Raw genomic sequence first — 144,179 nt, forward strand, 5'->3', positions numbered from 1 at the left:
GGGTGGGGTGGGTCGTGACCCTCTCATCCCTCACAGATTGATGCTCATACATCCTGTGTGTGTGGTTCAGTCTATTTTCCAAAGGTGATTGTGAAGCAAAGACACCCTAACAACTGACCACAACTGGAATGAAGTCCCATACGGTGAATTCAAAGTTTTTTTTTTTTAAATTACGTTAACATTGTCTGCAGGAGAAGGGAGATGGTCGTTCAAAGAAGCAGGTTATTTTACTTACGTTAACATTGTCTGCAGGAGAAGGGAGATGGTCGTTCAATGAAGCAGGTTATTTTACTTACGTTAACATTGTCTGCAGGAGAAGGGAGATGGTCGTTCAAAGAAGCAGGTTATTTTACTTACGTTAACATTGTCTGCAGGAGAAGGGAGATGGTCGTTCAAAGAAGCAGGTTATTTTACTTACGTTAACATTGTCTGCTGGAGAAGGGAGATGGTCGTTCAAAGAAGCAGGTTATTTTACTTACGTTAACATTGTCTGCTGAAGGGAGATGGTCGTTCAATGAAGCAGGTTATTTTACTTACGTTAACATTGTCTGCAGGAGAAGGGAGATGGTCGTTCAAAGAAGCAGGTTATTTTACTTACGTTAACATTGTCTGCTGGAGAAGGGAGATGGTCGTTCAAAGAAGCAGGTTATTTTACTTACGTTAACATTGTCTGCTGAAGGGAGATGGTCGTTCAATGAAGCAGGTTATTTTACTTACGTTAACATTGTCTGCAGGAGAAGGGAGATGGTCGTTCAAAGAAGCAGGTTATTTTACTTACGTTAACATTGTCTGCAGGAGAAGGGAGATGGTCGTTCAAAGAAGCAGGTTATTTTACTTACGTTAACATTGTCTGCAGAAGGGAGATGGTCGTTCAAAGAAGCAGGTTATTTTACTTACGTTAACATTGTCTGCAGGAGAAGGGAGATGGTCGTTCAATGAAGCAGGTTATTTTACTTACGTTAACATTGTCTGCAGGAGAAGGGAGATGGTCGTTCAAAGAAGCAGGTTATTTTACTTACGTTAACATTGTCTGCAGGAGAAGGGAGATGGTCGTTCAATGAAGCAGGTTATTTTACTTACGTTAACATTGTCTGCAGGAGAAGGGAGATGGTCGTTCAAAGAAGCAGGTTATTTTACTTACGTTAACATTGTCTGCAGGAGAAGGGAGATGGTCGTTCAAAGAAGCAGGTTATTTTACTTACGTTAACATTGTCTGCTGGAGAAGGGAGATGGTCGTTCAAAGAAGCAGGTTATTTTACTTACGTTAACATTGTCTGCTGAAGGGAGATGGTCGTTCAATGAAGCAGGTTATTTTACTTACGTTAACATTGTCTGCAGGAGAAGGGAGATGGTCGTTCAAAGAAGCAGGTTATTTTACTTACGTTAACATTGTCTGCAGGAGAAGGGAGATGGTCGTTCAAAGAAGCAGGTTATTTTACTTACGTTAAGATTGTCTGCAGAAGGGAGATGGTCGTTCAAAGAAGCAGGTTATTTTACTTACGTTAACATTGTCTGCAGGAGAAGGGAGATGGTCGTTCAATGAAGCAGGTCATTTTACTTACGTTAACATTGTCTGCAGGAGAAGGGAGATGGTCGTTCAAAGAAGCAGGTCATTTTACTTACGTTAACATTGTCTGCAGGAGAAGGGAGATGGTCGTTCAAAGAAGCAGGTTATTTTACTTACGTTAACATTGTCTGCAGGAGAAGGGAGATGGTCGTTCAAAGAAGCAGGTTATTTTACTTACGTTAACATGGTCTGCAGGAGAAGGGAGATGGTCGTTCAAAGAAGCAGGTTATTTTACTTACGTTAACATTGTCTGCTGGAGAAGGGAGATGGTCGTTCAAAGAAGCAGGTTATTTTACTTACGTTAACATTGTCTGCTGGAGAAGGGAGATGGTCGTTCAATGAAGCAGGTTATTTTACTTACGTTAACATTGTCTGCAGGAGAAGGGAGATGGTCGTTCAATGAAGCAGGTCATTTTACTTACGTTAACATTGTCTGCAGGAGAAGGGAGATGGTCGTTCAAAGAAGCAGGTCATTTTACTTACGTTAACATTGTCTGCAGGAGAAGGGAGATGGTCGTTCAAAGAAGCAGGTTATTTTACTTACGTTAACATTGTCTGCAGGAGAAGGGAGATGGTCGTTCAAAGAAGCAGGTTATTTTACTTACGTTAACATTGTCTGCAGGAGAAGGGAGATGGTCGTTCAATGAAGCAGGTTATTTTACTTCAACAAACACGATTGGAAATAAAACAACAACAACAAATATGTAATGCAATTTTACTAACAAAACTTTTCAACAACTTAAATTGGCAATATAATTATATTAATAAGATTAATAAAACTTGATACAACAGAAATCATTTAAACAGAAGACTAGAAAACATGAACACACAAACAGATTTCTAAAAGTACATCATCAAAAATTATTTATTCTCAAGAATATGACATTCTTAATCTCTTCTGCCCCCACGTTACCCCCCCCCCCCCCCCCCCAAATGCTCTCTCTCTCTCTCTCTCTCTCTCTCTCTCTCTCTCTCTCTCTCTCTCTCTCTCTCTCTCTCTGTGTGTGTGTGTGTGTGGAACTATGGAAAAACCAAGAGTGGTTAATGAAACACTAAAATAATAATAGACATGATGACTAAAGGAAATAAAGGCTATAAGAGAAATGGTCACAGCTGTCGTGGATTGGAATGTGGGGTTGTTAACCCTAATATCTGGCTTAACAGTTCCCCTAAAAGTCCACTTGCTCATATCAATTTTTCTTTCTGAAAACTATTTTCCTGGGGAGCATATCTCGATCTCCCACCCCATGAAAACTTTGCTAACACCAGCCTAGACCTCCCCTGCATGTGTGCACGCATGCGCGCACGCACACACACACACACACACACACACACACACACACACACATACATTATTGCTAGACCATCACCCCATTTCTCAAAGTGATAATTTCTGCCCTTATACAAATAACCTATATTGCACAACACATAAATTAAAGGTACATGGTCTTCAACAACATAAATATGTAGTATTTCTGGTTAAAACTAAAGTTTCTTGGAGGGTCTTATCAATTATGTTGCAATTGATGATTGTGTAGTTGGCACCATTCCCAAATTTAACACAAAATTCCTAATCTGAATCTATAAGCTCCCATATCTTTTTATCTTTTATTACATATTTAAATAAATGCATTTTTATACACCTCACTTTGATAGATCATATTATGGTATGGCACTCACCATCCACAAACGTTTTTGTTTCTGGAGCATATCTTTCTTATCAATTCATATAAGATCTTCATCAGACTTTGCATGCAAATACAACTTGCAATGGTGGTGTGTCACATACAATAACTAGGTCACCATGACCTACTTTTAATGGGAGTATCATGTACCTCACTGGTACTCTTGTTCAACTTTACTTTAGTAAAATATTTAATATATCTGCTAAATTGAATCAAATATACATGTATGTACTGCTAATGAAGTTGAACTAAAATGTCTAAATTTTATTATGTTCTGGAAGGGGAAAATAACACAATGGATACTTTCTTACAGAAATGTCATCACATACATGTATATGTTAACCATGTGGACAAACAAAATATTATTAACAACTAAGTTTTTACATAACAGATGTATAACTGGGACAAATTGCACTAAAACCAAACGATATAAAACATTTGGAATTGCTAATAATACATATAAAACATGTAGTTGGTGTGATAACATTGCAAAATAAACAAGAAATCACAAAAACTGAATATCAGTCACAAGAAGTATATTAATTATGAGATGTCAGGCAGGCACTCGGCAGTTTGCCGTCAGGTGTCGGTTTAAAAAAATGTGGACCTTCGAACGTTGTGTCGGGAATCAATTGCAATTTCATTACTCATCATCGGTTTGAACTAACTGACCAACTATCAGTTTGAACGCATGAAATACAAACTTAGGAAGGATTTGAACGATCAGAACTGTGCCCTTACTGTCATGTTCACCTACTAGCTGTCCTGTTCACCTACTAGCTGTCCTGTTCACCTACTAGCTGTCCTGTTCACCTACTAGCTGTCGTGTTCACCTACTAGCTGTCCTGTTCACCTACTAGCTGTCCTGATCACCTACTGTTGTGTTCACCTACTAGCTGTCGTGTTCACCTACTAGCTGTCGTGTTCACCTACTAGCTGTCCTGTTCACCTACTGTTGTGTTCACCTACTAGCTGTCCTGTTCACCTACTAGCTGTCGTGTTCACCTACTAGCTGTCGTGTTCACCTACTAGCTGTCCTGTTCACCTACTAGCTGTCGTGTTCACCTACTAGCTGTCGTGTTCACCTACTGTCATGTTCACCTACTAGCTGTCCTGTTCACCTACTGTCCTGTTCACCTACTAGCTGTCGTGTTCACCTACTAGCTGTCATGTTCACCTACTGTCCTGTTCACCTACTAGCTGTCCTGTTCACCTACTAGCTGTCGTGTTCACCTACTAGCTGTCGTGTTCACCTACTAGCTGTCATGTTCACCTACTAGCTGTCCTGTTCACCTACTGTCCTGTTCACCTACTAGCTGTCCTGTTCACCTACTAGCTGTCGTGTTCACCTACTAGCTGTCATGTTCACCTACTAGCTGTCATGTTCACTGCACATCTAGCGTATAGGAATAATTACAGCTAACGTCATTCCTGATTGTTATGGATCTCATAATCAACAATTTTATGTTACTGGTATAATCAATAATGAGAACAGGACTATTTAAAAGATTACATAATACCAAGGTTTGTGTTCTCATATTCATATCTATATATACCGGTATAGTCAATAATGAGACTAACACTATTTAAAAGATTACATAATACCAAGGTTTGTGTTCTCATATTCATATCTATATATACTGGTATAGTCAATAATGAGACTAACACTATTTAAAAGATTACAGGATACATGTTCTCATATTTATATACTGTATATAGTCAATAATGAGAATAGGAGTCCGACTATTTAAAAGATTACAGGATACATGTTCTCATATTTATGTACTGGTATATAGTCAATAATGAGAATAAGGGTCTGGACTATTTAAAAGATTACAAGGTTTGTGTTCTCATATTCATGTTCACCTACTAGCTGTCCTGTTCACCTACTAGCTGTCGTGTTCACCTACTAGCTGTCGTGTTCACCTACTAGCTGTCCTGTTCACCTACTGTCCTGTTCACCTACTAGCTGTCGTGTTCACCTACTAGCTGTCATGTTCACCTACTAGCTGTCGTGTTCACCTACTAGCTGTCGTGTTCACCTACTAGCTGTCCTGTTCACCTACTAGCTGTCGTGTTCACCTACTATCCTGTTCACCTACTAGCTGTCCTGTTCACCTACTAGCTGTCGTGTTCACCTACTAGCTGTCGTGTTCACCTACTAGCTGTCCTGTTCACCTACTAGCTGTCGTGTTCACCTACTAGCTGTCCTGTTCACCTACTAGCTGTCGTGTTCACCTACTAGCTGTCGTGTTCACCTACTAGCTGTCCTGTTCACCTACTATCCTGTTCACCTACTAGCTGTCCTGTTCACCTACTAGCTGTCCTGTTCACCTACTAGCTGTCGTGTTCACCTACTAGCTGTCGTGTTCACCTACTAGCTGTCCTGTTCACCTACTAGCTGTCGTGTTCACCTACTATCCTGTTCACCTACTAGCTGTCCTGTTCACCTACTAGCTGTCGTGTTCACCTACTAGCTGTCGTGTTCACCTACTAGCTGTCATGTTCACCTACTAGCTGTCCTGTTCACCTACTAGCTGTCCTGTTCACCTACTAGCTGTCGTGTTCACCTACTAGCTGTCGTGTTCACCTACTAGCTGTCGTGTTCACCTACTAGCTGTCCTGTTCACCTACTAGCTCCTACTAGCTGTCCTGTTCACCTACTAGCTGTCGTGTTCACCTACTAGCTGTCGTGTTCACCTACTAGCTGTCCTGTTCACCTACTAGCTGTCCTGTTCACCTACTAGCTGTCCTGTTCACCTACTGTTGTGTTCACCTACTAGCTGTCGTGTCCACCTACTGCTGTGTTCACCTACTAGCTGTCGTGTTCACCTACTATCTGTCATGTTCACCTACTATCTGTCATGTTCACTGCACATCTTGAGTATAGGAATAATTACAGCTAACGTCATTCCTGATTGTTATGGATCTCATAATCAACAATTTTATGTTACTGGTATAATCAATAATGAGAACAGGACTATTTAAAAGATTACATAATACCAAGGTTTGTGTTCTCATATTCATATCTATATATACCGGTATAGTCAATAATGAGACTAACACTATTTAAAAGATTACAGGATACATGTTCTCATATTTATATACTGTATATAGTCAATAATGAGAATAGGAGTCTGGACTACTTAAAAGATTACAGGATACATGTTCTCATATTTATATACTGGTATATAGTCAATAATGAGAATAGGAGTCTGGACTATTTAAAAGATTACAAGGTTTGTGTTCTCATATTCATATTTATATATACCGGTGTATAGTCAATAATGAGAATAGGAGTCTGCACTATTTAAAAGATTACATGGTTTGTGTTCTCATATTCATATTTATATATACCGGTGTATAGTCAATAATGAGAATAGGAGTCTGCACTATTTAAAAGATTACATGGTTTGTGTTCTCATATTCATATTTATATATACCGGTGTATAGTCAATAATGAGAATAGGAGTCTGCACTATTTAAAAGATTACATGGTTTGTGTTCTCATATTCATATTTATATATACCGGTGTATAGTCAATAATGAGAATAGGAGTCTGCACTATTTAAAAGATTACATGGTTTGTGTTCTCATATTCATATTTATATATATAATAATCAATAATGAGAATGAGAAAATAACACTATTTTAAAGATTACAGGACACATTAGATCACATTCATATTTATTACCCATATGGGCAGTGAGATGCAGGTGAATATATTTTCTATCTCCCCTAGGGAAAGATAGAAGCTATGTTTCCCCACTGACGTCATGACGCTAGTTTGGTGACGCCATGACGCTAGTTTTGTGACGCCATGACGCTAGTTTGGTGACGTCATGACGCTAGTTTTGTGACATCATCGTTTCCTCGACTGTCGTCTCGTTGAGATTTTACAAAACATTTAGCTCCACCAGTGTTTAGTTTTGTTGAAATCGTTTAAGCAATTTGTTCTTGTTAACAATTAAACATGCTCTAAACTCATTTCTTTGTAGTTCATTCACTTCCCACTAGAAACATCGGTTCATTACGAATGTGACCTCTCTTGCTTACATTTGATTTGTGTACCTAAAGCTTTTGACGTCATTTTCATTTGTGATGTCATCAGTTTCCTCAGACTTTCTCGTCTTATATATTATACAGTTTGTGTCAAGTAAGAAGTTTAAAGTTTAAATTTCTAAACTATTTACACTATGGGTAATAAATACAATAACCCACTTGATACTCGGAATTACGGATTATCTGTCCCTTGTGGACTTAATGTTGTCAGTCACGGGCCAGATAATCCGTAATTCCTCGTAACTCATAAGTTATTGTCTATTTATTACCCCAGCGGTCACTCATAACAGGGAAAATATTTTCCATATTTTCTCAGTGAGAAATATTCTGCATTGGTTTAACGAACAATACTATTGGACAATTTGACGCTTACAAACCAATGACTTTGTCGGTACTAAAGATGACGTCATCATGATTTGGCAAACACACAAAATGACGTCATGTAGTTTAAAGCGTTTACGGCTGTCTATTTTTGGTGTTAAATTTATAACAAAATGTCATTTTAATACAATTCCTTATAGATTTTGTAGCAGAATAAAGAACACTTTTGGTTTTTTAGAATTATTTATGAACGTGATTAAATTACAAAGTTATAGCAATTCTCAGAAAAGTGCGCAAAGTGGTTTACATCGTTTCTATACAGGTTGGCCTTTCGTGCATGTGCGTCGAAAATAAAGGATTCTAGAGAAAAAGTAGCTGACTTAATAAATAGAATAACAAACTCGGTACCAGTTATTATCAAATTTATGTCCCGAGTGAAATAATTTTCATTTGTCACTCGCTAAAGCTCGTGACAACTGAAAATTATTTCACTCGGGACATAAATTTGATAATAACTGATAACTCGTTTATTATCCTCTATTTATATACACTGGTACTGAACAGCAAATCAATTACAAATATCAGTATCAGATATTAGGAATGAAAAATTGCAATATGTGAGCCTCTGGTGAACATAATACCTAATTTGTATTTCTAATATATAATACTGATGACATGGGAACACATGTGGGTATCAATATACAGGTATGACGTTATGTTGTTTTCAATGGGAATGACGTCAAATTAGCACGATGTGCATGACATTTTTTTGTTTTCATAACGCTGGACAACGTTCAATGTAAAGTTGCTATCGATTGTTTTTTGTTTTGGAACCATGAATGCATACGTCAATTCTGGTGTGTCTGGAGTATCGCCATGGTACATGTACATTTGCTTACACATCAATAAAAACAGGGTCATGACCTGATTTGTAAACTTAAGTATCAAATTCTGATATATGTCATCTGAAAAGTATCACATACTTTTATTACATTGGATACACTACCTATTATATGATAAATCATTAAATATACATAATATACATATACACAGACACACATACATGTATACGTATACACACATATACATACACACGTATACATATACACATATACGTTTACATATACCTATATGTACACGTATACATGGTGATATGCAGTGCGTATAAACATTTAAAAAAAAAAAAAAATGGATCAAATAAAGTGCTTTTCAAGTATTTTTGCCTATGAGGAGAACTGGTATGCATATTATACACTCAAATGAGCATGTGCCTTACTAAAACAAATCTACATCTGTGACTACATGTACATTGCAAACTGTGTACAAATTCTGTTTGTTGTTGCATAGTCTTTATAAGATCTAAATGTGATCACAAAGATTAAAAGCAGTCAACTAAGTTAGTATTTCACTAACCTGTGTACCCTATACCTGGTTTTGACATAGAAATATGTGCGTTGTACTAATTTATGCATACAAAAATGTCACACAATAAAAGTTTTCATACATCTGGTCTTTCTAAAATTTACGGTTAAGCTTACATGTAGGCCTACATATCCACCAATCTAATTAAAATTAGCTCCACTATTACATGTGGATCTAAAGACAGCCAGTTGGAGCTCATGTCCACCAATCAAAACCTTACTTACAGAATCCTGCCAGTGATTTAAAAATAATTTGAAAACATTCCGAATTATCCTGAGGGTATACGACATGTTTCGTGTGAATTACGAATGCCTTAAAACATGTTTTATTTTATAAAATAAATAATTTGTAATGTAAAACTGAAGACTGATTTAGTTTTTTTTTAATTTTATAAATAAATAAATAATTTTTAATGTAAAATTGAAGACTGATAACCCACCCCGTACGTATTGGTATGGTTCGCTGTACTGCGGCCACTAAAATAGACTCGCCCGATATTTTTAGAATTTGTATGCTCCCAAATAACGTTATAAAAGGCGAAGTGTGATTGGTCAATATTTAAATTATTATTTACAGACGAAATGTTACCTGGACATTGGGGACTACGCAGTGTTGTTAGTTTTAAATCACTGGCAGGATTCTGCAAGTAAGGTTTTGATTGGTGGACATGAGCTCCAACTGGCTGTCTTTAGATCCACATGTAATAGTGGAGCTAATTTTAATTAGATTGACATATCCACTTACAAAGTTTGTTAACAAATTGACATCAAAGTCCATATATAGGTCAAAGCTTCCTTTTTAATACAGGGAACTGTTGGTACATCCTGATAATTAAATACACAATTTGACTTTCAGTCTCGGTCTACTAGGAACTATTCTGCCTACTGTGGCTGTTCGAACGTTTTGTCTTCCCCATATACTAAAAATGAGATTTAATCTGTACAATTTGCTAAGAAACGTTTACTGACATAGACATTTATGTATATATATGTGTATATATATGTATATCTGTGTGTGTGTGTGTGTGTGTCTGTGTGTGTGTGTCTGTGACAGTTACTATATACTATCTATAAAGACTGCATCATATGTAGTCAAGTGTGATAGAAAAAGAACACCCAAGATGGTGGTAATTTTGACACGGGACAACACAAGTTTGTTCATTACTTAATGATAAACATAAAACTATTGCTGGCGGGGAACATCACATTTAATGAGCGTTATTGTTTATGAACCCCAAAAATTATTCAAAATAAAATATGTTTGAAATTTAATTATAAGGATTGTCTGTTATTTATTTTATGTTTGTTGTGGTATGAACAAAAAAATCATCTAGAAACTGTTGATTCACACAGTTTATGAATGATTTTTTTTGGTTCATACCCCAATGAACATAAAAGAAATAACAAGACAATCCTTAATGACATCTCTGTATCTCTAAAGGTAATATCAATCAATTCAGGAATGTAGCGAAATAAGAAACATATTTCTTATTGCATCTGAAATAATACATGAAAAAAAATCTGTGGTAAAAAAATGCTCTGGTCCCATACTTGTTAAAAATTGCAGACATCTGCCGATGATGAAACATGGTCACAGTTTGCTCCTTGAAAATGTTGATTAATTGTTTGAAATGCTAGTTTAAAAATTGACAATTGTTACCGCCCAACTGAGAAATGTTGAAAACACTTTGCAAAATTGAATAAGAATAATAGCACCTGTTAACCTGGCGGGTGTCGCCAGATATAGCTAGTTTTAAGTTGAATATGAATAATGGCACCTATAAACACACCCACTGGAACCTGGCCGATTCGCCAGATATAGCTAGTTTTAAGTTGAATATGAATAATGGCACCTATAAACACACCCACTGGAACCTGGCCGGTGTCGCCAGATATAGCTAGTTTTAAGTTGAATATGAATAATGGCACCTATAAACACACCCACTGGAACCTGGCCGATTTGCCAGATATAGCTAGTTTTAAGTTGAATATGAATAATGGCACCTATAAACACACCCACCGGAACCTGGCCGGTGTCGCCAGATATAGCTAGTTTTAAGTTGAATATGAATAATGGCACCTATAAACACACCCACTGGAACCTGGCCGATTCGCCAGATATAGCTAGTTTTAAGTTGAATATGAATAATGGCACCTATAAACACACCCACTGGAACCTGGCCGATTTGCCAGATATAGCTAGTTTTAAGTTGAATATGAATAATGGCACCTATAAACACACCCACTGGAACCTGGCCGGTGTCGCCAGATATAGCCAGTTTTAAGTTGAATATGAATAATGGCACCTATAAACACACCCACTGGAACCTGGCCGGTGTCGCCAGATATAGCTAGTTTTAAGTTGAATATGAATAATGGCACCTATAAACACACCCACTGGAACCTGGCCGATTCGCCAGATATAGCTAGTTTTAAGTTGAATATGAATAATGGCACCTATAAACACACCCACTGGAACCTGGCCGGTGTCGCCAGCTAAAACTAGTCTCAAGTAAATGTTTATTATTTAATAATTTACTGGAGAATATACCACAGACGCTCATTTTCCTGCCACTGCCTACCATTCTTCCTGTCAGGATTATTATATTATCCGAGCGAGAATGAGGGTAATACATGAATCCTGACACGAGTTTCGAAAAAGTCTGTACAATTCACATGTGAGTGTAATCATTTCTTTATTATCCAAAATATTATTTTTATGAATAACAAGCTAGGACCATGTCAAAACGTTTGAAAGGTAACTAAAAAGAGATGACGAAACAGCATCATTTTTGACAAGCATTTACACTGGTGAAGCCACATTGAGTTATGACGTCGTTTCACAAAATTACGTCATTCGCTGTGCACGTGATATCATTATGACACACGTGGGTCATACTGGTTATATTTCCCTGAATATCTGGAACTATGTGGATAATAAAAAGTATTATTCTGAATTTTAGCACTCAGGAACAGGAAGGTTTTCTGTTAAGTTTTGTCCTACAAAAAGTAGGTCTATTAAAAGGTAGTGGTGATAGATTTGTATGTTAAATGAAAGCAGATGATGATAATTACTAATGGTGCTAACACAGAAGCTGTTTAAAACTGTACTTAGTCTTATGTTTGTTGTATTAATATTTACATTAGTAATAATTATAGTTTTTGGAAAAAATCCTTTTGTAAACCCCCCCCCCCCCCACCCCCCCAACCCATCTAGAAATGAAAGAGTCACTGTACAATGATGTTCCTTATTTCCTCTCTCAAATAATATACATGTACATGTATGTTATGTGACTAGTATTGTGTGATGGTATATATATATATATATATATTATGTGACAAATGTGTGATGTAAGCAACAGCCATCTATTCTGTAAATGACATGGTGCCTTATTCACTAAACTCTCGCAACTTTGCAATCCCGCAGTGCAATGTTAAAAGACTTGCAAAGAGGATGCTTTGTTGTCTAGCAGAGCCTAAGAGAACTTTGTGAATTAGGCCCATGGTCAATTAACCAATGAAAAGGGAGCTTTACCATCTAGGTATAGTGTGACTAGACATTTTTTATATAAGTTGATTGTAGTTACTTTAGAAATAATGATATAATGTGGTGAGGTGAGACTGCAACTTAATGTCTGTACACAGTGTGCTGTGTGTGAACTGTGTACACAGTGTGCTGTGCACACAGAACCCGGTATGTGAACTGTGCACACAGAACCCTGTATGTGAACTGTGTACACAGAACCCTGTATGTGAACTGTGTACACAGTGGCCTGTATGTGAACTATGTACACAGAACCCGGTATGTGAACTGTGTACACAGAACTCTGTATGTGAACTGTGTACACAGAACTCTGTATGTGAACTGTGTACACAGAACCCGGTATGTGAACTGTATGTGAACTGCATGTGTACATCGTGCCTTCTATGTGAACTGTGTACACAGTAACTGCTGCTTCAAGAGGCGTCTATTCCATCATCGTAATGGCATCAGCAAACTGAAGGACTGCTCGGTCAAGCCACGTGATTGGTGCAGGAGTCATGATCCCGCCTTCAAAGTGACCAAGATGGCCGCCATGCTTTGTAACAGCAAATATACACTTGTCATGAGTAGCTGGAAAGAGAATAAACAGAAACACCTTTATGATTGTGTCCATTTTTATCTTCATGATAAATCATCCCCTCTATGACTGATGACTGATGATTTATGAATGAAAACTGTTTCATGGAAGCAGGTCATGGACGTCAAAACTATTCCCATATCAAATGTCAGACAGAGTCGAGAGGGTGTTAGAGAGGGTGTTAGAGAGGGTGTTTAATTAGGCAGTCGTGATTGCTTTCATGATCCACTAGGATCATAACTATGTTTTAACTTTTCTAAAAACAATGTATACTCATCAATTTTTGACCCTGGCATTGAAAAAAGAAGAAGTTTGTTTTGTTTAACGATACCACTAGAACACATTGATTTATTAATTATCGGCTACTGGATGTCAAACATGTGGTAATTGTAACATATACATGTAGTCATTAATAGCAAGGGATCTTTTATATGGACCACCCCATAGACAGGATAGCACATACCACAGCTTATATATACATGTATGTACAGTTGTGGTGCACTGGCTGGAACGAGAAATAGTCAATGAGTCCACCAACAGAGATCAATCGCAAACCAACTGTGCATCAAGTGAGCGCTTTACCACTGAACTATGTCCCACCCCTCCATGGCATAGAAGTGTGTGTGTGTGTATTTGTGTGTGTGTGTGTGTGTGTATTTGTGTGTGTGTGTATGTATGTGTGTGTGTGCGTGTATGTATTTGTGTGTGTGTGTGTGTATGTATTTGTGTGTGTGTGTGTGTGTATTTGTGTGTGTGTGTATGTATTTGTGTGTGTTTGTGTGCGCGCGCGTGCCTGTGTGTGTTTGTATTTGTGTGTGTGTGTGTATTTGTGTGTGTGTGTGTGTGTATGTATGTGTGTGTATGTATGTGTGTGTATGTATTTGTGTGTGTGTGTGTATGTATTTGTGTGTGTGTGTGTATATGTATTTGTGTGTGTGTGTGTATTTGTGTGTGTGTGTGTGTGTGTGTGTGTTTGTGTGTGTTTGTATTTGTGTGTGTGTATTTGTGTGTATGTGTGTATTTGTGTGTGTATGTATTTGTGTGTGTGTGTATTTGTGTGTGTGTGTGTATGTATGTATTTGTGTGTGTATGTATTTGTGTGTGTGTGTATTTGTGTATGTATTTGTGTGTGTGTTTGTGTGTGTGTGTGTGTGTGTTTGTATTTGTGTGTATTTGTGTGTGTGTTTGTGTGTGTATGTGTCTGTGTGTATGTGTCTGTGTGTGTGTGTGTGTGTCTGTGTGTGTGTGTCTGTGTGAGTGTGTATAAGTGTGAGTGTGTGTGTTGACACTGAACCCAACTCTGAAAATATCCATTGCCTCCACACCCATCCCCCACATCCCCCAGGTGAAAGGCTAATAATGTATAACTGGCTCCTTCAATTGCTGGCATAATCCTACATGTACATCTACAACACAATGAGAGTTTCAAAAAACATATTTTCATTTTTGAGGGAGGTACATGTATGTAAGCAACTTGTTGATTTAAGCGCTTTGGATACAGATGATATTAAATCTATAAATATCCATTTTTAGGTTAAAAATGGATCATGACACAATTCTTCTCCAGTTAGTTTCAATGAATGAATAAATGAATGAATGTTTAATGACATCCCAGCACAAAAAATACATCTGCCATTGGGTATCAAACCCAGTTACATGTAGTTTGAATGCAATTTGTATATTTAGTTTATACAATTGTTATATTTAATTTAATAAGACAAGTTAGCCTTATGCATGATTGGAATTGATTTAATCTAATGCAGTCAGAAACCTATTTGCATCACATGTACAATGTATTACAATGTATTCTTAACAATCTTTGAGTGCCATACACAATACTCATACATGTATACATACACAATACTCATACATGTATACATGTATATTGTTGGATACCAGTACTTTGATAAATCACAGGAAGATTAATTTTTAAGATGTAGCAGCTACTGAATTAAGGTATTTAGAACTTAGAGGTGTCGGTGAGCCTTATGTCTTATGCTTAAGAATATGTCTGTGGAATCATGGACTGGACAACCCTCATGTTGGCTTTGCTGTTATTACCTGCATAACGTTTGGCAGTTTCTTGTAGGACTGATGGCACAAGAGGATCATCCTCCGCATTCAGCACGAACATCGGGATATCTATCTGAAATATAATTAACATATTGATGACTATGCTGTATTTGATGATTATACTGTACTGGATAACTATGTTGTGTTTGATGATTATACTGACCTGGATAACTATGTTGTATTTGAGAATTATACTGTACTGGATACCTATGTTGTATTTGAGAATTATACTGTACTGGATAACTATGCTGTATTTGAGAATTATACTGTACTGGATAACTATGCTGTATTTGAGAATTATACTGTACTGGATAACTATGCTGTATTTGAGAATTATACTGTACTGGATAACTATGCTGTATTTGAGAATTATACTGTACTGGATAACTATGTTGTATTTGAGAATTATACTGTACTGGATAACTATGTTGTATTTGAGAATTATACTGTACTAGATAACTAGAGCACACCGACTTATTAATCATTGACTATTGGGTGTCAAACATTTAGAAATTTAAACATATAGTCAGGGATGGAACCCACTACATTTTTCCATTAGTAGCAAGGGATCTTTCATGGTGCATCATCCCACAACAGGATAGCACATACCACAGCCTTTGATAAATGGGGATCAATCCCAAACTGACCATACATTATGCTAATGCTTTACTGATGGGGTACGTCCTGCCCCTCACTATACAGTTTGGGTGTTGGTGTAGGTAATAATGGCATGCTTCCATCAGAGAACTGTTCAAGCACGCCTGTCTGGGGTACAACCTTTGAGTTTGTCTGAGAGTTCTGTCCATGACAGTGAGTACACTTTGGTCTATGTCATGATCCTCACTATACAGTTAATGCCAATTCATTCGTTTGTCTGTGATGCAAATGAAGCACGAAGCTGACCGATAATCACCAACTGATAATCACTAATGGCCCTGTCACACTGTTGCGTATCGTACTAGCGTATGTCAGCGTATGAAAAATATCACTCATACGCTGGTATACGCTGACATATGCTAGGGGTAAGTGAGGCATAGGTTGTATACATTTGAAGCACGGTGGCATACGCTGGCATATGGTGAGGTAGAACATTATTTTTAAACATGTTTAAAAATGTTGTGTGTACTCCGACGTATGTTTATACGCTAAGCATACGTTAGGCAGACGCTGAAAATGCTAGAGGTAAGCTAGAGGTACGTGACTCCTAGGTCGAGTACGCTGGTCGTACGCTGACATGAAGGTGTACCGTATAGCTAGCGTATTGATAGCGCATGAGTAACGTACTTCTAACGTATGTCTGACATATCTGCAACGTATATAGACATCTTGGCGTATGCCTGACAATTGAATAACATTATTAACGTACAACTAGCGTATGATTGGCGTCAGGCCAGCTTATACCCAGTGTATTGCCAGCGTTTTGAGAAAGTGTACATATAGGTTCCCATTTCTAGCTCTTCTTCACTTCTTCGTGGACCTCGACGAGAGACGATGGAGGTAGCTCTTCTCCAAAACCAGCATGATCTGATGAATTTGGCAGTTCACCACATCCAAGACTGCCCTTGATATAGGCACTTTGTCATGTGATCGAGATATGCTGGACATACGCAGTTCATACGCTACTCATACGCTAGCCATACGCAGAGTAACGCTGGCCATAGGTTAACATTTCCTGACATTTGCTGGTCATACGCTACTCATAGGTTAAATACAGTAAGTATACGCACAATTCTGCATTTTCAAGGGCTTCTTGTGCGTATGAAAATTATTTTATGAATTTTCATACGCAACTCATATGTTTCTCTCATACGCTATAGTGTGACAGGGCCATAACTGATGATCACTAACTGATAATAACTGATGATCACTAACTGATGATCACTAACTGATAATAACTGATGATCACTAACTGATGATCTCTGATGATCACTAACTTACTGATAATCACTAACTGATGATCACCAACTGATGATATCTAACTGATGATCGCTGATGATTACTGATGATAACTTAACTGATGATCACTAACTGATGATCACTAAATGATCACTAACTGATAATCACTAACAGATGATCACTAACAGATGACCACTAACTGCTCACATTGTTCATGACGTGGCGACAGCTGGCCCAGGTGTAGTAGTCAACATGATTGGAGAAACCCGCCCGCTGGCTGAAACAAACACAAGTTAGTTACAATCAAACAACCATCTCTTACACAATACACAACTCACACATTCATAGTAACAAGCACTTTACTTACCTCAAACAATTAAAAACACATTCATAGTAACAAGCACTGAATTTACCTCCAACAATTAAAAAAACATTCATAGTAACAAGCACTTAACTTACCTAAACAATTACACACCCTAAAAGAACACAGTGGGTTCCACGAACCTACATGGATTACTCAAACAAGGCAATTTATTTAGTTTGGACTAACATCAAGATCATCACAGTATTACAGCTGTCATATTAATATTCTCGTCCAGACCCAGGGCCCTTATTTTCGAACCTATCTTAACAATACGAGATTGTAAAACCATTATAAACTATGACATCACTATGGCGTGTGCTGAAGTAATATCATAGCCTACAATGATTTTCACGATTCATAGTGCTTAGATAGCTTCAAAAATATAGGCCTGCTGCTATAGTTAATGTTTAATGGCGATGAGCACCACAATATTACAGCTGCTATAGTTAATGTTTAATGGCGATGAGCACCACACTATTACAGCTGCTATAGTTAATGTTTAATGGTGATGAGCACAATATTACAGCTGCTATAGTTAATGTTTAATGGTGATCAACACCACAATATTACAGCTGCTATAGTTAATGACCGGCCTCGGTGGTGTCGTGGTCAGCCATTGGCTACAGGCTGGTAGGTACTGGGTTCGAATCCCAGTCGAGGCATGGGATTTTTAATCCAGATACCGACTCCAAACCCTGAGTGAGTGCTCCGCAAGGCTCAGTGGTTAGGTGTAAACCACTTACACTCACCAGTGATCCATAACTGGTTCAACAAAGGCCATGGTTTGTGCTATCCTGCCTGTGGGAAGCGCAAATAAAAGATCCCTTGCTGCTAATCGGAAGAGTAGCTCATATAGTGGTAACAGCGGGTTTCCTCTCAAAATCTGTGTGGTCCTTAACCATATGTCCGACGCCATATAACCGTAAATAAAATGTGTTGAGTGCGTCGTTAAATAAAACATTTCTTTCTTTCTATAGTTAATGTTAAATGATGATGATCACAAGATTACAGCTGCTATAGTTAATGTTAAATGATGATGATCACAATATTACAGCTGCTATAGTTAATGTTAAATGATGATGATCACAATATTATAGCTGCTATAGTTAATGTTTATTGGTGATGATCACCATAATACTACAGCTGCTATAGTTAATGTTAAATGATGATGATCACAATATTACAGCTGCTATAGTTAATGTTAAATGATGATGATCACAATATTACAGCTGCTATAGTTAATGTTAAATGATGATGATCACAATATTACAGCTGCTATAGTTAATGTTTAATGGCGATGAACACCACAATACTACAGCTGTTATAGTTAATGTTTAATGGCGATGATCACAATACTACAGCTGCTATAGTTAATGTTAAATGATGATGATCACAATATTACAGCTGCTATAGTTAATGTTTAATGGCGATGAACACCACAATACTACAGCTGCTATAGTTAATGTTTAATGGTGATGATCACCATAATACTACAGCTGCTAGTTAATGTTAAATGATGATGATCACAATATTACAGCTGCTATAGTTAATGTTTAATGGCGATGATCACCACAATACTACAGCTGCTATAGTTAATGTTAAATGATGATGATCACAATACTACAGCTGCTATAGTTAATGTTTAATGGCGATGATCACAATATTACAGCAAGTACACAATATTACAGCTGCTATAGTTAATGTTAAATGATGATGATCACAATATTACAGCTGCTATAGTTAATGTTAAATGATGATGATGATGATCACACCACAATATTACAGCTGCTATAGTTAATGTTTAATGGCGATGAACCACAATACTACAGCTGTTATAGTTAATGTTTAATGGCGATGAGCACCACAATATACAACTGCTATAGTTAATGTTTAATGGCGATGAGCACCACACTATTACAGCTGCTATAGTTAATGTTTAATAGCGATAATCACCACAATATTACAGCTGCTATAGTTAATGTTTAATGGTGATGAGCACCACAATATTACAGCTGCTATAGTTAATGTTTAATGGTGATGAGCACCACAATATTACAGCTGCTATAGTTAAAGGGACACACCCTAGTTACGTTTATTTGTTAACCATTACGGCGTTGTTTTTCGCTATTAAGCCCCATTTTTCACAAATAAAATTGCACTTTACTTACATTTTATTATTTAGAATACACATTTCCATTCACCTGAAGTGCTTTTTGGTAATCCTGATGTTTGTAAAACCACAAAATGCATTTTTTGCATTTTTTCACAAAACGTGTTGTCCGAGAAAAAACCGTTAAGCAAGCGAGGTCCAATCTATCTTTAATGTCACAGACGTTTGTATATCACGTGACCATTATCATTTTGGTTCGGTTTATTTTCTCGTGCACGGTTCGCGCAATAAACATCCGATTTGTTGTTGTTCATTTGTGAGATTTTTCTTCACAGTTCGTGAACATTTTCAGTAACAATAAAGTTCAGACAAGTAAGTGTCTCAATACAAAACGTTACAAACCTTTAAAACCAATAATTTTGCTAAGTCTTACGATATCTGGAGAGGGGATACAACCAGGACAGAACAGTTGGAACATGTCCAGGAGAGGTGAAACGAACGCACCCCAAGTCTGTGAAATTTGTCATGACGTAGGTAGGCATTGTTGTGCTTCTACCGGTGACATCAGAATACTAACTTTCAAAATTATTTCAAGCAATTGGGACATGGGGATTTCCATGGTATTTATCGATATAAAACCTGCTTTTTCACTCCATTTGATAAAAACGTGATCTAAGTGTGTTACAGGTTTGTAGATTAACTAAATTATAATTTATTTTCGCTGGATGGAACTAGGGTGTGCGGCTTTAATGTTTAATGGTGATGAGCACCACAATATTACAGCTGCTATAGTTAATGTTTAATGGTGATGAACACCACAATATTACAGCTGCTATAGTTAATGTTTAATGGTGATAATCACCACAATATTACAGCTGCTATAGTTAATGTTTAATGGTGATGAGCACCACAATATTACAGCTGCTATAGTTAATGTTTAATGGTGATGAGCACCACAATATTACAGCTGCTATAGTTAATGTTTAGTGGTAATGAGCACCACAATATTACAGCTGCTATAGTTAATGTTTAATGGCGATAATCACCACAATATTACAGCTGCTATAGTTAATGTTTAATGGTGATGAGCACCACACTATTACAGCTGCTATAGTTAATGTTTAATGGTGATGAGCACCACAATATTACAGCTGCTATATGTTTAATGGTGATGAACACCACAATATTACAGCTGCTATAGTTAATGTTTAATGGCGATGAGCACCACAATACTACAGCTGCTATAGTTAATGTTTAATGGCGATGAGCACCACAATATTACAGCTGCTATATGTTTAATGGTGATGAACACCACAATATTACAGCTGCTATAGTTAATGTTTAATGGCGATGAGCACCACAATACTACAGCTGCTATAGTTAATGTTTAATGGCGATGAGCACCACAATATTACAGCTGCTATATGTTTAATGGTGATGAGCACCACAATATTACAGCTGCTATAGTTAATGTTTAATGGTGATGAGCACCACAATATTGCAGCTGCTATATGTTTAATGGTGATGAGCACCACAATATTACAGCTGCTATAGTTAATGTTTAATGGCGATAATCACCACACAATACTACAGCTGCTATAGTTAATGTTTAATGGCGATGAGCACCACAATATTACAGCTGCTATATGTTTAATGGTGATGAACACCACAATATTACAGCTGCTATAGTTAATGTTTAATGGCGATGAGCACCACAATATTACAGCTGCTATAGTTAATGTTTAATGGCGATGAGCACCACAATATTACAGCTGCTATATGTTTAATGGTGATGAACACCACAATATTACAGCTGCTATAGTTAATGTTTAATGGCGATGAGCACCACAATATTACAGCTGCTATAGTTAATGTTTAGTGGCGATGAGCACCACAACATTACAGCTGCTATAGTTAATGTTTAATGGCGATGAGCACCACACTATTACAGCTGCTATAGTTAATGTTTAATGGCGATGAGCACCACAACATTACAGCTGCTATAGTTAATGTTTAACGGCGATGAGCACCACAATATTACAGCTGCTATATGTTTAACGGCGATGAGCACCACAACATTACAGCTGCTATAGTTAATGTTTAATGGCGAAAATCACCACAATATTACAGCTGCTATATGTTTAATGGCGATGAGCACCACAATATTACAGCTGCTATAGTTAATGTTTAATGGCGATGAGCACCACAATATTAGAGCTGCTATAGTTAATGTTTAATGGCGATGAGCACCACAATATTACAGCTGCTATAGTTAATGTTTAATGGCGATGAGCACCACAATATTACAGCTGCTATAGTTAATGTTTAATGGTGATGAGCACCACAATATTACAGCTGCTGTATGTTTAATGGCGATGAGCACCACAATATTACAGCTGCTATAGTTAATGTTTAATGGTGATTACAGATAGAATGTTTACGATGAACACCATAATATTACAGCTGCTATAGTTAATGTTTAACGGTGATGAGCACCACAATATTACAGATGTTAATGTTTACGGTGATGAGCACCACAATATTACAGCTGCTATAGTTAATGTTTATTGGTGATTACAGCTGCTATAGTTAATGTTTAACGGTGATGAGCACCACAATATTACAGCTGCTATAGTTAATGTTTAACGGTGATGAGCACCACAATATTACAGCTGCTATAGTTAATGTTTAACGGTGATGAGCACCACAATATTACAGCTGCTATAGTTAATGTTTAACGGTGATGAGCACCACAATATTACAGCTGCTATAGTTAATGTTTAATGGCGATAATCACCACAATATTACAGCTGCTATAGTTAATGTTTAATGGTGATGAGCACCACACTATTACAGCTGCTATAGTTAATGTTTAATGGTGATGAGCACCACACTATTACAGCTGCTATAGTTAATGTTTAATGGCGATGATCACCACAATACTACAGCTGCTATAGTTAATGTTAAATGATGATGATCACAATACTACAGCTGCTATAGTTAATGTTTAATGGCGATGATCACCACAATACTACAGCTGCTATAGTTAATGTTAAATGATGATGATCACAATATTACAGCTGCTATAGTTAATGTTAAATGATGATGATCACAATATTACAGCTGCTATAGTTAATGTTAAATGATGATGATCACAATATTACAGCTGCTATAGTTAATGTTTAATGGCGATGAGCACCACAATATTACAGCTGCTATAGTTAATGTTTAATGGCGATGAACACCACAATACTACAGCTGTTATAGTTAATGTTTAATGGCGATGAGCACCACAATATTACAACTGCTATAGTTAATGTTTAATGGCGATGAGCACCACACTATTACAGCTGCTATAGTTAATGTTTAATAGCGATAATCACCACAATATTACAGCTGCTATAGTTAATGTTTAATGGTGATGAGCACCACAATATTACAGCTGCTATAGTTAATGTTTAATGGTGATGAGCACCACAATATTACAGCTGCTATAGTTAAAGGGACACACCCTAGTTACGTTTATTTGTTAACCATTACGGCGTTGTTTTTCGCTATTAAGCCCCATTTTTCACAAATAAAATTGCACTTTACTTACATTTTATTATTTAGAATACACATTTCCATTCACCTGAAGTGCTTTTTGGTAATCCTGATGTTTGTAAAACCACAAAATGCATTTTTTGCATTTTTTCACAAAACGTGTTGTCCGAGAAAAAACCGTTAAGCAAGCGAGGTCCAATCTATCTTTAATGTCACAGACGTTTGTATATCACGTGACCATTATCATTTTGGTTCGGTTTATTTTCTCGTGCACGGTTCGCGCAATAAACATCCGATTTGTTGTTGTTCATTTGTGAGATTTTTCTTCACAGTTCGTGAACATTTTCAGTAACAATAAAGTTCAGACAAGTAAGTGTCTCAATACAAAACGTTACAAACCTTTAAAACCAATAATTTTGCTAAGTCTTACGATATCTGGAGAGGGGATACAACCAGGACAGAACAGTTGGAACATGTCCAGGAGAGGTGAAACGAACGCACCCCAAGTCTGTGAAATTTGTCATGACGTAGGTAGGCATTGTTGTGCTTCTACCGGTGACATCAGAATACTAACTTTCAAAATTATTTCAAGCAATTGGGACATGGGGATTTCCATGGTATTTATCGATATAAAACCTGCTTTTTCACTCCATTTGATAAAAACGTGATCTAAGTGTGTTACAGGTTTGTAGATTAACTAAATTATAATTTATTTTCGCTGGATGGAACTAGGGTGTGCGGCTTTAATGTTTAATGGTGATGAGCACCACAATATTACAGCTGCTATAGTTAATGTTTAATGGTGATGAACACCACAATATTACAGCTGCTATAGTTAATGTTTAATGGTGATAATCACCACAATATTACAGCTGCTATAGTTAATGTTTAATGGTGATGAGCACCACAATATTACAGCTGCTATAGTTAATGTTTAATGGTGATGAGCACCACAATATTACAGCTGCTATAGTTAATGTTTAGTGGTAATGAGCACCACAATATTACAGCTGCTATAGTTAATGTTTAATGGCGATAATCACCACAATATTACAGCTGCTATAGTTAATGTTTAATGGTGATGAGCACCACACTATTACAGCTGCTATAGTTAATGTTTAATGGTGATGAGCACCACAATATTACAGCTGCTATATGTTTAATGGTGATGAACACCACAATATTACAGCTGCTATAGTTAATGTTTAATGGCGATGAGCACCACAATACTACAGCTGCTATAGTTAATGTTTAATGGCGATGAGCACCACAATATTACAGCTGCTATATGTTTAATGGTGATGAACACCACAATATTACAGCTGCTATAGTTAATGTTTAATGGCGATGAGCACCACAATACTACAGCTGCTATAGTTAATGTTTAATGGCGATGAGCACCACAATATTACAGCTGCTATATGTTTAATGGTGATGAGCACCACAATATTACAGCTGCTATAGTTAATGTTTAATGGTGATGAGCACCACAATATTGCAGCTGCTATATGTTTAATGGTGATGAGCACCACAATATTACAGCTGCTATAGTTAATGTTTAATGGTGATAATCTTCACAATACTACAGCTGCTATAGTTAATGTTTAATGGCGATGAGCACCACAATATTACAGCTGCTATATGTTTAATGGTGATGAACACCACAATATTACAGCTGCTATAGTTAATGTTTAATGGCGATGAGCACCACAATATTACAGCTGCTATAGTTAATGTTTAATGGCGATGAGCACCACAATATTACAGCTGCTATATGTTTAATGGTGATGAACACCACAATATTACAGCTGCTATAGTTAATGTTTAATGGCGATGAGCACCACAATATTACAGCTGCTATAGTTAATGTTTAGTGGCGATGAGCACCACAACATTACAGCTGCTATAGTTAATGTTTAATGGCGATGAGCACCACACTATTACAGCTGCTATAGTTAATGTTTAATGGCGATGAGCACCACAACATTACAGCTGCTATAGTTAATGTTTAACGGCGATGAGCACCACAATATTACAGCTGCTATATGTTTAACGGCGATGAGCACCACAACATTACAGCTGCTATAGTTAATGTTTAATGGCGAAAATCACCACAATATTACAGCTGCTATATGTTTAATGGCGATGAGCACCACAATATTACAGCTGCTATAGTTAATGTTTAATGGCGATGAGCACCACAATATTAGAGCTGCTATAGTTAATGTTTAATGGCGATGAGCACCACAATATTACAGCTGCTATAGTTAATGTTTAATGGCGATGAGCACCACAATATTACAGCTGCTATAGTTAATGTTTAATGGTGATGAGCACCACAATATTACAGCTGCTGTATGTTTAATGGCGATGAGCACCACAATATTACAGCTGCTATAGTTAATGTTTAATGGTGATTACAGCTGCTATAGTTAATGTTTAATGGCGATGAACACCATAATATTACAGCTGCTATAGTTAATGTTTAACGGTGATGAGCACCACAATATTACAGCTGCTATAGTTAATGTTTAACGGTGATGAGCACCACAATATTACAGCTGCTATAGTTAATGTTTATTGGTGATTACAGCTGCTATAGTTAATGTTTAACGGTGATGAGCACCACAATATTACAGCTGCTATAGTTAATGTTTAACGGTGATGAGCACCACAATATTGCAGCTGCTATAGTTAATGTTTAACGGTGATGAGCACCACAATATTACAGCTGCTATAGTTAATGTTTAACGGTGATGAGCACCACAATATTACAGCTGCTATAGTTAATGTTAAATGATGATGATCACAATATTACAGCTGCTATAGTTAATGTTTAATGGCGATGAGCACCACAATATTACAGCTGCTATAGTTAATGTTTAATGGCGATGAACACCACAATACTACAGCTGTTATAGTTAATGTTTAATGGCGATGAGCACCACAATATTACAACTGCTATAGTTAATGTTTAATGGCGATGAGCACCACACTATTACAGCTGCTATAGTTAATGTTTAATAGCGATAATCACCACAATATTACAGCTGCTATAGTTAATGTTTAATGGTGATGAGCACCACAATATTACAGCTGCTATAGTTAATGTTTAATGGTGATGAGCACCACAATATTACAGCTGCTATAGTTAAAGGGACACACCCTAGTTACGTTTATTTGTTAACCATTACGGCGTTGTTTTTCGCTATTAAGCCCCATTTTTCACAAATAAAATTGCACTTTACTTACATTTTATTATTTAGAATACACATTTCCATTCACCTGAAGTGCTTTTTGGTAATCCTGATGTTTGTAAAACCACAAAATGCATTTTTTGCATTTTTTCACAAAACGTGTTGTCCGAGAAAAAACCGTTAAGCAAGCGAGGTCCAATCTATCTTTAATGTCACAGACGTTTGTATATCACGTGACCATTATCATTTTGGTTCGGTTTATTTTCTCGTGCACGGTTCGCGCAATAAACATCCGATTTGTTGTTGTTCATTTGTGAGATTTTTCTTCACAGTTCGTGAACATTTTCAGTAACAATAAAGTTCAGACAAGTAAGTGTCTCAATACAAAACGTTACAAACCTTTAAAACCAATAATTTTGCTAAGTCTTACGATATCTGGAGAGGGGATACAACCAGGACAGAACAGTTGGAACATGTCCAGGAGAGGTGAAACGAACGCACCCCAAGTCTGTGAAATTTGTCATGACGTAGGTAGGCATTGTTGTGCTTCTACCGGTGACATCAGAATACTAACTTTCAAAATTATTTCAAGCAATTGGGACATGGGGATTTCCATGGTATTTATCGATATAAAACCTGCTTTTTCACTCCATTTGATAAAAACGTGATCTAAGTGTGTTACAGGTTTGTAGATTAACTAAATTATAATTTATTTTCGCTGGATGGAACTAGGGTGTGCGGCTTTAATGTTTAATGGTGATGAGCACCACAATATTACAGCTGCTATAGTTAATGTTTAATGGTGATGAACACCACAATATTACAGCTGCTATAGTTAATGTTTAATGGTGATAATCACCACAATATTACAGCTGCTATAGTTAATGTTTAATGGTGATGAGCACCACAATATTACAGCTGCTATAGTTAATGTTTAATGGTGATGAGCACCACAATATTACAGCTGCTATAGTTAATGTTTAGTGGTAATGAGCACCACAATATTACAGCTGCTATAGTTAATGTTTAATGGCGATAATCACCACAATATTACAGCTGCTATAGTTAATGTTTAATGGTGATGAGCACCACACTATTACAGCTGCTATAGTTAATGTTTAATGGTGATGAGCACCACAATATTACAGCTGCTATATGTTTAATGGTGATGAACACCACAATATTACAGCTGCTATAGTTAATGTTTAATGGCGATGAGCACCACAATACTACAGCTGCTATAGTTAATGTTTAATGGCGATGAGCACCACAATATTACAGCTGCTATATGTTTAATGGTGATGAACACCACAATATTACAGCTGCTATAGTTAATGTTTAATGGCGATGAGCACCACAATACTACAGCTGCTATAGTTAATGTTTAATGGCGATGAGCACCACAATATTACAGCTGCTATATGTTTAATGGTGATGAGCACCACAATATTACAGCTGCTATAGTTAATGTTTAATGGTGATGAGCACCACAATATTGCAGCTGCTATATGTTTAATGGTGATGAGCACCACAATATTACAGCTGCTATAGTTAATGTTTAATGGTGATAATCTTCACAATACTACAGCTGCTATAGTTAATGTTTAATGGCGATGAGCACCACAATATTACAGCTGCTATATGTTTAATGGTGATGAACACCACAATATTACAGCTGCTATAGTTAATGTTTAATGGCGATGAGCACCACAATATTACAGCTGCTATAGTTAATGTTTAATGGCGATGAGCACCACAATATTACAGCTGCTATATGTTTAATGGTGATGAACACCACAATATTACAGCTGCTATAGTTAATGTTTAATGGCGATGAGCACCACAATATTACAGCTGCTATAGTTAATGTTTAGTGGCGATGAGCACCACAACATTACAGCTGCTATAGTTAATGTTTAATGGCGATGAGCACCACACTATTACAGCTGCTATAGTTAATGTTTAATGGCGATGAGCACCACAACATTACAGCTGCTATAGTTAATGTTTAACGGCGATGAGCACCACAATATTACAGCTGCTATATGTTTAACGGCGATGAGCACCACAACATTACAGCTGCTATAGTTAATGTTTAATGGCGAAAATCACCACAATATTACAGCTGCTATATGTTTAATGGCGATGAGCACCACAATATTACAGCTGCTATAGTTAATGTTTAATGGCGATGAGCACCACAATATTAGAGCTGCTATAGTTAATGTTTAATGGCGATGAGCACCACAATATTACAGCTGCTATAGTTAATGTTTAATGGCGATGAGCACCACAATATTACAGCTGCTATAGTTAATGTTTAATGGTGATGAGCACCACAATATTACAGCTGCTGTATGTTTAATGGCGATGAGCACCACAATATTACAGCTGCTATAGTTAATGTTTAATGGTGATTACAGCTGCTATAGTTAATGTTTAATGGCGATGAACACCATAATATTACAGCTGCTATAGTTAATGTTTAACGGTGATGAGCACCACAATATTACAGCTGCTATAGTTAATGTTTAACGGTGATGAGCACCACAATATTACAGCTGCTATAGTTAATGTTTATTGGTGATTACAGCTGCTATAGTTAATGTTTAACGGTGATGAGCACCACAATATTACAGCTGCTATAGTTAATGTTTAACGGTGATGAGCACCACAATATTGCAGCTGCTATAGTTAATGTTTAACGGTGATGAGCACCACAATATTACAGCTGCTATAGTTAATGTTTAACGGTGATGAGCACCACAATATTACAGCTGCTATAGTTAATGTTTAATGGCGATAATCACCACAATATTACAGCTGCTATAGTTAATGTTTAATGGTGATGAGCACCACACTATTACAGCTGCTATAGTTAATGTTTAATGGTGATGAGCACCACAATATTACAGCTGCTATAGTTAATGTTTAATGGTGATGATCCATTAAACAGGTATTCTTCAACACCGATTCTCACCTGCTAAAGTTCTCATCCAGCTCAACCAAAGATGTTGAAGAAAATATTTTATCCACGTCCACTGGGCCGTAAAGTTTCTTCGCATCTTCTCCAAACAGAATGGAGTAGTTTTTGCGAAGGAGTAGTTTCATGTTTTCTGTCATAAAGAACACGTAGGCGCGTCTGAGATTCTCCCATTCCATCAGTAATGGCTTAGCTCTGAAACAAACACAAGTCAAACTTTGATAACTTGGTCTGAGGTTCTCCGTAATGGCTTAACTCTGAAACAAATGTAAGTCAAACTTTGTAACTCAGTCTTAGGTTCTCTGTAATGGCTTAGCTCTGAAACAAATGCAAGTCAAACTAGTAGAAACAAAATAAAATCATAATTATAACAATAACAACAACGTAGGTATAACCATAAATGTTTTTAAATTGAAAATCACATAAAAGATATACATATGGACATGATGCCTAGTATATATTTGTAAGGTTGATGTCATAACCCTGACAGATGGACATGATGCATATATATCTATACTCACTGGTTGACGTCATAACCCTGACAGATGGACATGATGCATATATACTCACTGGTTGACGTCGTAGCCCTGACAGATGGACATGATGCATATATATATATACTCACTGGTTGACGTCGTAGCCCTGACAGATGGACATGATGCATATATATCTATACTCACTGGTTGACGTCGTAGCCCTGACAGATGGACATGATGCCTATATATCTATACTCACTGGTTGACGTCGTAGCCCTGACAGATGGACATGATGCCTATATATCTATACTCACTGGTTGACGTCGTAGCCCTGACAGATGGACATGATGCATATATACTCACTGGTTGATGTCATAGCCCTGACAGATGGACATGATGCTTATATATCTATACTCACTGGTTGACGTCATAGCCCTGACAGATGGAGATGATGCATATATATCTATACTCACTGGTTGACGTCATAGCCCTGACAGATGGAGATGATGCATATATATCTATACTCACTGGTTGACGTCGTAGCCCTGACAGATGGAGATGATGCATATATATCTATACTCACTGGTTGACGTCGTAGCCCTGACAGATGGAGATGATGCCTATATATCTATACTCACTGGTTGACGTCGTAGCCCTGACAGATGGAGATGATGCCTATATATCTATACTCACTGGTTGACGTCGTAGCCCTGACAGATGGACATGATGCATATATATCTATACTCACTGGTTGACGTCATAGCCCTGACAGATGGAGATGATGCCTATATACTCATACTCACTGGTTGACGTCATAGCCCTGACAGATGGACATGATGCATATATATCTATACTCACTGGTTGACGTCGTAGCCCTGACAGATGGACATGATGCATATATATCTATACTCACTGGTTGACGTCGTAGCCCTGACAGATGGACATGATGCATATATATCTATACTCACTGGTTGACGTCATAGCCCTGACAGATGGACATGATGCATATATACTCACTGGTTGACGTCGTAGCCCTGACAGATGGACATGATGCATATATACTCACTGGTTGACGTCGTAGCCCTGACAGATGGACATGATGCATATATATCTATACTCACTGGTTGACGTCATAGCCCTGACAGATGGAGATGATGCCTATATACTCACTGGTTGATGTCGTAGCCCTGACAGATGGACATGATGCATATATACTCACTGGTTGACATCATAGCCCTGACAGATGGACATGATGCATATATATCTATACTCACTGGTTGACGTCGTAGCCCTGACAGATGGACATGATGCTTATATATCTGTACTCACTGGTTGACGTCGTAGCCCTGACAGATGGACATGATGCATATATATCTATACTCACTGGTTGATGTCATAGCCCTGACAGATGGACATGATGCATATATATCTGTACTCACTGGTTGATGTCATAGCCCTGACAGATGGACATGATGCATATATATCTATACTCACTGGTTGATGTCATAGCCCTGACAGATGGACATGATGCCTATATATCTATACTCACTGGTTGACATCGTAGCCCTGACAGATGGATATGATGCATATATACTCACTGGTTGATGTCGTAGCCCTGACAGATGGACATGATGCCTATATATCTATACTCACTGGTTGACATCATAACCCTGACAGATGGACATGATGCATATATACTCACTGGTTGACGTCATAGCCCTGACAGATGGACATGATGCATATATACTCACTGGTTGACGTCATAGCCCTGACAGATGGACATGATGCATATATACTCACTGGTTGATGTCGTAGCCCTGACAGATGGACATGATGCATATATACTCACTGGTTGACGTCGTAGCCCTGACAGATGGACATGATGCTTATATATCTGTACTCACTGGTTGATGTCATAGCCCTGACAGATGGACATGATGCATATATATCTGTACTCACTGGTTGACGTCATAGCCCTGACAGATGGACATGATGCATATATACTCACTGGTTGATGTCGTAGCCCTGACAGATGGACATGATGCATATATACTCACTGGTTGACGTCGTAGCCCTGACAGATGGACATGATGCATATATACTCACTGGTTGACGTCGTAGCCCTGACAGATGGAGATGATGCCTATATACTCACTGGTTGATGTCGTAGCCCTGACAGATGGACATGATGCATATATACTCACTGGTTGACGTCGTAGCCCTGACAGATGGACATGATGCTTATATATCTGTACTCACTGGTTGATGTCATAGCCCTGACAGATGGACATGATGCATATATATCTGTACTCACTGGTTGACATCATAGCCCTGACAGATGGACATGATGCCTATATATCTATACTCACTGGTTGACATCGTAGCCCTGACAGATGGACATGATGCATATATATTTGTACTCACTGGTTGATGTCATAGCCCTGACAGATGGACATGATGCCTATATATCTATACTCACTGGTTGACATCGTAGCCCTGACAGATGGACATGATGCATATATATCTGTACTCACTGGTTGACATCGTAGCCCTGACAGATGGACATGATGCCTATATATCTATACTCACTGGTTGACATCGTAGCCCTGACAGATGGACATGATGCATATATATTTGTACTCACTGGTTGATGTCATAGCCCTGACAGATGGACATGATGCCTATATATCTATACTCACTGGTTGACATCGTAGCCCTGACAGATGGACATGATGCATATATATCTGTACTCACTGGTTGATGTCATAGCCCTGACAGATGGAGATGATGCATATATATCTATACTCACTGGATGATGTCATAGCCCTGACAGATGGACATGATGCCTATATATCTATACTCACTGGTTGACATCGTAGCCCTGACAGATGGACATGATGCATATATACTCACTGGTTGACGTCGTAGCCCTGACAGATGGACATGATGCCTATATATCTATACTCACTGGTTGACGTCATAGCCCTGACAGATGGACATGATGCATATATACTCACTGGTTGACGTCGTAGCCCTGACAGATGGACATGATGCATATATACTCACTGGTTGACGTCGTAGCCCTGACAGATGGACATGATGCATATATACTCACTGGTTGACGTCGTAGCCCTGACAGATGGACATGATGCATATATACTCACTGGTTGACGTCATAGCCCTGACAGATGGACATGATGCATATATATCTATACTCACTGGTTGATGTCGTAGCCCTGACAGATGGACATGATGCATATATATCTATACTCACTGGTTGACGTCATAGCCCTGACAGATGGACATGATGCCTATATATCTATACTCACTGGTTGACGTCATAGCCCTGACAGATGGACATGATGCATATATACTCACTGGTTGACGTCGTAGCCCTGACAGATGGATATGATGCATATATACTCACTGGTTGACATCATAGCCCTGACAGATGGACATGCCGCAGATGAACTTGGTCTGGTTCAGTTTCGACTCCCCTAGGTACTTCACCACAATGTTGGCTCCCATGCTGAAGCCCATGGCTAGCAGTTTGGTTTGAGGATAAAGTCGCAGGATCTCTTCCACCATCATGCCAAACTCATCCGTGCATCCTGAACGAGCAAACAGAAGGAATATTTGTTTAATGAACCCCGTCTACCGATGATACGGTATCATATAGTATGTGGAAATCTCCTCAACACTGCATTATCATGTATTGACTGAAACCCTAGTTCATAACACAAACAACAAAAGGAAAAAGTAAGACACTTTTTATTTAACGATGCACTCAACACATTTTATTTACGGTTACATGGCATCAGACATATGGTTAAGGACCACACAGATATTGAGAGGAAAACTGCTGTCACAACTTCATGGGCTACTCTTTCCAATTAGCAGCATGGGATCTTGTATATACACCATCCCACAGACAGGTTAGTATGTACCACGGCCTTTGATATCCAGTCGTTGTGCACTGGCTGGAACGAGAAATAGCCCAATGGGTCCACCGACGGGGATCGATCCCACATCGAGCGAACGCTGTACCACTGGGCTACATCCCACCCCTAACAACAAAAGGATGAAGACCAAGTTTACTAACTTACAAGGCCCTTAATGTCATGAATTAAATACATTATGGGTCTCTTTCCTGTTACGTGTATATGTTATAAGGCAATGAATATGGATCCCCAACCTACAATGTATTCACTGCCTATGGTCTGGGGACAATAAATCTTTAAAAAACCAAAACAAACAGCCGTATATGGCCTCATTCCAGCCAGTGCACCACGACTGGTATATCAAAGACTGTAGTATGTGCTGTCCTGTCTATGGGATGGTGCATATAAAAGATTCCTTGCTACTAATGGAACAATGTAGCTGGTTTTCTCTTTAAGACTATACATCAAAATAACTAAATGTTTGACATCCAATAGCCAATGAGTAATATATCAATGTGCTCTAGTGGTGTCATTAAACAAAACAAACAAACTAACTGTACAAGGCCCTCTTCAATCCCATATTAATTTATATTTATTATATTTTTTTTTTAGTAATAGTCACCTTGACCAGCATGTATGTCAAGTTTGATTAAAATCAGATGAGAAATGAAGTCAGTTGTACAGTTAAGCAAAGAGGTAAAATGTGAACTAATTCATGATGCCAGGATCCATACTTTTGAAGCAATCTTAGTGCCAAAAAATTGCAAAACCATCGCAGGCTATGACGTCACTACAGCATACGCCATAGTGACGTCATAGCTTACGATGATTTTACAACTGCATCGAAAATATGGGCCCAGGATCCTATTCCTATATATGATGTTTCATGAAAATAGGATGAAAATAAAATTGCTTGAGCAGTGATGTTGTATTTCTATTTTTAGCAAGCAGTCTTTGCCAGAAAACTTTTAAAAGAGCTGATAATTGATCGCCTTGTAATAAAATGTTTAATGAATTTCATTTGAAACTTCATGTGACTGCTCGGCTGGCATCATTTAAAGAAAGTGATCTTCACCTCACCTTGGTTTTGGTCATAGTGATGACTGATAACTAACCTTGACCTTCAACGTGGTGAGGAGACACGTGAACTAATTTAAGATATCATAATCCTATATATGAACTTCCATGAAAATTGGATGAGAAATGAAGTCGCTAGAGCAATGACGTTGTATTTTTATTTTTACTAACAGTGATCTTCATCTCTGACACAGACACTGACTCCATTCATCATCATCATCCACTGAATTCATTAATCTGACTGATCCATCCATTCATCATCCGACTGACCCATCCATTCATCATCTGACTGATCCATCCATTCATCATCTGACTGATCCATCCATTCATCATCTAATTGATCCATCCATTCATCATCTGACTGATCCATCCCATCCATTTATCATCTGACTGATCCATCCATTTATCATCTGACTGATCCATTCATTCATCATCTGACTGATCCATCCATTCATTATATGACTGACTGATCCATTCACCATCTGACTAATCCAACTACTCATCCAATGATCCACTAATCAATCCCTCCACCCACCCACCCAGCCCTGTTATATGCCATACCGTAGTTGAATATCCTGGGTGATGTGAGTTTGACGTCTGCAAGGGCACCGAGGTGGTTGAGGACGGCTAGTCGGTATCCCTTCTGCTGGAAGTAGTCCACCAGCGTGCGGATGTACGGACTCTCACTGCTGTTACCGAAGCCCGGACACACCAACGCAGTGAAGTCACCTACTTGACACAACAACCATTACATGTAAACAGAAGGAAATGTCTCACCCACAACTTAACGATTTGCTGTCACTCAGTTGTAGCCATAGATGTTAATCTTAATGTAAAAAAAAAAAAAAAAAAAAAAAAAAATATTAATGCAAAACAGTAAATAAAAAAAATAAAAAGAGAAACAAGAATGGAGATGAAACCTATAGTCCCCTCTGGTTGGATGGGTAGGGGACTAAAGAAATGGTTTATTTAACGACGCACTCAACACATTTTATTTACGGTTATATGGCGTCAGACCACACATATATTGAGAGAGGAAACCCGCTGTCGCCACTTCATGGCCTTCTCTTTTCGAGTAGTAGCAAGGGTTCTTTTATATGCACCATCCCACAGACAGGGTAGTACATACCACAGCCTTTGATATACCAGTCATGGTGCACTGGCTGGAACGAGAAATAGCCTAATGGACCCACCGACAGGGATCGATCCCAGACCGACCGCGCATCGAACAAGCGCTTTACACTGGGCTACGTCCCGCCCCGGGTATGGAACTAATAATATGTGAAATGTAAAATTCATTATTAATCTAATTAATTCTTTAAAAAAAAAATTACTTAACACAATTAGACGAAAAGAGATTGCAGTAAGTCACATGACCTAAAACGTGAAACAGAGCTCTTTGATAAATGAGTACAACCTAGATATTCTTATATACTCAAAGGCAAAAGTTATTGTGACATGGATTGTTTTGAGTAATCCATTCACAAGCGATTGTATGGTTACCTCTGGACCCCCTCTAGTGATGTGGCTCATTTGCATATGGCAGGTGTCCCCTTTTCATGGACTTATTGCTCATTTCCATACCTTTGGACATTTCTCTTTCCATATTATAACGTTTCATACACGGCAGTAAAAACTTATCATCAATTATCTTTGTCTTTTGTGTGTCACAATAAATTTTGTCTTTTAGTATGTAAAAAAACCAGCACTAACAAAAACCCACTAAAGACACTGTAATTCTGCCAGTGTTTACCCAATGGCAGCACTGCATAATTGTGGAATGAATGATCGGCATCACTGGCAGTAGTGCTTGGTGTTGGGTGATATTGAATTTCCAACAGTGCTTTATTTCCCGGTGTAGCATTAGTCTAACGTTAGACAACTAACCCTGCAGCACTCTACTTGATTGGAGCAGGATTTAGCTCAATCGCTTGAGTGCTTACCTGAGGTGTTTGGGTAGCAGAATCAAACCAACTCAGTCGATCCATAGAACTGATTTGGGTTTTTATCGTTCCAACCAGTGCACATAAATCAATGTGCTCTAGTGGTGTCATTAAAAAAACCAGACTTTAACTGTACTCGATTGTAAATGAAAAATGTACATGATTAACTGGTCAAACAAGCAATGTTTGTCGAAATGGAATAGCACTAATCGACAAACATTCATGTTTGTTTTCGGTTCTTAGTGAAATGATAATACACTGATTACAGAGAACTATTAATGCTTACCCTTTTTATGATCTCTTTTAGGTTCATAGATGTCAAATGTCATAGTGGCGCCATCTGGCATGACTTTGTGATGACGCTGACCTTCTGTGACAGGCAGCATGACTCGGCCCATCTTGACATAGACCAAAGTCTGTAGGTGGCCACACTTACCCCAGATTAAAGGGGGAACATAGCTGCACAAATATAAATGAAACAAATGTATGCTTAATGACATACCAACAAATGGATTAACGGACAACTAACAAAATTTTCAGGTCAGGTCAGGTCATAGGGCTTAATGTGCACATTCAGAGCAAGCTGTTCTAGCGCACGCCTGTCATGGGCACAGGTACCAGCCTCGGCCGACTCCTCCGTCCAGGACAGAAAAGGTTGGGGTGGGTGGAGAAGTTATGGAATTTGGAATGTCCCATAGGATTAATGCCAAAGGGAGAAAAGTGTGCAATTTGAATGAAGGAAATTTGGCACATTTTGACTGGTCTGCCAAATTGGAAAGGGGAGTTATATGTGTTTTGGAACTTAGTATGCCAAGAGCAGCTCATTACTGGCACATTTTGACTGGTCTGCCAAATTGGAAAGGGGAGTTATATGTGTTTTGGAACTTAGTATGCCAAGAGCAGCTCATTACTGGCACATTTTGACTGGTCTGCCAAATTGGAAAGGGGAGTTATATGTGTTTTGGAACTTAGTATGCCAAGAGCAGCTCATTACTGGCACATTTTCAAAGTATGATGTGCACCATATGTTAATTCTGAAAGTTAATCAGGAGTGAGAGTCTATCGAAGGCGAGCACGCCTGTGACCCATTGTAGCCGAGGCAGGCACTCCCAGCTGATGATTAAACCCGCAGTTATTTCATGTCCAGCACATTTCATTTCAACTTTATTTTTGTGCTTATATCCAATTAAGGTTCAAGCAAATTGTCCTGGGCACACATACCTCAGCTATCTGGGTTGTCTGTCCAGGACAGTGGTTAGTTGTTAGTGAGAGAAACGAGGGTGTACTGGTCTTACCATGACCCATGGAGTCATTAAAATCTGCTCTGGGTGGGAGCCGGTACCGAGCTGCGAACCCAGTACCTACCAGCCTTGTCCAGCACAGTGACTGTGACAAGTCTTTGTTGAGAGAATGAAAGAAGAAAAATGCCTCTTCAATAACTGGATGGTTGGTTGCAGAAATAGATCATTAGATGGATTACTGGTTGGGTTTAGAGATTGGATGGGTGGATGGATGGATGGATGGGTGGATGGATGGATGGATGGATGGGTGGGCATGTGACTTTTGGATAAACCAATTGATTGATGGATGAGTGGAGGGATGGATTAATCAATAAATGGATAGTTGGATGGATTTGGGTGGGTAAATGCATGGTTGGATGAATTTACGCATTTAAGTGAGTGTGTAGATGGTTAGATGGATTGGGGGGGGGGGGGGGGGGGGGATGGTTGGATGGATTTGGGTAGGTGAGTAAGTGGATGGTAGGATGGGTTTGGGTGACTGGATGGATTTTGGTGGTGAGTGGATGGTTGGATGGATTTTGGTGGTGAGTGGATGGTTGGATGGATTTGGGTGGTGAGTGGATGGTTGGATGGATTTGGGTTGTAAATGGTTGGATGGATTTGTTTGGTGAGTGGATGATTGGATGGATTTGGGTGGGTGGATGAGTGAGTGGATGGATTTGGGTAGTGAATAGATGATGAGATGGATCTGGGTGGGTGATTTGATGGTTGAATTGATTTGGGTGGGTGGGTGAGAGTGGATGGATTTGGGTAGTGAATAGATGATGAGATGGATCTGGGTAGTGATTTGATGGTTGAATTGATTTGGGTGGGTGATTGGATGGATTTGGGTGGGTGGGTGAGAGTGGATGGATTCTTTGACAACAGAGACCGATTATAACCGTCGAAATGTCCATATAGCTCTCGAACGGCAGATTACTCGGGTTATTTGAGTGTGAAAATATAGTACACGTTCTATGTCATCTGTTGCCAGATCTGAGTTTGCGCCAGCACAGACGTGGTGTGCTTTGTCACATTCAATTATGTGTGTATCTTTTTTGACTGGTACCATACTCACCAAACCCAGACCCAGCTTGGGCCTAAGGTGAGAGGGGTCAACCAGATATGATCTCAAGCAGACTTAGTCTTAGGTGCTACTTACGCTTCCAGGAAGATGGGACATGCTGCTAGGATGTTTTGTACAAATGCCGACGACCGGTCCTTCAAATAAAGGTTAGGTGGCAGAGAAGGGCTCGTGATGTTGAGAATCTTCACCAGACCACACAGAAGAATGAAGGCGAGAAATGCTAGTATTTCTGTCATGATGACAGGTAGACTTCAAACTGAAAATATAATATAAAATACACTGTTATTTCTGTCATATTGGCAGTTAGACTTCAAACTGAAAATATCATATAAAATACATTGTTATTTCTGTCATGATGGCAGTTAGACTTCAAACTGAAAATATAATATAAAATACATTGTTATTTCTGTCATGATGGCAGTTAGACTTCAAACTGAAAATATAATATAAAATACATTGTTATTTCTGTCATGATGGCAGTTAGACTTCAAACTGAAAATATAATATAAAATACATTGTTATTTCTGTCATGTTGGCAGCTAGACTTCAAACTGAAAATATCATATAAAAATACATTGTTATTTCTGTCATGTTGGCAGCTGGACTTCAAACTGAAAATATCATATAAAATTACATTGTTATTTCTGTCATGTTGGCAGCTGGACTTCAAACTGAAAATATCATATAAAAATACATTGTTATTTCTGTCATGTTGGCAGCTAGACTTCAAACTGAAAATATCATATAAAATACATTGTTATTTCTGTCATGTTGGCAGCTAGACTTCAAACTGAAAATATCATATAAAAATACATTGTTATTTCTGTCATGTTGGCAGCTGGACTTCAAACTGAAAATATCATATAAAATACATTGTTATTTGTTTTATTTCTTTTCCTGAAGACATTTTTTCACTGACGAAATGTCGATTATTGTTTCAGTGGAAACAATAGTTTTAAACTGATGTACCACCACAAACAGACACTCTACCACTGAGCTACATCACACCCCATCCTGAAACTCAACACACCTTAAATAAAATATGAAATTATAGCGTTATTATAAGTATATTTCAAATTTAATTATAATGATTAAATTGTCTGTTATTTCTTTTATGTTCATCGGGGTATGAACAAAACAAATCATCTGCAAACTTACAGATCTTCTCTTTTTTTTGGTTCCTACTCCAATGAATGTAAAAGAAATAACCAATAATAGTTAATTTTCAGAAGACTGGTTGGAAAGTAGTATAGTGCTGATGATGGGTCACAAGATCAATAAAACTGGTTGGAAAGTAGTATAGTGCTGATGATGGGTCACAAGATCAATAAAACTGGTTGGAAAGTGGTATAGTGCTGATGATGGGTCGCAAGATCTATAAAACTGGTTGGAAAGTGGTATAGTGCTGATGATGGGTCGCAAGATCTATAAAACTGGTTGGAAAGTAGTATAGTGCTGATGATGGGTCGCAAGATCAATAAAACTGGTTGGAAAGTGGTATAGTGCTGATGATGGGTCACAAGATCAATAAAACTGGTTGGAAAGTGGTATAGTGCTGATGATGGGTCGCAAGATCAATAAAACTGGTTGGAAAGTGGTATAGTGCTGATGATGGGTCGCAAGATCAATAAAACTGGTTGGAAAGTGGTATAGTGCTGATGATGGGTCACAAGATCAATAAAACTTGACAGACTCACGATTTGCCTACATCAACCAGTGTCCCATGACTGGAAAGTGGATGTAAATGTTTTTTAAAAGGTTATCCATGACACACACACCAATATTTCTGCTTTATGGAGTTACTGAATTCTGAACAATTTGTATATATTCCTCGACAAACTCCCAAAAACAATACAAATTCCTATTACTCGGTACTACAATTCACTGGAATCAGATTGGATGACGTAGCCAAAAACAGACTAATAGACTCCATCATAATATTTATGTGGTCATGTAACATAGAAAAAGTACACCCGAGCTGATGGACATTTTGACCCGTGATGAAGGTTTTAATAACAAAATATCAATCTAAAACAAACCAACTCATATTAATATGATGTCATATATTACCATTTATAAACAACCAACACAGATACTTTTTGTAAATAATGTATTACTAACAAACAATACATTTATATACTCAATGAATAAACAAATTTTATAAACTAGACACTATATATACATCTACTAATATTTAAACATGACCTCATTCTTCAAAACTATATATGGCCTTGGGAACTGATGAAAGTCTACACATACCTATGGAAGATCCCATTGACAATGTCTCCGGGAGTGTGTAGTGTAGTGTAGGTTACACTTCCCTAGACGCTGTCTGAGGGAGAATGCACCTGTAAGCTTAGATCCCTTCGACGCTGTCTTAGGGAGTGTGTAAGATAAAGCAAGGATCCCTTCGACGCTGTCTTAGGAAGTGTGTAAGATAAAGCAAGGATCCCTTCGACGCTGTCTTAGGGAGTGTGTAAGTTACGCTTCCCTCAACGCTGTCTGTGGGAGAACGTACCTGTAAGATAAAGATCCCCTCGACGCTGTCTGAGGGTGTGTCTAAAGTAAGATCCCATCAGCGCTGCCTCCGGGAGTAGGGCCCTGTCCGTGCAGAGCTAGTATACTGATTAAATGCAATCTATAAGTGTGTACCGTATAATCTCTACTTGATGTCATTTAATTGTGAATTGCACTTTAAGTATTCAAGTGAATAATAAAATTTTGAAAATGCCATATGAATGCTCTTTATGTATCAATCAATACTAATTTAAAAATGTTTTTGTTGTTTTCATTATTATTATTACTTTTGTTTGTTTAAATGCAAATATATGTAGCCATTCATCAGCCCAGTAAGAGGTTGGTGGTAAATATCTACATTAAAACACTTGATTTCCAAGTTGAAACACTGCTGGTAATATTGAAACACTGCTGGTAGTTGCCTGTGACCTGTTGGCCAGTGTCTTGCAAGTGAACAAAGAGAAAGGTGCTTGGTACACATGCATGTTACAGACCTATTAACCAATCAGATTGCAGCTTTGTTGTGGGTCAGTTAATAATAGCCCCATCTCCCTCTATCTCTAGGGGCCTAAGCAAGATGCCCTACAGCTACATGCATGCAGTAAACTGTCCTATGTGGGTCAACGTACATATGTATAGCCTAATTACCCAAGTGGAGATACAGCCACTGCATGTGTGAAAATATATGTAATATTTACATTGGTTGTTAATGGGCCAATAAGTAATCAAGTGATTAGTGTATTATTGGTTCTTTATAAACAAAGTTTATTATTAGTAATAAAGTACTAACGACGACGTACTACTCCCTATGTTAAACGCAGTGACGTCATAGCCCATACAAGACCGATTTATTTCGCATGGGCTGACGTCATGGAATGGGTCTGTCTTGCATAGCTAGGGATGGGAGAAAATGACGTTATTAATGATTACGAAAAATGGTTCACAACTCCATGCACATGTATTAGGATAAAACAAAGTTTAAGTTATGTTTATTTTATACTATTTATATTGCTGGTAATTATAACAATAATGTTTTATTTTGAGCGAATTTACAACTTGTGTAAAAGTCACAGAAAACATGATTAAACAATTTCTCAGTTACAAATTTAGCATAAAAAATACTTTTATACAAATTGTGACCGACAAACTTGAAGGAAATGTTTTATTTAATGACGCACTCAACACATTTTATTTACAGTTACAGTATATGGTGTCAGACATATGGTTAAGGACTACACAGATATTGAGAGAGGAAACCCACTGTCGCCACTTCATGGGCTACTCTTTTCGATTAGCAGCAAGGGAACTTTTATATGCACCATCCCAAAGACAGGATAGTACATACCATGGCCTTTGATACACCAGTTGTGGAGCACTGGCTGGAACGAGAAATAGCCCAATGGGTCAACCGATTGGGATTGATCCTACCGACACTTGAATAAATTCACAAATAAATAATAAACTACTACTGTATAATAATTTGTATGTACTTACCCACTGACTTACAAACCATAAATGATGGTGAACTACTGAACTGCTCTATACATACAGAAAGCCTGGTCTCTTTCTTAGATGACCAAGGATCTTTTACTGACATCTGCAACTATCCAATTCCACAAATTAATAATTCATATTAAACTCTTAATCACACATGGGATGTAGAAACTTAATTATCTCTGCTGCCATTCAATGAGCATGCAACAGTTGAGACCATGCAAGACTTCACTAATATATAATTGATATGGCAGAACTCCCTGTGCATCGTTACCAGGAACATATGAGTAGTTGTACATACGTGTAGCACCAGCTGGCGCTGAAAAAAAGTGTGTTTGTTTTGTTTAAGAACACCACTAGAGCACATTCATTTATTAATCATCGGCTACTCGATGTCAAACATTTGTTAATTTTGACATATATTCTTAGAGAGGAAACCTGCCACATTTTTCCTTTAGTAGCAAAGGATCTCTTACATGCACCATCCCACAGACAGGATAGCACATACCACAACCTTTGATATACCAGTCGTGGTGCACTAGCTGGAATGAGAAATAGCCCAATGTGTCCACTGACGAAGATCGATCCGAGACTGACTGTGTATCAAGCAGGTGCTCTACCACTGGGCTGTGTCCGTCCCCTGCTGGCACTGAGGACAGGATACAGCTCGGTGGTAGAACACTACCTGAGGCATGATGAGGACAGGATACAGCTCGGTGGTAGAACACTACCTGAGGCATGATGAGGACAGGATACAGCTCGGTGGTAGAACACTACCTGAGGCATGATGAGGACAGGATACCGCTCGGAGTAAGAACACCTGAGGCATGATGAGGACAGGATACAGCTCGGTGGTAGAACACCTGAGGCATGATGAGGACAAGATACAGCTCGGTGGTAAACACCTGAGGCATGATGAGGACTGGATACAGCTCAGTGGTAGAACACCTGAGGCAAGATGAGGACAGGATACAGCTCGGTGGTAGAAAACTACCTGAGGCATGATGAGGACTGGATACAGCTCGGTGGTAGAACACCTGAGGCATGATGACAGGATACAACTCGGAGGTAGAACACCTGAGGCATGATGAGGACAGGATACGGCTCGGTGGTAGAACACCTGAGGCATGATGAGGACAGGAAACAGCTCGGTGGTAGAACACCTGAGGTATGATGAGGACAGGATACAGCTTGGAGGTAGAACACCTGAGGCATGATGAGGACAGGATACACTTCGGAGGTAGAACACCTGAGGCATGAGGACAGGATACAGCTCAGTGGTAGAAAACTACCTGAGGCATGATGAGGACAGGATACAGCTCGGTGGTAGAACACTACCTGAGGCATGATGAGGACAGGATACAGCTCGGTGGTAGAACACTACCTGAGGCATGATGAGGACAGGATACAGCTCGGTGGTAGAACACTACCTGAGGCATGATGAGGACAGGATACAGCTCGGTGGTAGAACACCTGAGGCATGATGAGGACAGGATACAGCTCGGTGGTAGAAAACTACCTGAGGCATGATGAGGACAGGATACAGCTCGGTGGTAGAACACCTGAGGCATGATGACAGGATACAACTCGGAGGTAGAACACCTGAGGCATGATGAGGACAGGATACGGCTCGGTGGTAGAACACCTGAGGCATGATGAGGACAGGAAACAGCTCGGTGGTAGAACACCTGAGGTATGATGAGGACAGGATACAGCTCGGAGGTAGAACACCTGAGGCATGATGAGGACAGGATATGGCTCGGTGGTAGAACACCTGAGGCATGAGGACAGGATACAGCTCGGTGGTAGAAAACTACCTGAGGCATGATGAGGACAGGATACAGCTCGGTGGTAGAACACTACCTGAGGCATGATGAGGACAGGATACAGCTCGGTGGTAGAACACCTGAGGCATGATGAGGACAGGATACAGCTCGGTGGTAGAAAACTACCTGAGGCATGATGAGGACAGGATACAGCTCGGTGGTAGAACACCTGAGGCATGATGACAGGATACAACTCGGAGGTAGAACACCTGAGGCATGATGAGGACAGGATACGGCTCGGTGGTAGAACACCTGAGGTATGATGAGGACAGGAAACAGCTCGGTGGTAGAACACCTGAGGTATGATGAGGACAGGATACAGCTTGGAGGTAGAACACCTGAGGCATGATGAGGACAGGATACACTTCGGAGGTAGAACACCTGAGGCATGAGGACAGGATACAGCTCGGTGGTAGAAAACTACCTGAGGCATGATGAGGACAGGATACAGCTCGGTGGTAGAACACTACCTGAGGCATGATGAGGACAGGATACAGCTCGGTGGTAGAACACCTGAGGCATGATGAGGACAGGATACAGCTCGGTGGTAGAAAACTACCTGAGGCATGATGAGGACAGGATACAGCTCGGTGGTAGAACACCTGAGGCATGATGACAGGATACAACTCGGAGGTAGAACACCTGAGGCATGATGAGGACAGGATACGGCTCGGTGGTAGAACACCTGAGGCATGATGAGGACAGGAAACAGCTCGGTGGTAGAACACCTGAGGTATGATGAGGACAGGATACAGCTCGGAGGTAGAACACCTGAGGCATGATGAGGACAGGATACACTTCGGAGGTAGAACACCTGAGGCATGAGGACAGGATACAGCTCGGTGGTAGAAAACTACCTGAGGCATGATGAGGACAGGATACAGCTCGTGGTAGAACACCTGAGGCATGATGAGGACTGGATACAGCTCGGTGGTAGAACACCTGAGGCATGATGAGGACTGGATACAGCTCGGTGGTAGAACACCTGAGGCATGATGAGGACAGGATACAGCTTAGTGGTAGAACACTACCTGAAGTGTGATGAGGACAGGATACAGGTCGGTGGTAGAACACTACCTGGGGTGTGATGAGGACAGGATACAGGTCGGTGGTAGAACACTACCTGGGGTGTGATGAGGACAGGATACAGGTCGGTGGTAGAACACTACCTGGGGTGTGATAGGACAGGATACAGCTCTGTGGTAGAACACTACCTGGGGTGTGATGAGGACAGGATACAGCTCGGTGGTAGAACACTACCTGGGGTGTGATGAGGACAGGATACAGCTCGATTGTAGAACACTACCTGGGGTGTGATGAGGACAGGATACAGCTAGAGTAGAACACTACCTGAGGTGTGATGAGGACAGGATACAGGTCGGTGGTAGAACACTACCTACGGTGTGACGAGGACAGGATACAGCTCGGTGGTAGAACACCTGAGGCATGACGAGGACAGGATACAGCTCGGTGGTAGAACACTACCTGAGGTGTGATGAGGACAGGATACAGCTCAGTGGTAAAACACTACCTGAGGTGTGATTAGGACAGGATACAGCTCAGTGGTAGCACACTACCTGAGGTGTGATGAGGATAGGATACAGGTCAATGGTAGAACACTACCTGAGGTGTGATGAGGACAGGATACAGCTCAGTGGTAGAACACTACCTGAGGTGTGATGAGGACAGGATACAGCTCAGTGGTAGAACACTACCTGGGGTGTGATGAGGACAGCATACAGCTCGGTGGTAGAACACTACCTGGGGTGTGATGAGGACAGGATACAGCTCGGTGGTAGAACACTACCTGAGGTGTGATGAGGACAGGATACAGCTCGGTGGTAGAACACTACCTGAGGTGTGATGAGGACTGCATACAGCTCAGTGGTAGAACACTACCTGGGGTGTGATGAGGACAGGATACAGCTCAGTGGTAGAACACTACCTGAGGTGTGATGAGGACAGGATACAGGTCAGTGGTAGAACACTACATGGGGTGTGATGAGGACAGGATACAGCTAGAGTAGAACACCTACATGTACCGGAGGTGTGATGGATTGTGGGATCAACTGCCCTCAGTTGACTTGTATTTCCCCATCCCAAACCAGTGCTCCATGGCTTGTACATCAAAGGTTGTATGTACTGTCTTGGCTAAGGGAAAAATGCACATAAAAGATACCTTTCCATGTTTTATTATGAGCAGTGAAATTGTCACAGTGGTCAACAGTTCACTTATGCTAAAATTTAAAGGAATATCAGGTCAAATATGAGAATTATGTGTTGAAAATATTCATACCAGGACCACCAACATAAACGAAAAGTTTAAATAACAAACGAAAAACGCATACTTATAATACCCATGATTATTCCTGTTAACTGGGGGAAGCCATTTTGTTTGTTGTTTGTCACCTCCAGTACTCTGACTAGCAAGGGAAGTGACATCAGCTCCTGTCAACTACTGCTGTATGCACAGAGCAAACAAACACAGTGGTTTATGGCTAGGCACTTCGTTTTTATCAGCCTGACTTGTAAAACAACATAAATGCTAAAGTAATATAATATTAAATAAAATATTTTATCAAACATATTTCCATGTGCATTAATATAGAACTAAAATGGGGTTTTAATATTTTTCCCTCTGTAAAATTCCAAACAAAAAATGCATACTAGCAATAATATGTTCAAGCTAAAGTGATAACCATGTGATAACCAAGTGATATCCAACAAGTGATAACCAAGCAATATCCAAGCGATAACCAAGTGATAACACGTGAACAACAATTATGTAGCCCAGTTGGTTGTACATTATGTTTTTGTATTACACGTTAGCTATACCCCTGGAAGATGAGTCACACTATGCAATATATTTTGCGTTGATGATGTAAACAATAAAAATATTAAGCTCAGACATTTTGTAAAATTATACAAAATAAGTAAATAATTTGCTCAAATCAGTGTTGTCTTTTAATTTTTCATTTCAATATGTATGTTGGCATCTTTGCTATCTATAGTAATGTTTCTTCAAATCAAAATTATTTTAATGAAGCACATTTCATATGCTTACTTAAATATTTCGCTTAAAACATTAAACATGAATATTTCATGTTTGTGCTACCTAAACAGTGATAGAAATAAGCAGAATGTTTTACTAGTCCAACAGACAATCTAGAAATCTACTTGTCCACCATCATTTTCACTTGTCCAAATAAATTATTTGTTTTATTCAAGTACAAGGAATGAAGGATGATGTTTTTGATTGCTTAAAATGAAACTGCATTGAACATTTTCACTTGTCCACAGGACAAGTACCAAGGTGCATTATCTTTGTCCGAATAGATTTTGACTTGTCAGGACAAACGGACAAGTGCTTATTTCGACTGCTGCTAAAGCAAGTTTGGGCCACTGAAAATGAAATTTTAGTGGCCCAGATATTTGTTTTTGGGCCACCATAATTTTTGGCAAATTTTTAGCCCTACATACCTGTTTCATCATTCCACAAAAATCACAGACCGGTACATTCGTTTCCTCAGCTCCAAGTTTAAGACCTGATGTGACGCGTTAAGTATTGGTAAACTACCTACTCCCCACAGTGTGAATTAAGTGAGATGGTGCCAACTGGCTGTGCCCGTTATATGTATATTTTCTGTTTTATTAATTAAATATACTAATATACTTGTTGATATTATGCACTAATGTGCATTAAATATCATTGAATATGCATACCAGTCGAAAAGCCTAGCCCGATTCCTCCTTTAAATGCACCACAATGACTAATTGCAAAATATATGAACAATGCCAACCATTTACACAATATATAGGCATGTCCATGATCAACTTGATAAATATTATTATATTAATCAGCTTGTCCTGAACTAATTTAGACCGGTCTCTAATGGGGTAGCCAAATAGATTCAGATTTGGCATAAATACCAATTTAATTTCCACAAGGGACTTGGAGCACAATTATAACAAAACCATTGTTTTGGACAGGGGTGGGGGGTGGGGTGGAGGTGCAAGTGCAAGTGCGTATGCAGGGGAGGGTTTTGGGGGTTAACAACCATATCTGCTGGAGCAAATTTTCTTTAATTTTCAATATATTTTTTGGAGAATCACGATTCTACCCCCCCACCCCACCCCCCCACCACCACCCCCCACACACACAATAAACGTCATTCGCCAGTTTAGATCCTCCCCTGCATAAAATACTGCACACGCGCCTGGGGGTGCATAATCTTTGCGACATAGGTAGTTCATCAAGATTAACCTCGACTTGCACATGCATTCGAGATTAATCTTGAAGAATTACGACATAGGATGATAGGATAGGCGCGACTGCCCTACGGCCCCTAGCCAGGTAGATTTTAACGAACTACCTTCACTTCAGACCATAGTCCCCTTTTGAAATCACAATATTCATACCACATTCACATTTAATTGGAAAGAGTTTACCTGCCTGTCTCCTATATCGGCATCAGCATAAAACACTTCGATTCGTCACTTTCGGCAATTTTATTCCAATTATCATAATATCTGAAAAATATCACCTGGTTTCTGAGTTTCAAGTGTTACAATAGAGTGGTGTCCCCTTGGATTCATGCACTACACTAGAAATGTTACGATTTGTGTCATTTTGTACTTTGTCAAACAAACCCACTCAAATTAAAACATTTCTAAATTGTAGTATCTCTAAAAACAACTATTTTACAAAGTTTAGAAGAGAAAAAATTGTCATTAATTCCCAGCGAAACAGTCATAATTTTTCAAGTAACACTGTAAACTGGACAACAAAAGTTAAGCAAAATATTTACACTAAAAGCAAAATTGTGTGTTTCGTGTTGGCAGGTGTTCTTGGAGTTAAATATTTTGTGACATCATCATCATGCGAAGAGGTGAAACGTAACAGCAAAGTGATTGGACAGAAAATCACTCTACAGGAAGCGATCGAGAAAGGAAGAGATCTAGCTTTAAGAATCAAGGCAAAATGCAAAAAACAACATTTAATTTACCATAATAGCGCTTTCAGTTACAACATAAATTGTAGTACAGGCCAATTTGAACTAGAGTAGGGAATGGGGGGGGGGGGGGCGCATAGATGTACAGGCTCCCATTTTTGCAAGATGGGGGAGGGCCAGACTAAGGAAAAATATCTGCCAATGGGGGGGGGGGGGGGGGGGGGGACGACGACCGGGCGGATATTATACCACATGGTACATTTTCCATTAGTAGCAAGGGATATTTTATATGCACCATCCCACAGACAGGATAGCACATACCACAGCCGTAAGGCTTTGATATACCAGTCGTGGTGCACTGGCTTTTTTTTTTTTTAGATCATTGCAGACTGGTTCCAGAAACTATTATACAGTACTTACACCAATAAAGTCAGCATCACCTTGGGTTGATTTATAATTAACATTTGTGATTAACCCGAATAATATAGACCGACATTTTGGTCTACATGTATGTAATATTTTGTTCTACATGTAGATTGAGGTGGTTTGTTCTACATGAAAAATAGATTGTGTTGTTTTGTTTAACATGTAGAAAGAAAGATATGTTTTATTTAACGACGCACTCAGCACATTTTATTTATGGTTATATGGTGTCAGACATATGGTTACGGACCAGACAGATATTGAGAGAGGAAACCTGCTGTCGCCACTTTATGGGCTACTCTTTCCGATTAGCAGCAAGGGATCTTTTATATGAGTAACCATCCCACAGACAGGGTAGTACATACCACGGCCTTTGATATACCAGTTGTGGTGCACTGGCAGTAACGAGAACTAGCCCAATGGGCCCACCGACGGGGATCGATCCCAGACCGACTGCGCATCAAGTGAGCGCTTTACCACTGGGCTATGTCCTGCCCGTTGTTGAACATGTGGATTGTGTTACTCGGGGCTCACCCTGTATATTGTCAAATTAGCCAGTTCCTAATTTTTATACAAAATGGCTACAAACTTTAGACTTTGGCTAATAAAATATTCCTCAAATTAACCACATTTTAATGATTTTAATTTCAAGGAACTACATGTACTCTACATTTCCGAAAATTGGCGAATCCAAAAATAATTCCAGTGTCAGCCGTGGATACTAGTATTCTTGTATGATTAACAAGACCGGGATTTATCCAGGATTTTTCACCAGGGTCCCATATGTCCGATGAGATTAGGAAATTTAGCGCAATTTAATCATAATTAGGATTTTTTCAGGCCAATGAATAATGCAGTACAGAACAGACATAATAAATAGATTATACAAATATTGGGAATTTTTAGTATAGACATTTGAAATGTTCACTATCACTTTCTTTTGGGAAGGGGCCTATAATGTTAGGACCCACAGAATGCCTGGATAAATCCTAGTAATGTTTGTTCTTTATTCTTTTCACACTCAGGATGAGACAGGAAGTCCGGGACTCATTGTGGCTGTCAGCTGTGATGGAAAACAAGTCTGGGCAGAAGGTAGATACCGGGCTCCATGCTAATACAAGGCTTATGGTAGCCCCACTCTCATGGCTAGTCATAGTCAGTGTTGAGCTAGTAAATAACTACTATCGTCATGCCCGATGGCTAGTGAAATGAAAACGAAGGTTGTCACATGCTGCACCCCCAATCCTAAGAGTTGTTAATCTCTATCTCCCTCTTTAGGTGACATATCTGATTATTACTATTAGTAAAATTGAATTTACTTAACAGTAGGGCTATAGTGAATGTTTAATCATGGCTAGTAATATTTTTAAAATTGCTGATCCCATGGCTATAGTGGATTTTTATTAAAATTGTAGAAGCCCTGTAATATTTCACTGGACAAATGGCTTCCAGTGCAGATTAGTCATTTTTGTAATAACCTGTCTCACTAAACAAATGGTTTCCAGTGCGGATTAGTCATTTTGATAATAACCTGTCTCACTAAACAAACCAGCTATAATAACTAATAATTAAATTTCTGTTATAATCATTACAATTTAATGCCATCCTATTGATCCAGCTGTAGAAACGTGATTTTGTTAATTTCTCGATGAACTTAAAAATGACATTGTTAGGAAATGTCATATCTGATGAAGTCACTGTATATTGTTACTTTGTATTACTGAGCATTACTTTTCAAAAACCGAACCAAATAATCAAAATAAAATGGTATCTTGTCTGTGTTTTTATGAATTTATTAGACCAATTAGAGAGCACTTAATGCAAATTTGACTTGGTGTCTTGCCTATAGTTTGGTATGCACTGTGATGTCTACAGGAAGACCATTTTTAGTGGGAATATCCATTTTCCATTTCTCCCCTCTTCTGTCTGTCTGTCTGTGTGTGTGTGTCTCTCTCTCTCTGTCTGTCTATCTCTCCCTCTCTCTCTCTCTCTCTCTCTCTCTCTCTCTCTCTCTCTCTCTCTCTCTCTCTCACCAAGTGTAAATAACTGTTCGACACCTAATAGTATTACTTTAAAATGTATTACGGTATTGATAAATAAACGTTCCTTTTCTTTCGCATACTAAATTATGCACCCTTCTTTGATGGATCATATTATGGATATGGCATAATTATCTGTGTGTTCATCTGTACATTTGTCCTTTAACTTTTCTTGTCTTGGGCATATCTTCCTTATCAATTGATACAGGATCATCAAACGTTGCATATAAATAGAACTTGAGCTGATGGTTTGTTACATACTATAACTAGGTCACTGCGACCTACTTATCATGAATTAGTGCACATTAAAGGAACTCCTTAACTGGACCATATCTTCCTTATCAGTTAATATAAGCTCATCAACCTTGTCATGTGCATCACCAGTACTCTTGTTTTTGTTTGTTTTAGTTTACAGTTTATTTATGACTTTCTGTCTATTTTTCTTTAGGAATGGGTTTCGCAGATGTTGAAAACAGAGTTCCTTGTACACCAGAATCTGTGATGCGAATTGCCAGCATCAGCAAATCCATTACCATGACAGCTGTTGCTAGGCTATGGGAAAGTGGCAAGTTAGATTTGGATGCACCAATACAGCAGTATGTCCCAGACTTTCCAGAGAAGACAGTTAACGGAGAAAAGGTTTATTATAATTAATGATTATTAACGTAGATAGTATTAATTTAGTAACTGAGTTTGTAAGGCTTGCACTGCTGAAGGTGGTTCATTTTCTTCAGAGCTCTACGTACACATTTCCTAACAGGGTTCGAAACTTGCCAAAACATATGGTAGCCCACAAAATAATAATGGATGTTGGCAAATTATGGTACACGAACCACAAGCAAAATTTTAATGTGGAATAAATATATGCAATACAAATATTAATAGTGGCTCATATGTTATAGCTCTAAAGAAAATCGTCCAAATATATTATTTTTTAATATTCAAGTCACCCAAACAGGACTTTGGTTGCATTTTCGTGACCTGGCCACAGGCAGTTTTGAGCCCTGCTTCCTATGGACAAGTGGCTTTAGAGTAGGACAAAGTTTGTTTTGTTTAATAACACCACTAGAGCACATTGATTAATTACTCATCAGCTACTGGATGTCAAATATTTGGTAATTCTGACACAGTCATCAGAGGAAACCCATTACAATTTCTCCTAATGCAACAAGGGATCTTTTATATGCACTTTCTCGCAGACAGGATAGCACATACCACAGCCTTTAACCAGTTGTGGTGCACTGGTTGGAATGAGAAAGAAACAAATCGGTTGAATGGATCCACAAATATATATGCATTTACATGCAAGTACAAGTATGTGTATTGTGTCGTTTCATAGCGACACAAGCACCTCAAGCTTGCCCCTTAGTGTAGGACAAGTACCGTATTTGACCGGAAATAAGCCCAGGGGCCCAAGACAACTCATTGTAAGCTTAGCATGGGGTGGGTTATTCCCAGACAAGGGGCCAGTTTTGTTGAAAAAAACAACAAAAAACCCCAAATAATTAAAATAAATAATAATTAAATGAACTAGGAAGAAAACAAAAAACGTCCAGTAGCACATCTATTAATTAGTGTTCCATTTGTTATTAATAAATAATAATTGTTTATTAATTAAATTGTTTTTTTTACTAGTATCTAATTATCAGAAACACACCTTCTATGTTACAATTACTTACCAGTGCTGTTTATTTACATCCAAAATTTAATGCTGAGAAGACTTAAAACAATAAACTCAATAGCGTATACACACGTTTCTGACAGGCAGCCAGCTTACACTACAAAGAATTGTCAAGCTAGGCCATTGTTCTTAGCCAATCAGAATAAGGTATTTGCCTAATTAGCATTAACTGCGGACCCAGTGTGGTGGTAAAAATAGACATTGGTTTTTAGTTCAGACTTGGGTTTGGGTACTTCAAAGAAATGCTGCAGGCATGAAATTGAAAACAATGTTACACACTGTTACTGTTAGACTACTAAATCTCACTGGTGGTAAAATATTGTTACATTTGTGTTTAATTATCTGCAGGAGGTATGACCTTTTAAATGAACTTTGAGCAAACTTGCAGTTTTGTGTTATTTATAAGGTGACGAAGTTGTGGGGTGGGCTTATTTACGAATGAGGGCCTAATTTCTTAAATGCTATCAAAACGGAGGGGGGCTTATTCAAAGACATGGGCTAATTTCCGGTCAAATACGGGGTAAATGGTTGTAACAACTTGTCTGACTGGACAAGTCCGCTGTTAATGACAATATATAGTTTTGTTTTAATCAAGTGGGGGCGAGACGTAGCCCAGTCGTAAAAATGCTCGCTTGATGCGTGGTAGTTTTGGGATTGATCCCTGTCAGTGGGCCCATTGGGCTATTTCTCGCTCCAGCCAGTGCACCACGACTGGTACAACAAAGGCCTTGGTATGTGCTATCCTTTCTATGGGATGGTGCATATAAAAGATTCCTTGCTGCTAATCAAAAGAGTAGCCTATGAAGTGGCGACAGCGGGTTTCCTCCCTCAATATCTGTGTGGTCCATAATCATATGTCCGACGCCATATAACTGTAAATAAAATGTGTTGAATGCATCATTAAATAAACCATTTCTTTCCTTTAATCAGGTTTTGGTTTGCTACCACCCAGAGTCCACTTGCATGTTGCTCTATCAACATAAGCCTTTGAATGGACAACATATTTCAGGCTGGTCAACTACATGTATTTCACCTGCACAATGTGGGTGTTCACTGTTAAATATAGATTGCTGACCCTTACTTTAAATAATCCCACCTCCAATACCTGTACTACTGGTGTGTGAGTCAGTTATTAATGACATCCAATATATATATCACATTTATTAGCTTGTTAGTCAGACCTGTGTTGAGTTCTAGTTTTAATTTCAGGTTGCCATAACAACGAGACATCTGGTTTCTCATCTAGCGGGTATTCGAAATTATGACAAGACATATATGGATAAGAAATCTAAAGCTGTGAGTATTTAAAAATTATTTAAATGATGGTAAATTATTTGATTATGTGATTTTTATAAAATTATTACAGCTATAAACAGTTGTTATTTTCCCTATTCTAATACTACACCTATTTGGAACATCTGTAAGACATTTTATTATATTTTGTTGAAGAAATCCACAGAATCTGAAAAACATATAATTATCTATAGAAATGTAGTAATTATCTCATCCCTTTACAAGAGATTTGTCTAGTTAGACAACAGTTATCGCAGCCATTAAGTGATGGTGTAATGAAGGGCAGGGCGTAGCCCAGTGGTAAAGTGCTCGCTTGATGGGTGGTCGATCTGGGCCTATTGGGCTATTTCTCGTCCTGCCAGTGCACCACATTTGGTATATCAAAGGCCGTGGTATGTGCCATCCTGTCTGTGGGATGGTGTATATAAAAGATCTAAGACTTAATGTTAAAATTACCAAATGTTTGACATCCAATAGCCAATGATTACTAAATCAATGTGCTCTAGTGGTGTCATTAAACAAAACAAACATTAATGAGTGAGGGTATATCAATAACCTTTGTCTAACTAGATGAATCTCGAGTGATACACAAGGTAGCTCTCTTTTACCATGTCCCCAGTATCAGGCCTCGAGTGATACAGAAGGTAGCTCTCTTTTACCATGCCCCCAGTATCAGGCCTCGAGTGATACAGAAGGTAGCTCTCTTTTACCATGCCCCCAGTATCAGGCCTGCAGCACTTCACCAGGGTCACAATCAAGTTTTGTTTAGGGTTTTGTCACTACCTGCCCTAAGTTATCTAAAGGTACACTTGGGTTTATTTTTGGTTTTGTTTTTGATTTCTTTTTTAAAACCCTGCACAGCCCTGTAATGCCTAATTGTGAGAACCACCATGCATGTTACAGGAGAAAACTTCCAAGAAAGAAAATGAAAAGAAAGCTGTCGGTGGAGAAAATGAGGAGAAAAGTCCAGTGGATTTCAGCGAATTTTACATCAAAGATTACTACCAGACAGTGAAAGATGGGCTGAAGCTGTTCAAGGATGATTCTCTTGTGCATAAACCAGGTGTGAAATCGAAGGCTTATACATCATGTCATGTATTATACATGTACATGGCTATTATATCACTAGGGGTGTGCTTGTAACAAGACATGTCTTGTCTTATATATGATCATTGTAACACTAGGGGTGTGTTTGTAACAAGACATGTCTTGTCTTATACATGATCATTGTAACAGTAGGGGTGTGCTTGTAACAAGGCATGTGTGTCTTATATATGATCATTGTAACACTAGGGGTGAGCTTGTAACAAGACATGTTTGTCTGATACATGATCATTGTAACACTAGGGGTGAGCTTGTAACAAGACATGTTTGTCTGATACATGATCATTGTAACACTAAGGGGGGGGGGGGTGAGCTTGTAACAAGACGTGTCTGTCTGATACATGATCATTATAACACTAGTGGTGTGCTTGTAACAAGACTTGTGTCTGATACATGATCATTGTAACACTAGGGGTGTGCTTCTAACAAGACATGTCTGTCTGATACATGATCATTGTAACACTAGGGGTGTGCTTGTAACAAGGCATGTGTGTCTTATACATGATCATTGTAACACTAGGGGTGTGCTTGTAACAAGGCATGTCTGTCTGATACATGATCATTGTAAAATTAGGGGTGAGCTTGTAACAAGACGTGTGTGTCTTATACATGATCATTGTAACACTAGGGGTGTGCTTGTAACAAGACATGTCTTGTCTTATACATGATCATTGTAACACTAGGGGTGTGCTTGTAACAAGACATATCTGTCTTATACATGATCATTGTAACACTAGGGGTGAGCTTGTAACAAGACGTGTGTCTTATACATGATCATTGTAACACTAGGGGTGAGCTTGTAACAAGGCGTGTGTGTCTTATACATGATCATTGTAACACTAGGAGTGTGCTTGTAACAAGACGTGTGTGTCTGATACATGATCATTGTAACACTAGGGGTGAGCTTGTAACAAGACATGTCTGTCTGATACATGATCATTGTAACACTAGGGGTGAGCTTGTAACAAGACATGTCTGTCTTATACATGATCATTGTAACACTAGGGGGGGGGGGTGAGCTTATAACAAGACATGTCTGTCTTATACATGATCATTGTAACACTAGGGGTGAGCTTGTAACAAGACATGTTTGTCTGATACATGATCATTGTAACACTAGGGGTGAGCTTGTAACAAGACATGTTTGTCTCATACATGATCATTGTAACACTAGGGGGGGGGGGTGATCTTGTTACAAGACATGTCTGTCTTATACATGATCATTGTAACACTAGGGGTGAGCTTGTAACAAGACATGTTTGTCTGATACATGATCATTGTAACACTAGGGGTGAGCTTGTAACAAGACATGTTTGTCTGATACATGATCATTGTAACACTAGGGGGGGGGGGTGAGCTTGTAACAAGACATGTGTGTCTTATACATGATCATTGTAACACTAGGAGTGTGCTTGTAACAAGGCATGTGTGTCTTATACATGATCATTGTAACACTAGGAGTGTGCTTGTAACAAGACGTGTCTGTCTGATACATGATCATTATAACACTAGTGGTGTGCTTGTAACAAGACTTGTGTCTGATACATGATCATTGTAACACTAGGGGTGTGCTTCTAACAAGACATGTCTGTCTGATACATGATCATTGTAACACTAGGGGTGTGCTTGTAACAAGGCATGTGTGTCTTATACATGATCATTGTAACACTAGGGGTGTGCTTGTAACAAGGCATGTCTGTCTGATACATGATCATTGTAAAATTAGGGGTGAGCTTGTAACAAGACGTGTGTCTTATACATGATCATTGTAACACTAGGGGTGTGCTTGTAACAAGACATGTCTTGTCTTATACATGATCATTGTAACACTAGGGGTGTGCTTGTAACAAGACATATCTGTCTTATACATGATCATTGTAACACTAGGGGTGAGCTTGTAACAAGACATGTGTGTCTTATACATGATCATTGTAACACTAGTGGTGAGCTTGTAACAAGGCGTGTGTGTCTTATACATGATCATTGTAACACTAGGAGTGTGCTTGTAACAAGACGTGTGTGTCTGATACATGATCATTGTAACACTAGGGGTGAGCTTGTAACAAGACATGTCTGTCTGATACATGATCATTGTAACACTAGGGGTGAGCTTGTAACAAGACATGTCTGTCTTATACATGATCATTGTAACACTAGGGGGGGGGGGGTGAGCTTGTAACAAGACATGTCTGTCTTATACATGATCATTGTAACACTAGGGGTGAGCTTGTAACAAGACATGTTTGTCTGATACATGATCATTGTAACACTAGGGGTGAGCTTGTAACAAGACATGTTTGTCTCATACATGATCATTGTAACACTAGGGGGGGTGATCTTGTTACAAGACATGTCTGTCTTATACATGATCATTGTAACACTAGGGGTGAGCTTGTAACAAGACATGTTTGTCTGATACATGATCATTGTAACACTAGGGGTGAGCTTGTAACAAGACATGTTTGTCTGATACATGATCATTGTAACACTAGGGGGGGGGGGGGGTGAGCTTGTAACAAGACATGTCTGTCTTATACATGATCATTGTAACACTAGGGGTGAGCTTGTAACAAGACATGTTTGTCTCATACATGATCATTGTAACACTAGGGGGGGTGATCTTGTTACAAGACATGTCTGTCTTATACATGATCATTGTAACACTAGGGGTGAGCTTGTAACAAGACATGTTTGTCTGATACATGATCATTGTAACACTAGGGGTGAGCTTGTAACAAGACATGTTTGTCTGATACATGATCATTGTAACACTAGGGGGGGGGGGGGTGAGCTTGTAACAAGACATGTCTGTCTTATACATGATCATTGTAACACTAGGGGTGAGATTGTAACAAGACATGTTTGTCTTATACATGATCATTGTAACACTAGGGGTGAGCTTGTAACAAGACATGTCTGTCTTATACATGATCATTGTAACACTAGGGGAGTGAGCTTGTAACAAGACATGTCTGTCTGATACATGATCATTGTAACACTAGGGGTGTGCTTGTAACAAGACATGTCTGTCTGATACATGGTATGCAGACTCATCACTGTAGAGCTAAAAAATTTAACTCTACAATTGTACCAGTCAAACTCCGCCATTACCTGGAATAACTCTAACTACTTTTACGTTCCCACTTAGACCGATAACATGAGTTAAATTGTAGTATCTTGACTGCTGTAGAGGTCATAGCAGTTGTTTTCTTTTGCGGCTAATAGCACATTAAAACCTCGTAAAAATGTAAAATCTAAAGAACTAAAGAAAACCTATAGAGATGATAACGGAGGTGAATTGCTGTCATTAAGCAGTTTGTAATGCTGTGATATCATAGGCTAGAGACTTTTTTTTGTTATTGTCCCAGAAGAATACGTAGTGTTAGGGTTGGGGCCCTAAATCACTACTACAATACATAGCATATATATATTAGTAGTAAGATATACAGGTAATTACATAGACATATCTAGTATGAAGAAATATTCTTTAAACTCCTCTAGGGCACTGACCTAAATTGAAAAGAAAGATAGAGAAAAAAGAACAGAGTTACTTCGTGCATAATTGCACATATATGACAGTATATTCACAGAGATACCCACATACATAAATGCATACACATATATATTATACATGTACATATATTCACAGATGTACCCACATCTACCAGAAAATATATATGGAAGAAATGAAATTAAAAGTATTATATTTGTTCTAAAATGTAGTCTGAATTTTGTTTTCAAACAAGCTGTTTCCATGTCGAGATTATCATTAAGTCTCAATAAAATAGTGTTTGCCACGTTGCCCATTCATTATTAAATACATCGTATTTACAAGTTTTTAAAAGAATATATCTTTCAATTTCAAATTTATGTTGCATTATGCCATGCACAGCGTTAATACTTAAACATTTCTTTTGTATTTTCATACTGTATATATAATATTTTATATTAATTATTAACCAGTTTATAAAATCGCTTTTATTATTATTTATCAAACCAAACATTATAATAATTTTATTAAAATGAATTATAGTTCCTGTTCGAGTAAATATCCAATCTGTTACTGCTTCCCATAAAGTGTGTACCTTATCGCAATCAAAAAATAAATGTATTGTTTCAGGAAAATGATTACAGAAGTTACATATATCAGAATCAGTGTAGTTAATCTTGTATAGAAAAGTTTTAGTAGCTAATATGTTTTGCAGTAATCTATACTGAAACCATCGAAGGCTAGAATCTTTCACACATCGAAATGGTAAAGTATAATATTTTTCCCAGTCAGTTTGTTCAAATAAAAAGCCTTCATTACTATATTTTATGTGTCCTTTTGGCTTTACATACTGAAAGTTTAAAATGTCATACATATCTCTGCACCCTTTTTTTTACTTTTTAATAATAGTTGCAGTTTTAAAGGGTATATAGGATTTTTCACTGTGTTAAAATTATCGTCTTTTAACTGATCTAATTTATATATAAATGATTTGACAGCATTTATTAATGATGCATAGTTGATAAAATTTGTAGTTATATGGTATTTTTCAACAAACTGGTCATATATTAAAAACATTCCATTTTCGTCTAATAAATCGTTTATAAAAATAATGCTTTTACCAATATAGGTTTTATACAAAAATGGTTTATGATCTATTAATATTTTACTGTTAAGCCATATGGCCTCAGATTACAGTTATCTTCCCATTTGGTTGTCCAAAATCCGGAAGTTTCACCGCGCAAGTAGTCTGCTGTTTGACTGTGATTATTTCATGGCAGACAGCTATGAAGTGGCAACTGTTTGACTGAAGTGACAGGGGATAGCATGTAGTTTGTAAACATGTGTAACTTGTTGACATTGAAGACTTGTTTGTGGTAATTCCGGCCCATGCAAAAGTAGTGCTTTTTGTGTAAAATGGGTGTACTCCGGCCTGGTTTAGAGGGTGTGTCTGTTTAAACCAATATGCTGGGAGAAAGAGCTGGACAACAGGGGTTGTCCTTTTCAGGGTATGTGTCCCCCATGCAGGCAAAGGTACATACAAAACTTCACGGGCCTGCTGATATTAATAAAAATGTTATAGCCACTAAGGCTATATAGAAACATATAGCGAAATTAATTGTGGTCTGAGGCCTGATATATTTGTTCCAAGTATGTCTTCTACATTATTCGATTTTTGTTTTTGTTGTATTTCTGCCCAATTTTCCAGAGTATCTTTCCAAAACATATTTTTCATGTGCAATGTTTTACGAACAATAAAATTATCCCCATATAAGATTAGATCCTTTGTGGATATACCTGTAACTGATTTAAATAGGCTTATCCATTTTGAGTTTTCTTGAAACAATCTTCGAACCCATACACACTTTATAGCTATAAGAAAGTTATCTATATTTATCATTCTTGTGTTATTAATGTTCATTTTATCTTTTCTGGTTTATCCTCCCAAATAAATTTAAAAAATAATGTATTCAGATGTTTTATTACTTTTTCGTTTGGGTTTGGTAATACCATTAAAAGGTGTGTTAACTTCGGTATTACTAAGGCTTTTAGAACCGTGACTCGCCCTAAAACAGTTAATTTTCTCACTGACCATATTTTTATTAACTTTTGCATTTCCAATATTTTAGGGTCATAGTTAAGTTCACTGATATGTTCTAACATGACTGGGAATTTAATTCCAAGGAGTTTAAATTCAGTTGCCCCCCAGTCTAGTTTCCATCTAGTATGGTGAAAAACATCTTTAGAAAACTTTTTACTGCCTATCCAGACAGTGCTTGATTTTGAATAATTTATTTTTAAGCCTGAAGTATGAGCATAGTTATCTAGAACTCTTAGCGTACTATGAAGGGACTCTGGTGATCCATCAAGAATGAAACTGGTATCATCCGCATATTGGGATATTAAATATTCTTCTCCATCTATAGTTATACCTTTAATTGATGTACAATTTCTAACAAGAATTGCTAGAATTTCAGCGCATATAATAAACACATATGGCGACAATGGGTCCCCTTGTCTGCATCCCCTTTCTAAATGAAATGGTTCAGACAAAAACCCATTTTGCATTACCTGAGATAAAGAATTGTTATATAAAGTTTTGATCCAATCTTTAATAGAAGTTTTAAAGTTAAATATATCTAGTGCTTTATTTATAAAAGACCATGATACTGAGTCGAATGCTTTTTCAAAGTCTACTAGTAACAGCAACCCAGGTATGTTATGTGTTTCAGTGTAATACATAATGTCGTATATTAGTCTTATATTTTCCCCAATATCTCTTCCTTTAATGAAGCCAGTTTGGACTTTGTTTATAATTTTATCTAGTACTTGCTTTATTCTGTTAGCTATACACCCAGATGCCATTTTATAAGTACAGTTTAACAAAGTTAAAGGTCTCCAGTTTTTAAGAAATTCCTTAGGTTTATTTTCTTTAGGGATACATGTAATTATGCCTAATTTTTGGACATGAGACATTTCTTTGATAGAATAGCTATAATTAATGGATCTAACTATAAAATATCCAATGTCAATCCAAACATTTTTGAAGAACTCTGCAGAAAAACCATCAGACCCAGGACTTTTGTCATTTTTCATTCCCTTTAAAAAAGTTAATACTTCAGAATATTTTATATCTCCTTCCAATTCTTCTGCTTCTTTATCACTTAATTTGTTAAATTTATAATTACCAATTTTTTTCATTAGATTGTCATTATTTTGCCCAACAGGTGCAGAATAAAGCTTTTGGTAAAATGATTTGGTTTCTTTTAATATGTTTTGTTGGTCATCGATTACCTCTCCATTATCTAATATTATAGTTGATATTAATTTACTAAAGTAATTTCTAGATTCTAAGTTACAAAAGAACTTTGATGGTTTTTCCCCTTCTTCTATCCATTTTGCCCTTGATCTGATATAGCTACCCTTCAATTTTTCTTTTCTTAGTTCTGTTAGTTCATATTTCTTTTTTTCAATTGCTTCTACGTCAATATTTTCACTTTCTTATAATGTTTTAATTTCAGCACAAAGTAGTTTTTCTAATTCATTATTTTTTTTCTTTTTAAATGAGGAAAAAGCTATTGTCTTGCCTCTTATTTCCATCAGTAATGTTTCCAAAAACAGCTGGTCATTTATTATAAATTGTATTTCTTCTAGTGGAATCAATTTTAAATTTAAATTATTATATACAGGTACAGCATATTGATGTTTGATATGTTCTATTCATTCTTTTATTGTTTTAACATACTCTTTATCTGTTAGAAGTGAATTGTTAATCTTCCATAGTCCAGTACCCTTTTTCATTTGATTAAATTTTTAAATTAAAACTACTCCGGCGTGATCTGAACGATAACTATTCTCGATTATTACTTTCTTTACAGCAGGCATTAAATTATTTGCTATAAGAAAAAAATCTAGTCTAGCTTGTTTGAGCGGTGTTTTTTTTCGCCATGTATATCTTCGAAGATTTGGATATAATTCTCTAAATGGGTCTTTTAAATCAAACAGTTCCATATTTTCGATGATGTTTTGTTGAGCTTTTTGGTGATTAGCATGTAAATAATATTTTATATCTAAATGTTGATTTAGTACTAAATTAAAATCTCCACATATAATATATTTATCATTGTCAAAATCTACAATGCATTCCAATATAAACTGAAAGAAATCGGGATTGTCTGAATTCGGACCATATAAATTAATTAATGTTATTCTTTCTCCATCTATTGTAATATCTAAAATAAAGAAATTTCCGGATCCATCTGATTTAGTTTTATGTATGCTATATTCAAAGTTATTATTAAACAAAATAGCTATTCCTCTAGCATTTGTGGAATACGAGTTGAAAAGGCATTTGTACCCCCACTGGGTTTGGATATATGGCTCTAATTCCATCGAAAAATGTGTATCTTGCAAACAATAAATATTAAAGTTCTTGCATTTTATATATTTTAATACGTCTTTTCTTTTTTCCGGATCTCCTAGTCCCTGGCAGTTAAGTGTCATTATTTGAAAAAGGGCCATGGCGGATTTATGGCGGGGATATTATATTTTCCATGCTTGCAGGCTGTGTAGATAGTGTATAACAGACTATCCAGACTTCAGTGACATACTAGGTGTATGGGCTTTATTAAAGTAATCACTCTTATTATTACTGTATGATTTTCTTAACCCTAACCATCAGCCTAACTCATTTTCTTTCTAGACGAGACCCCCCCCCCCATCAACATTGTAAATATTCAATTTCATAGCGCCATACCCAAAAATGTCTTTCTGGCAGAAACCCTGGCTACATATGCCAGTAATTGTTGAATGATTAGAAATGTGTTTGTGTTGTAGGAAGTAATTTCCTCTACACGACTCATGGCTGGACACTGGTCAGTGCGGTCGTGGAAGGGGCAGCCAAGAAGTCCTTCACCGTTGTCATGGAAATGCTCTTTAAAGACCTAGGAATGGAAAACACCTATCTAGATCTCAACGACATTCTGATTTACCACAGGTCGAGGTAAGGCGGAACAGTTTGCTTTGTTTTACGACACCACTCAAACACTTTGATTAAAAAAGAAAGAAAGAAATGTTTTATTTAATGACACACTCAGCACATTTTATTTACGGTTATATGGAGTCAGACATATGGTTATGGACCACACAGATATTGAGGGAGGAAACCTGCTGTCGTCACTTCTTGGGCTACCCTTTTCGATTAGCAGCAAGGGATCTTTTATATGCACTATCCCACAGACAGGATAACACATACCACAGCCTTTAATATACCAGTCTTGGTGCACTGGCTGGATCGATTCCAAACTGATTGCACATCAAGTGAGCACTTTACCACTGGGTTACATCTCGCCCCCCCCCCCCCCCCCCCCCCCAGAGGTGTGATGCCAATGACTAACTGTGTGTATGTTGTTAAAAATTTCTTTAATGTCACTTCTATTTTCAGAAATTACATAAAAGATAAAAATGGACGTCTTCGGAATGCACCATACGTTGACAACTCATACAAGTGGGCAGGAGGTGGATTTCTGTCCACTGTGGAAGACCTCGTCAAGTTTGGCAATGCTATGCTCTACAGTTTCCAGCAGACACCAAAGACCTCTGGTCAGTCGAAATCCAGATCTGGCAACTTGGGAAGAAAATCAGCTACCGATGTAAAGTCACAGATGAAAACTAATGCACCTGATAATAAAGGACAAGATCCTGTCCAGTCAGGATTCAGTTCTGGTCATTTGACTGGAACACCGACTGCGACTGTAAAGCCTAAAGAAAGAACCTCTGTTGATAAGGTGAGGAATAACCGTGACACCCGTGATGACAATCTGCCTGGTTATTTAAAGGCAGAGACTATGCGAGCCTTGTGGAGCCCTGTCAACAAGACAGTGTGTTCGTGGGACAAGTCCGGAAAGTATGGCATGGGCTGGGCTGTCATTCCAGAGAAACACGAACAAGGAGAATGCCTCCATCAGCGGTACTACGTCTCACACACAGGGGGCGCTGTTGGAGCAAGCAGCGTGTTACTAGTGTTGCCAGACAAGGCTTGGCAGGAGAGAGAGGACAGCCGTGCTCCAAAGGGAGTAGTGGTTGCAGTTGTTGTCAACATGATTTCCATTGGACTAAATACAACAGCTTTGAAAATAGCGAAAATATTTGAAGAGGTTAATTTGGAGCAGGCTGAGAGTGAGACTCAATGAATTGAGTTTGTCAAGTATTCTCACTTGACACTTTGACCTGAATTGAGTTTGTCAAGTATTCTCACTTGACACTTTGACCTGAATTCAGTTTGTCAGGTATTCTCACTTGACACTTTGACCTGAATTCAGTTTGTCAGGTATTCTCACTTGACACTTTGACCTGAATTGAGTTTGTCAAGTACTGGTATTCTCACTTGACACTTTGACCTGAATTGAGTTTGTCAAGTACTGGTATTCTCACTTGACACTTTGACCTGAATTGAGTTTGTCAAGTACTGGTATTCTCACTTGACACTTTGACCTGAATTGAGTTTGTCAAGTACTGGTATTCTCACTTGACACTTTGACCTGAATTGAGTTTGTCAAGTACTGGTATTCTCACTTGACACTTTGACCAAAACGAGTGATGTGTAAAAACCATATGGTTTTCATACATCACAAGTTGACAAAAAAATTGTATTTGAAAAAAACACCATAAAATGGTCTATTTATTATATACATCTTTCCTAATTTTTTATTCGCTTTTTGTTAATATCTTTCGTTTATTCTGTCGAAAACACGTAATGCCATGATATATTTCTTCGGATGGAACTATTCCAGATAATTTACTTGACCATGGACTTTTTAAAAGAAATTTGAATAAAAATTATCTTTATTTAATTATTAAATTAATATTTATTTAATAATACTTCTGTGCAAACATACCTGACAAAGCGATCCTCCAAAACCCACAAAAACAAAAATCAAACGCCATTAAATTTTAACTTACACTCAATGAAAGGACATTGTGTGATCATTATTTAGCTTCATATTCAATATTTTATCGTAATTGAACTTCATATCCCTTTTTTTATAGGTACAATTATTTAAATTACATTTTTTTTATTTTTCAAATACGATCAGATGCATTGATAATCATCAAACTTAAATATGAAGAAACAACACAAAGGGAGATAATTTAATCATGCACTTTTACAAAAAAGTAAATACAATAAATTATTTCTATACACTGTAGCTAAAATACAGTGAAAATATGAGTTTTCACTGGATATAATTTTTATGGTTTTTGTAGATCTATGTATTTCATTGCTAGGTATATAATAAAGTACAATTAATACAGTTAAATTCCTTCTAGCTCCATATTCCTTAATGTGCTGATACACAAGGAAATTATATATTATTATAAATATAGATATATATATATATATATATATATATATATAAAACAGATTTTACTTTTTTGATTAACCTATTACTCGCATTGCTAAATAATGCATTTTGCCGAGGAATCATTCTGGCAAAAACTGATATCAAACACAGTTAACAAATAATGGGTACTGAAGAATGATCAATCGTGAAAAGAAAACAAAATTGGATAATATCAATTTTTAGTTTTCTTTCCGAGATTCATCATAAATACTTAAATGTAAAACATACAGCCAAGACTGGCTGGTAAACTATTTATGTACCTGGCTACATATTTTCAAAGCTATCTTAGCGTTATGATATCGTAAAACCTAAAACTGCTGTAAGCTATGATGTCACTACATCTATTGCCATATCCTATGATAGATCCCATATCGTAGAACTATAATAGCTTTGAAAATACAGGCCCTATACATTTATTTTTGTTAAATTTATTTTTAAAATTAATAAATATCATAATTGTAATCCTCTATATTGTGTTTGCATGTGTTTTGTTGCTTTGTAAGGCGCTTTATTGTTTTTCTTTATATTCATCATGTTTTTATGTTTTTCTCGCATGTACATGTACCGTATATCTTCTCCTGTAAGTCGATCTCGGCTATAAGTAGAGTCCCTAATTTCAAGCCCTGAAAACGTATTTTTTTATTGACCCGTTTATAAGTCGACCCATGAAAAACTACTTATAAATATTGAAATATTTCTTATTTTCAGCACATGAGAACAATAATATTTGAACAAAAGAAAATTATTTTACAAACTTCGGTTTTCACGTTTTGTACATCGCAATATAATCAGACTATTCCAATCAAACTATCATTATTACATAGCATCAAAACGAAATATTCCCTTAGTAGAGAGTGAAAGCTGTTTGACTGTTACTGTATAGTATTGTACAGATGGTTTTGTGCACAGACAACAACTTTATTTATAAACACTGACAACAGATCACTACGATAAAACTGAAAGTATCACGTTTTGCCGCCATATTAATACATGTAAGGAGGATAACTCTGGAAAGTACACTGGTTTTTGTATCAAATGATTGTGTGTCCCTATTGCTCTAGATAGTGAACTGCAGAGATCAGTCTATTTTAAGAGAAAGCTCAGTAATATTCATGAAGTTAATCACCGCCAAAACATTGTTTGAACAACCATTAATGCCAGTGACCAGATTTCAAAATAAACTCAGGCAACAGGTAGTTAGTATTGTTTACATTTTTACTATTAGTGATGACTGTTAATTTAACTAAGTGGACTGTTGTCTTGGCATGTGAGTGAGATCGTACGCCTTTTCGCATAACCAAAACCGTTATAATGCCAAAAAAAATAGGTTATAAAAAATAAATGTGTCAAATTAACATATTTGAGTATAAATACATGGCATACTTCAACAATAAAATTTGTAAAATAATCCCCAAAACAGTAATATTTTTTGGTGAATTTTTTTTACCCTCTTATAAGTCGACCCCCCAAGTTATAAAATAATTTTTGGGTGAAAAAAATTCGACTTATAGGCGAAGATATACGGTATGTATAACTGGATGTATTAATTCAGTCAGGGTATCGGATCACACGGATTTGGGTGCAGCTGGGTTTTTTGTATGTTCTGAACACAGAAAGGTCTTTTTAGTGCAGTAATGTTATCAACAGTTGCTGAAGAATTGTGAATATTTCAAAATGCATTTCAAGTTATTTTTATCTAATAAAAGCTTAATATTTCAGTGGTTTTGATGTAAAATGTTTTCAGATCAGCGTGTACTTTATTTGGGAGCGATTATTTTTTTTTGGGGTGGAATGTGGCCGAGTGGTAAAGCGCTCGCTTTGATGTACATGTAGTTTGTCTGGGATCGATACTAATCGGTGGGCCCATTGGGCTATTTCTGGCTCCATCCAGTGCACCACAACTGATACATCAAAGCCTGTGGTATGTGCTATCCTGTCTGGGATGGTGCATATAAAAGATCCCTTTCTACTAATGGAAAAATGTAGTGGGTTTCCTCTCTAAGACTACATGTATATGTCAAAATTACTAAATGTTTGACATCCAATAGCCGATGATTAATAAATCGGTGTTCAAGTGGTGGTGTTAAACAAAACATTAACTTTATTTAGGGCATACATATTTTAGACATGTTTATCGCCTTAACTTTGGTGCAAGTTAAAGCTCTGGCAGTGGTTTGTAAACGTGAAGTAGCCGAGTTGTGGTTTGTAAACGTGAAGTAGCCGAGTTGTGGTGGGGTGGGGTGTCAAGAATGGGGGAGAAATACAATAAGTCGTTGGAAAATTATCATTCATTGAGGACATGTAAAACTAAAGAGATAAGGGGAAAAAAAGCATATTGTTTTGAATCCTTGGCAAATGGAAGCAACAAGAAAACCATGCTAACATTGATACACTACATTATCCAGTCAGCAGAAAGGGCTCTCTTATTAACTTAAACTGTTCAAAATAAGGTGGGGATATTACATTGCAAATATTTATCAATTACTGACCTTCATTAAGGGCAATATCATGATTTATGGACCAAAGAAACTGTTACTGACCTAGGCCATTAAACAATTTGTTCGGTCCATAAAACATGTTGTTGCCTGAAATGTGGTCAATAATTGTTTTATTACATGTCATCCATAAGACTCGTACATTTCTGCTTTGTTTATCAGAATTGAAATACGCCAACGCTTATAATGTCCTGCAATGTGTTAAAACTGATGGGATTTAGTGACATTGTATGACACGCAGAGGAATGCAGAAATATATAGTTGAAACATTACCAAGACAAAAAACAAATTTAAGACAGAACGGTGTACAAATGTGTACGTCAAATCTGTATGTGTAAATCGCTGGCACAAGCTACTGCACATTATATAATCAGTTTTGTATGTGGTGTTTAAATATGTTCTATGGATCTCTGATCTGAAATAAAAATCTATTATTATTATAACCATGCCTTTTTTAGTTGTAACATAAACGCCTGATAGTGCCGATTCCAACTGCATTTTGATGTATCATGTACGTTTTTAAATATGCCAGATATTCCTTACACAATTTGATGATTACTGACCTTGTCTTTGTCGAATTTGCAGAACTGAACTCCGTATAAGTAAATATGTTATCTTTTTGTTGAAGGACAGCAAAGCGTTTTGTCACAAGTTTGTGGTTGTTTACATTTATAGAATTAGCCGTTGACCTTGCTTACGTTACCTACTCATTAATTGGATAGAAATTTGTCTCTTTATTTTCATTGGTTAAATCTCACTTTTGATCGGACCAGTGAGACCATCTCAGGGCAATATCACTATTTACGGAAGGTCATGCGACTTGTTTTTGACCAATAAAAATACAGATATATTTTCATTATGTAATAAGAATAATTACTGAATAAAACGACGTAAAACCCAAAGCCCTTAAAGGTCACAGACCGTAACCTGTGAAAGTAGACACCAAGTTTAGCTAATCTACAAACCTGTACAGATCTTAAGTTGCAAAAAGAGTAAAATGTAGGTCAGTGTTGTTGAAACGGTGCAATACCCTTTAAAAATAAACAAAGTTAGTCTCCATTACCGTTACTTCTCGGAGATATGTGCAGTTGTTTTTTAAATATGAAAAAAAACCGTGTCGTGCTATTAAAGGGACGTTCCAGAGTTTTCTGCATTGTAAGATATTTCAGCAATCTAATTAAAATTAGCTCCACTATTACATGTTGATCTAACAGCAGCCAGTTGGAGCTCATGTCCACCAATCAAAACCTTACTTGCAGAATCATGCCAGTGATTTGAAAATAATTTGAAAACATTCCGAATTATCCTGAGGGTATATGACATGTTTCATGTGAATTACGAATGCCTTGTTTAGAACAGAAGAACTAATTTTTTATCAGATTGCTAACAACACTGCATAGTCTCCAATGTCCAAGTAACATTTCGTCTGTAAATAATAATTTAAATATTGACCAATAACACTTCGCCTTTTACGTTATTTGGAAGCATACAAATTCTAAAAATATCGGGAGTCTATTTTAGTGGCCGCAGTACAGTGAACCATACCAATACGTACGGGATGGGTTATCAGTCTTCAGTTTTACATTACAAATTATTTATTTTATAAAATAAAACATGTTTTACGGCATTTGTAATTCACACGAAACATGTCGTATACCCTCAGGATAATTCGGAATGTTTTTCAAATTATTTTTAAATCACTGGCAGGATTCTGCAAGTATGGTTTTGATTGGTGGACATGAGCTCCAACTGGCTGTCTTTAGATCCACATATAATAGTGGAGCTAATTTTAATTAGATTGGATATTTCAGACTAATAAAATAGTTCTAGGATTAAACTTACATATTAAATATATTTTCTTGTTTAGAATATTAGTGTCTGTATATTCAATGTGTTTCTGGTCATCTTAATATTTGTAAGAAGCCCAAACTGGATTTTGTCTTCAAATAATTTTGTACATTGTACGTATGAAAAAAATCATTTTTAGAAAATAAAATAAAATTTAACCTACCGTAGTACAAATATTAGAACCAGAAAGATGTTTAATATACAGCCACTAATATTTTATGCAGAAAAATATATTTGATATGTAGTCATTAAAAAGTCTGTTAGTTGATATTTTAAAAATTGCTGCAAACTCAGGAATGTCCCTTTAAATGTACGGATATGGATAATCATAGTTACTGTAATGAAATCCGAGTAACGTCCAATTTCAGTTATCAAAAATGGCTTCGATAGTGAAAAATATGCCACAGTGTTGCAAAAGGATGTCCATTGTATTTCCAACAATTCCGTCAATGTTTAATATTTAATGTCACTGTCGGTCATTAGGATTGCGGTATAAGGATATACACTTTGAGGAATCAATGAAAAAATTAACCACCTTCACCTGTATAGTGGGAGGGGGGTGACGTAGCCCAGTGGTAAAGTGTTCGGTCTAGGATTGATCCCTGTTGGTGGACCCATTGGGCTATTTCTCGTTCCAGCCTGTGCTTCACAATTGGTGTAACAAAGGCCGTGGTATGTACTATCCTGTCTGTGGGATGGTGCATATAAAAGTTCCCTTGCTGCTAATCGAAAAAGAGTAGCCCATGAAGTGGCGACAGCGGGTTCCCTCTCTCAATATCTGTGTGGTCCTTAACCATATGTCTGATGCCATATAACTGTAAATAAAATGTATTGAGTGCGTCGTTAAATAAAACATTTCCTCCTCCTTCTGTATAGTGGGTTACCTCCACCAGGCCTAGATTGATCTCTAGCTATTAAAGACAACAAAGGGCTATATACAAAATGTTTATTATCATTCAACAGGTCCGACTGATACACATCCATACATGTTAACAGAACACATGAGGGATGAGAAATACATTGTGGGACAATGCAACTGGAAATCACATGAAGTCATTAAAACATATATGAATATAGTATTATTGTCAAAGTATACTGAAATTATAATTCTGATTACCACATCTTAGAAATAAAACTTATAATTATAGAAGAGTGATAAATACACAAATTATAATATACTGAGAAATTAGTATAATTGTAGCATATCGGTAATGAAAAATAAAAATTGTAAGATACTGAGAAATAAGTATAATTGTAGCATAATGAAAAATAATAATGGTAAGATACTAAGAAATAAGTATAATTGTAGCATAATGAAAAATAAAAATGGTAAGATACTAAGAAATAAGTATTAATGTAATTGTTATTGACAGAAATAGATGAGATCAACAATGGAATTCACAATGTTATTAAAATATTACGACTTGACTTGATTCTTTTTATTAATATCTTACTCATTTGACTCCCCATCCACCCCAAATAAATACATAAATCCAAATAAATAGTAATAAAAGGGTCATAACTCTTGTGAAAACCAACATTGTCTAAACTGATGATTAATCTAGCAACACAAGGGTTTTGTACAAAAGCAGTCTGCTAAATCATGTTTCTACTATCCGAGTACCAAACCATTAACATGATCAGATTCTAAGAATTACAATTGTGACACTAGACATATAACACAAAATTTGTGACACTAAAACCAGCATCTACTTGCGCATACTTGTTTTTAAACTATCGCCTTGGCTTCAGGAGTCGAAACCCCTCCATGCTCAAACAAAGTTTCTTTTTTCTCAATATATTTTCTGGGAGGGCATGACTAGACCACTATATAAATTTCTCTTACTATAGGACTAGAACTGCCAACCCCACTAAAATTCCTTCACATGCACCTGGACCTCTGAAACTCTTCTAATTGTAATTACTATAATTGTAAATGTTGTTTATAAATGTTTGTTTAAAGTCACATGTGATGCTGACAGGAATGCCAAAGTAATTAATGGCAACTATACCAAATGAAGAATCTTCATAATGAACATATTATATTTACATGTATATCAAGTGTCAGTTGTCGCGATGAATATTTGCAATAAGTGAAATCGGTAATAATAGTTAGGTTTGTCGTTATGAAACCAATAGAAAAGAAAAGAAATTAGGAACAATAGTTGTATTAAACATAAAGTGTATACTTTAATTTACCCGGGCCCCGTTACACGAAGCAATTTTAGTGTTAAGGTCACCTTAAGTGCATAATTACTGTATGCACTTAAGGTGATTATAGGGCTAAGATTGCTCCGTGGAACGAGCCCCTGCCCTATATTAAGTTTATACGGTGGATGACTTGAAACATGATCATAGTAGTGAGTTCTTTCAACAAAATTTATTATTTACATGGACAATTTTTCTAAAAATGTTTTTAATGAATTAGAATGGTGAGAACTACAAGTATGTTGTATATAACCATGTGCAGATTTTAAAGCTGGTAAAGCTCAATTTGCGACAGTAAACCCAGCATTGGCATCCAATCACTGTGCATATACATATAGAGAATAACTAGTTAACGACGTCGGATATAGATCGGCTTTATCCTGTGACGGTAAGAATGGGAAATTCTGTGAGGCTCTGCTGAGCAGAATTTCTCATTTGGCCTGAACAGGATAAAGCAGATATCCAACATCATTAACTAGTTGTTATCTTTATCCTGCAGACCATAAAAAATAAGGGAAAAAACTATTATTTCTGTTATTTCTGCCACATTTTACGATGACCTAGAGATCAAATGGACAATTTTGTAATGTAGCTATGCATGTGACGTCATATGAGTGACATCAAAAGTGATAATCTGCTAGTATACTTTATGACTGCTTTAATCGGTCATCAAAATCTGTCAATAGAAACAGGATAAATAAGCACAAACTGTTAGCATCTTTAAAGACAGTGCATGCTCATGGAAAACTAATAGCGAATAGCTTGGTGGTTGGTGCAAACCCAACTGGAATGTGTTATCAGTGATGACATTGCAAATGATGTCAAATATCATAATCAGGTATAGCCAAATTCATTTTGTTTTCAATTTCCATTCACCAGATTCAACTCAATTGCCAGATGTAAAACTTAAAAGTTACCCTCTCAAAGTTGATTCAATTAATCATCACACACACATAGGCTCCCATTTTTGTAGGGGGGTGGGGAATTAAACGAAAATGCCCCAATCTGGATAACAACATTTATTCATATTAGCATTACTACCAAACATCTATATAGGGTTGCAAATAAATTACTACACATTTTTACACTGATTACAACTAATTTTGAGGGTAGACTGATGGAACTACATGGTAAAAATGTCTCAGGTTAGCATATTTTGCCTGAATATCATCATTTTTGCCCGAATTTGAGGTTTTGTCTCCAGCACTAGGGGGGCAGTTGCCATACCCCCCCCCCCCCCCAATCTCATACACTTACATGTATGCCCACACATATTTACATACTGGCCCTATGAGACAAACGGGTTGAACAGCAACTGGGCCCCGTTCCACAAAGCGATCTTAATGCTACGATTACCTTAAGTGCATAACTACCGTATGTGCTTAAGATGATCTTACTGCTAAGATCGCTTTGTGGAATGGGGCCCAGGTAACTAGTTGGTGACATGCAGGACCATCACAAGCCCAGGTAACTAGTTGGTGACATGCAGGACCATCACAAGCCCAGGTAACTAGTTGGTGACATGCAGGACCATCACAAGCCCAGGTAACTAGTTGGTGACATGCAGGACCATCACAAGCCCAGGTAACTAGTTGGTGACATGCAGGACCATCACAAGCCGAGGTAACTAGCTGGTGACATGCAGGACCATCACAAGCCCAGGTAACTAGTTGGTGACATGCAGGACCATCACAAGCCCCCGTAAGATTCTCCAAACAAAACAACATTACTGCTAATAAATGAAATTATTTCACTTATTCTTTCTGGGGTTGTAGTTAAAGGTGTCATTTTGGTATTTTTAAACAGTAACTAATGAATTTATTGGGAAGCCACCATTATGCAACTTTGACAGGGCAACCTTTAGGATTTGTGACTTATTTCGAGTTGTAAAATAATTTAATAATAATAATAATAATAGTAATAATAATCCTGATTTGTATTAAAAAGAAACATCTGATGACATAGTATGTACACACAACTATAAATGAAACTCTGACCATAATACAATATCCAAAGACATCCGATTAACAATACAAATTGATGTGTAACAAAACTGCCAAACAACCACTTTAAAAGTACATAATTATTAATATTTGAACCAAATTGCTTACAACAGACTAAAAATATATGTAAATACTAATTTTAAATAAACACTTTAAATTATTTACAAACGTGATGAATAATATGTACAGCACACCTGTAAAAGGTAACAATCTGTCAATTACTATCAATGATTGAGCATGCATTGTAAGGTACACAATCCTCATGCCTGGACAATACCAACTTTTAATTACCTTCAATTAATTACAATACTCTGAAATCAATTTCTGCATACATATATATGGGCTCTTCTTGAAGCTCAGACTCGAGGCTTTAATAGAAGTAGAATTTAAAGTCTTGATTCTGTGCTCTAAAGGCTTTCTTCGTATCATTAAAAAGGATATGTGGATACTGCTCTGTTTAACACATTTAAATGTTACATTTGGAGACAATTTACGTAAATATGCATTCAATATAAGGGATGAATTAAGATGTTATATACAGAAATATTTAATAATCTATTAAAAGGATACTTGGGTCAAATATGACCCTTCAGTGTTTCTGTCACAAAGACATTGTTTGGGTATGGCACTATGAAATTAAATATTTACAATGTGTGTGCTGAATGCAACCATAGTCCATAGTGGGTATGGGGGACCTCCCCCAGAAAAAAAATGGGTTAGGTTTAGGGTTAGGGTTAAGGAAATCATAGAGTGATTCACAATAAGAGTCATTCATTTTGTCAAAAGGTCAACTGAAAACAAAATTAAAATCTGGAAAAACATTTGGGTATGTCACCATACCCATTTTACCCTCTGGCGGAAACCCTGACATGGCACCATACCCATTTTACCCTCTGGCAGAAACCCTGGCCTTTTATATTACGTGTTGGAAAGATGTGTATCTGGACCATCTACAAATAAATTTTTTTAACAAATTAAAGCACCCACATAATTTTATAATTAATAAACAACCACGATTATTTCTGTTAACTGTGGGTAGACATCTTGTGTCTTAATTTCTGTCTTCCTGCATCATCCCCTGCTTGGCCAGGAAACATGACCTCATGTCAACTACCCTTGCATGTGGAGTACAAAAACATAGTAATTGAAGACAAGGTGCTTCATTTTGATCAGTTTGACTTCAAATTTAAGAGAGTATTTTAATTTTATCCAAATATCCTTTCAGCCCTCTATGTTAACTTTCCATCTAGGAGCCAGATGGCACCTACTTGTATTTTAATATAGGTAGTATGAAATGTTTTAGTTGCCAAATGAAAAAAAATGGTCACATATGTAGAGGGCTGCCTTTTCTTTGGAGTTACATGACTGTGATTTTAGATGGGACCGTCTACTTAACGGACTGTATTATAGAAGTACATGATTCGTAGGTTCTGTGATTTTAGATGGGACCGTCTACTTAACGGACTGTATTACAGAAGTAGTTATTGTGATAAAGCCTGTTGGCTGTGTATTACAGGTGTGTTGGGTTGAACATGAATGTTATTAATTTATTTCATCACATTCATGTAAATAAACAGTTTGCAATGTTCAGTAAAACAGTAATTTAATGTACTATTGTGAAATTACAGAAATGAAGTAACTTCAGGCATCAAGTAACACGATCTATAGTCCGTCCCATTATTCTATAAAAAAGAATTTTGTACATAATTTCAGTTTGGTTTAACGTAAGAAGAAATAAATTACTTGTAGTAAATTTCATAGTAAGAAAAAAGGCGTTTCCTGTGCAACGGACTATAGTTCCAATAGCTAAAGTCATAATTATTTCATGCAATTATTTCGCCAAATTAAAATAAAATTCGCCAATTGATTTCGAAATTCGCACTTGGTGAATTTGGCGAGTGCCAGAGCTAGCTCTGCTACTGCTTTGAGGATATATCAGATACATGTAGTCAGACCTCGTTACCACGACAACATTTACACCATCCCACCACAAATGTTATGACATCAATGTTATTCTGTTCATTTCACCGGAATTCACACCTTTTCACACAGACAGAGCAAATTAGGAACAAATGTGCATCGGATGTTTGAAAAAACATCTTTACAACGACTTTACATAATCAAGAGATGGTGTAGCACATTGACAGTACACATACACACAGCCACGTGGCATCCTTGATCTCCTTGCGAGCCGACAATGTCACATGATGTCTGAGTTACTGATGGCGACTAAATCTGTAGATTTCAATTAAACTATTAACTTGAAAAAGTAAATCAAGTCTTCTATTTTTAAGATATTTCGTAAATGATGTCGGTACCAATTGCAGATATCTTTATCAGGAAGTGATTAGACTGACAGTGAATGTGCCTTGATTGATATATTTAATAATGTTTTTCAAAAACATATTTATATGTTCGTGTATTTGTTGTTTTTAATAATAACTGCAATGCATTAATTACTAAAAAAATTATTTAGTCTTCAGTTACTATTAATAGTATGTTTTCTTAAGCCATTTTGGCAAAAAGAGATAACTCATGACAAATTCATTCGCTATAACGGCAAAGTAACCCAGGGATGAACGTGGTCATTGTAACGAGGTCTGACTGTACATTACTGGAGTTATTTTCTATTGTTTTGTAGTCAGTTTGATATTGGTTTTTTTATTTTGTAAAATCAGCAAACCGGAATATTCATATTTCAATTGTCAGACTATTAAGACCTGAAAGTGACCACGTAAATATTACATAACGATCTGCTCACAAGAAGAGATTCACTGGAAGAAAACAAAATGGCTTCACCCATTTAAGATAACAGCCTTCATAATTTTAACCATTTTATTAAATTAAAATACCAATACACTAGCATTACTGTGTATTAAATATATACAATATATATGCAAAGCAGCCCAAAAGCCTTGCCTGATTTTCCCTTTAAGAGTTTTACTGATAGCAATTACGTATTTTCCAATTATACAAGTACCTGACATCTCCATACTAAACACACACTGCAGTACTTACTTCATCTCTTTAACTTAATTTGCAATATATTTTCCAATTGTATGAAAAGAAAAGAAAAGAACATTTCTTTTTTTTTACAAAAATTAAAGAAAACTCCACGTATTCCAGTTATGAATGTTCAATATGAACCACAAAAATAATAATAATAAAAAATATATATATATATAAATTAATTAACTAAAATAAAAACAATTAATGTTATTAAATCAAAATAGAAAATATTTAATTTTCAGATTTGTTAAAGAATCAATGAAGATGATGGTAAAGATGTTGTTTCTGAATACACATGATTGTATGAAATGATAAACAGGAATCACACATTTAAACGGGAAGAGAACCGATTCATGAACACACTCGTGTAATGAGTTATCTTTTAAATCAAGGCAGGTAACTCGAGACAACATATATTTGACACTCATTTTCATATAAAATATCTCAAATAATAATTATTAGAAAATGTTTTAATATCCCCCTGCTACTCCTATTAATTTACAATTGTAATGTAAAAACAGTTTCAGAATAAAATTATATAATTTTTATTATAGATATATATATTTCTTTTCTAAAAAAAACCTAACTTTAAAAATGTAAACAATTTAAAAACCCCAAACCAGTTTTAATTTGCAGCTTAAAACTTCAATAAAAACATATTGTTTTTCTTTTACTTGAATGATCTTGAAAACCTAAAAACAGTTTAAATTTGCAGTACAAAAACATAAAAAACCCCAACAGATTGGGCTGAATACCTGAAGCCTGTTTTTCTTAAAACCCCGTTCTCACTTGAACGATTTTCTACGCGAATTCCGTGCGACCACCAAATCGTACAGGGTGTGCGGGAGTCGCACGGCAGTATGTTGATGATTCGCACACGTTGTAGGGGTGTCATGTGTATTTCGGACATGTCGCATCCCGGTGCGACATTTTTCAAATGTTTAAAATTATCATACGGCTGTCTCTAGGTTCGCACAGTTCGCATTGGTCGCATAGAGGTTGTAGAGAAATCGTACGGCAGTCCGATACGTCGCATAGGAGTCTGAAGGGACTCCCAGCGGACCCCTTGCGACTCCTGTGTGACATCCATCAGACTGCCATGCAACCTGTGCCAATCTCATGCGAGCCCGGTACAGAAAGGCAGTTGCACGGCAGTTTTACAAGTGAGACTGCGCGGGGGAAAAAACTAGGTAATTCGTACGGGAATTGCATGGCTGTATGATGTTTTAGTCGCACTGCACTTGTACAAAAAATCATTCAAGTGAGAACTGGGCTTAAAGGGACAGACCCTTAATTAATCTATCCAAATGTCTTACAGGTTTGTAAAGATACAATTGAGTGAAACATGAATCTGTGACTTTGAAATGGTGTAATACCCTCTCAAAATAGACTAAAACTAGACTCCATAACTCTTACTTCTCAGACGCATGTGCGTTTTTAAAAATATGAGAAAGGCATTTTGTGATATTAAAAACACCAGGATGACCAAAAAACACTTCGAATATACGGAAATTGATAATCTAAACCATAAAATCTAAGTAAAGTATGATTTTAGTTATCAAAAACGGCTGTAATAGTAAAAAATATGCCATAGCGTTTAAAAACTAGGGTATGTCCCTTTAAAAAGAGTGTTTGGGCATACAAATATACACAGTTCGGCATTGTAAATTTAGCCCCATTTTATCTTTTACTTGAATGGTCTTCAAAATAAACCCACTGGGCAAAGTTGCCTGCTAGGTTTCCATCCAGTTTCATAGACTGACTTTTTAAATAGTGTGACCAGAGTAGCTAGTGTACATCAGGAACAAAACTGGACTTTTGGTGGGTTCCACATATTTTCATAGCATCCTTGTTGCTTTAACAATGAAATACACAAATTATTCCACTAAATATTTATCTGTACGCTCGACTAACATACAGATATGCAACACTTTTTAAAATATTGTTCTTGAACTACAAACATTATTAGCCTAAAAAGTGAGTTCAATAAAATATATAGCTGCTATGACTTTGATAGAATGGCTAAACACCGATGACACACCGACATTCAAAGCAGATCAATGCGCAGTGATCTGGACTGAATGTAGGTCACAACACACCTAATACGTATGAAAGCACTTTGGGTCTCAATTCACATACTTATTATAGATCGGTTCGCTTCCAGATTCTGGTGAAAAACAGGCTTCAGTTTGGATCAGTTTAGGGCACATGGTTCAAGTCATGTGACATTCCATTTGCAAAATGGCGGCGTTGAAGACTAAGTTTGAAGAAATCGAAAATCTCTGGTCTTTATTTACACACACGTGCATGCATGTATGCATGCATGCACACACACACAAGGCAAATGAATTGGAACATTTTGTAACCATTTGCTTTCCATGTTAAGAATAATTTAAATCTTCATAGACATATATATATATATATATATATATATACATATATATACATATATATATATATATATACATATATATTTTAATGCTGTAAGGAAATAACACATCGTGAGCACCTTGGCTGAGGAGCATGGGTCACACACTTCCATTTTGTTTTTGGCATGAGATGGAACTTCTCAATGTCCCAGAATCTGGAAGAATGTATATTGTTGTAATTCTCTACACATGCGTCCTCTCATGAACGTATTTGGTGTGTCTCAACCGAAACCGGATTGATCAGCGAAGAGTGGCGGTATGTCAACGGCAGAATACAATGCGGATCCATATGCATCATTCTGCATTGCACAGTGTCACAGAACCTTAATTACTGTGTTGAGGCTAACAATGATCAATGTGTAACAATCTATAGACGTGTACAGTTATTTGACTCCAGACTCCTAGCTGATCCACAGAAGTGTTTTACTTCATGTAACCACAGTGATTTTTAACCTGTGAGTCACTGCAACGTACGCTACATGAACAGTTTTACTATACTGAAGAAAAGTTTAAAATTAAACCTACAGTAAAGAAATCAGTCTTACAGAGAAATGTTTTCCTTTGAAGATTATCGCGATCTATTTAATGAACACAAGATTTGTCTGTTTTCTATCTAGAGGATACAGGAAACAATAAAAACAATATGTCTGCTGTAGATCAAACCGAAGCATCTTGGATTAGCCAATCGTCTCATGGCTCTAAACCTTTACATCCACGCTTATAAAATTTGAGAGTCAATCAACTGAAGTGAATTTGTGCTCACCAGTATGCACAAAGATTACACATACAGTGATGTATTCATGAAACAAATCTCGTATTAAGTACTTACAAGCTGGTTACAAGATAAACATTATTGCAATTGGGATGTAAAGATGATGTAAACAATTTAAATTCTCTGCTGCAGTTCCATTTGATTTCTCCGGTCTTTGTTATATCTTGGTCCTTTTCCATGTGCCGGGCCACCAGCCGAGCTTCTCGTGTAAGGCGGGGGTGGCTCCTGAATAATGACAAATAAAATAAATCAATAAATAAATATAACTGCAAGCAGTGATGACGGATTCCCAAGCTCTGTATATTACTCGGAAATATTTATATGTTATTTAATTATAGCAATAATTTCATACACGTCACAAAATACACTGTGCCACTTATCACTCAGACATATTTATATGTTATTTAATTATAGCAATAATTACACACACACACACTGTGCCACAAAACACTGTGCCACTTATTACTCAGACATATATATGTTATTGAATTATAGCAATAATTACTCCCAACCACACAGACTATCTCAGCTATTACTCAAACATATTTATATGTTATTTAATTATAGCAATAATTACTCCCAGCTCACATACACTATCTCAACTATTACTCAAACATATTTATATGTTATTTAATTACAGCAATAATTAGCCCCACTGCCACCTGTTTGAAGAATCTATCTAAAAAAATAAAAAAATGTAAATTGACAGTTTATTGCACTCTAATTAGGAGATAACCATAATGGAGTTTTTAGATTTGCGGGTGTTATTGTCTATTTGATCCCGCAAATGTAATTTTTGACCGAACGTGTTAGCCTGAGGTAAAAAATGAAACATTTGCGGGCATATGTTCATTGTAAACTGAATCCTTTGTCAACGGAACTACATGTAACTGTATATTTGGTATTTCTTGAACAAAATACCTGGCTACAATCTAACTGTAGACCCTTGAATCGTCAAGTTCGCCTGTTCCAATTGCTAATGACATCATTAGCTTTCTGGGTGTTATTGTCTATTTGATCCCGGAAAAAGAATGTAATTAACCAATCACAATACAGAACACACTCGCAGTCAGTTTACAATGAGTAGATTATAACATGGGAAAAATATTGGTGTAACTTAAAACTTCTCAAGTTACATTGATTTTCAGGTTTCAGAAATGAAAAACAATTTGCCTGAAAGAGGCTAGGGTTAACATTAGAAATCCGATTACTCCAAAAGTAGGCATTGGATTTATTCAATATTTTGATACTTTTACGTAGATACATGTAGGCAGTAGAAATTAAATCTAGACTTTCAAGAGTTTTATGTACAAGTTTCACAAAAACTGCCATACAAACAGAAGTTATACATAATTCATGATAGAAGCCAATAGACATAATCAATACACACATTTAAAAATAAAATCAATCCCCCAAAATAACTAAATACCCACCAAATTTCAGCTAAATTGACCCAGAACTTTTGTTAGAAGATAACAAAACTAATGGAACAAAATCAACAATGATAATCCTAGCAAAAACAATACAAATGTAGGTTCCCACCTGCAAAGGCTTGGGGACCTAATAATAATGCAGGGTTTCTTCCAGAGGGTAAAACGGGTATGGCGCCATACCCAAATTTGTTTGCTGATATTTTTTTAAGTTAACCTTTTGACAAAATTAATTACTCTTATCATTACTGTATGATTTTCTTAACCCTAACCCTAAACGTAACCCAGTTTCTTTCTGGGAGAGGCCCCCCCCCCAATATTGACTGTGGTTGCATTCAATTCCATACCCAAAAATGTCTTTCTGGCAGAAACACTGTAATAATAAGAAATAATAATAACAAGCACTCTGAGAATACGGCAAAACCAATACATGTCCACTACCGAGTCCTGCAAATGTTCATATCTCCTAATTATATTCCTTGAATAAATTCCCATGAAAGTCAAACAGGATCCGGCAATAACTGTGCCAGAAATGGGTAAATCTCCATGAATGTCAAACTTGATCTGTAACTGTACATGATAAAACTATGTATAAAATTTCAGCTCAATATCCTGAGGCATTGTGAAAACTGCGAAGTCTGGAAAACTATATGTGGGACAGACGGACAAAACGTAGGAGATAGCCATACATGTATGGACCAGTAGGGGACTACTACTACTACTACTACTAGTAATAGTAGTAATACTACTACTACTACTAATAATAATAATAATAATAATAATAATAATGATAATAATAATGTAGTAACAATAACAGTAAAAATAACAATAACAGTAATACTGATAAAAATATTAGTAATATCATAACATAGTAACTGTAACAACATTCAGTTAAAGTTAATTCTCGGTGTTGAAGAGATTAAATCAAACAGCTCCAGATAATGGAGTGTCAAGACAAACAGGATAGTAGTTTTTGTCACAATGTATCCTATCGGACAATTATTTTCACATGAAAATATTGTGAACAAACATTTGAGTGGATCAGTGGCTACTGTTTGAAAACTAGGGTCTGTCACATGAAGCTCCTATTCATCAAACCACTAACACAAATTGTAGTTGAAGTCGATGAATATAATACATGTATATATATAATATAAGGTTAAAACTACAGGTATACATCAGGGGCCTAATTCACTAAACTCTCGCAACTTTGCGATCTCACAGTGCAATGGTAAAAGACTTGCAAAGAGGATGCTTTGTTGTCTAGCAGAGCCTAAGAGAGTTTTGTCAATTAGGCCCCAGGGCCCCGTTCCACGAAGCGATCTTAGCCCTAAGATCATCTAAAGTACCTAACTACCGTATGCACTTTAGGTGATCTTACGGCTAAGATTGCTTCATGGAACGGGGCCCAGGCCTCTTAGAATTGAAAATCTGCGTAAACCATTTAAGGGTTACGCTAGAACAAATTCAAGTAACCCATTTTGTTTTTTTCGTAACCCATCATGACCATGTAAGTGATATCATAAATTCGATGTGTGAATGAAAAATGGGTTATGCAAAACTATACTTATATTATGCGAGCGACCGGCGAATGAAACTATCACTCTCGCAATTTTCAGAGGCCTGTACATGATATTATGTAGTATTTGTATATCTTAAATTAATCATTGTTAAAACTTGCTATTTTGTCTTAAACGTGTGGACATAAAAAAATCTTCTTTTTTTTTTTTTTTTTTTTTTTTTTTAATATACAAAATCTGCTGCTTTTTGAAAACACATCTTCTGCTTTCTCCTGATTAAAGGTTGGCAAGTCTGACTTTTCTACTAAAGACAGACTAACATCCATTGAAAGGAATATTTGTAGAACTATAAAGCAAGTTATATTGATGCAGGACATATAGTTTGTGAAAAATGGAGCTTAACACGAAACTAAAAGTTGAGTTAAATGATCAACACTGCAGTGCTGTTGAAAAAGTAATACCTAAAGTTCATAAAAACGAGACAAACAAAACTGCTCTTTTTAAGTACATGTATTTCCAAAGCTTAAATTCAAGTAAGTTCATGTTTTTCGAGAACCCATGTAAACCTTGCAGTCAAACCACCTCGGAGGATTTCATACCTGGCATCACTTTTGACATTCATATCACAGAACTCGTGTTTTGTCATTGGTTACATTTTTATTTTTATTTTTTGAAAAGTTAATTGAACTAGCATTTGGCTGAAGGTTTTCTGACCAAATTCGCCAAACTGCTAAATACATTTTGTTTTCCAACTAAACACCTGATATGGTGGGTGTTAGTTTTACAATTACAAGGTTACTGACCAAGTGTTATGGTACAGCAAAGCTTTATTAAATAATTCATTTTTGTGGAATAAATTTGGAGTGTTTAGAACAGTTCAGATTCAGTGCATGTGCTATCACATCAAGACAAAGCTAAGTTTAATGAGAACATAGCAGAATATTTCATAGATACATGAACACGCATGAAAATGTTGATAATTATGAACTGCCTCAAACAACTGTAAAACAAACTTGAAACCTAATTTCCATCCAAATGAATGATTAATGAATGAAACTTGTTTGCAACCGCACCGTTCCAATCATCTTGCCATGTCAAAAAGATAAATTGGTTAATACTATATTTAAAATCAGTATACATCACACAAACCCTGGCATGAGGCAAATCCAAAGCAGACTTGGCAGCTGAATCTGCCTTTTCATTACCCCTGATGCCAACATGGCTGGGCACCCAACAGAAAACAATATCTTTATTGGCAATTAAGGGATGGTCCAGATTCATATTTTGTAAAGCTTGGGAGACATGAAAGTGAATCTGTAAAAATAATAAATTTGGATGCAATAGAATCCTTTATTTCTTCCAAGGCATCTAACAACTGCCCAAACTTCAGCACTAAATATTGATGCCGAATCAGGCAGACTCATAGAAGTATTGTGTCTGGTGAAAAAACTGTAGCAAAAGTTACAGAATTCCCATCCCGTGATCCATCTGTACAAACAGGAGTGTAATCACGGTATCTGTTTTGGATTTCCATGAAAAATAGTTTATATACAACAGCATCTGTACAATCTTTCTTCAGATACACAAGATCAAACATAATTTTAGGTGGTTTGATACACCGTGGTGGTAAAACAAAATATGAATGAGTTTCCAAAGTGTCTGTTAGATCAATATTGGAAATTGACACAAAGAAACACTTTCTGCTGAGACCAAATGTAAGGATAGCATTTGGCCTTGCACCAAACTACTTTATATATTTGTTATCAAACAACGCATTATGTGTAGGATATTTCAGTAATGATTTAATCTTGGTGGCATACTGCAAAGAAAGCTTTGCATGTCTAGCACCCAAACAAGGTTTTTGTGTGCATCAACATACAAGCTCTCTACAGGAGATGTTCTAAAAGCACCAAGGCAAAGCATAAGTCCTGGTTGTGTATAGGATCTAGCATCTGCAAGTACGACATGCATGCCGACACAAAAACAACTGTGGATCTAAGTGGTGACCTCTTTTCTGGCAGATATGCATACAAAAATCTTTGACTTTGAGAACCTAAAGCCATTGTCAGTTGCTTATTGATGAAGTTTACTCAAACAAACCTGCAACTGACGTTCAATGATACTCGTATTGGACGATCTATAGCAATTCTGATAATCATCGACATACATTTATAACAAGCAATCAGCACCAGGTTTTAAACACTGGGTGATGCTGTTAATTTTTACAGAAAATAAAGTTACAGACAGGATACTACCTTGTGGTACACCCATCTCTTGTAGGTGAATGTCAGATAAAATCTCAACCTCAACCTCTTTTTAAAAAATTGAGAAATAAAAACAGAAGTCGACCTTTAAGGCCCATGCCATGGAGGTAATTTAAAATCCCATACTTCCATGTGCTATCATAAGCTTTCTCCAAAAAAACCCCCACTGATACTAAGTGCTGATTATGGATGAAAGCTTCCCTGCAAAATGTTTCAAATCTAACAAGACGATCAACCGTGCTACCTCTAGATCTGAACTACATTGCAATTTCCAACCAAGTCACAGACTCAAACAAACCAAAAACAACAACAACAACAACAATCCCTAACAACAACAACAATCCCTACCACACCCACCCTCCAAAAGACCCAACACCCCCTACAAAAAAACAAAGAAAAAAACACAAGAAACAAAACAACAACAACAACTGAAATCTGAAGAAGACATCCCAAAAATATTTTCCTCCATGATGTTAAACGCAATGGAACCAATGTGGTTACAAAACGAATGTTAGTAAAGAAAGAACAGCTAATAAAGGTGTGATTTACAGCAGCTGTTGTAGGTTAAACAGGCAAGTTGTTCCTAGTAGGCTCTGAAGCAGAAGCAGGTGCAGGTGAAGTTGCAGGAACATGTGCAGGAGTACTTGTAGGAGCTTGTGCAGGAGTACTTGTAGGAGCTTGTGCAGGATTAGTTACAGGAACATGTGCAGGAGTACTTGTAAGAGCTTGTGCAGGATTAGTTGCAGGAACATGTGCAGGAGTACTTGCAGGAGATTGTGCAGGTGCTTGTGCAGGAACATGTGCAGGAGTACTTGTAGGAGCTTGTGCAGGAGTACTTGTAGGAGCTTGTGCAGGATTAGTTGCAGGAACATGTGTAGGAGTACTTGTAGGAGCTTGTGCAGGATTAGTTGCAGGAACATGTGCAGGATTAGTTGCAGGAGTACTTGTAGGAGCTTGTGCAGGAGTACTTGTAGGAGCTTGTGCAGGATTAGTTGCAGGAACATGTGCAGGAGTACTTGTAGGAGCTTGTGCAGGATTAGTTGCAGGAACATGTGCAGGATTAGTTGCAGGAACATGTGCAGGAGTACTTGTAGGAGCTTGTGCAGGATTAGTTGCAGGAACGTGTGCAGGTGTACTTGTAGGAGCTTGTGCAGGATTAGTTGCACGAACATGTGCAGGAGTACTTGTAGGAGCTTGTGCAGGATTAGTTGCAGGAACGTGTGCAGGTGTAGTTGCAGGAGCATGTGTAGGTACAGTTACAGAAACATGTGCAAGAGTAGTTGCAGGAACACGTGCTGCAGTAGTTGCAGGAGCTTGTGCATGAGTAGGTGCCAACTTTTGGAAAAATAAACAATATAGCTTTTTGTTTCATTGTTTATGTATTTTTTTCAGGAAGGATGTAGCTCAGTGATAGGGTATCCATCTAAAGACTGATCAGGTGTAGAAACTAAGAAATATATTCAATGGCCCGAAGGACTAGTCATCTGGTACTAATCCTGAGGAAAAATCAACATCCCCCCGCCCTCCCTTTATTTGTCAGAACCATGTGACTAACATTCTGATTGTTTTGTTGTTTTCTTCCATCCCAATGAGTGCCTCATGATTGGTATATCAAAGATCATGGTATGTGCCGTCCTGTCTGTGGAAAATTGCATATAAAAGATCTTTCACTGATAATGAAAAAATGTAGCAGGTTTGCTCTGACTATGTCAAAATTACCAAATGTTTTGACATCCAAATAGCCAATGATTAATAAATCAATTTGCTCTAGTGATGTCATTAAACAAATTTTTATTTTCAATCTCTAAATGGTATACAATATTTCTGGCTTATTCTGAGAAAACAAACAGTAGGTCTTTTCCATTATGTGTATTACATAACACTTTTTAGTGTGGTCGACTATGTCATCCCGTAGGAATTTGCTGCCCAAATTGAGTTATGGGTGGTTATTGCATCATTTGGGTACAATGATTACAAAAATGGAAGGTAAAATGTTTTTTTGACGACCTTAAAGTTGTCATATGAACTCTTAATTACTTTGACCTTTATATAGCTATATTGTGTATAGTGACATAAATTGATATATATTGGCAATGCATGTGCTGACGGAGACGAGGCAAATTTGTAAACTAATAGGTTTTTTTCAAGGTCATTAAGGATCAAGGTCACACCTAAGTTCAAGGTCAAAGGCTTTAGACATACCTTAGCAATGGGTGCTCTGACAGAGATTAAATAAACATGCAAATTGATAGTTTTTTTATAATTCTGATTAAGTTCAGATATGTTCTGACGACATCAGCCGATAAAGTCATAGTTTTAAGGTCAAGGATAAAGAGTGCAAATAATTATATTTTTCATGTCAAGACAGTATTTTTTGTTTAGAAATCATTGTCAACGTTATCTTTATCAAGGTTCAGCTTGTCCACATTTGAGCAGTCCACACAACCAGGATTTCTGCCAGAGGGTAAAATTACATACCCTAAAATCTGGGATATTAATGGATACATTTTTATAATTCTTAGATAGATGTAGTAAGAGAACAAGTTTAAATTTGTCCAAATGCAGAACATTTCAAACCCATAACCACCTAGTAGGAGCACTTTTGGTCTGTACATTTTTTTATTGTATACCCTCAAATTATCTTGTGGCAGAAAACCTGACAATGCAGTACAAGTGAGACCATATCTAAGGCAAGAGCAGTTAGCCGACTGGAACTGACCATGACATCTATATTTTACGGGCTCCAGGACTACTTGGGTTTGTTAAGGTACTTGACTGGCAAACATCCCTCATCCGGGTTGACTATTCTGTTCAACTGAAGGTAGTTTTGGTATCGCGGAAATGTAGGACTCGTTTCTCATTGATACACATGTATAGAGTTAGCTTGATCAATGTGTGGTTGTAGTGTTCTAGATGGAGGCAACATCTCACTCAAGATTTTTCTTTCTTAATAACTCCCATTGAAAAGCAGGTAGAGTATCCAAGCGACTTCACTGTGTGTGTACCTTACAGACAAATCACTCGAATGACCGATATTTCACGGGAATAATGCATGCATACATGTATTTCCATGGATTGTCATGAGCCTCAATAAAGTGAGAGTTACCGTCCATGTTTGCACAATTTAATGATTGGCAGGTAGCAAAAGGCAGGCAGAAATCCATTTCTGTTTTGACACTTCAACAAATTTTCTTCCACAGTCTGCATCTGTGAAGTAGTGAAGACCAATTAAACTCAATCCTTTTTCAAAGAGGCCAGATACTGAAAGCATTGTGTCAGCTTTTTCGTGGCAGTGAGTCATCATGTATTTTGGCATTATATCTGGAATGGTGGACCTGACTTTATCGTGATATGACCCTACCAGATCTAGCTTCGATTCTGTGAATGTCTCGGCAAGTAACACTCAACATGTCTCAAGCAGTGATTAGTCATTTGTGGACCCAACATCGAGTAACTCAAAACATGGATGATCAGTCTCATTCAGGCCACAATTCCAGTTCAAGATCACCTCAGTGGAACCTACACTGAGAAATCAAGGCCAATCTGTGTCCCAGACAGCCCAACACCTCCGTGTTACAGCTGGAGTGAGAGTCTCGGGTCAGACGATTCCAAACAGACTGCATGCACATTAACTCCACACGTGACGGCATTATGTCACGCTCCCTTTGACGGCGAGACATATTGCTGCCAGACGCCAATGGTGTGAAGAGGTAGACAATGGAGGGCATATCAATGGGGCTGAGTTTTGTGACATGCTGAGTTTTGTGACATGCTGAGTTTTGTGACACGCTTAGAGTAACACTGAAGCTCATGACCGTTTTTAGAGGGGTCAGTTCTGAAAGGAGTCAAATCACCATCATTGCCAGTACCCAACTTCAGATTGTCCAAGGGAAGAACACAGGCCAGTACTATCGGTGCAATATCAATGTGGCTGAGTTTTGTGACATGCCAATGAGCGTTACGTCTAGGGTAACACTGAAGCTCATGACCGTTTTGGAGAGGGGTCAGTTCTGAAAGGAGTCAAATCACCATCACTACCAGTACCCAACTTCAGATTGTCCAAGGGAAGAACACAGGCCAGTACTATCGTTGCAATATCAATGTGGCTGAGTTTTGTGACATGCCAATGAGCGTTATGTCTAGGGTAACATTGAAGATCGTGACCCTTTTGGAGGGGATTCAGTTCTGAAAAGAGTCAATTCACCATGACTGCCAGTACCCAACTTCAGGCCAGTACTATCGGTGCAATATCAATAGATGTGCCCTTCATGCGTGTCGCTAGCCGATATTTCAATTATCAAGATGACAACGTCCATGTTCATTGTAGTAGAGTAGCGACAGCATTTAGGCAACAGGAAAATATCCTCACATATCTTTAGCCAGCTCGAGTTTGACCTTTCACCCATCGAACAAGTCTGGGACATGATGGGGTGACGCCTTATACAACGTGAACGTCAGCCCACCTCTTTGGTTGGGATATGTCCAGGATCCCCCAAAATCAGATTGGATGCATGATAAGGAGCATGCCTCACAGAATCCATGGATGTTTAACAAATTGTGGAGGCTTCACCCGTTACTAATTTAACCCCTGAAGCAAAAACATTAAATTCACTCTCTCTACCCTTCAGGGATGAAAGTGACTTTTCCCAAAAAGGGCTGAAATAATTTTATCAAATTATGGATATGTCTTTGGCCGAGGACGCGCTGGCGTAGACATGCTGGTTTTTACTCGCATGCTTTTTCAAGTGTGATTTGCCTTTTCCGCCGTATTTCACCCTGTCATTGTACCAAGCACAAACGGCAACACCAGGTTGACCGATTTTGCGAACCTACTCGCATTCGCAAACAATACCACCATTTTGTCCAACATGACGCGACCAATGTATACGATCTGCGCATTGGTCTCGCGCAGATGATACTTCGCGAGACAAATCTGGCCAATGGCGAATAAACAAATATGGCGGCCACAATGGGAGCAGCCATGTTAGATCTAAAGTTGGATCTAAACTCCGGAAATTTTAGGCGGAACGAATGAAAGTTGAAAAGGGGCGGATTTAAAAAAAACACATTTGGCGCAACAAAAAGGCGGAATTCCGCCGAAAGGCGGCGAACTTTCATCCCTGACCCTTGGCATCAATATGTGTTTCATCTGGCCATGTCAAACTACCCAGACATGAACATTTCACACTAATGTATTGTCTAATAACCCCTTGTGTTTTGCAGTAATTCCTATTAAAATATATAATAAATAAACCTCTATTATTTAATGTTATATTTCTGAATGTCCCTACTTATGTTTTTGCCAAAATCCATGTTCTCTAGTGGTGTTGTTAAATAAAACAAACTTTATATTTTGCCATAGCATGCAGAGCAACCATACATACATGTATATGTAATTCACCACCGCAAAACACCCATTAGTATTGCCCATTGATTGTTATATCTTAAGAAAATGTTCGTACAGGTCAAGGTCCAGATTGATTACAGGGATATAACCTTGACCCAAGGGTGTGATTTGAAACCCCTGATTAGCTCAAATGGCTTGACATATTGGATATCCTGAAAACAATCAATTCACAAACTTAATCATTCTCAGTTAGTCTATATCGTTGACATGACGGCACTCTGAAAAAAAAGAAGATATAACATTCTGAGGATACGACCTTGACCTTAGTATGTGACATTGATCCTAGATCACATTGAAATATATTTTAATCTATCTGGCATATGTAAAACTATCAGTTGTCATACTTAGATTATTTTGATTTGGAGCAGCCATTGCCGACATGTCACTATAAAATGGTCACGGTCATTAAAGGGTCACTTGATCCCCTTAAATAGGTCAGAAAATATGTAACTGTTACCTTCCATTTTTATAATCCCGACATCCTAATGGTGCGATATATACACCTAACTCAATTTGGGCATCAAAATCCTAAGGGACCCTAAATTGCGACACGGTCAACCACACTAAGTATGAAATGGAGCAAAAATAAAATTAACATTGGAACATATTTACTCGCCTGAAGTCCATTGTCTGTCATACCACTTGTTCCTAGCAGTTCTATGGGGGCCGGTTGTAGCCCAGTGGTAAAGCACATGCTTATTGTGCAGTCAGTCTGGGATCGATCCCCACTAATGGGCATATTGGGTTATTTCTTGTTCCAGCCAGTGCAAAACGACTAGTATATCAAAGGCCGTGGTATGTGCTATCATGTCTGTTGGATGGTGTATATAAAAGATCCCTCACCACTAATGGAAAAATGTAGTGGGTTTCCTCTGCAAGACTTAATGTCGAAATTACCAAATGTTTGACATCCAATAGCTGATGATTAATAAATCAATGTGCTCCAGTGGTGTTGTTAAACACAAGACAAACGTTTTACAAGCCTGGGGTGAACATTAAACATTTCTACCTTGCTGATGGGTCTTTCCCCCTCCCAACAGTCCTATAGGTTTCTCCCTGGCCATCTGGTGCCACATAACTGGTATATAAAATCTATGGTAGTGCTGTTAAGACTATGATAAAGTGCAAGTAAAAGCTTGCTTGCTTATCTGGAGGTACTGAGTTTTGACCATAGGTCACTGGCTTTTCTGTGCTGAGAATGGCATATAAAATAGTGATGTAATAAAAAAAAGACATAACAACTGGAAAGTGCCAGAAAGCAACCGTTGTGTAAATCAATATTAAAATCAAATTCATCTCCAATGTGTTTATTTGAAAATAAATTATTTCCTTATTATGTTTGTAGTAGTGTTGGTATAAAGTGCTCCTATTGGCAGTAGCTAGTGGGAATTTCCCTATTCACTCAGTTGGTAGAGTGCTGGATTCTCGTACTGAGAGTCCATGGTTCGAATCTCCTCAATGGAGGTTGATTTTTTCTGTTACATTTGGAGCTGATGTAGGGACTAGGTGTGGTCTTAAATCAAGAATACAATAATTATAACCCAGTCAGGACCCGTAACAGTCCAAATACAATAATTACAACCCAGTCAGGACCCGTAACAGTCCAAATACAATAATTACAACCCAGTCAGGACCCGTAACAGTCCAAATACAATAATTACAACCCAGTCAGGACCCGTAACAGTCCAAATACAATAATTACAACCCAGTCAGGACCCATAACAGTCCAAATACAATAATTACAACCCAGTCAGGACCCGTAACAGTCCAAATGCCTATGGCCCACAGCTCCGGGACGTAGCTTCACTTGAGGAGGGAGTGTGTTGTAGTATTGGTATAAAGTGCTCCTACTGGCCATTTGTGGGAATTTCCCTATTAGCTCAGTTGGTAGAGCGCTGGATTCTCATGCTGAGAGTCCATGGATCGAATTCCCTTAGTGGAAATTGATTTTTCTATTGCATGTTCTTTACATATCCACAGCAAGGAAGAGTGACGTACAAGAACAACCTCTGTTCAGATTGCAAGTCAGTGTAGTGTTCATATGCCTCCCCAGCAAATCATTAAACTAACCTGTGAGGTAGTCAGTACTCAACACCTTAACCATACATGCAAGTCGGACAGGTTAACCATTACATCAATCTGATTAAAATTAGCTCTACTGGTCTCACCAGTAGATCTAACAGCATTGCGTAGACTCCCATGTCCAGGTGACATTTCATCTATATATATAGGGTATACCACCCAGCTCTATTCACAGCATATTTTTTACTGTAGACATTTTGCTATTTGCAGGGGTTGCAAGTTAATGAAAAGACAACGATTTCTGTGTAATGACTGACGTACCCCTTGTCTGGCTCGATCCTGGGCTTTATTGTTGGCGGCGCGGTGACCGCGTCCAGGCAGTGACAGTTTGCGCGCAGCTCGTTTGCGAGGATTGCTGCTGGGCGTGTGAACGGCACACACTTTGATGAAAACTCCCATGACGACCACCAGACAGATACTCATCAACATGACAGCCCACCAGTGTTCCTGAATGAAAACAAAACAACAAAAACATCATCTAAAGTCATCCTTAAATATATGCATAGTAGGTGTCATTTAAGGAGACCACCACCATTACTTTTCATGCTTATAATTGTTGTGATGTTAGTCCTAAAATGGACGGCAATCACCGTGATTATCATGGGACGGGGCGGGACGTAGATTGATGCGCGGTCGTAAAGTGTAAGTTAGCTACAAAAGTTTAAGTTAGCTAAGTGCAATAGCTGTAAATAATTTTGAGTCGAAAAAGATGTTAAAATTTGTTTAAAATCTTTTTTTTTGAGGATATATAAGAAATAGAATAATACATTTGTGTTTGTTAGATACCATTTATCTCACAACTTGTTGTTTAAAAATGGATCAAACTCGCTTTTGCTTGTTAGATACAGTTTAAAACAAGTTGTGATAAATAGTATCTAACGGCCACTCATGTATTATTCTCTATGTAGCCCTAACTGAGATAGCAACGTACCACGATCCAATCCTTTATAGTTTGTAGAGTCTGTGGGTTGAAAATAAGGTTTTTAAGCCGTGCCAATGGGCCGTCAGCATCCACGCCACGACACAGGTGAAACACATCACAGTAGCCACGGAACTTGTCACACGGGGAACCTGTAAGTAGAGGAAAGGAAAATGCAGTTAATTCAATAAGAAGGTACATCTTATAATATATGGACTAAGTTGTTACAGCTGGTATTCATAACAATTTGCTTAAGTCAAGTGTCGTATAATTAATAGTATTGGTACTGAAAGCTAGGTACAAGTGCAGGAATGTTATGAATGGAAAAGTAGTTCCAATGCATTCAGACCTGTTTACATCAGTTGCTTTGTACCAATAGTTTCACTTAGTCCAGTCAGTAGTTTGATCTTCTTGTCAGTAGTAATACATGTAGACGCACAGGCGTAGGCAGGTGCCAGAAAATCGGGGATGGGGGGGGAGGGAGGGAGGGGGGAGGGAGGGTAGAGAACCAGATGTCAAACGTGATTATTTATAAATAATTATAAAATGTTACACTCTACAAATCGAATGGATAAATGGAAACAAAGGACCAGTTTATTCATTATTTATTCTCGCAAATTTTGTATTATTTCGGAAATTTTTTGTCGGAATTGGACTAGTTTGCCAAAAAAATCCCAACCCCCCCCCCCCCCCCCAACCAATCTCAAGTGTAGTTTCTGTAGTTTCCATAATAAATTCATAGAACATATTTTGGGGGGATATTCCGTAGTAAATATGGATAAATCGTAGAAACAGGTATGTGCATTTTATTCAGCCCTCATATGACGCTTCGTCATTGGAAATCATTCATCACAATATTATGTCATTTATTACAATTCAATCTTACAATAGTGATAAAGACATTTTCAAACCGTGTGATAAATTTATTTTGTATTGCACATATGTGTGATCTGGACAGGAACTTTTTAAAGTCCCTTTTTATTTCGACTGCAGTTAGCACCTTTTCTTTACTGACGTCATATGAATTACAAATTATGTCACATCGTATTTGATACATTACACAAGTCTGCCGCAAAGTATGATTCTTAACGTTAAGTAAATCCATGAAAGGAGTTTTGACCATAGATTTAACAAAGTGTTGTTATGACGTTAAATTAAAAACTGTTTTTGTAAAACAAAACACAATGTAATAAACACAGAACTTCACGTGTATACGTTGTTTTCGCTTCCTATTTACACTCGTTCATTTTGCGAAAGTACACACGCGGTCTCGTGGTATATATTTTTGTGAAAAATAAACTTGTGCAATAAATAGGAAGCGAAAACAATGTATGTGAAGTTCTGTTCTGCTAGCCGACTGAATACTGTCCTGTACATTACACTAACTGCCACACTGACTCACCAGCTGGTAATTTTATGCCGTTCACACTGATATTGCTCAGCATCTTTTTGAAATCGTCATTCTCTGGCTTGTCGACATCATCTTTATTGAATGAACTAACACATTTCTTTGTGCTGGGGTTCACTGAAAAACAAAATAGGATAGAAATCTTGTTATCTCAGCATTTTTAACCATTTTACCAACAATGAAAAACATGAAATATTGGAGAGAAATTATAGTTTGTTTTAGAACAGCAAGGGATCTTTTATATGCACCATCCCAGACAGGATAGTACATACCACGGCCTTTGTTACACCAGTTGTGGAGCACAAGCTGGAACGAGAAATAGCCCAATGGGTCCACCGACTGGGATCGATCCTGGACCGACCGGCCATCAAGTGAATGCTTTACCACTGGGCTACGTTAAAGGTTATGAACGTATAAAGTTTTTTCCGTCAAGAATGAATCCAGTTGTCGTCAGGTTATTCTGTGTTTTCATTATGGAGGTGTTCCATTTGTGCACTCTTAACAGGGACACTTACTGCAAGCAACGTAACAAAGTTCCTCCTTTGATGGCCCGCCACCATCTGGCAATGAGGTCAGGTAACACGCAGACCAGCCAGGAATAGTCTGGCAAACAGAACCCATGCATTTCTGAAAGAAGACAAACAGTGGAGAAAACTTTTGAATTTCAGGTTAAACACTGGTGTAGGTATTTTGATATCAGATTCAGTATCGCATTGTGATTTGCTAATCAAGTTTCAGAGATCGCTACACGATTATATAAAACATTAAACAGTAGTTGCTAATCAAGTTTCAGAGATCGCTACACGATTATATAAAACATTAAACAGTAGTTGCTAATCAAGTTTGAAGATTTTAAAAACAAAATGTTCTCTGTGCTCCTCTGCAGAGGTTTGATTCTGTGACCAAAAAACCTCCGGCAGATGCTCTACCCCAAAGCCAAACACCAATGCTGAAATATATCCTCATCATACACGTAGTGCAAGCATTTGCACACATATTTTTGTCAAACAAAACTGTTTTCAAATTCTTTCTTTCCATCCGCCATTAATTAGGCCCTTATTGGTAAATAAGCCCCCCCACCCCACCCCAATCACCTCGTCACCTTATCACAGTAATTAACATGAAAATGTAAGTTTGCTCAAAGTTCATTTAAAAAGTCAAACCTCTGCAGAAACACTGTAAGAAACAATTAAACACAAATGTAACACTATCTTTTACCACCAGTCATATTTAGCAGTCTAACAGTGTGTAACATTGTTTTCAATTTCATGTTTGCACTATTTCTTTGAAGTACCCAAGCCCAAGTCTGAACTAAAACCAATGTCTATTTTTAAAAACACACTGGGTATACCCAATCTAATCAAAATTAGCTCCACTATTACATGTGGATCTAACACCAGCCAGTTGGAGCTCATGTCCACCAATCAAAACCTTACTTGCAGAATCCTGCCAGTGATTTAAAAATAATTTGAAAACATTCCGAATTATCCTGAGGGTATACGATATGTTTCGTGTGAATTACGAATGCCTTAAAACATGTTTTATTTTATAAAATAAATAATTTGTAATGTAAAACTGAAGACTGATTTAGTTTGGGTTTTTTTTTTATAAATAAATAAATAATTTTTAATGTAAAATTGAAGTCTGATAACCCACCCCGTACATATTGGTATGGTTCGCTGTACTGCGGCCACTAAAATAGACTCGCCTGATATTTTTAGAATTTGTATGCTCCCAAATAACGTTATAAAAGGCGAAGTGTGATTGGTCGATATTTAAATTATTATTTACAGACGAAATGTTACCTGGACATTGTGGACTACGCAGTGTTGTTAGCAATCCGATTAAAATTAGTTCTACTGGTCTAAATAAGGCATTCGTAATTGACATGAAACATATCGTATACCCTCAGGATAATTCAGAATGTTTTAAAATTATTTTTAAATCACTGGCAGGATTCTGCAAGTAAGGCCATGAGCTCCAACTGGCTGGTGTTAGATCCACATGTAATAGTGGAGCTAATTTTAATTAGATTGGGGTCACCTTAATATAGGCTAATGCCTACTGGCCAATCCCCAGACCGCTACTGTTTTTGAACGGCAATAAATATTGTTTAAACCCAAACCAAGCGCCAATGCTCGTAGACTCTACTGTTGGTTTATACTTACCCCTGATATGCAAACTTGAGAGTTAGCGTTACAGCGTGTCATATTGGGTAGGAAGTCAGACACAGGACAACTTGAACTTTGGCCAGTACAAAATGTTAAGGAAATAAGTATGATAGTTACTACTATTCACCTTTTCAGATCTGTTTATTGAATGATGTTGTGGACCAAGCTATTCTTGATTGTAATATTTTACTATTGGGCGACACAAGCCTTATTCTCCTAGAAAATAATGCTATATTCAAATATGTCCAGAACTTCATTATAAATAGCAAACGTTTTGAGATTAATTAACCACTCACATTCGTTCTCTCTCTTCTGACCTCTAATTCTAAATATTGTGAAATGCTCAATAGTAACCCGTTCATCCTCGTTATCGTCTCATCCTTTTCCTTTTCTTCCTTCAATTCCCCCTCTTTGTTAGTACATTTGGAACAAGTTATAATAATCTTTTATTTTATTGTTTGTAATATATTCATATTGTAAAATGTTGGGAGAGGCCTTAATATTGGCTAACGCCTGTTGGCCAATCCCCAGACTGCTACTGTTTTTGAACGGCAATAAATATTGTTTAAACCAATGTTTCCACAGCTGAGATAATGGATTCCATCACACTTCTATTATAAATTCCTTACTTACAATATAAGTAAGCTATAAACATACCACAGACAAGCTATGACCCATATGGTTAAAAATATATTGGTTCATATGTGTGACACCCCACTAAAGCGTGGGACGTAATACCTCAACGTCGTACAAAATGACGTCATATGACTGGTGCACAACGACCTTGCCGGCATGGAAGTCAAACAAGTTCAGTGATCAAAATAAATAAAAATCAATTATGGATAATAAATAGGATATTAAAGTTTGCTACCATTTTGTATCACATTTATGTCCCTCATCATGGCTTATGAAATAATTTTCTTAACTGAAAATTATTTCCTTTGAGCACAAAGATTATACGAAATGGAATCTTCGTTTAATGTCCTAAACATGTGACAGTATGCATGCACTGTACTATTAGGAGCTTGGAAGCACAGACTTGGAACGCTATCAATTATAATAGTAAATGCCTGGTGCATTGTCACTTATGCTGGGTAATTAAATTTACAGCACCCTCATAAGGATTAATTTTGTAACTTTGTATTGTATTGAATGTACATATCAACTAGGCAACAGGATCTTTTAAGAGAACAACGTGTGAGATTTAGTTCACACTGTGATATCCAACATATGATGAAGAGCAGTCTAAGACATGCAATTGGCTATTCCATGGTGGTGATCCCAATTTCAATGCCAAAGCCTCCACTAACATTACCACTACCAACACCATCTGTTACCTATGACATATCAATTAACAGATCAAGCAATGTAAATTCATTTGAGGTGGAAAACAAGTTTTAAAGTCTTTTGAAGTTGCTTTTTGAGGATATATATGACGCAGAACACTACATTTATCTTGCAACTCATTGTTTAAAACAAATCCTGGTTGCCCATGACAACGTACATATATTGTCCAATTTATTACGAAAATTAACCAATGAAAAAAAAAGGCTTATATGGCAGTTGTATTAGAACAAACTATAAATGTGAAAAACCTGCATTAGTGACTGTTATAGAATCAATTTCTGCATTATTGAATCAAATTTTAATTTTTAATTATTCTTGACAATTTTCCCCTCAACATTTTCAGTAGTGAGATTTTCAAAACAAAAAGTCTACGTTAGCCATTGTGAAAAGGATATTTGCAGTACTGGGCAAGAGAGCACTCATCCTTGGCTCGACACTGCTGTTGGGGCGATGATTCAACATACGTACAAGTGTTCCCTTTACAGCAAGGACCTTGAGTTGGGCTGCAAATTAAATAAGACAAACAATTAAAAAGGAAGGAAAAGAATAGTTGTTTCAGACCCCAGGACATTTTTAAACTACAGCTGTTTGGTGTCTAACATGGTCAGGGGTCGAAATATAAGCTATTCTGCTATTCTGAAATTAGTAATTTCCAAACGGAGTAAAAAAAATCTTCTAGTATTCCGTAATGAATAGTGGCGTGAATTTCACTCCCATAATGGTGGCCGTACAGTTACGCCATCTATCGACATCATAAATTACTGGGCGATAATCGGGAAAAATCTGTCTATATGCACATTTTCAGCTCAATATTTCGAGCCATTGTGGAAAAACAAAACGTCTGGAAAACTATACGTAGGACAGACAGATGGATGGAGAAAAACCTATAGTCCCCTCTGGTTGAACAATAGGGGATTAATGGTAGTAATAATAATTCTGTTATTAAAAAAATACTAAGTTATCATTATTACTTATAATTCACCATTTCACTCTGTAACACACAAGGGGAGATAACTAAGTATAACTGATAACATTTTATCAGTCTTAAATATTGCAGTATGTTATTTCATTTCAACTTATTTCCGTGCTTATATCCAATTAAGGTTCGAGTACGCTGTCCTGGGCACACACCTCAGCTATCTGTGCTGTTTGTCCAGGACAGTGGGTTAGTTGTTAATTGTTAGTGTGAGAGAAGAGGATGTAGTGACCTTACACCTACCCATTGAGCCCTAAAGAACTCGCTCTAGGTTGGAGCCGATACCAGGCTGCGAACCCTGTACCTACCAGACTGTAGTCTGATGGCTTAACCACTGCGCCACCAAGACCGGTGCAGTATGTTAACTAGTGTTCTGATACATTATACTGCAGAATGACAAAAACACAAACAAAATCAGGACTCTGAAAGTCTGTTCATGCAAATCCACTTTTGTGTTTACCATATTTGGTTTGTACATACAATTTAGGACATCATTTACATGGTTGTCTGGTTATGGAAAAAAACCTAAACGTGGATTACCTCAGTTACTTTTGCATAAGCCATAAATGGTTTGCACAAATGTTCAATCACCAGAGTCCTGAACATGAAGTTTACAATAGCCACATACCTGCATTGTACTTTATTCCCATTTACAGACTTTAGCTTGCATTCCTGCTTATTTTCTGCACCCTTGGGATGGCAACACGTGTCCGTGCAGTCCTCTTTAAATCCACAATCACATTCTTCCCCTTCCTCTGTGATACCATTGCCGCAGAACTGTCCTTGTGATTCTGTTGAGCAAAAAAAATCAGATTTAACATTTCAAACTCCAGCTAATTGGTGTTTTAACATATATAGACTTTGACACATGAATGAGAGAGAGAGAGAGAGAGAGAGAGAGAGAGAGAGAGAGAGAGAGAGAGAGAGAGAGAGAGAGAGAGAGAGAGAGAGAGAGAGAGAGAGAGAGAGAGAGAGAGAACAAGGAAGGCAGAGGATGAAAGAGAGAGGAAAATATGCTGTCACTATACAGGTTCCAATGTATGAAACCAATTATTATTGCCAATAATATTACTGTTTACTAATAAAACTGACATAAGCAACGTGTCAACACACCAACAAAAAGTGTTTATTGTTTTCATTAGCAACCCTCATTTTTGCTGAAAATTGCAGCTCCATTTTTGGAGGTACTCAGCATTAGTTTCATCCTCTGGTGTATACTGCATAACAACTGTGTAACAACTAAAAGTGTATTTATTTATTTGAACATATATCAGGTATCAAAATAGGTTGAAAACGGTTGTCCAGTTTACCAAGAGGTTACCACATGCTGGTCAAGAAAGTCAAGAACCTTTACTCGTTCTCCACATTATATACGTGATTGTCACACTGTTTTTTTGCAAACAAAAGTGCAACCAATTGCACACACCCCTGATTAGCCAACACTAACAGTGGCTTTCATAAAAAAAACTTGACCCGTAACATTCGGTTACCGTGACAAGCACAGTATGTAGAGTCTTGAATTTGTAACATCGCATAGTACATGTACGTGTTCTTTAGATGTTTGTTTAGCTCGCATAAACATTTCTAACCTTTAAAACAGCCAGAATTACTTAAAACTAACAAAGATTAATAGAATCTATCACCGTTGTGAGGTACAGATAAGGCAATTCCAACCCGAGGGAGAAAATGTTTTTGTTTTTTTGTGAAGGCCGAGGTTTACCGAGGCCCTTACAAAAACATTTTGTCCCTCGGGTTGGTATTGCCTTATCTATACCTCGCAACAGTGATTGATTCTTTTTCTTGCCCAGTTAATTGCATTAACAAAACATTAATTGTGTAAGCTAAGGTTTGTTTATTGTAGAACGATCTGTTAACATTTCACTTACAAACTCATTTAATCATATGCTGAAAAATATAGTCCACCTTATGTAACAACATAAAAATGTAACAACTTACCAATAAATATAAAGTTCAAAATATTAATTTGTTTAAATATTATATTGAAATGGCAAACAGAATTTTGAAAATCATCAGATATGACGTCAATTCTCGTAAAGCATGAGTTATGACGTCACGTGTATGTAGAAATTGTCTAGCCCTCGGGTCAGACAGATTTATGTAACACTGTGCAAAAGCAGGATAATCCTGTCCAGTGGGCAAGAAATGTTTGTATACTGTATACGCAAATATTTTCGCGGCTAAAATAATTCGCGATTGGGCTTCCATTTTACATTTTTTGCAAAGAATTATTTTCGCGACTGTGTCCCCCAATAATAAAATCAAAATTACCCATATTTCATTTGCCATACTCTTTTCAATGACGATTTCACGCACACACTTGGACATGTTACCATGCTGTCAGCAAAACGTCAATGTTGTATGTACATGTATGTCTGATAAGACATGTTATCGACGGAACATGCACATGCGATACAGAAAATTGAAAAATGCAAATATCAGAAGAAATAACTTCTAATTATTGATGGTACCCACAGACTTCCATTCAAGGTTACAAAGAAAACACACAAAACTGAGATTACGTAACAACAGACTTACACCCAACTGTGTGTTACTTCGATCAAGTCCACGTGACCATGCAGGTTTACAGAATCACGTGACCTTGTGGATAATTTGGCGGTAAAGACAAATCGCATACGAAACTTGGTATAAATGTAACAGGTAACTCTGACTGCTTTTCTTTTGTATCCATGAAAATTATACCAAATCAGAAATAAGTTCGCACGTAATTAAATTTGCGGTGCTGTTAACATGTTCGCGGAATATTTTATTCGCGAAATTTTTTGCGAATACGATAATTAAGTGTAACTACATGTACATGACTGGGGAACTTATGTATATACAAAATTATCTATAACAAGGGAGATATGAAACTAGCTTGTTAAATAAAGTACTTTTCTTGACAAACTAAACATATGTAACAGACCAGTGGAAAGTCTATTATTGTCTGTAATGAAATAGACTAGTGGAAAGTCTGGGTTATTTTTACTGGCTGCAATGCATTTCATTGTGCATTATACGGTCGCACGTGCATTGCGAGGGCAGTGATCTCCAGCCAATGGGAGACGGCTGCACTGCAGTGAGAGACAAATAAAAGCGGTTAGCGACGAGCGTTCGGAGTCTTCCGCTGGGAACGTGATTGGGTCGGTAGGTAAAACAGTATGAGTAAATATTAGGTTAATTGGGGCTGGGGGTGGTCGTAATTTACTGTAGTTGTTATTTAATACATTCGACAGTGAACACTGCGATTATATGTTATGTTTTGTGTTCTGATAATTATGTACTAAATATTATTATTTCAATTGGTGTTTGTGTTTTATTACATATAGTAATTACGGCATCCGGATGAATTTCGAATCTGCGTGGATGAGCGCCCGTGAGGGAGCCTCCATCTCCTGTCAACATTCACTTGTTGAGGGTTGAGGGGAGATTGACGCTCACTTGTGGCCGTTCCGTCCTCGTTGATGGTCTTATTATTGTTGTTCTAGATTTAGGACGGTTACACATATATTTTCAGACAACATTGTGTTGGGTCATTTATTGGGTAAACTGTTAAGTTTAAAACAGAAAGTTAGTCAGAATGATAGCTGACTGAGGATGGAACTCCTGTGTTACAGGTGAACTTGGTGTTCTCTGTTTTACAGGAAGGGCCGTTCGAACATAACTGATCACCAGAATTGGGAAGAGGGAAAGAAAGAAAGAAATGTTTTATTTAACGAAGCACTTGACACATTTTATTTACGGTTATATGGCGTCAGACATATGGTCAAGGACCACTACATGGGCTACTCTTTCCAATTAGCAGCAAGGGATCTTTTATTTGCGTTTCCCACAGGCAGGATAGCACAAACCATGGCCTTCGTTAAACCAGTTATGAATCACTGGTCGGTGCAAGTGGTTTACCCATTGAGCCTTGCGGAGCACTCACTCAGGGTTTGGAGTCGGTATCTGGATTAAAAATCCCATGTCTTGACTAGGATCCGAACCCATTACCTACCAGCCTGTAGACTGATGGCCTAACCACGACGCCACTAAGGCCGGTTGGGAAAAGGGAGTACATTTTTTATATACTCACCAACCACCAAGTAACTTTTTATCTGAACCAAATGTGTACATGCCAGGGAACATTTTGTTCAGTACTGCATCGCGATTCACTACACAAGTTTCAGAGATCACTACACAATTTTAAAACATTAAACAGTTTTTGCTAATCAATTTTCAACAAACCATTATATTCCCAGTATGCATAAGATGTAGGGAGAATATGTGGCAAATCTACCAGGAATAGAAAAATAAATAGTCACCCCTATCCCCCTTCCAACACCATTGTAAAAAACGACATTTTTTACGCAGGTGCTCAACATTGCAGGAATCCTAGTTCAGCTGTTTTTCTATCAATGTTCATAAATGTGATCGGAAATGCTGAAAAATTTGTTTGTTTAACTACAGGTACTTGTATTACAGTAGATTTTTTCCAGCTTTTTCTATCATTTTAGCTTTATTTATAAATGGATATCACATACATGTACACGTATTACCTTCGAACAAGCAGCCTTTGAGTTTGAAAGGCAATCATCAGTAGGCAGTGTACCACAGATGGCTAAGCAGAATACTTCATAGAATTATCTTTAAAACGTGCAAAAACACAGGGGCTTTTTTTTTTCATAAAATATATATGATTGCAAAAAATTAATTCTGTAAATTAAAATAATATTTGAAAAGTTTTTAAAATGTGTAGTTGGCGAGTGGTAGGGTTAGTGCTAGATATGGTATAATTGGCTTACCAGACAAACAGTTACTTTTGCCGCTGTAACCTCTGTACATTGCATCGAGCACGCGGGTGATGTTGTCCTGGCTACACGGGGAGAAATTATCATTGTGGTCCTTGTCCCCCATGGTGGCACTGGCGAACATGATATAATTGCCCTTCGATGCACCGGGATCCGACGTACCAAATGGGGCACAGTGGATTCCACTGTCATGCTGAGGAGGAAAGAAACAATAACATGAACACATAATACTGATATAGCTGGCCTTCAATGCACTGGGATCCGACGTACCAAACGCGGCACAGTGGATTCCACTGTCATGCTGAGGAGGAAAGAAACAATAACATGAACACATAATACTGATATAGCTGGCCTTCAATGCACTGGGATCCGACGTACCAAAAGCGGCACAGTGAATTCCAGTCATGCTGAGGAGGAAAGAAACAATAAAATGAACACATAACACATGGCTGTCATATAACATAACTGTTTGTCATTATTTCTGAATCTATCCATGTACAATAGTTACACACTGCATAGAATCGTATTGTGTCTGTCACACAAATGTATTAATTTTAGTGCACTATGACTGGTATGTCAAAGGCCATGGTATGTGCTGTTCTGTTTGTGGGACGGTTTGCTACTTGTGGAAAAATGTAGGATGGGTTCCTCTCTAAGACTATATTATGTCAAAAGTACCAAATGTTTGACATGATGATTAATAAATCAATCTGCTCTAGTGGTGTGGTTAAACAAACTTTATCTTTCTTACATGGCCATACATTATACAAATTGTTGGCTATCAAATTGTGTTGAATGTATTAACTGTACGGCATAATTTGCTAATCAGCCATTTCACTGTTTACAACTTGGTTGTTATTTCGGCTATGTAACAAACACTATTCTTGGATTTTGATTTGGTCCGAAAAATAACAAGTTTGTCAGAGCCATGACAGTCATTTGAACCACATTTGGTTGAAATCTGTCTGGTGTAACTTGAGAAGAAGTTGAAAATGTCTCGGTCAATCAGAGGCCAGGGTGGCCATCTTGGATTTTGAATTGTCCCGAAAAATAACAAAACTTCATCAGGGCCATGAGAGGATCATTTGTACCAAGTTTGGTTGAAATCTGCATGGTGGATCTGGAGAAGAAGTGGAAAATATGAAATAATGCCAGACGCTAGACTCTGGACGACGTACCATTGCAGAGAGTGACGTGGCACTTCAGGCCTATTGAGCTAAACAGTTAACAGGATCATTTGTGATGTTCATGCAAGTATGGAGCACAGAAGGACTCTCTAATTCTTTTCTGTGTGACCACTTTAAACATTTGTGTATGAATGGCTTCATTCTAACGTGCTATGCTGTTTACAGTGAAAAGCAGCTTTGTGTTTAATACTTACATGTGTGTTAAAAATGATCATGTTCAATTTATAAATAATTAAATTTCCGTTACATTCATAACAATATGTTGGTTCACCTGTAGCAATGCAAGTTTATTCATTTCTTGATAAATGTAAATATTATGTCGTCCGGAACGTCATATCTGATGATCTCATTTAGAGATGACATAATTTTATATGTGTTTTTTTCCATCTTATTGAGCGTTATTGTGTATGACAAAACTAAAAAATTCAAAATAAAATATGTTGTTTTAATGTTATTATTATTAAGTAGGTTTTAAATTTAATTATAAGGATTGTCTGTATTTTCAGGGTGGGATTTAGCTCAGTCGCACGAGTGCTCGCTTGAGGTGCTTGCGTCACAGGATTGAACCACCTCGGTGGATCCATTCAACTGATTATTTTCTTCTCTCGTTCCAACCAGTGCACCACAACTAGACGAAGACCGTAATATGTGCTTTCCTGTCTGTCGTAAAGTTTATATAAAAAAATCCCTTGATGTATTAGGTTTCTCTGATGACTATGTGTCAGAATTACCAAATGTTTGACACCCAATAGCCAATGATTAATTAATCAATGTGCTCCAGTGGTATTGTTAAACAAAACAAAACAAATTTTAACTTTCTTTTATGTTCATCTGGGTATGAACAAACAAACAAAAAAACATCCATAAACTTATATTTCATTATTATTCATACTTACCTAGTGCTAGCACAACCAATATACTATTCAAAATGAGTCATCTCCTCCACTGCAGAATTGTCTTCCCTTGCCGGATGTATAACTACATCCGTGCATTGGCAGACCATCACCCTCATTCTCAATTCTGCAGTTCTCTATTGTGGAACATGTATTTTTTGCTCTCACAATTATTTTAATTTTTTCGTTCAGTAAAGTTAACTTGTAATTAATTATGAGCCTTTTATAACAAGTGTGTATTATGTTTACCGGTGATCCAAAGTTATGTCCACACTCGTGGGCGAATGTGAGCTGCGACACTCGTGATGGAACCGACTTGCCATAATTCACAATGGTTACTATTCCCGTGTTCAAACTCTTCCACACGTGTTTGTTTCCTGCTGGAAAGCGCTTAGACTTTTCACATATACCACCAGCTTTTTCTAATAATGGAAAAAAACACACAACAAAAATACAGTGTCATATACTTGATTATTAATAACAATTTCAACATAATTTTAAACCAAAAAAATAAAACAAAAAATGAAGGTAATGAATTTAAAGACAAAAACCCTGACATAATCTAAAGAATTATGGGGCAACCAATTATTATAAATTTCTTTTTATACGTAAATGTTATTATCCCAAGATTATTAACTATTTGAGCTGGGCGGTATTGAAATTTCAGTTTGGTATCGGTATTGGTATTTTGGGGGCGATTTACTTCAGTATCGGTACAGTGTTTGGTATTGATACAATACCGATATCGAGCAGTATTTTGGTATTCTTGGCTTTAAATGTATGCCCGAGTTAAGTTTCACCCGCTAATTTCATCTAAATAAAATTAAAATTCCCTCATCTCTCTATCCTCTTTTCAGCTATTTTGCATTCATCAGATATTGTTAGTACTTTACTAAATGGTAGGAAACATTTTTCAATACCGAAATTTTGGTATTTTGATATTTGCTCGGTACAGTAAATCGATATTGACATGATATACCAATACCGGACGGTGTATACGGTATAACACCCAGCTCTAAGGATAATGTCAGGGTTGGGGAGCCCTGAATCACTGCCTTAATAAATGCAGAAGCCTTATTTGGGTAATTCCAGCTAAGAATGGAACTTTTCATAAAAATTTTAATTTGTCTGTACAGTAATTGTTTTAATTGTGCTGTTTGGAAGTATGTCTGAACTTTATAAAACTACATGGAGATTAGTAATTTTGGATCAACACGATGTTTATTATTTGAGAAAGTTCCGACTCCAATATTTTACTGATGAAAAATAAAATGATTTTTTTTATTTTTATACTAGTAATTAAATATATACTTTCATGTTAAATTTAAATTTTAACATAACATACAATGTCATGTAGTTACAATTCTCAGAATTATTCTGGATTATCGGCTTCACCACTCAGTTTATACACCTAGTCTTGACTTGGATATGGGAACAAACCTATAAAACGGAAAAGACCTTTTTACAGTGCTTGCCAACTTAAAGCCGCACACCCTAGTTCCATCCAGCGAAAATAAATTATAATTTGGTTAATCTACAAACCTGTAACACACTTAGATCACGTTTTTATCAAATGGAGTGAAAAAGCAGGTTTTATATCGATAAATGCCATGGGAATCCCCATGTCCCAATTGCTTGAAATAATTTTGAAAGTTTGTATTCTGATGTCACTCGAAGCACAACAATGCCTACGTCACGACAAATTTCAGACTTGGGGTGCGTTCTTTTCACCTCTCCTGGACATGTTCCAACTGTTCTGTCCTGGTTGTATCCTCTCTCCAGATATCGTAGGACGTAGCAAAATTATTGGTTTTAAGGGTTTGTAACGTTTTGTATTGAGATACTTACTTGTCTGAACTTTATTGTTACTGAAAATGTTCACGAACTGTGAAGAAAAATCTCACAAATGAACAACAACAAATCAGATGTTGATTGCGCGAACTGTGCACGACAAAACAAACCGAACCAAAATGATAACGGTCACGTGGTATACCAACGTCTGTGACACTGAAATGGAAATATCCCGTCTAAAAATAGATTAGACCATGTCTGCTCAACGTTTTTTTCTCAAACATGCGTCCGTTTTTCAGAAATACGAAAAATGCATTTTGTGGCATTACAAACACCAGGATTACCAAAAAACACTTCAGGTGAATGGAAATGTATTCTAAATAATAAACAGTAAGTAAAGTGCAATTTTATTTGTGAAAAAATGGGTTTAATAGCGAAAAACAACGCCGTAATGGTTAACAACTAGCCGTAACTAGGGTGTGTCCCTTTAAAGCTCGCTTTCAATTCAGATATCTCCCATTGGCATAGCCAGGATTTTACTTGGAGAGGGGATAACCACATTTAGTGTTGTTATGGGGAGACAGAAAAATATGAAAGGTGATGAGTTGAATAGATGTGCAGTCTTATAATGTTACATGTGTGAACTGATATTGTCCTTCACAACCTTCTGACATCAATTTACAAACGCAAAAAAATAAACAGTATTGATAAGTACACAGTTGGGTATTCTATGTATTACTAACTGTCATTCTAATATAATTTTACACCTTTTCAAACAATAGGGATGTTATTTAATAGGCAGCTGCTGGCAATTTTTCACAAAACTTTTTATTAAATGTTCACTGCCTGGTGTAGATTTACAAAGAATACACGCTTCCTGAGTCCAAAAGACTGTTCTTTTTACTTAATTTGAGCAAGTTTATAACCTGGTGATAATGTGTCTGAGGGCTCATCCCTGACTGGTTAATATTAGATGGTATTATTATGTTGCTTTAATAATTAACCTTTAAAAAACTAAACTGTTTCATTATTATAGGTTATGGTATAAGCTTGTCTAGATCACATGACATTCAGAGCAGATTGAAATTTGGCTGTCTATAATTTCATTTTCATCTGTTATTTCTATTTTTAATGACATCACTGAACAATCATGAAATGTACAAATTTCTCCAGCTGAGAACCCAAGACAATGGTTGATAGGCGATAGTCCTACAAGTGATGAACAAAATGTAAAAATACTTACTGCTTGGTGAAGCAACCCAGGCGAGACCAAGTGTTCCCTGCGTGAAGTCGCGATGTGCGAAAACATACGCCAGGCAGAAGTCGTCGTGATTGTCCATGGAGTTCAGATTGAGGAAGTTGCTGACGTCAATGTTACGGTTGCAGTATGCCGTCGGGCTGTTCGTGGTGCACTTCTCAGTCACATCAGTCATAATCTGTGAGAAAACAAGGAAACATCAGGGCTCACATCAGTCATAATCTGGGAGTAAAAAAAGAAACGAACGGCTCACATCAGTCATAATCTGTGAGAAAACAAGGAAATTAACGGCTAACATCAGTCATAATCTGTGAGAAAACAAACAAACAAAGGGCTCACATCATTTATAATCTGTGAGAAAACAAAGAAATGAACAGCTCACATCAGTCATAATCTGTGAGAAAACAAAGAAATGAACAGCTCACATCAGTCATAATCTGTGAGAAAACAAAGAAATGAACAGCTCACATCAGTCATAATCTGTGAGAAAACAAAGAAATGAACAGCACACATCAGTCATAATCTGTGAGAAAACAAAGAAACAAACGGCTCACATCAGTCGTAATCTGTGAGTAAACAAAGAAACAAACGGCTCACATCAGTCATAATCTGTGAGAAAACAAAGAAACAAACGGCTCACATCAGTCATAATCTGTGACTAAACTAAGAAACAAATGGTTCACATCAGTCATAATCTGTGAGTAAACAAGTAAACAAATGGTTCACATCAGTCATAATATGTGAGTAAACAAGTAAACAAATGGTTCACATCAGTCATAATCTGTGAGTAAACAAAGAAACAACAGCTCACATCAGTCATAATCTGTGAGAAAACAAAGAAACGAACGGCTCACATCAGTCATAATCTGTGAGTAAACAAGGAAACAAACGGCTCACATCAGTCATAATCTGTGAGAAAACAAAGAAACAAACGGCTCACATCAGTCATAATCTGTGACTAAACTAAGAAACAAATGGTTCACATCAGTCATAATCTGTGAGTAAACAAGTAAACAAATGGTTCACATCAGTCATAATATGTGAGTAAACAAGTAAACAAATGGTTCACATCAGTCATAATCTGTGAGTAAACAAAGAAACAAATGGTTCACATCAGTCATAATCTGTGAGTAAACAAGTAAACAAATGGTTCACATCAGTCATAATATGTGAGTAAACAAGTAAACAAATGGTTCACATCAGTCATAATCTGTGAGTAAACAAAGAAACAAATGGCTCACATCAGTCATAATCTGTGAGTAAACAAAGAAACAAATGGCTCACATCAGTCATAATCTGTGAGTAAACAAGGAAACAAATGGCTCACATCAGTCATAATCTGTGAGTAAACAAAGAAACAAACGGCTCACATCAGTCGTAATCTGTGACTAAACTAAGAAACAAATGGTTCACATCAGTCATAATCTGTGAGTAAACAAGTAAACAAATGGTTCACATCAGTCATAATATGTGAGTAAACAAGTAAACAAATGGTTCACATCAGTCATAATATGTGAGTAAACAAGGAAACAAACGGCTCACATCAGTCATAATCTGTGAGTAAACAAAGAAACAAATGGCTCACATCAGTCATAATATGTGAGTAAACAAGTAAACAAATGGTTCACATCAGTCATAATCTGTGAGTAAACAAGGAAACAAAGGGCTCACATCAGTCGTAATCTGTGAGTAAACAAAGAAACAAAGGGCTCACATCAGTCGTAATCTGTGAGTAAACAAAGAAACAAAGGGCTCACATCAGTCATAATCTGTGAGTAAACAAAGAAACAAACGGCTCACATCAGTCATAATCTGTGAGTAAACAAAGAAACAAATGGCTCACATCAGTCATAATCTGTGAGTAAACAAAGAAACAAACGGCTCACATCAGTCATAATCTGTGAGTAAACAAAGAAACAAATGGCTCACATCAGTCATAATCTGTGAGTAAACAAGGAAACAAATGGCTCACATCAGTCATAATCTGTGAGTAAACAAGGAAACAAATGGCTCACATCAGTCATAATCTGTGAGAAAACAAGGAAGTAAATGGCTCAGATCAGTCATAATCTGTGAGTAAACAAGGAAATGAACGGCTCACATCAGTCATAATCTGTGAGTAAACAAAGAAACAAAGGGCTCACATCAGTCATAATCTGTGAGAAAACAAGGAAGTAAATGGCTCAGATCAGTCATAATCTGTGAGTAAACAAAGAAACAAAGGGCTCACATCAGTCATAATCTGTGAGTAAACAAGGAAATGAACGGCTCACATCAGTCATAATCTGTGAGTAAACAAAGAAACAAAGGGCTCACATCAGTCATAATCTGTGAGAAAACAAGGAAGTAAATGGCTCACATCAGTCATAATCTGTGAGTAAACAAAGAAACAAAGGGCTCACATCAGTCATAATCTGTGAGTAAACAAAGAAACAAAGGGCTCACATCAGTCATAATCTGTGAGTAAACAAGGAAATGAACGGCTCACATCAGTCATAATCTGTGAGTAAACAAAGAAACAAAGGGCTCACATCAGTCATAATCTGTGAGTAAACAAAGAAACAAAGGGCTCACATCAGTCATAATCTGTGAGTAAACAAAGAAACAAAGGGCTCACATCAGTCATAATCTGTGAGTAAACAAGGAAACAAAGGGCTCACATCAGTCATAATCTGTGAGAAAACAAGGAAGTAAATGGCTCAGATCAGTCATAATCTGTGAGTAAACAAGGAAATGAACTGCTCACATCAGTCATAATCTGCGAGTAAACAAGAAAATGAACGGCTCACATCAGTCATAATCTGTGAGTAAACAAGGAAATAAATGGCTCACATGTTACTACGAGATTTCCATCAAAGAACATGGACATTAACAATTTCAGGGCAATGCTGAAAGACAGAATTCAAGAATGTTATTAAGCAGCAGTGATTTTTCGAGATCACAAAGAAGATTTTTTTTTTTAATGGAATTGCAGAAGTGTTATCTCCAAAAAATTCCTAGAGAAAGCTCTTGTCAGGGAGGTTATTAATGGGCAACAGGGCTCAGCTCCTATTTAAGAAATATACTAAACACCAAAAGATACTATACACTAAATACTTATCACATTTATGTTTTGAAAAAGAAAAAAATCTTAATATTCATTACATCAAACCAGATTAACAAATCAGGGGTGGGAATTAATATAACAAAATATATTTTAATAAAACTTTTAAAAATTATTTAAAAATTCTTTTCACCTGCACTTTTAAGCACATCCATAAATAAGTGCAAACATAAACCAAGTTTCATTGATGTAAGACGTAACAGTTTGTGAAGAACAGACTTAAATACGTAATGTTGAGAAAAAATAAATACATTTTAATTAAAAATGTTTAATTAATTTTTTTTTTTTTTTTTTTACATTCATTTGGGTAAATCATGGTATTTGGCCACTTTGTGTTGCACTTAGGGGTCATTTGTCAACTTTAATATATTTATGCAGCATAAGTTTTTTTTGAAAGGTTAACACCTTCTCTATATAAATCTGTAATGGTTTACTGGAGAGTACATGGGAAATGTACTTTTCATGAGTGTGTTAAAGGTGGGTTGGGTCATGGTTACGGACACTACAGGGAGTGTATAACATACTAATTGAGGAACATATTACAGTTAAATCTTTATCATTTTGTTGAATTAACTTACTAAAAACATTAACATATGAAAATAACAGCTAAACTTTAAACAACATATATTAGAACTTGAAAATTTAATAACATTTGCTTAGTGAATGCTAGAAATTATTTTTCTCTCAACAATCCGTTGTCCATTCTTAAAAAACTAGACACAATAACTAAATATATCTCCTTGATATAGTAGCTTGAAACCACAAGTCTTGCAATAAAAGTCACAGTGATAACTATTTATGAACTTTAAATGAAAATATTGTAATGTTACAAACACCACTGTAAAAAGGTTACGGACACTACACACTGAACTAGAACTTGAAACATCTTGCCAACAGCACACATGAGCATTTGAATTCCTCAAACTGATCTAAATGGTGCCAATAGACAGCACATACTTATATTTCACCATTTATACAGTACATGTGTTTCAGCTTCATCTAAAATACACTTGTTTGAAGAGTTTTAGTTGTTCGCACTTGATTGTGTCTATCTCGGATGTGTTAAATTTGAAATGTCCCCTTTCGTTGATCAGGCATGGCTCTGACAAAGTACCAACAAGGTGCTGTTTTGGCTCATAGGATACATCTGATGCTTCTGGCCAAATGCAAATTTTGCCTGACCTTTTCATGTATTTGACTTCAAATTCAGAATCGTGAACACTACTGATTTCCACAATGAAAATGTTAGCTAGATTTCTTTTTGACAAACAGCTACAAATGTCCCTGGCTTCAGAGTTGGTTGTGTATCAACAACAGTAACTGTAGATAAACAGTGGTTAAGGAGTAACAATTGTTAATGTGCAATGGGTAATTATTTATATATACAGAGAGCTCTATAAAGTGCCATATCTGGCTTGATGTCGGCTTTCTTTCTCTGCTCATGTCTGAATATTTGTTTCCTTTCCTTGTCCTTTAACTTCATTTGTTCATACTTCACTGGATCTGATTTTTGCTTTGCTCTCCAGTTTTTCACTTTAAGGGCAGTTTTTTTCTTTTGTTCTTTATCTTTATCTTCCCTTTGCCGTTTGCTGATTTGAAGATCTTCATCACACTTTCGCTTTGATCTCATGTCCATTCTGAACTTTTAGAATCAAAATGTATCATAACTCTCTACGGTCAATTCCTCTTTTAAAGGTATATTTGTTTAAATATATTTTAGTTTACGATATTGGCCCAATATGGCAATAGCATAGAGCAAGTATGGGTAATGTATAATTTTTTTTATATTCTGTGATTTATATGTCCTAATATATAGATAGCTACCAGTCGTCATGAACTGAGTAACATTAGTTTGATCTGTCATACAGGGCTAAAATGGGTTACGAACACTACATAAACTATAGCTTGTACAGTACATTCTCAAATTTATCTTCTGTTCATTTCAACCTCATCATTTCTTTATGAGTATCTAAGTGAAGGTTCACTGGTCCATAACTGCCATCTAAATAAAAACTCTGACCAATATGTTTCATACCATCTAATGATGACAAATGACAATTATTTCATTATTTAAGCCACAGACTGGATGATGCAATATTTCAGTAACTTTTATTCATCATTCATATTCTTGGAAATGTTTTAGCATATGATGATGCAATTTAAATGAAGTAGAAATTAACTTTATATTGTTATATTACTTGTATGTTTTAAGCTGACAAACATGATTAATTTTTGGTGGTTACGGACACTACAGCTTTTTGGTAGAGTCCGTAACCATTTTAGGCTGCTAGGGAAGGAATAATTGGAAATAATGACCAGAATCTTTGTATTTTCCAGGTCTACAATGAAATATCTAAAAGCAGAATGTATTATAATACTGATTATCACCTGTAAATTATAAATACTACCAGGTGGTTACGGACAATACACAATTTTATTTCCAAATGTTTAGGCATTCGCTTTAAAAAAAAGAAAAAAGGAAGCTTCATATTGGCTTTTGTTTGGTTTGTACATTATGAAGAGTCTTAAATAGCAGTCCAGAAGTGAAAACCAGTAGGATAAATTAAACAGATGAGTTATTTTTATGCCCATAACAAGAAGGTTGTTGCTATACGAAAATGTATAACGAAGAGCACCCTTCACATATAGCTTCATTGTATAAACAACGTTTGCCCCACAAAATTTCAACATACATCAATTTTTCGGCAATAAAATTATCTTCAATATTTAAGTAAGTAATTTGAAATTAATTGTATTGAATTATGTAAATACTTACTTTGCAAATTTAGTAATTTTGAAGTGCAACAGCATAACGACCCAAAATGGGTATATTTTGGGCATACTTAAACTTGGTAAAAAAATTCTACTATACTTGCAACCTTCAAATTTGGGGTACACACAGTACATACCATTAGCCACATCTTTTACCACAAAAATATCACATTGTTTCAAAACTATGCCTTCTAGGCTGATATAACATGCAGAAGGTACAAAATGGCCAAATATCGTGATTTACCTGATATTGTGATGAACATCCATAGAACTATAAAACAAACTTCACTGATTTAACACTTATAGTTTGCAAGAAACTGATGCAAAAGTGAAACTTCAACTTAACACAAAAGTTGACACAATCGCTACCAATTAACCCTACCGTCAGAAAAGTAATATCTACATGTATATCTCACCTTTCAACTTTGCAAAGGTATACAAAAAAGAAAAGAAGACAGGAAGCTAAAAAAAAACCAACAACAATACCCTTCACAAATACCCACCCACCCCCATATTACTGTACATTTGTTGATTTAATGTTACAGGTCTTGGAAGTGGGGTGGGTGGTGGTACTGGTAGGGGGATGTACATGTCAACATAACATTGCAAACAAAATTAATAACAATACCTTAGTTCTCTGCACTAAAAATGTGATGCCACTGTACGATATTTTCCTGTCATAGCTTTCGAAAAGGGTGTCTGAAAATATCGTCTTGACAGCATTAACATGACTTGCGAAAAACGCCTGAATTTCCTCTGTTACTCGCTCATCTGACTGCAAAGAGAAAGGGTTTTGAAACATGAATTTCACATCTTGATATAAAGTACAGTAGCAGCAGTTAGTAAGGTTTTCCCTTTTAGCTCTGTTAGTAGACTCAACTCTTAGAAGTTAAAAGATCCATTGTTGAACTTTCTTAATGAACATTAATCAGTTGCAAGATCAATCACAAAATAGGCTTGTAGTGATCAAACCAGGGGCAGGACATAGCCCAGTGGTAAAGCGCATGCCTGATGCGTGGTCGGTCTGTGATCGATCCCCATCGGTGGGCCCATTGGACTATTTCACGTTCGAGCCAGTGCACCACGACTCGTATATCAATGGCTGTGGTATGCACTATCCTGTCTGTGGGATGGTGCATATATAAAAGATAACTTGCTGCTAATTGGAAAAATATAGCAGGTTTCCTCTATATGACTGTGTTGAAATGACCATATGTTTGACATCCAACAGCCGATGATTAATAAATCAATGTGCTCTAGTAGTGTCTTTGAACAAAACAAACATCAGATCCAACCAGACAGTGAATTAATGTAAACTCTCAATTTGTCATATTTATCAAGTCATTTCGCCACGACTCCAGGCACATTTTACTCCTCAATTTGCCCACATTTTGGCCATGAGCACACAGATGACATAACACAGATATCATTTCTTTCCTTTCTGCTTTTTTTTTGGAGGGGGAGGGGGAACTAAATATTAACATACTGATAAGACATCACCAATTTCTGCTTCAAAATCGCTTTCTGTTGATAACAGAGCCAGGCAATATTTCACGCTAACTGCTGTTCTGTCCACGTGTTTGTTACGCAAAATTTAATTTAAGCGAACAACAAATCAGTTACGTCGTGACCTGTAGATGTTCAGAAATTAAAACTTGCAAACTTTACGATAGCAGGAACTTTATTATACAGTTGAGTATTGTAATTTCGAGACCCTAAAGTTTGACTAGTATTCTGACAAATGTTTTAGTCTGATGTTTAGATACTTGATGCACAGCAAACTTTTGAGTTAACCAATCAGTTAACCCACAGATTGCACAAATATAATTCATATAAAGGCCACTGCAGACATTTGCATCTTTGTCGCACACACGCGCGACAATCAGCAATTTTCGTCTAGCAGTGATGACGTGACAGTCAAAATGGCAGGTTTTTTCCGTATTTGTTTTGATGGTGTCCATGAAAACGGTGGCCATCGAGACATGTTCTACACCATATTTTTTATGACGTCGAAGAGTGAATTTACGTAAAGTACAAATGTAGCACTGAAGTCGTCTCGCATAGGATATTACCATACAATTTGTGTATAAAACCTATATAAACATACCTGGTATTCCAAGCACAGATTTCATGTCTGCAAGACACATCTCCCTTTTAGCCATGTTGCTATATTCAGGGGATGCAGTGTCAAAACGACATGGTACTGTCTGCCACATCACCACTAACTAACCCTCTTTTTCTGAAGACCACATGCTGCTGGTGGCTGCCATTTTGAGTCATGTGATCACTATCTATCCGTTCATTGGCAGTTTAAATTATTGCGTCAACATTTTGTTGCATTGAAGGCACACACGTCTGGAAAAGCGTGCAATTAGATGCAATTACATGCAATAAAATCAAACATGTTTGATCGGAGCAATTTTAGTTGCATGCAACAAAAATTGCATCGCAGTCTAGCGCACACGATGCAATGACGTACGATTTTTGTTGCAAAGGTCTGCGGTAGCCGTAACTGAACAATTGATTACCCAGGTAAAAACCATGTGAACCGACTTCCGGTTACCTCAGATTTTGAAATATCGTTCCCTGCAGAGTATGTAAATAATACACAACATATTATAGGTACACTTCCTGAGTGTGTTAAATAAATGATACATAAACAAAAACTACTGAAGAAAAACTAACCAGGGCGGTTGGTAGTAGTCCAAACCTTACACTCTCAACCCCACCAAATAATGACATTCTGAGATCTCGGATTTGCACGAACTGCTGTATAAGGTTAATAATTGGGCTGGGGTTTTTCTTTTTTTCAATATGTTTATAGGTTGTTTTTTCCCCCCAATACTTGTGGTTAATAACATATCATGAGCTGGGCTCTTTAATACGAGTATTTTGTAGTTGTATTCAAACTTACCAAGTCCCCATCTGCGGATGATTTTTTGTATTTTTCTTTCTTGATAAAATTCCAGAATGTTGGGTCTGTTCGTAGATACAGGTAGCATGTGTTTTTATTCTCTTTAGCCAAATTCACCGATCGTTTGTGGCGATTTGCTTGTTCTGTGTACTTGAAAGAGCTAGTAGAATCAGATGGCATTTCTGACTGTGAAAAGAAAACACATCTGTTATCAACTTCATTTTACTAATTACATGTGGATCGCAATTCCACCTTTTGTGTTACGTGTATTAGAAAACATGGTGACAGACTTGTATGAAGTTATGTGTATTAGAAAACATGGTGACAGACTTGTATGAAGTTACGTGTATTAGAAAACATGGTGACAGACTTGTATGAAGTTACGTGTATTAGAAAACATGGTGACAGACTTGTATGAAGTTAGTTGATGATAATGTTGATAGCAAGAACCAGGGCTTCTAGAATTCTAATAAAATCCACTAACCATGGGATCAGTAATTTGGAAAATTTACTAGCCACAATTAAAAATCCACTACATGTAGCCGTACTTTACTTTCAAGTCAATATAATTTTACCAATAGTAACAATCAGATACACGTATGTCACCTAAACAGGGAGATAGAGCTTTAAAACTCAAAGATTTGGTTGAGAGTTGGGGCAGGATATTCATATTTACAAAATAGACTAAAATGCAACATTTGACAACTATTTTGACTAGCTTGTCGGGCATGGCAACAGTAGTTATTTACTTGCTAAACATTAAATATCACTAGCCACTGGAGTGGCGCTACTATAATCTAGAAGCCCTGTCGGGCATGGCAACAGTAGTTATTTACTTGCTAAACATTAAATATCACTAGCCACTGGAGTGGCGCTACTATAATCTAGAAGTCCTGTCTGGCATGGCAACAGTAGTTATTTACTTGCTAAACATTAAATATCACTAGCCACTGGAGTGGCGCTACTATAATCTAGAAGTCCTGTCGGGCATGGCAACAGTAGTTATTTACTTGCTAAACATTAAATATCACTAGCCACTGGAGTGGAGCTACTATAATCTAGAAGTCCTGTCTGGCATGGCAACAGTAGTTATTTACTTGCTAAACATTAAATATCACTAGCCACTGGAGTGGAGCTACTATAATCTAGAAGTCCTGTCTGGCATGGCAACAGTAGTTATTTACTTGCTAAACATTAAATATCACTAGCCACTGGAGTGGAGCTACTATAATCTAGAAGTCCTGTCTGGCATGGCAACAGTAGTTATTTACTTGCTAAACATTAAATATCACTAGCCACTGGAGTGGCGCTACTATAATCTAGAAGTCCTGTCTGGCATGGCAACAGTAGTTATTTACTTGCTAAACATTAAATATCACTAGCCACTGGAGTGGAGCTACTATAATCTAGAAGTCCTGCAAGAAGACAACAGACTAAACAAACACATGTATTGAAGTAATGATGTAAAAAACATGTCATGGTACACCAGTGTCTTACTTCACTTGATCTATATTTGTGGTCACTGGGTAAAAACTAAATCTTGTGTTTAGTGACTGTATTAGGGCTAGCTCTGGGTGAACAGAAAATCTCGCCAAATTATATATTCATGTTAAAAAATTGTAGAAGCGCAGTTATTTTCTAGCAAAATATCAATTATTACATAAAATATTTCGCAAAACTGAAGTACAATTTGCCAATTGGTTTTAAAATTTGTAATTGGTGTATTTGAAGAGTGCCAGAGCTAGCCCGGCATATGATAAAAAAAAGCATTTGTCTTACCCTCTTGGCTCTATTTGGTGCCTCATAAGCAGACTCCGATACGCGGGTCATCCACTCACGTACACGATCGTTTCCACACTGACCCATATGTACATCTTTCTCTCGCAGGTGTCTGAAATATAATTTTAAGAAGTAATATTAACCCGGTAAGAAATAGTACATGATAATTTCCACACAACTATAATGGTTGATAAAACCTCCCCAAAAAACGTGCTTATCTACTGGAAGGTCCATATCAACTGTGTTCACAGGATGACATTGGCTTTGGTCAGGACCCATATTCACGAAAAGGTGTAAAATTACGTCTACAACAAGCACCTATGTCTGCCGTAGATTTACTTTTATGTGCAAGAAGCACCTTATTATCAAAGATGGTCATAAACATAACTTAATTGGACGTAAATCTAAAATTGTAACTCTTTCACCTGAGAAATTTAAAAAAAAGAATTAGAAAACATCGTGAACGGCGAACAATGGCATTTTGGTATTGGTGAGGATCCGCGTTTTGGTACAAACTTTAGGACATTCTTAAAAAGGAAAAGATAACTCAGGAGAAATATGGCCGAGTCGAAAACATCTGTTCAATCACCAAAAAAATATATATTCAATCCATGGACGTTCGCGACTGCTTCAATTACTGGAAATGATGCCATTTTCCACAAATAGTAGTAAATAATGTCGATCGTGCTTGATTTATTATATGTACACGACTTCCATGCAACGTTAGTTGTAACCGGAGGCACTCTTACATTTACGTCCAACTTTACACGTAACTTACATTTACATTGTTTCGTGAATAGCTCTTCAGTCATAGATTTACATTTACGTGTAAAACTAGATTTACGATGTTTTGTGAATATGGGTCCAGATTTTTAAACACAAAGATGTCAAAGATGGTTTAGTCAATAAAATCTGATATCTATCAGACAGGTAAATAGGGAAGACAAACTAGTTTGATGTTTGACAACTGGTAAAAGGAAACTGAGATGAAACCCACTGCCATCACAAAAGGCGGCTACCCGTACTACTAAAGCAGCAAAGGATATTTTATATAGTTCACACTATCCCATACGATGATACATAGCATACAGTGTTTCTGCCAGAAATACAGTTTTGGGTATGGCGCTATTGAATTGAATTCAACCACAGTCAATAGGGGGTATTGGGGGGGCGGGGCTCCCTCAGAAACAAAAAATGGGTTACGTTTAGGGTTAGGGTTAAGAATACCATACAGTAATGATAACAGTAATTAATTCTGTCAAAACATAATCTTAAAAAAAACAAATCTGCAAAACTATTTGGGTATGACGCCATACCCATTTTACCCTCTAGCAGAAACCCTGGCATGGCCTTGATATACCAGTCATGAATCAGGCATTGGTTGGCATGGAAACAAAAACAATCCACCAACAGACCTCTGAGAATTGACAATTGGTATAAACCATTTATGGGTTACACAAAAACAAATTCAGGTAACCCATTTTGTTTTTAGGGACCCATCATGAACATGTAAATAATGTCATAAATTCAATGCGCAAACGAAAAATGGGTTACGCAATTTAACTACACTTACATGAGTAACGCGTGAACGAAACTATTGCTCTCGCAATTTTCAGAGGCCTGCATCAAGGGTGATCGATCTCATGACCCATCACACCCCAGGCATGGCTTCTCCACAGAGCTACATCCACATCCTTCTACTGGACTGTGATGACATTAAACCAACATTCTCTACCAGGTGTATGGACTAAAGAAGATAGCACTCACCGATATGGGTCTAAATTCATGTGTCTCTCTGGATATATGACGGAATGAAAACCAGGATTGTGGAAGAATCGTTTGGAAGGTTCTATATGATATGTTGTGTCACCAGGTATATGTATATGACCACGGGCAGTTCCGTTTATTATAGCAACATGCACGAAACTCCTTGGTACATCTGAAAAAAAGCAGCAGTGTTCAGAATAACTATAACCAAATTCATGATTTTGGTTCTCCATGGGATCATGGAAGCTTTTCTCCAAATTTATTTGGAAATGGTTTAGTAGTTGTGCAGAAACTACAGTTAATAATATTAGTTTAACAACACCACAAGAGCACTGATTTTTTAATCATCAGCTTCTGGATGTCAAACATTTGGTAATTTTGACATATAGTCTTAAAGAGGAACTGGCTAAATTTTTCCGTTAGTAGCAAGGGATCTTTTATATGCACCATATTACAGACAGGACAGCACATACCACATCATTTGATATACCAGCTGTGGTGCACTGGCTGAAACGAGAAATAGCCCAATGGGCCCACAGACCCTAGACTGACTGAACATCCGGCTAGTAGTAGTAGTACTTTACCACTGGAATATGTCCGGCCAAAACAGTCAGAATTCACCCCTCCTCAAGCACATACATTACTGAAATTCACAACTGTGATAAACTATCTAATGACTTTTACATATACACGTACATACTAGATATTTATGAAGAATATTCAATTATAGTCTTTCTGGGATTGGAGAAGATTTTGTTTTAAAACTGGCTCAATAGTTCCATTTTGGGCCCTGCCCCTCATTGCTTGAAGGGTTGGGGAGGGGTTTCAGAATGAACAAATTCACAAATTTAGTTTCTTCGTTTCCCCCCCCCCCCCCCCCCCCCCCCCCCTTTGGTGCCCCACTCTTGAGGCTCCTGGTGAAGAGTATGGGGTCAGAATAACCAAATTAACACTTATATTTCTCCATGGGGCAAGGAAACTTCTCATCAAGTTTGTTTTGTTTAGTGACACCAATAGATCACATTGATTTATTAATCATCAGCTGTTGGATGTCAAACATTTGGTAACTGAGACATACAGTCTAAGAGAGGAAATCTGTCACAATTTCGAATTTTTTCCATTTCTAGCAAGGGATCTTTTATATGCACCATCTCAGATGGGATAGCACATACCATGGACTTTGATATAGTATCCAGTTGTGGTGCAAAATTATTTTAAATGCATTTCTTTATATAACCATATAGTAAACTTCAACCCTCCCTGGGAAACCTGACAAACAGGGGACCAGGCCTGGTGCTTAAAATTTTTTACAGTCTAGATCAGACTTTCTAATAAGAGTCTGAGATGTGAACGTCATAGCAACGCCATACAAATCATATGCGTGTGACGTCATTAGATACTGAGTCTGGACTCTAAAAACTTTTATAAGCAATGGCCCTGACATTAATAACATTCACAAATTAGGGTCCCATCCATCAGGCATCTGGGGTCAGTTGGGTCAGAATGACTAAATTCACCAATTTGTTTCTCCATGTGCCAATGAAGCTTGCAACAAAATTTGGCTGGAATCAATCATGTGCATGTAGTTTCAGAAGATAATTTAAAAATTGTCTAATTGGAGAGGGGTCAGAATGTAGTGTACCTATAATTACCGTATTTTTGTGTTGTGTAACATGTAGTTTTGTAACTTACCGACTAATGAGCCTTCGTATATAAACGAAGTATCGACTGGCTTGAGATTGCCATCTTGGTCTTCCATCATATGAGTGGGACTGAAGATGTCCTTAGCAGTCTGCAACTTTAGATGAAAATCTCTGAAATTAACAAGAGGATGCATAACAAGCTTCTGCTGCAATATGAACTGTTATAGAGAATAGTAGTGCTTGTGAGCGTAAAGTATAAATAATTAAATTTTCTTTGCGTCTATACACTTTACGGCAATATGATTGGTCCATAGGTGCTTACTTTTTTCCGTTCATATCTCGATGAACTGAAACATTTTAAAGCCACGCCTACTACCCCCCACCCCCCCACCCCCGACTCTCACTACTTTGTGCAACAAGCCGGATTATTCAGGCAACCATATTCAGATATTTTGAAGAAAACACATGTGGAAGCTACAAAAGCAATTTTAAAAATGTATACGATAATTTAATGGAAAATGCTATAGCAGAGTAGACATGTAGATCTACATGTGTATACGCATTGATTTAAAACAAAACAAAAACCCTTCGCTAATCATGACACGAGACTCCGTCAGTGGCCAAAGAAATCATGTAGGAAACTTCACGCCTGTAACTTACTTGTAAGTGATGTTCTACAGCTGTTGGCGAAAAATAAACGGTTAACTGACAGCATAAATATTAGACACGTTCCCTTCATTCACTTTCATAAAATATAAACTAAACACAAATAGGACATTTCCTTCCAATTTAACTAAATGATCTGTAAAAATGCACAGCAGCTAGAGGAAATTATGTCATTTACAAAAAATCACCTGATTCAAATAATAGTGAAGGAACGTTTGCATTCTTATGCGACACATGTAAGTATCAATGAAGTTTACACAAACAATACTACAGGCGTATTTAAGGCTAAACAAACTAAATTCAGTTATGTATTGTTAAAGTATGCATATAAATTTAATTATAAATGTGCACACTTTTGTATAACCCTCTACGCGGAGTCATACAGTGTGCACATCGTTTTTTCGGTTCATACTTGCATGAACCAAAAAATAATTGCGGTCAATTCTTAAATGAAATGTATGTTGAAAAATAAAACTATGAGCTGTGTTTTGTAATGTTACAGAAAAGATGTTATGTGAGACTGTAACCCTCAAAGGAATTTATATGTTAAATGTCTAATCTATTAACTTCACACATCCAACACACTGTGTCATCACTGTTGTCTTGATGCATATTTTACAATGCTTTGTGTGTAGTTGCCCCTTTAGCACTTCCAACAGAAACATATATTTGTAAATTGTAGCTGCTGTGAAAATGGTGATCAGTAGAATAACAAAACTAGGGATCTAGGCTGTGACATTCGTACCCTAGGTGGTACCAATTACCCAAATTTGGGGTCCTGGCTCGTGGACCAAATAATTGGTATTTGTGTTCTGTCATCAAATGCCACTAGTAATGTAGTGAACCAGGTGAAAACTTTAAATTATATGGTATGCACATTTGGAACTCTCAGGTTGGCTGATTACATACTGAATAAACAGTTGTGTACAATAAATTACAACAGCAATCAAAGTATGTTGATTCTTTAAAGCATTACATGCACAAAAATTAGGACAAGTTCCTAACAATATCGATTTTGACGTAAATTAACATGGACTGCACAATGACTAGGGCCCAAAACTGCCAGTCGTCAGGTCGCCTAATGCAACAAAGTCCAATTGGGAAGATTTTAAATATTAAAAATAATGGTGTTAGTCGCCCTAAAAAGGTTATTTGGGCGATCTTCTTTCTATAACGCATGAGTTGTAATTTGCCAACATGCACATATAAACACTGATTTGTTAGACTGGATGTAGTTAGGTGTAGTCTTGATAAAACATTTCACTCAGTATATTTGTAGTGACGTAATTTTTTTATAAATTAATTTCTAGTTCACCACTACAAAATAGTTGTAGTTGGTCTACAAAATACTACTTTTCGCTTTTCTCGAGCCACTTTTTCGATATCTGGAACTGTCCAGTAGGCTAAAGTCCTACATACATTATAAAATTATCTGACATAATTAATATAAATAACATTAATATAAATCTCTTAGTAATTTTACTCACCTATCATAAGCTTTGAACCTGAGGTATAAGTGTTTATCAAGCGACCTTTTGACCCTCATATGATTGTTATGTAAATTAAAGGGGTCATAGTTGACTTCCTGGTAATCCAATATATAATCATCTAGTGGTTCTTGTTCTGAAAATAAACATATTTGAAATTAGTTCAATTAAAATAATGTTTATTTACAATGTACTAGGGATGGGACAATCCCGGGTGTTTATAAAAATTTTGATTTGATTTTCAATATTTGGTCCATGATTCGATTTATTTGTGATACTTGAAGTAGTACAAGTACGCCAGCAAGACATTTTAGTTTTAATGGTTATTTGCAAAATAATTGTAAATTATACAAAACTATATCTTAATTGACTAGAAAAAACAAACATTGCATTTTTACCATGCCGTAAATTGGGCAGGTTTGGTTTAAGATCCGAACGGGACCTAGGGTCACTGTCGCCCATGCAAACATGTCAGGTGTAAGGGAATCGAACGCTGTCATTGGCCAAAATACTTTACCGGTCATTGAGATTACCAGCAAGGTGTGGAAACGTTTATACATGTACCATTTAAAGCAAATTATTATTTTATTTTATTTTAAATTGAAATAAACCGTGGTACACAAATTGGAAAACAGTACATCGAACCGTGGGCCTAAAACTGCGATTTTTGTGAACCGCAAACAAATCGTCCCATCCCTACAAAGTACATGTAGCCCATATATTATGTAGCTGTGTCAGGATTAACAATGGATTATAATTTATAGCAATGTTCACTGTGATAAAAATCATACTTATAGAAAACATGAAATACATTGTTAAATTTGACTAGCAAAGCAGTACCACATGAAAATATTTACAATAATATTTGGATCGATGTACATTCTAAGTGTCTACCATAACACTTAATGAAACGTCGAAAGCATTCAAGAGGCTTTGATTGCAAAAATCCTCAAGAAAACAACTTTACTAAAATGCCATGCTGGACAGTCAGTCGTCCTACATGTGTGTGTATATATATATATATATATATATATACAAAACACATTTTAATATCTCGATTCATGCTGCTGTAACGTTAAACAACTTCTCAAGCCTGTCTTATGCAGAAATACACAGTAATATCATTTTTATCATTATTTTTATCTCAACTTTTTAAGCACCGTACTTTACATTAATGATAAATATTAAAAAACGTTCTATGTGCTTTTCATAGAAAAGGGAGGAAAAAGTATTTAACGTAAATCTACGACTAAACTGCAATTTATATTACTGTTATAGTACAACATATATAGTTAGAAATACACATATTTCATTTCATTTAGTCCTTAAAATGCTCCATCTTCTGTAATAACGTAATTTTATTTGTGAAATAGATACCGAACACTTGTAAATTTTATACATGCCCTGTATAACTGTTAGTCGCAGACATAAACTTACGGTTAATAGCAATGATATATACAGGTGTGTATGTATAGATACGGAAACAGACATTTAAATTTTATTTTTATTTATGCTCCTTTTTATAATTTTAATTTACTATCAATTTCTAAAACCAAATATATTATTTTTATATAAATTTGAATTTTTTTAATCAAAAAATACATTTATGGTCGTAGGTAATATTATTGTACCAATGCACTAAATATAGAAACATAATTAGAGGCACTGATTTTCTGTTTCAGATTTTTTCCTTTTCTGTTTCAAAATTTTACAAATTCTGGGGTGTGTTTTTTTTTCAGTAGTATTTAATACTAGTAGTAAACAAATTCCATTTTTGTTCCATTGACACACACACTAAAATTAATTGCTGGTATAAAATAAATAAATATCATATGCAATGAGGAAAAACATGTCAGTACTTAGTTAATTTATTTTTGGTTTGAATTTAAACAAGTAACTTGTAAAGAAAGTGAACACGCACAAACTAGAAATGAAAAAAATATGGGAATTTAACTTGTGAATATACAACACAGACTTTGGACATTCTCAGTTTTCTTTATGAAACTATCTGGAAAATAATTACAATGATTACAACCAATCACACTACAAACCACTTCACTTGCATTATTTATATTTATCAAAGTCTAGCATATAATATCAGGGCACAATATTTCACGCGAACCGCTTGCGTGTTGGTTACGAAAAATTAAATTTACGCGAACCGCAAATCGGTTACGTCATGACCTTTAGATGTTCAGAAATTAAAACTTGCAGACTTCACGATTACAGGAAGTGTATTCATACAGACATACTACTAGTATTCTGACAAATGTTTTAGACTGATTTTTCGATACTTGATGCGCGGCAAACCAGTAGACAACGGTATATTGCAACTGCTGCTATTCTATCTCTAAAGGAATATATGTAGACATAATATTGGATTGCCTTTTAATTTTACAAAGGTTGAAAATGGTTTTAACGTAAACAAAAAAGCAAAAATGTCACAAAAGCTGAAAAATACTAACATCGCATAATGAGCTTTAAATAACAAACATTTGGAACGTCACTGTAGTATAGAAGTACAATCGATAAAGTGAAAGTTGCTTCGCCACTGCAAAATATCAGTGTCAAATTGTGGTCTTTCATTTTATGTTATTATAAGATTTATTTTTATTAATCTAATCATGCACCAATGAGTAGCCTGTTTTATAGTTCAGAGGAACTGGACATTTGTTGTTTGGGTTTTTGATGGATTTTTTAAAGTTTACATATCAGTGACAAATGGTAGCCGTTATTTGTTATTTATAAAAGAAAATTATTAGTGTAATCATGCACCAGGAATTTTGTTTCGGTACTGGGCTGATAGTCCTTTTACAATAGTGTTAACTTCCGCAAGCTGCACAGAGGTTCTAGAATACGGTGGCCCGATGCCCGAGGACAGTGGGTTTTTTTTAGATTCTGGCAACTAAAAATTACTTTTTGTGATCCCGATGGCAAGTTGTGAATAATAATAATAATAATAATAAATATACAACGCTACGATCGTCTAAAAACAAAAGAAACATCTACAAGTCACTTCTTTCGATTTGTAAGCATTAAAGAAACTGTTTTATAAAAACGTTGTCTTTTGTATTTTGTTTTAACTTTGTTTGAGCTAAAAATTATGTATTTAAAATATAATTTCAACGTAACTTTGAGGTAACCGATCAGGTAATCCACAGGTTACGCAAATATAATTCACGTAACCGAACAATTGGTTACCTAGATAAAAACCGCGTGAACCGACTTCCGGTTAACTCAGATTTCGAAATATTGTCCCCTGAATATGCAAATACCACATTCCTTTGTAAGATCGGAAATATGGCAAATATGATAAATTAATAGGCAAACACTATACAGTGTTCGAGATTAATGGTATCCTGATATCCCAGAGATACCAGAATTTAATTTTGAATAACAGACTTCAATAACCCAGTATCCCACCGGGATACCATATAATGTTGTTGATTTTTTTTAATCCTGTGTTTTTATTTTTCACTGAAACAATGAAAGTTGTCATTTACTGGTGAAGTTAAGTAACACTAAACAGTGTCATCCAAGTTTGCTATGATGTTATTTATGACTTTTATTTAAGTGAGATACTAAATTCTCAGGTGGGATACCAGATTTTGAAATGTTAGTATCCAACTGGGATACTGCCCAATATTTTTAATCCCGAACACTGCTATATATAATAAATCTTTCACTTGAGTAAATATCGGAGAATTTTAGCTCACAATTTTCGGATTCACTTAAATTAAAATGACGGGAACATGCAAAGAAAACACAACTGGTAAAACGTTAATATCCAACTGGGATACTGCCCAATATTTTTAATCCCAAACACTGCTATATATAATAAATCTTTCACTTGAGTAAATATCGGAGAATTTTAGCTCACAATGTTCGGATTCACTTAAATTAAAATGACGGGAACATGCAAAGAAAACACAACTGGTAAAACGTCTAGATGCACTACATTAAATATTTGGTGTAACATAAGGTAATAGTGTCGTAGCACTAGTTTAATAGTGATTTGTGGTTATGTGTGTGACAGCGTGGGGCTGCCTGCTCGTCTGCAGTATAATGACTAACAAAAAAACCCATGCCACAGTTCTGTTGTTCGCTTTTACACCTGTAACCAAATAATGTATTGTCAAACGTTTTTTAGTTAAGATCTTGGGAATTCAGACCCGTGACAACACTGTACATGTATGCTTTGAGAGAAAAAAACTGATTTTTATTTCTTATATTTGTTTGGAAATGAATTAGGGCAGGGCAGGGCAGTGATAACCAGGGACAGGGTGGCAACAAATGTGGCACAAAACGGGGCCTATAGAACAGTTAAAATTTTGGAACATTAAAGGAACAAGCAAGACAGTTTTTGAAGTAAAATTTTAATTAATGGCAAATTAGCAAAATGTGTTCAATTAATTAAATGATTACTTAAATTTTATTTCTTTTATATTTTTTTAATTTAAATTTATTTAACTGAATTTTTTAATTATTATTATTTTTTAATAATATCTTTTTATATATTTTATTTTGTTTTTTATTTAAATTATTCTATTTTATTTTTCCTTTAGTAACTTTATTGTGGAACAATGCATGGCTCGAACTTAAGAATTTGTCTCCCATGGCAATTTTAAAAAGAATTGCCATGGATTCCCACCAACCAGCTATTGTGAGACTGCCTATGGCAATTTTTTAAAAAGTAACAGATAAACATGACTGAAAGGCTATTTTGCTGTATGTAGACATATTTGAGATGTGCAAATGTTAAATATTTATAGACAATGTACACCAGGGTGTATATATTTTTCCATTGTTGAGGAGCTTTACCGAAGGCAGAAAAGTGCCATCGGTAATGGTCTCTACCTATGGCGATATATATCTCAACAATGGCAATTGTCATCGGTGCCGTCGTTAAGTTCAAGCCCTGCATTGGGCACATGGAATGAGTAATTATTTCATCAATTCTTTTTCACATGCAGGCATCGAAATAAGCATTGTGTCTGGTAACCCATTTACAGGTTACCACAAATTATAGGTTACCACATTAATACGAGAAACGAAATCCGGAAGTCATTTTATCTAGTGAGTGCTGCTTAAATGCGGATTGCCGAAATTGCTTGCAATTGCACAAGTGCACACAAACATTGGTGCAATTTCATATGAGAAAACGAAAGTCCGGAATGCATTGCCTGGTTGAAGTCCGGAAACAAAACTACACTGAAATTTTTGTTGAGAACGAAACACCGTTCTTGACTTTTCTTACATATATGGTAACCTCCCGGTAACCTGAATGACCGTTCTCGACTTATTTTGATGCCTGACATACAAGACTGAACATTCCAAATTTAATTTTTCACCAATACGAGTACATCGAAATGATAAAACTCATTTGAAACACATCGCTGTCAGATTTCTTTTCTGCAATTCAAAGTGAAGATAGGCACAAAAGTATTTCTTAATCTCCATAAGCTCGAAATGGATTACTATACAGACCAGGGTGAGAAAATATGATGGTATCTATAATTTTTTACAGGTCTGCTAAAGGAAGGTCCATGGACTATATGAAGCTTCTTAGCTTGGATTGTTTGCACTTTATACTGTTGCTTAATTTTTGCACAAGTGTGCCAGTTGCTATGGAAATTGCACATGCTGTTGGAATGTGAAAATCATCCTCAGAATGTTGACAGCGCCAACTGGCGGCCATTAGCATCGTTAAAGCATTAAAGTTAATTGTTAATTAAATACACGAGGGTGGGGGGTGGGGGATATAGAATTATTTCCATTAGTAGATTAGTTAATATGATCTAATGGCAAAAATGTACTTAATATATAATCGTTAAAATTTCATTTCTCACCAGAAGGCTTGATCCATTGAATTAACAAGACACAAATCGTCAATGAAATTTTCAACCACTGACTCATTTTCATGGCACAGTTTTTGTGTTTAGAACACGATCCTGAAAGACTTTGTAGGCCAAACTAGTTCACGGAGAACTAGAGTATATATTTGTTTCAAAGTCTGTAAGACATGAACAAACCAGGAAGTAGTATTGTTGACAAAAAGAAGATTATGAAAAATCTAAATAAATTTCTGCTACAGGCCAACCCTTAAACTACGCATGCGTTAGCACCGGTCTGACGTCATCAATATCGTGTCTTCCGGGTTTTTAGTTGTCAAAAATATTATTAGACCATGAATCAGCGAATGTCAGTATTGATGACCCATTGTGATCGTGAGGATTTCTTACGTCAAACACACCAGTTTCTTTACTGCTAACTGGTAGGGCTAACGTATGTCATAGTACGCACATGCTTTGATCTACTTTGACATGAAATCAGGTCAAACGTACCTAAACGAGGCCAAACCGAAACGGGTCAAATGTTTGTATATATATAATTATATATATATATATATAATTTTTGATATACAATAAATTTAAATTAAAAAGTAAGTAACATTAAATGTCAATAATGTGCGCGTTGTTATATATATATATATATATATATATATATATATATATATATATATATAGTAGTTGTTTTCGAGTTGCACACCCGTTGGTGAGAACGTGCGTTATTTTTGGAAGGAAGGAACTGTTTTATTTAACGACGCACTCAACACATTTTATTTACGGTTATATGGCGTCGGACATATGGTTAAGGACCACACAGATATTGAGAGAGGAAACCCGCTAACGCCACTTCATGGGCTACTCTTTTTCGATTAGCAGCAAGAGATCTTTTATATGCACCATCCCACAGACAGGGTAATACATACCACGGCCTTAAATATACCTGTCGCTGGAGCGAGAAATAGCCCAATGGGCCCACCGACGGGGATCGATCCCAAACCGACCGCGCATCGTTATTTTTGGTTGCACATGGTTGACAATAGTTGTTAACACATGACATGTACGTGTGTTAACAAGTTCGAGACAAACGACTGGCTGCTCCTACGTGATGACCAGGTCACCAACGTCATACAACCAATGAAAAACTACACAATGGAAATCGATTAGAATGTGACGTATAGTTAACTTGACATTCATGTGTCTGTCACGCGTAAGTTCAGCTACAAGTGCAAGGGCTGTAAATAACTTTTAGTCGAAACATTTGTTTAAATCCTGTTTTTTGAGGATATGTAAGAAACAGAATAATACATTGTGTCCGTTAAATACCATTTATCTCACAACTCGGGCATGCAGGCCCGTATTGTGGGGTGAGGCGGGGTGAGGTGGGGTGTCGTTCGAACCCTCCCGCAAAAGCTCTGTTCCACTTTTTTTCTGTTTTTCTTTTTTTTTAAATATAGCACAAATACTTGATTGTAACTTTTGCAATTCGCATAAAACAATATTTGCTTATCTTCATAATTTCCCTAGCTGATTCAGAATTTATAACTAATATGACAAAATCAAATCAAATCAAAGGAACCTACAGGTAACAAACATTTTTAATTGTACTTTCTGCTATATTGATGAGCTCGATAAGTACATGACAATGACAGCAGTTCACCTTCCATTGATATACAGGGCTCAAGCTAGGGCTAAATTTTAGGGAGAAGTGACTTCTCCCTCCAGACCTTGAGAGGGAGAAGTTTTTAACCAGAGGGAGACTTGAATTTATCTATATTTTTTTTACAGTAATAAACAAAAAAGCAATGTACCACGATAAAGATTTATTTTTAAAATCGACATGATTATCATATGCATGTATACAAGTACATTTAGTATTATGAAAACTTATATTTGTTCAAGGTGTTCATCATTATTTGGCGCATTGGGGAAGCCTCCTTCATTTTTGAGAAGAGTACTGTTTCGTTTCTCTCTCCAAATAATCTGTTGCCTTTCGCTTTTTACTGGAAGTTTCTGTTGCTGGGTCAGCAGTCTTTGACACACCTAACCAGCTTGTCAGCGACATATTTGCGGCTAAGTAATCATTATAATAATTTACTTGCGTTTTTATGTTAAATCACGTGAAGCCCCTTTTTGCAGACACTGATTACGAGTTATTACTGTTTATACTTCAAAGACACAAACTGCATGGACGATATAATCCTTAATACCAAATTACGTTTCATGTGATTAAAAATACATTCTTTTATTTTCCTTTGTATTATCTTCAGAACAGAACAGAACAGAACAGAACTTTATTACAGTCAGGCCGTTATGCAACATACATATTCTGATTTCAGAAACCGGGATAATTAATCCTTAATTACGCATGTCGCCATCTCCAAATTCCTGGTCAGTCACCCGTGAACGCATGTTGCCAAGCATGTGGCCTCTGTTTTGACAGGGTCGCTCCAGACACACGACCAGGGCGCAGTCGGCGAGATCAAGGCGAAGCTTGGGCTCACTTCGCCTGGTCGCGTGAGCCCTGGATATAACAACAGAACGTAATCCTGTTCATGCCTTGTAGAGGGATTCAGATCGACTCTGGCTTCCATAAATATATGTCAAGCAATATTCTTCTGTCAATTTGGCATATAAGTTGCTTTATCATGCCGGCTATTTCCAAACATTTCAAAAGTTTTACAACCAACATGATGATGCCATTTGAATAATATGAAGCATCATTGACAAAAATGAAATGGGATGCAATACCTTATGCAATACCCTTTTTTCTGAACACGTTTGAGGACTACACCTGTACTCGTAACAGGGGCGGCATGTGTTGGCAGTGATTCGTGATGATACATTTTTTAAAGAAAGTAATACGTGTCGTTTTTGATAAATATCTTCATTATTAAAGTAACTGATCATAGTTGTAAGGTACACGTACCTTTTCTATTACTAAGGTTAAAATAAGCAATTGCCGAAAATATGTAACATATAGGCCCCTACTTCGTGTCAATACCCTTAACTCGAAAATGATGGTTTTAAAATATAAATTTTTAAGTTCCTGATGCCAGGAAAACGCATTTTAGGCTTTTAGAAATTTCTAGTTTTTCGCGGAAGCATGCCGCTGGACCCCCATGCAAAGCTCCGGCAACTTCATATCCTAAAGGCCCAGCAAATACCTAGTCGAACCCCCCCCCCCCCTCCACACACACACTCGAAATGCTGGCTACGGGCTCGCCACGCACAATAACCTTTCTCCCCGTCACTGAAAAGTAGTGGGGGCGGGACGTAGCCCAGTTGTAAAGCGCTCGCTTGATGCGCGGTCTGTTTGGGATCGATCCCCGTCGGTGGTCCCACTGGGCTATTTCTCGTTCCAGCCAGTGCACCACGACTGGTATATCAAAGGACGTGGTATGTGCTATCCTGTGTGGGATGGTGCATGTAAAATATCCCTTACTACTAATAGAAAAAATAGCGGATTTCCTCTCTATGATTGTCAAAATGACCATTTTATTATTTGATATCCAATAGCCGATGATTAATAAATCAATGTGCTCTAGTGGTGTCGTTAAACAAAACAAACTTCTGAATAGTAGTAGTAAAACGTGTCTGAGCTGTAAACGTTCCCTTCAGGGTATTGAGTCCTGTTTCTAAATACAGAGAGCGAATGCAACCACTGCGACTTTCCGCACGACTTTCCGCACGAATCGTCACTCATACAGAACGCGATACATGTGGCGGAAGGTCGCAACGACTTGTGTATGTTTATTTACCAAAACATACAGTTTAGAGGCATAAAACAGATCTGCACATATTATATACAGACAATAACAATATTCACAGACGGGGATGTTTATATATAGAATACTTAACGAGCTTGCCTGTCATACTATTTTTATGAAATGAGTGAACAGTTTTGGTATCTGACTCGCTTTCGCTCGTCAGATACCAACACTGTTCACTCATTTCATAAAAATGGTATGGCTGGCAAGGTAGTTTAGTATTTTATTTATTACAAAAAAACTGCAAACAAACCGCAACGCATAAGTAAGCAGATATCGAGACCAACTTAGTACTACACGTTATTTTTCTACGAATTGGGTCAGCAAGTGATCTACGTCACGTCACGCCAATATTACTCTGGTTAGATATTGAATGATTGTTATCATATGAGCAATATCTTACACAGGTGTGTAATAAAACATATATAAACATACATAGAATAATACATTGTGGACGGGACGGCCTAGGGAAATGAATTAAAATGGGGCAGACCTTCCCGTCTACTCTCCTCCGACATAAATACCAGATTAACCAGACATATTTTATTGTCAATATTCTACTTTTTACTTAATCATTTGTAGAAACCCTTTTTAACCCTTTGTATAAACACTTTTTAACTTCCTTGTAAATAAAGTTTATTGAACCATTAATTAGTATTTTTATCTAATCAAATGTATAAACGTTTTTAATTTTAATATATATATATATATATATATATATATATATATATATATATATTTTTTTTTTTTTTTTTTTTTTTTGACTAACACTCTCCCCACCCCTTTCGTTGTGAGCACAGTTTCTGGCCCTAGTCAGAAATCGTGCTCGCAACGAGCGTGCTTGAACATTAAATTGATATAAGCACGTTAATTCCCGACATCTGACCTGACAGTCATTTGTGGGCATACATACATACATACATACATACATACATACATACATACATACAATACATTGTACATCAATAGCAAGTGTGTAGTTTACATTTATATAATACTTATATCAGGTGCGTGTACATGGGGAGTGTTTTGGGCGTCAAAACTCCTGCCTGGTCAAGCAAATTTGTTTTTCAATATATTTTCCGGGGGAGCATAACTCGACTCCCCTTATAAACTTCGCTCGCCAGTCTATACCCGTACTCGTTTTCTACTACATTCATACTACAGAGAAGTTTGTTTTGTTTAACGACACCACTAGAGCAAATTGATTTATTAATCATCGGCTATTGGATGTCATACATATGGTCATTTTGATACAGTCATAGAGAAGAAACCTTCTACACGTTTCCATTGGGGAATTGTTTAACGTGCACATTCAGAGCAAGCTGTTGTAGCGCACGCCTGTCCTCCGTCCAAGACAGGAAAGGGTTGGGGTGGGCGAAGGAGGGACCGCCAGCACTGGCAGGTGCAAGGGAGCACCAGCAGTCCAACCGTAGTCGGTAACAGGCGGGGGACGTTTCCATAAGTAGCAAGGGATCTTTTATATGCACCATCCCACAGACAGGAGAGAACATACCACGGCCTTTGATATACCAGTGGTGGTGCACTGGCTGGAACAAGAAATAGCCCAATGGGCCCCACCGACGGGGATCGATCCTAGACCGACCTCGCATCAGGCGTGCGCTTTACCACTGGGCTACGTCCCGCCCCTCATATTACAAAGAGAACAGATTCTAACATGTCTGTCTATATTATTATACCTGCCTGCTTCTATACATATGTTATTCTATATCTTGGCCATTATATGTTCAGTTCTCTTCTGTTTGTTACGTTTACATCTTCTTCTTTTTAAATACAGTCCTACAATCTTTGTTTTGTTAATCTTTAAAGTTTAGTTTTAGGTTCCACTTTATAGTGTATTCATGTAGGGTGCCTAGCATTGTTTTGTAATTCGTCTGAACTTTGAGTGAATAGCCATCGGCATGCTCGAGCAGACACATATGTAGAGGATACTCCCCTCGTGTCTTGTGACATGGGCGTCGATCGGTGGGGGACAGGGGGGGACGCGTCCCCCTCACTTTTCAACGCCGGGGGACAATCTATATAAGTGTCCCCCCCCCCCCCACTTTTTCGTTTAGCAAAAGTAACAACAACACCACCAACAAAAACAACAACAGCAACAACAAAAAACAAACAAAAATTAAAAGTTTAACCACTAAAGTGTAGCTTTATGATTATCATTGACATTCCTCTCTCTCTCTCTCTCTCTCTCTCTCTCTCTCTCTCCTCTCTCTCTCTCTCTCTCTCTCTCTCACACACACACACACACACACACACACACACACACACACACACACAAACACACACACTAACACGCCCCCCCCCCCCCCCCCCACACACACACTTTTAAAGCCGGATTAACGCCCATGTCTTGTGATATCATAATTTATCAGCACGAGTTAATAAAAGTATGAAATTCGAGGCTTGTATTCATTTTATCATCCAGTATCATTCTTTTCATTTGCGACAATTGACCCCTCCGTATGATGAGTTAACCACGCCCCCCCCCCCCCCCCCCCCGTCACACGTGATGCAAGGTTAGACAAACTTTCAATAATGGCTGCCGATTCGCATAGCTCGATAGCAAAATCAACCGATCTGCCGATTAAGTTTTCGCCTTAATGTATTTAGAGCACAAGAACCCGGAAGTGACGAACGTCGAATGCATGCAAAAGATGATTTAAAACATCCTATGCTAACTTTTGTCAGAACTGACAAATTAAAATGTCTTGTTTGTTTCGTTTTTTTTTTCTTCTTTTTCATCTTAATTTTTGTTGTTGTTGTTCGACTTTTATATTTATGAAATCCCGATATGCCGAGGAACAAGTGAATAGAAGGCGCGGCGACGACCCGGCCTCGACTTGTTTAAAACCGTGGCGTCTTTATTTTCGGTCGGTTTGCGTTAAATTATGCAAGGAGTGGTTTAGATTGTGGGATTGCGAAGTTTATGTGGGTGTATTACATAGCTGCACTGCTTGAACCAACCGATATACGGCACTTATATTTATGAAACCAAAGCCATACACGAAATTAAAACAAACAAACAAACAAAAATCACAACTGGCATAGCCAGAGGGCGAGTTGGTGGGGACCACATCTTTGGGCCTCCAGTTACGTATACTAACATACTGGCCCGTCTTCGTTCTAACAAGACACATTAGGGCTGTTTACGTTTGGGTGCCCCATCCCCTCTTTATAAAATCAGGCTGTCCAGCACACCCTTTTGAAAAGGTTGGACACAATTAGGAATGAAAATACAGAAAATGTAGGACAAAAGTAGGAAAACGTAGAACAAAAGTAGGACTGAAACAGTACGTAGCGACATTATTCATGCTCAAAACACCATTTTATGTGGTGCTCAGTTTGTACATGTATTTTGTGTTCTATCAAAAATAATGTGATCTTATGTAACGGTCACGTTATACAGTTATTTCAAATTACTGTACACTATATTAATCAATATACATATTTACATGCATAGGAATGCTGATGCACAGTAAAACAGAGTTAACATGATTAATTTAAGTTTTCCATAATGTATTATAGATTCTGAAGTCATACATACACATTGTACATTATCATGTTAATCATTGGAAAATATGTTGGCTTTGAGGGTGTAATTTTAATATGTTGAGATTATATGGTGCCACAAATTGGGAGATATATCTTTCTGCCAAGAAAAATTTAAATAATTCCCATAACTGATGACTTTTATAATAACACAAGGAATATGCACACTTTAACAGCAATTCGTGGCATTTTCAAACAAAAAAGTAAAAAAACCTAAGTATTCTGAAAAAAAAGTAGGAAAAATAGGACAAAGACCAAAAAGTACGAAAAAGTAGGATAGCTGTAAAATATTTGCCAATTAAGCCAGTACAACACAGTATTTAAATAAATTATAAACTCATGTGTTGTGGCAACAACTGTTGGGAATCAAACTTGAAGCTTCTGGCCCCCCCCCCAATCTCACCCCTCCCCCCCCCCACCACCCATTAGTTATCCTGTCGCACAAAATGTACCCGCAAAGCTTTATCTGTTCTAGAGGCATAGGCAGATAAAAAATAGTAATAAATATTATAGACAACCCATGCCTACTGAACAATAATAATAATACAAAATAAAAAATTAATTAAAAAAATGTATATATATATATAAAACAAAAAAGAGGCAAAATTATATATATATATATATATAACATGAAGCTAAACCACAGATTGCAGTTCGCACAATTTGTTTAATATTTATTATGAGAATACTTCCTAACATTTTCTTTTTTCTCAAGGAGAGGATCTTTACATATTAATCCCCATGCAGTCTGGTACAGGTAAATATATTTATTCAAAAATGTATCTTTCTGTGGCATCCATCTCCAAATCCTCGAAACTTGTAGTCAACTGAGCAATTAAGGATTACCATTTGATGGGCGGTGTCAAACTGAATCCCAAGTCTTGGAAGTCTGAATTACTCCTTAGCAGCAATATGTCAAACAAAAAAACCCCAATAAAATATTGTATTAAATGAAATTGTTAACGTGTTTCATTTTCAGCAGCAATTTCACCCCCTGCCCCAGTTTTTCTTTCACATATCAGTTGAAACTGTTCTATTATTTCTATCATTCTGTTCTCAATATCAAGATGCAATGAAATTGTTTAATAGTTTGCCTTCAGAATCTCATTTTCGACATCTAATCAATGACTCCACAGCCATTGGTCCAGTTGCTGAAATATATAAAAACAAACATGTTAAGTATTTCACATCCATTTTAAGAAGTACATTAGTCTGTAACTTAATTACATATCGTATTAATTTAAAGTTTAATTTAATTTTAGGAAAACATTTTTTTAACAAAATCAGTGTGACTAATCAAAGTATAAAATTAAAAAGTATAGCAGTAAATTAAGAAAAGTAGTAAACAATGTATTTAACTTTGATGATGTTATCTGATTTCTATTAGAAAGTTGCACAAAGCTACATATAAGATGACATGTGGAAGAAGAAAAATGCCTATGCTTTGCTAAAATTTGGGGTATAAAATAATGATGAAAAACAAAACTACTGTCTCCAAAAGAAAATCATATTTAGGGTAGGTAATAAAAACAAAACAAATGTAAGTGCCTCATCTAGGTGGTTATGGGTTTGAAATGGTTTGAAATTAGGGTTAGGACATTACATTTCAAGCACATGACCTGACAGCAGTTCTTTTACTATCATTTATCTAAACATTAAAAAATAATATCTATTAATTTCCCAGATTTTAGGGTACATAAGTTTAACCTCAGTACCCTCTGGCAGAAACCATTAAGTTGAAAATTCTAAGAATAACAATAAAGGAAAAATAAAATGTCTTACCAGTATTTATTATAAATTACCCAAGATTGGTAATTGATCTGCTGTTAGGTGAGGAATTGTTTTAATATATATTATGGTAAAATTGGGTTGTTTTAATTAAGGGGTGGGGTGGAGGGGGACTAATGGATAAGTTAAAGTTTGTTTTGTTTAAAGACACCACTAGAGCATATTGAATTATTAATCATCAGCTATTGGATGTCAAACATTTTGTACTTTTGATATGTATAGTCTAGAGTGCAAACCTGCTACATTAGTAGCCAGGTATCTGTTATATATATACACCACCCAACAGACATAATAGCACATACCACAGCCTTTGATATACTAGTCGAGATGCACTGGTTTAAATCGAATCAAACCGAGAAACCGTAACCGGCAGATCTGTTCCGATTGCAAAAAATCAGTTATTTTATTTTTCATTTTTTTTTGCTTCAAAACATTTCAGGGTCCCTACATAAAATTTGCCTAATTTATAACTTTCCAGACAATACTTCCTTATCCCCTGTGACGGAACATGCTCTTAATTTTGTTTTCGCCTGTGGCGATATTAATTGTTTTAGAGGGCTGTGTGCAGTTCCAATATGCACTTAAAGGAAACATGTCACGTAAACCATATTTGGCACCAACCATGTACAATTAATTATAAATTGAATCACCTAAAAAAAAAAATTATAAAAAATTAATTACTTAAAATATCTCCATAAAAGAACCCCAGATACGAGCTCTTAGCGGAAATTGCCGATCTTTAATGAGCAGGGCAATCACGAGGTCCGTGACGTCAGAGACGCGTCGCTTGATCTGAAGCCTTACACTTAAAAGCATTAGTCCGTACCACTCATAAAGAATCTAAGACTTGCACAGCTTACCAAAACAATGAGTGTTCGTTCGCAAAACGTTTTGCCGTATCAATATGAGCTGTTAGTAAATGAAGAAAGACACACATTTACTTACAACAGTGATACTGATGAACAAACGGATAGCGAGTCGGAGGGTGGAGAAACTGATGGTGCCAGACCAGACCGGTCGACCAATTTACAGCCCGGAGCCCGAAAGTAACCCGGAGACAAAACCAAAACTCGGATGCTAATGCCGAGGTGTATACTGTTCATATTTAGCATAAAGATACACCTCGATATGATGTATTTAAATATGTAAAAAATATAAATGTAGGACAAACATTTTTTGGTGGGTTTTTTTTATAGAAAAATATCGCATTTTTTATGTTCGGGCTGTACATAATGAAATCTGTATGCACAGTGTAAACAAACGCTCTAATTTACGACAAGGCGCTTCACTTTCATTAACCTGGCTTGTAAAACAACATAAATGACTTGAGAGTATAATCAACTTTTAAACTAAATATATTTCTATTTGCATCAATAGAACGAAATGGGGTTATAGTATTTTTCTCTCATAAAAAAGTAGCATATTATTAGGCCTATTGGTAGGGTGCGTTTAGAGTAAAAACGACCACTCACGATACCCAAGT

The 144,179-nt window shown here is 37.0% G+C and overlaps 3 protein-coding genes and 1 long non-coding RNA gene across 7 annotated transcripts; 1 reads left to right on the forward strand and 3 right to left on the reverse strand.

The window, feature by feature from the left end:
• Positions 1-2,268: 2,268 nt before the first annotated feature.
• LOC121373328 lies at positions 2,269-7,425 on the reverse strand. Its single transcript, XR_005958063.1, has 2 exons — positions 5,913-7,425; positions 2,269-5,862 (listed from the first exon to the last, which is right to left on the reverse strand). It is a non-coding gene; the product is annotated as an uncharacterized LOC121373328 (long non-coding RNA).
• A 2,410-nt stretch (positions 7,426-9,835) lies between these two features.
• Positions 9,836-49,538, reverse strand: LOC121373323 (monoacylglycerol lipase ABHD2-like). Of its 2 annotated transcripts, none has more exons than XM_041499894.1 (9): positions 49,434-49,538; positions 39,223-39,403; positions 37,067-37,239; positions 35,399-35,566; positions 33,247-33,430; positions 29,341-29,538; positions 17,354-17,423; positions 15,239-15,323; positions 9,836-13,170 (listed from the first exon to the last, which is right to left on the reverse strand). In XM_041499894.1, the coding sequence occupies exons 2-9, from the start codon at positions 39,381-39,383 to the stop codon at positions 13,025-13,027; spliced, it is 1,185 nt and encodes a 394-aa protein (XP_041355828.1). In that variant the 5' UTR covers positions 39,384-39,403; positions 49,434-49,538; the 3' UTR covers positions 9,836-13,024. The 2 variants fall into 2 exon arrangements, with proteins under 2 accessions (XP_041355828.1, XP_041355827.1); XM_041499893.1 differs by having other exon boundaries at positions 35,399-35,569.
• Positions 49,491-66,163, forward strand: LOC121373321 (serine beta-lactamase-like protein LACTB, mitochondrial). Its single transcript, XM_041499890.1, has 7 exons — positions 49,491-49,960; positions 51,385-51,451; positions 52,847-53,037; positions 55,289-55,375; positions 56,276-56,435; positions 64,803-64,968; positions 65,410-66,163. Exons 1-7 carry the CDS (start codon positions 49,595-49,597, stop codon positions 66,155-66,157), a joined length of 1,785 nt encoding a protein of 594 aa, XP_041355824.1. The 5' UTR covers positions 49,491-49,594; the 3' UTR covers positions 66,158-66,163.
• Positions 66,164-80,430: 14,267 nt separating this feature from the next.
• On the reverse strand, positions 80,431-133,804 carry LOC121373320 (disintegrin and metalloproteinase domain-containing protein 10-like). 3 transcript variants are annotated; one of them, XM_041499887.1, is made up of 19 exons: positions 133,572-133,804; positions 127,723-127,858; positions 125,619-125,740; positions 123,927-124,098; positions 122,160-122,271; positions 120,381-120,566; positions 118,095-118,241; positions 111,577-111,769; positions 108,792-108,964; positions 106,457-106,655; positions 102,283-102,445; positions 101,074-101,181; positions 99,329-99,413; positions 97,676-97,787; positions 97,155-97,277; positions 95,765-95,904; positions 95,095-95,280; positions 87,894-88,679; positions 82,225-82,355 (listed from the first exon to the last, which is right to left on the reverse strand). In XM_041499887.1, exons 1-18 carry the CDS (start codon positions 133,642-133,644, stop codon positions 87,909-87,911), a joined length of 3,201 nt encoding a protein of 1,066 aa, XP_041355821.1. In that variant the 5' UTR covers positions 133,645-133,804; the 3' UTR covers positions 82,225-82,355; positions 87,894-87,908. The 3 variants fall into 3 exon arrangements, with proteins under 3 accessions (XP_041355822.1, XP_041355821.1, XP_041355823.1); XM_041499888.1 differs by lacking the exon at positions 87,894-88,679 and having other exon boundaries at positions 80,431-82,355; XM_041499889.1 differs by lacking the exons at positions 82,225-82,355; positions 87,894-88,679 and adding an exon at positions 89,045-92,969.
• Positions 133,805-144,179: the final 10,375 nt, after the last annotated feature.

Source organism: Gigantopelta aegis, chromosome 5, assembly GCF_016097555.1.
Source record: "Gigantopelta aegis isolate Gae_Host chromosome 5, Gae_host_genome, whole genome shotgun sequence".
Lineage (NCBI taxonomy): Eukaryota > Metazoa > Mollusca > Gastropoda > Neomphalida > Peltospiridae > Gigantopelta > Gigantopelta aegis.

Excerpts from the sequence above, each read along its gene's own strand:
- LOC121373323 (XM_041499893.1), bottom strand. The coding sequence starts at position 39,383 with ATGACAGAAATACTAGCATTTCTCGCCTTCATTCTTCTGTGTGGTCTG. Across the intron at positions 37,240-39,222 it reads TGTCCCATCTTCCTGGAAGC|CTATGTTCCCCCTTTAATCT; the intron begins GTAAGTAGCACC and ends ATATTTGTGCAG. Across the intron at positions 35,570-37,066 it reads TAAAAGAGATCATAAAAAGG|TAGGTGACTTCACTGCGTTG; the intron begins GTAAGCATTAAT and ends TGTTGTGTCAAG.
- LOC121373320 (XM_041499887.1), bottom strand. The coding sequence starts at position 133,644 with ATGAAAATGAGTCAGTGGTTGAAAATTTCATTGACGATTTGTGTCTTG. Across the intron at positions 102,446-106,456 it reads CAAAAGTAACTGTTTGTCTG|AATCACAAGGACAGTTCTGC; the intron begins GTAAGCCAATTA and ends TTTGCTCAACAG. Across the intron at positions 99,414-101,073 it reads TCTCTTGCCCAGTACTGCAA|TGGCCAAAGTTCAAGTTGTC; the intron begins ATATCCTTTTCA and ends AACATTTTGTAC.
- LOC121373321 (XM_041499890.1), top strand. The coding sequence starts at position 49,595 with ATGTTACGATTTGTGTCATTTTGTACTTTGTCAAACAAACCCACTCAA. Across the intron at positions 53,038-55,288 it reads AGACAGTTAACGGAGAAAAG|GTTGCCATAACAACGAGACA; the intron begins GTTTATTATAAT and ends TTTTAATTTCAG. Across the intron at positions 64,969-65,409 it reads CTGATTTACCACAGGTCGAG|AAATTACATAAAAGATAAAA; the intron begins GTAAGGCGGAAC and ends TTCTATTTTCAG.